Source organism: Eumetopias jubatus, unplaced genomic scaffold (genome assembly GCF_037043125.1).
Source record: "Eumetopias jubatus isolate StellerSeaLion01/CBP00866 unplaced genomic scaffold, mEumJub1_p1.0 scaffold_2, whole genome shotgun sequence".
Taxonomy (NCBI): domain Eukaryota; kingdom Metazoa; phylum Chordata; class Mammalia; order Carnivora; family Otariidae; genus Eumetopias; species Eumetopias jubatus.
In genome coordinates this window covers 48,226,621-48,370,799 of record NW_028274808.1, presented here as the reverse complement: position 1 = coordinate 48,370,799, position 144,179 = coordinate 48,226,621, and the positions used below count along the sequence as shown (strand labels likewise).

Genomic DNA, 144,179 nt, shown 5'->3' with positions numbered 1-144,179 from the left:
AGATTCAGTTGTCATGTCTCCTTAGTGTCCTCTGGCCTATGACAGTTTCTCAGCCCTTCCTTGTTTTTCACAGCCTTGGCAATTTTGAAGAGTACTGCTCAGGCATTTTGAAGGATGTCCTTCGATTTACGTCGGTCGAACATTTCTCTCATGATTAGATGGGGGTCACAGAATTTGGGAAATACCTCTGAGATGAAGCACCCTTCTTGTCACATCATATCAGGGGGTGCATGACATTCGCATGGCATCAAGGGGGATGTTAGCCTTCATCTCTTTGTCAAGGCTGTGTTTGCCAGGTTTCACACAGTCGAGCTGTTATTTATCCCTTTCCATACTGTATTCACTAACAGTGAGTCACCATGTCCAGCCCAACCTCAAGGAGCAGGGTGGGGCAGAACTAATCTTCCCCTCTTGGAAGGAGGACAGCATCTGCATCTCTTCTCTCCATTTATTTATTCAGTCATTTATTTTTTTAAGATTTTATGTATTTATTTGACAGAGAGAGACACAGCGAGAGAGGGAACACAAACAGGGGAAGTGGGAGAGGGAGAAGCAGACTCCCCGCCGAGCAGAGAGTCCGATGCGGGGCCCGATCCCAGGACCCTAGGATCATGACCTGAGCTGAAGGCAGATGCCCAACGACTGAGCCACCCAGGCGCCCTCAGTCATTTATTTATATCAGTATGGGCTCATTTACACTTTGGGTTATAATCCAATGCTACTTTATGTTCTATAGCTCAAATTGGTCCACTTTGGCCATAGGAAGCCCTCTCAAGTTGGTTCCTATGTCCTTTTGACATACCCTCATCTTTTGGGTTTTTTTTAGCATTTCCTTACTTTCTGGCCTACAAGATGCTCCAGGCTCATCCCGTGTTTTCCCTGCCCCAGATCTAAAATCAATCATTTCTCCAAAGAACTGTGATTCCTTTTATTAAAGAATAGAATTTATAAATCAAAATCTGGGCACTGGGTGTCCTCATTGCTATTCTATAGCTCAAATTGGTCCATTTTGGCCATAGGAAGCCCTCTCAAATTGGTTCCTATGTCCCTTGACATACCCCCATCTTTTGGGTTTTTTTTTTTTTAATATTTCCTTACTTTCTGGTACTACAAGATGCTCCAGGCTCATCCCGTGTTTTCCCTGCCCCAGATCTAAAATCGGTCATTTCTCCAAAGAACTGTGATTGTTTTGTTAGAGAATAGAATTTAGAAATCAAGATCTGGGCACTGGGTGTCCTCATTGCTACTGGAGTGTCATTGCTCCTAGACCTTCTCAGTGGACATAGCTAGGTGATATGTGTATACATACTACCCCATGTGTATACACACATCTATAATTTTTTCTGGATCTATCCATCTGTATACAGACATTAAATGAACCTGAGTTCCTATTGATGTCTCCAACTTAAGCCCAGTGCTCCAGAGTTCATTTTAGCCTTTCCCCTTTGCTTATCTATAACTTTGGGGAAAAGGAAGTTTTAAATATTAACTATAGCCCTATAAACAAATAAAAGAAAACAAGCACTCTAGTAGCTTCTGCATATTTTCCCTTTCTTGTGCTATGTGTATAGTATACATCAACTAATTTTTTCCTCTCTCTTACTTTCCTCTTTTTATTTCATGTAAAAATTGTTGGTAGTGGTTAACTGTCAATTTATTATTTAGGTTACAGAATATTCCAGAGGGAATCTAACTGAATTTGAGAAGTAATAAATATCACCCAGAGGTGGATGTTATGACTGACTCCTCTTGACCTTCCTGTCTCCAGTTGGAGTGGTTGTAGTCCTGGCATCTTCGTTTACCTGAAAGGTGGTCCCAGACCCACAGAGACCCCCTCCAAGTTTCTGTTTTCCAATCATCTCACCCCTTTCCCTCCCTTGCCCCAGTCCCAAGTGTGGGAGTTGCTCCCTGCAACTCTTGTTTATGTGTTACCTCAGTTTCTCCTGGGTGCTTATTCAGTTCTCCAACTCCTGCTTAGCCAATTCTCTATATTAAATTTTCTCTGTTAAAACAACTAGTTTAGCTTCTATGTGCCCACCTGGATCCTTACAGATATTGACCACAATATGTAAGCATGCAATTAAGAAACCACAAGCAATATGCAAGGTGAAGATGGTTGTTTCCATGTGGTGAGCCCATGGGTGCTTCTGTATATTCCTCCAAACATTTCTAAAGTCCTGGTATAATTTGGTTTCATAACTCCATGCCCTTTACAAAGGACAGTGTGTACCCTGTGTACCAGGGCAAGCTCCTCCTATGAGTAACGATAGGTAAGGAGACCAATTTATGTAACGAATTGGTAATTTCCAGATGGGAGGGGATAGAAAGCAAGTGCTAGGAGAAAAAGCAAACAGAATACTCACAGAGATGCTATCTCATGGAGAAAAAAATGTTTTCTGGTAACAGAAAACAATCCCAGAGTTGAAAAAGAGCACAGTACTTTATCACATTAAAAGCTCTGCTCTCTTTTACTTCCCCTGACATTTGGAAATGGGTGAGGTACACAGTAAACTGGGGTACACCCAGAAGGAACAAGCTGTGTTTCAGAAAGCATTCTGAAAGGCAGAGTGATGATCTGGTGGGAAGCTTCCTGGGAACGGCACTGCAAGAGTTAACGCCCTCTGTTGGTCAGGATTCTGAGGGTGAATGGACAGCACCCTGAGTGTCATTGGCTGAATCGTGTCCCTTCCAAAATTCATCTGTTGAAGTCCTAACCCCCAGGATCTCAGAATGTGATTTATTTTTAGTTCTGCCCTTTAAAGAGGTAATTAAGTTTAAAATGAAGACCGTTAGGGTGGGCCCTCATGCAATGTGACTGGTGTCCGTATAAGAAGAGTCCACAAAGAAGGAAGGCCATGTAGGGAGAACACAGCCATCCATAAGCCAAGGAGAGAGACCTCAGAAGAAACCTTGACACTTTGATATCTCTTCTCAGGTTATCTCTTCTCCAGAACTGTGAGAAAATAAATCTGTTGTTTAAGCCACCCAGGCTGTGGTGTTTGTTATAGTGGCCCTGGCAAACTAATACAGTGAGTCTTTGATTGCCATGACCACAGCCCCTCTTCCTTTGACCCCACTGCAGAAAAATGCATATTTTGTTCCTAGATAGAGATGTGGTCCCAAATCCCTATCAAGTCTCCTACTCTGGAAAATTGGGCTGGACAAAGTAAGAACTGCAAGGAATTGGCATCAAGTTGTCTCAAGTCCAAGGTGGAATAGCTTTCTATTTTAAGAATAAGGAACATGAGGGACGCCTGGGTGGCTCAGTTGGTTGAGCGACCGACTCTTGATTTTGGCTCAGGCCATGATCTCAGGGTTGTGGGATCGAGCCCTGTGTTGGGCTCCGCACTCTGCGGGGAGTCTGCTTAGGATTCTCTCTCCCTCTGCCCCTACCCTCTCTAAAATAAATAAATAAATCTTAAAAAAAAAAAAAAAAAAGAATGAGAAAAAGGAACGTGAGGCCATGTGGCACAAGTGGAAAGAGCACCAGCTTTGTAGTCAGGCAGATCTGGTTTCAATCCCAGTCACAACACTCACTGCATGAGAAAGCAAATCAGTTCCTTAGAGATTCCATCTCTGTAAAATGAGGATACTAATGTTTCCCCCATTGTTACAGACTCCATTATTATGGAATGTTTGTGTCCACCACCCAAAGTTGTATGTTGAAGCCATTACCTCCAATACTGCTGTTTTTAGAAATGGGTCCACTAAAAAAGTAATTAAGGTTAAATGAGGTCATAAAGGTGGGACCCTGATCCCACAGGATCAGTGTCCTTACAGAGAGTGCTCTCCCCCCGCCCCACCAGCACACACACTGAGGAAAGGCCATGTGAGGACAAGACAAGAAAAAGCTTTCCATCTAAAAGCTTGGAAGGGAACTCTCACCAGAAGCTAAAACTGAAACAGCCAGGTCTTAATCTTGGACTTCCAGCCTCCAGAATTGTGAGAAAATGAATTCCTGTTTTTAAGCCTCCCAGTCTGTGGAATGGGTGAGGTACACAGTAAACTGGGGTACACCCAGAAGGAGCTGTGTTTCAGGAATCATCCTGAAAGGCAGAGTGATGATCTGGTGGGAAGCTTCCTGGGAACCCGACTGCCATATTACTTATGGAAGTCCTAGTAAACTAATACACCCATAGAGACACCTTATGGGGTTAAGGTATCCATAGTGGCTAGGAGTGTGATTTGAAGACAGATACCTTTGAAGAAAATAAGAGAATAACCAGCTCCCAATATTCACTAAATACTAGCAGCAATTTTTAAAAATTGGAGGATAGGGGATAGAAAGGAAAGGTGACTTCATTTTCTAAAGGCCAGAGTTACCCAAACTGGAAGGGAATACCTTTGCAGGTATGTCTGTCACCACGTAATTCAAGAATAGGCCAGAAAACCCTTGGAAGGCGTTGCCACAGAGATGACTCAAGCATCAAAAAGTGGTGGGAGAATATGTCTTTTCAGCTTCCTTTGAACCCCAAGAGTTTTTGAAAGTATGCACTAGGATTTTAAAGTTTTTCTAGGATGACTTAATATCCATTTTCTCTGGATAAGATACACTCCATCTTATAAAATGATGGTCAATGCCATAAAAAATTATCAGAAAAGGTGTCCTTGTTGAGCTATCCTCATGTGTGTGTGTGTGTGTGTGTGTGTGTGTGTGTGTGTTATGCTTAGAATATTGAAAATTCCCACTTCCATGTTTCCCTAATATCAATGTAATGTATTTTTCACAGACCATTTGTCCAGTGACAATGAAGTCACATACATGTACTTACACAAAGAAAAAGCCAACAAAACAGTTAATCTGTGTCTTCCTCAACTTTCTCCAGCATAACAGGGCAGGCCTAACAAATCTCTCTCTTTTTGATTTATCACAGGAAACTTCTTCCTTACCTGAGGCCCTGCACGGGGTTTTAAGGGCTGATTTTATTAACTAGCAACTGAGAGGTCTTAGTCAATGTGCTGACTTTTAGCCCCTAAGATGTCCTGACATTTTCCTCCTGCAGGGACACCCCTTCCTAGCCTGCCCCACATGCCCCACCATCCTGGCCTGGTGTGTGCCTGCAGGACAGCTGACTTAGGCTATCACTCTGGTATCCCTCTCACAGGACACAGAATCATCACCATGAGTCAGATTTACATGTCCTTCTCTGCCCAGTTTCCCCTGCTTGAGGAAAGCCACAAACAGAACACCACCACCGGGAACAGAATTCCTTTGGTTTTAGTGCCCCTTGCTTTGAACACTCTTGAATTTTGTCAGAGATGGACAACTGTGTGAGGTCTGCCACTGTCATCAGTAGATAGTTGCAGGGACCCAATCTGTTAGAACCATGAGAGAGGTTGAGAGCCATGAATTTGGGGATTGTGCTGGAAGCACCCTCTGGTGGACAAAAACAATGCTGCCTTGGTCCCTGGAAAACTGAAAAATTGTATAAAACTGTATTAAATCTGTTTGATAACTTTAATGAAGTTAAACACATTGTCTTAATCTTTCAAAATTGGTTGGTAAGTTTATTTAATTTTACTGAAGTGGCATAGTGGCTAGGAGTGTGATTTGAAGACAGACAGCCTGGCTTTGACTCCCAGCAAAGCCACTTTGCAGCTGTATAAGCTTAGGTAAATTATTTTAACTCTTTATGCTTCAGTTTCCTACTCTACGAAATAGTTCACACCATATTGTGATAATTGAATGGGTAAATACATGCAAAGTGCTTAGAACAGTGCCTAGCACTAAATAAATACCAATTCTTAAACTTAAAAGATGCTGAGAAGACAGGTGTCTGATTCAAAGTTATCTTCTCCAGAAATCCTTTTTTATTAGCCTTGATTTTATCAGTCCTATAATGATCAAGATTCCTAACTCTGAAACTGACACAATCTGTTTGTTAACACTTCAGCGGGTATCTCCTGCCCCCCACTGCAAGTTCAGCTTGCCCCCGTACGGGACTAGTCTAACCAGGCCAGGCTACTGTCCCATGATGGTGATGTGTGACTCCCTTGCTTCTGTAAACCTTACCTTGTTCCTTTCACTCTGGTACCAGTCAGTTGGTCCATGTTGTGTCCCCCCAAGCCTGAGTAACCTAGCTTTTGCTTTCTGCACAGCTCTTTACCTCCTTTGATACAGGGCCCTCTTTGCTGATCCCATTCTTCACTCATGCATGAATCTTCCGTCTGGACCACTGTACCCAATACCCATTCCCTGATCTCAGATCACAGGTGAATGTCACAAAATGCTGGGGGAAGGAACAGATTCATTGGACATGGTGGTGACAAGCATCTCCACGAAGTGCTCAGAGTTTATTTTTATTTCATAACTGGATGAGAAAAATGTGATTTGTCTCCATTGTCACAGAATAAATAGAAAATGTTTTTAAAGGAAAATAAAATGTTTAAATCCCCTCAAACCCAACTCCATCATTAAAATAGATGAAGAAAGTGAGATACAGATAAGTGATGTCAATTAACCAAAGACAGACAGCTAGTATTGAGAAAACTAGAATTAAAACCCAGAACCTCTGAGCTCTAACCAGCCTAGAACCACAAGGGCTTTTTTCTAATGCCCCACACAACTTCCTACTCCTGATAATAACTGCATGATCACATTTTCAGTCCAAAACGTCCAAATACTTAAGTATTTCATAAATACAAATATTCTTATTAAATAAGTGATTCAGATTTGAATTATGATGGAAAATGGGCTCATCAACCCCTTCCAGACCTAAATGGAGATTTACAGCACTTAACAAGAATAAATTTGAGGTGAAGGCACATTGGTAACCTACTTTAATCAAGGGACATGGAATGTGAAGGAAGAATTACCCCACAGCTCATTGATGCTCTGTTTATTTTTTTAATATTTGAATATTATACTTATATTTCATCTGTTTCTGATATGCAGCAACAGATGAGATATTTTCCCAAATAGCTGACAACTGAAAAAAATCTTTGGAATTAGGAAAGCAAATGGTCTGTCAAAATGGCTTCATGGCATAAAGACATAAATGACTTAGCAAACTCACAAAGATTGAATCATCAAGAAGGTTATTTAACATTAACATAAATCTTTTTAACATTACAGAGTGCCCCCCAAAACTCAGAAATTGGCAGCACCCAGATACCTTTATATTTATCCACATGGTTACCATTTCTTTTGTTTTTCATTCAGTTTGTGTAATCTAGATTTCCATCTGGCATCATTTTCTTTCTGCCTGAAAGATTTTCCTTAACATTTCTTGCCGTGTGAGCCTGCTGGTGATAAATTCTTACCACCTTTTTTATTTCTTTTTTTTTTAAAGATTTTATTTATTTATTTGACTGAGAGAGACACAGCGAGACAGGGAACACAAGCAGGGGGAGTGGGAGAGGGAGAAGCAGGCTTCCTGCGGAGCAGGGAGCCAGATGCGGAGCTCGATCCCAGGGCCCTGGGATCATGACCTGAGCCGAAGGCAGACACTTAACAACTGAGCCACCCAGGCGCCCCCAGCCTTTTTTATTTCTAAATAAGTTCTTATTTCATCTTCATTTTTTAACAATATTGAGCTTGGTAAAGAATTCTAGGTTGATAGTTTTTTCTGGTAGTACCTTCCTCCACTATCCTCTGGGTTGCATTGTTTCTTAGAAGAAGTCTGCTGTCATTTTAAATTGTTTCTTCATATACGTTTCTTTCTCTGACTGCTCTTTTTTATTTTTTATTGTTATTAGTAGACTTTACTTTTTTAAAAGATTATTTATTAAAGAGAGAGAGTGTGTGTGAGCAGAGGGAGGGGCAGACGGAAAGAAAATCCTCAAGCAGGCTCCCTGCTGAGCACTGAGCCCAACACAGGACTCAGTCCCAGGACCCTGAGATCATGACCTGAGCCAAAATCAAGAGGCTGCCACTTAACTGACTGAGCCACCCGGGCACCCTAATAGACTTTACTTTTTAAAGCAGTGTAGGTTTATATAAAAATTGAGAGGAAAATATAGAGAGTTCCCATATACCTTCTCTCCTCTCCCCATACAGTTTCCTCTATTATTAACACCTTGCATTAGCATGGCACATTTGTTGCAATTAATGAACCAATATTGATACATTATTATTAACTAAAGTCCTTAGTTTACATTAGGGTTTACTTTTCGCATCGTACAGTTCTATCAGTTTTCATAAATGCATAATATCATGTATCCACCATTACAGTACCACAAAGAATGGTTTTACCACCCTAAAAATTTCCTATATTCCATCTATTCATCTCTCCCTCCCTCCCTGCCTCTGAACCTCTGGCAATGACCAAACTTTTTCCCTGTTTCTATAGTTTCACCTTCTCTAAGTGCTCTGTCTTTACTGTGATAAAATTTATATAACATAAAATTTATCATTTTAACCATTTTTAAATATACAATTCAGTGGTATTAAGTATATATTCACAGAGTTGTGCAATCATCTCCACTATCCACTTCCAGAAATTTTTCATCATTTCAAACAGAAACTCTGTGCCCATTAAACAATAACTCTCCATTCCCCCCCTTCCCACATCCCCAGTAACCTTTATTATGCTTTCTGCATCTATGAATTTGCCTATTCTTGATACCACATATAAGTGGAATCATATAATATCTGTGTTTTTGTGTCTGGTTGATTTCAGTCATTGTTATTCACTAATGTCCTGAAAATTCACCCATTCTGTAGCATGTATCAGAATTTCATTTCTTTTTATGGTTGAATAGTATTCCAGTATATGTATATATCATATTTTCTATCCATTCATTTATTGAACAACTTAGGTTGTTTTCATCTTTTAGTTTCTGTGAATAATGCTGCTATAAACAAAGGTGTGTGAGTATCTGAGTTTCTGCTTTCAATGCTTTGGGGCATATAAATACAAGTGAAATTTCCCTGGTGCTTTTAAGATTTTTGCTTTATCCTTGGTTTTAAGCAATTTAATTATGATGTGCCTTGATATAGTTTTTGTTGTTGTTGTGCTTGGAATTTGCTGAGCTTCTCCAATCTGTGCAGTTATTCTTTTCATCAAACTTGAAAATGTTTCAGCCATTATTTCTTTTCATGCTTTTTTCTGCCTTTTCCTGTCTTCTTCTTTGAGAACTCCAATTACTTATATATTGGGCTGTTTGAAATTGCCTCGTGGCTCTTTGATGCTGTTTATTTTTATCTTTTGCTCTGAGTTTCACTCTGGGTAGTTTCTAATGTTATGTCTTCAAATTTACTAATGTTTTCTTCTGAAATGTCCCATCTTCTGTTAATCCCATCCAGTGTATTTTTCATCTCAAACATTGTAACTTTCATCTCAAGATCTTTGATTTGAGTCCCTTTTTAAAGAAACCTTCCATATGTCTAGTTAACACAGCCCATCTTTCCTCTACCTCCTTGAACACATGGAGATTGGCCGTAATACTTGTTTTAATGTCTTTGTCTACTAATTCTATCATTTGTTTCATTTCTGTGTCTGTTTCTATTGACTGATTTTTCTCCTCATAATTGGTCATATTTTCCCACTTCTTTGCATGCCTGATAATTTTTTATTGGATGCCAGACATTGTATTACCTTGTTTGGTACTAGATATCTTGTAATGCCTGCAAATGTTCTTGAGCTTTGTTCTGGAATGCAGTTAAATTACTTGGAAATGGTTTGAACCTTTCATGTCTTAGATTTATGTTTTGTTAGGTAAGACCAGACAGTGTTAGTCTAGGGCTGATTCTGCCCCAAGACTGAGGCAAACCTAACCTTTCTGGGTATTCTGTTCATTTCCCTGTGATTTATGAGGGTTTTTTACTCTGCTTTGTGGGACTAGGATCTATTCCTGATCTTATGTGAGCTGAGTTATTGCTCCTTCTAATGCTTTTAGGTGGTTTTTGTAGGCTTGGGGAATGTCCTCATGTGCATGTACTGCTCAGTACTCACCTGACAACTCCAGGCAAACCCTCTGCAGATCATCAGAGCTCTTTCTGTGAAGTTCTCTTCTGACTCTCTGACCTGTGAGCTTTTTTTTTTTTTAAGATTTTATTTATTTATTTGACAGAGAGAGACACAGCAAGAGAGGGAACACAAGCAGGGAGAGTGGGAGAGGGAGAAGCAGGCTTCCTGCCAAGCAGGGAGCCCAATGCAGGGCTCAGTCCCAGGACCCTGGGATCATGACCTGAGCCGAAGGCAGACACCCAACGACTGAGCTGCCCAGGCGCCCCTAACCTGTGAGCTTTAAGTGTGATTGCCACATTGTATTCCGAGTTCCATCCCCTCAACTCAGCTTCTGCAGACATACCACAAGGTCAGAGGCAATAGGAATTGACATGGTTTCAGACCATCCTCTGGGGTTCCAGTCCATGCTCTGGCTTCTAGCCTGCCCTTGACAACCATCTTCCCTTCCTGAATCCCTGTCCTGTGGACTTGAAATTCCAGCATCAGACATGGAGAAAACAGACTTACATAGACTGCTTAGCCAGCTCCCCCAATTGTGTGGGGCCACATTCCTGTAACAATCCCTTGATCCCCTATCCCTTTGCATATTTTTGTCCTTTTTCCTATGGGTACTACTTCTCTGGTTAAACACACTAACACACCTGGAATTTTAAAATGAACTTTGCCTGCTTCCAGGGAGGGGAATGGGGCAGACTGTGCATGGAGCCTGGCTTGGAGAAATCAGAGCAGGAACATCATATGCTGCATGTCTGGAGCACAAGAAGCCTGAAACAAGAGGTAACAAAGAGTTAGCACCAAAGAGGTAGCAGCCAAGCTTTCAATGAGCAAAGCATGGGGCTGAGGGGTGGAGCCAGGATCAATTACTAGGGGTCAAACTCAAAACACAAAGAACCAAGTTGAGTGGTTGGTGGTGACAAGAGTCACACCTGTGCCATAAAAAGCCACAGTGGCTAAAATGGTCAGAGTGAGTAGAACAGAGATTGGCTTGGGAAGCCAGAGACCCCTCCCCTCTACACCCTCACCCCATGCACCCTCATCAGAATCTATTTACATCAGATAATTTGCATATTGTCTCAGTCAATATCAAGACAGGAAAACAGAAACCACTCTGGATAGAGAAAATGGGATGTAATGCTGCGATTCGGTTACAAATGTGTTGGCAGAACTGGGGAAGTAAAATAGGATGAGGCTGGGGATTATCCAGAGATCAGGAATCTGCTACCTAAGCTGGAGCCACACTTGCTGCCACTGTGGTTTCTGGAACTCTGTCACTGCTGTGGCTGCAGCAATGCTGTTGGACCCCTCCATCACCTGCTACTGCTGCTGCTTCCGGTGCCAGACATGGGGAGAGCCTTCTATCTCGTGCCTCCTGCTGACGGGCCTTACCTGCTAAACAGCCAGGAAGGGGGCCTGAAAAAGGCAGTTTTTAGACTTCTGGCCCCCTGCAAAATAGAGGAGAACACAGAAAGCAGCAATGGAGCTGAGTGCCAACAGACAACATCTGACACGCATGCTGTGCTCTTATTTTTTCCCAGCTGTCTAGAGGAATAGGGATGGTTTTGTGAATGGGCATCTTGGGGAGAGGTGGGGACGAGAGAGGAGATGGCATTAAATCTCTTCCCTCCTAGACTCACGGGCTGATTCTGATCCATCCTGGAGCAAAGTCAGAAAAGTCAGTCGCTGTTTTCTTGCAAGTCCTTGCGAACAGAAAGCAGTCAGGCCCAGGTGACAGACTGTAACAAATCTGTAGGGATCAAATTTGTTGGATTGCATGCAAGTGCTTAAATCCATAGGAGCATGAAGAGAGTACACAACCCGCTCGCGCTAGTTGTAAGGGTGTAAGTTAAGGAGATGAAAAGACAGCTCTGCAACCAGAGGGAGTTTGTCAGTCTCTGAAGAGCCCTGTTTTATGTTGCTTGGGCCACCATCACAAAGTACTGCAGACTGTGCGGATTAAACAACAGACATTTCTTTTCTCACAGCTCTGGAGGCTCCAAGTCTAAGATCAAGGTGTCAGTAGGGCTGGTTCCTGCCCAGGCCTCCCTCCTTGGCTTGTGGGTGGTCACCTTCTCACCATGTCCTCACATGGTCTTTCTTTATACTTTCTCATACTTTAAGTAGCAGGCAATAGTTCTCAACCTTCACCATGTTAGAATCTGGGTAGCTTTTAAGACCCCCAAGGGCTGGGCTTTACCTCACACTTAATGAGATCTGAATGCTGATCCTGGGACCCAGGCATCAGTATTTATAAAGCTCCCCAGGCAATTCCAATAAGCAGCGGAGATGGAGAATCATCTTTGTTGATGAACGGCCACTACCCAAAGTGTGATGAAATTGGGAAAAAGATCATTCCTCCAGCTGTAGCTTCACCATGCTCCCCTCCACCAGGCAGCTTTGATACCAGGCAGCATGCAGACGGCAGCTGGTGACATTACCAGAAACAGGCTGGTTTCAAGTGTGTCACTGCATCTCCACCAGAGAGAGAGGCAGATTAATTCCTAAGCATGTGGGGGAAACACTGAGGAGTCCCCGAAATAACTAGAGGAGAATCTGAGGAAGCTAAAGTTTCACATCAGCAGGTGGGAGATAGGAAGTTAGCAAAATCTGGGTGGCAGTTTTAAAGGGACCTCTTTCACCTCCGCAGTCTGGTAAGATGTGGGACATTCAGGTTAACAGGTTCAAAGGCCGGGGCGATAGACAAGGCAAAGGGAGATAAGGTTGTGGGCAGAAATCACTAGGCTGTCTGAGAAACTGTCTGGCACTTGGGAGGTAGGGAAGTGGTCACCAGTCACACGCCTGAGTGCTATTGCATTAAGTGCTCTTTCAAGTGAAAGGTACAAGGCAAGGAGTGCTGGTCTGGACTCATGGAAACATTGGCCTGATGGCTGTGTGTCTGATAAATCTTACTTCCATTAGCAGTTTTCTTTCTTAGTACACTTGGGCAAAGGTACTGGACATCCTAAGATGCCCCCTGTGCACATAACCTTCAGAATAAAGAAAGAGACTTAACTCATGACAAATATAAGATCAAATGCTAAGTGTACAGGCTTTAACAGGAAGCTGAGTTTCCTCCATATCTCAATCCCATGCCCCAGCTCACAGTCTCTGAAGAAGCCACACCTGAGCCCCACCAAAGAGCCAGAATTTAAATGCCTGGCACTGACAAATCGTGTCACTATTGCAAGCCAGGATTAGCCAAGAGCAAGCTATAGCAATTAAATTTAAAAATACTTTCTAAAATTCCTTTCCTCAAACCTTCCTTCCCCACCCTCATCCCCACCCCCTTTGACCCTGAAAACAACAGAGACCTAAGGAAATGGGGAAAGGAGAAAAATGTGATTATGCTCCTTCCCCACCGTGGGTCCGGTTTGGGGCTTGTCCTGTTATGAATTATGTCCCCCCAGAATTCATATGTTGAAGTTCCAACCCCCAGCACCTCAGAACACGACTGTATTTGGAGACAGGGCCTTTAAAGAAGTCATTAAATTAAAAAATAAAATGATTAGTGGGCCCTAACCCAATATGACTGGGGTCCTTCTAAGAGGAGATTAGGACAGACATGTAGAGACAGAAGACCATGTGAGGACCCAGGGAAAGGACCGCCATCTGCAAGCCAAAGAGAGAGGCCCAAGAGGAAACTTGACACCTTGATCTCAAGCTCCGTAGCCTCCAGAATTTTGAGAAAACAAATTTCTGTTATTTAAGGCACCCAATGTTTGGGACTTTGCTATGGAAGCCCGAGCAAACTACCCTAGTCCCCAACCACAGATCAGCCTGGAATTGGGGTGAAGGGTAAAAAAGCAGGATGTGGTATTTTGGGCTGGTCCTTTTCATTGTGAAACTAGGTTACAACTGTCAGATGGGACTTGTTTTTATTACTGAAAGCATTTTAAATGCCGCAATTTCTGCAGGAGACACTGTCAAAGAGCAGGAAGCACATCCCAGAGCTGGTCTAAAGGCAGCGCTGGAGGAGATACAAGTCATGTCCTGTTTGGGTGCCATGGAGTTCAGCCTGTTCAATAAACCCATCACACCCAACATGGTTTAGCGTTGTCCATTGGCCCCTTTTCTCTTCTGAGCCTTTCTTCTCTAATTATATCTTTTTGAAATCTTTTTGCTCCATTTTTCTGATTCCTGGAATTCTTTAAAAGAGGAAGAACTCTTTAAAAAGTACTTAAATGTTAAGATCTGAGTGTTTTCATGTCATTTCTGAATTTTTAGTGTTCACCCATCATAGGGTAAATAAGACTTCACATCTCAAGAGATTTTTCATGAGTAATTTCTTATTGCCGCATACTCTCTTGTGCTTATTTAAAGCCCTTGTTTATTGAGCCATGAATTCCATTTACAGAGCCACTGCAGGTGTGAATCATCTATATGAATCCAGATAGCAGTATACTCTCAGCCATGAAGAAACAACAGTTTCCATGATGATCAGTATCAGTATTTCCTGGATGAAAAGGATCCCGGGCCATAGTAGTCAAGGCTCTTCCATTATGAACAACAGATTCTGGTTAGCTCTTTAAAGGGGGCGGGGAAGAATTGTACTGGGAAACACTGAATTAATAAGAATTAAGAAGCCAAACCTTAAGAAAGACCAACTCCGGGAGCGCACAGAGCAGGAATGCACTGAACCTTTCCTTGTGTCCTGAATTATTGTGGCTCAGCTCTACTGACTGTCAGACTCTGTTTCTCTGTTCAAATACACACAACGGACAAATACTGAACCTTAAAAAGAAAAGAAACTCTGACACGGGCGCCTGGGTGGCTCAGTTGGTTAAGCGACTGCCTTCGGCTCAGGTCATGATCCTAGAGTCCTGAGATCGAGTCCCGCATCGGGCTCCCTGCTCAGCGGGGAGTCTGCTTCTCCCTCTGACCCTCTTTCCTCTCATGCTCTCTGTCTCTCATTCTCTCACTCTCAAATAAAAAAAAAAATCTTAAAAAAAAATAAAAAAATAAAAAAAAGAAACTCTGACACATGCTACAATGAACCTTAAAGACATTATGCAGTCACAATAGGACAAATACTATAGGATTTTACTTACATGAGGTACCCACAGTAGTGGGATTAGTAGAGACATAAAATAGAAGAGTTGGGGGAAGGGGAGAGTGGGAGCTGTTGCTTCATGGGTACAGAATTTCAGTTTGGGAAGATAGGAAAAGTTTTGGAGGTGGATGGGGGTGATGGTTGTGCAACTGTGTGAATGTACTTAATGCCACTGAAGTGTATACTTAAATATGGCAAAGATATTCAAAAGCAAAAAGAAAAAAAAGAAAAAAAGGAAAAAGAGAAAAGAAATAGAAATGGCGACTAAGAGGTTAAGTCGCAACCCTGATTCTGAAGCCAAGAGCTAATCCTACTCCAAAGACTACAGGCTTGTGTTTCAGTTATCAAATAGACAGAGCAGACCCTGAGAAACAGGCAACAGGAAGTGATTTGCCCACGAAGAAGAGAATTGATGTTGGGTGACGACCAGTTGCCTACCCTGACATCGAGAACTGGGTGCTTACTGTCAGGACTGTAGGCACCATGGTCTGGGCTGTGCTTGCTATCTCCAGAGCAGTGAGACTTTGCTCAGGTGGGACGCTCTGTTCCCAGCCACCTCTCTCAGTTTAGCTCACTTTGTAGCAGTAGCAGGTTATCCAGTGCTAAGAGGGGTCTAACCACCATAGTTTCTTCTGCCATTGGTCAAGATAAAGCCAGAGGCCTCTGTCCTAGCCAAAGTACAGGTTATATCTGTTACATAAAGCCATGGCTGATCAGTCCCGTGTGTATCAACCTGGTAAAGGGAAACTCTTAAGTCAGAGAACATAGAGAGAGCCAATGTTTTACTTATATTTAGTGTCAAGAGGCTCTATTACTCTAAGCAGACCGCTTCAATATGTCAAGCAAGTAACTCTACTCCAGCCTTTACATACAAAACAAACCACATTCCCTTAATTGTTTGCATTTATAATCTAGTTATGGCTCCAGGCTCAGACAGTTTTGGGGGCAAGTCTTTCCAAACTTTCAAACAATAGACAATTCTTGCGCTATGCAAACTATTTTGCAGCACAGAAACAAATGGAAACAATCCAAATTAATTTAAGAAGATACCATAGCCCTAAAATCAAAATCTGATAAAACTGACATATGCATAAAAACTAGATCATTCTTAGTAATAAATATTGATCCAAATAAAGTTCTAACAAGTTGATATCATCTTTATGTTAAAAATGATATGCATAAATTAATTTATCACTTCAGTAGATTTTTTAAGTATAATTATCCCAATAGGATATGATAAAATTCAGTATCTGTTTTTCTAAGAAAAAAAAAAAATGCCAAAATAGGATTTTAAAAATATTTTCCTAACATGAAAAAGAATATCTATATTAACACAACAGCCAAAGCCATATTTACTTGGTATATCTTAAAGTATGTCCCAATTAATTTTAGTTTTGATGGATTTTATTTGTAAGTATTAAATTGTGCTTTGAACAAATAAATTTGAGAAATGATTAATTAACCAAATTAAACAGGCTTTTATGTGTTTATATGTATTTTCATATCCATTTGATCCTATGGCATATTATTTCCACCGAGTTTGTCACCAGACTAGTATTTTACAGAAATTCACTTTGGAAAATGTAGTGATGGTCTCCCTAGTAATGCGGACGACAAAATGGAAGGCTGCTGACTCCACTTTAACATTGTTCTAAAACTTCAGATTAAATTATTCTCAGGTAGGGGCACCTAGGTTGCTCAGTCATTAAGCATCTGCCTTCAGCTCAGGTCATGATCCCAGGGTCATGATCCTAGGATCAAGCCCCGCATCCGGCTCCCTGATTGGCGGAAGCCTACTTCTCCCCCTCCCACTGCCCCTGCTTGTGTTCCCCCTCTCGCTGTGTCTCTCTCTGTCAAATAAACACATAAAATCTTTTTTAAAAATTATTTTCAGGTATACCATATTGGTATGAACTAATATAAGAAGCAGACAGATAATCAATGTGAACATTAGAAGATTTGAATGACTCTATCATCCAATTTGACCTACTGGCATTTGTAGAATATTCCATCTACCAACAGCAGAAAGTTCATTCTTCTCAAGTGCACTTGGCACATTTTTCAAGATGGACCACATTTAGGTCCATAAAACAATTCTCAATAAATGTAAAGTTATTTAAGTCATAGAAAATATGATCTTTAGTTATAATGAAATTAAAATAGAAATCAATAACAGAAAGATCTCTGCACAAGCTCTAAATATTTAGAAACTAAATACCACATTTCTCAATAACTGATATATAAAAGAAAGTGAAACACTAACCAAGATAAAATTTATAGCACTAAATGCCTATATTAGAAAAGAAGAAATATTTCAGATACACTTTAGGAAACTAGAAAAAGAAGACCAAATTAAACTCGAAGTAAATAGAACAAAGGGAATTATAAAGATCAGAGTACATTATTAATTAAATAGAAAATAGTAACACAATAGAGAAAATCAATGAAACCAAAAGCTGGTTCTTTGAGAAGATCAATAAAATTGATAACCTCTAGCCATTGTGATCAGGCAAAAAAGAGAGAAGACACAAATTACTAATATCAGGAATGAGATGGTGACACTGTACAAGTTCTACAGATATCAAAAACATAAGGAAATAGTATTAACATAATATTTATTAGCATAAATTCAACAACTCAGATGAAATAGATCAATTCCTTAAAAGACACAAATTTCCAAAGCATATGCAAAAAGAAATAGATAACCTAAATAGCCCTCTACCTTTTGAAGAAATTGAATTTGTAATCTAAAAAATCTTACCACAAAGATAATTCCAAGACTAGATGGCTTTGATAGTAAATTCTACCAAACAGTTTAGAAAGAAATAATTTCAATTCTACACAAGGTCTTTTAGAGATTGAGGAGAAAATACTTCAAAATTTATTATATAAAACCAACATTACATGGATATTAACCAAAGACATTACAAGTAAAGAAAACTCAGATCACTATTTCTCATGAACAAGATATAAACATTCTAAATAAAAGTTTTGCAAATTGAATCAAACAATGTAACAGAAGGATAATACATTACGGCAGTTTTTCCCAGAAATGCAAGTTTTGAAAATCAATCTAGTTAATCCATCATACTAAAAATTTTAAAATAAAAAGCAAAAGGTCATCTCAATAAATAAAGAAAAAGTACTTGGAAAAAATCCAACATCTATTCTTATTTTTAAAAAATTCTCAAGGGGTGCCTGGATGGCTCAGTCAGTTAAGTGTCCAACCCTTGATTTTGACTCAGCTCATGATCTCAGGGTTGTGAGATCAAGTCCCATACTGGGCGTGGAGCCTGCTTAAGATTCTCTCTCTCTCTCTCTCCCTCTCCCTTTGCTCCTCCTCACTTCTCTCTCCCTCTCTTAAAATAAATAAATAAATAAATACAATTTAAAAATAAAGTATTTTATTGGTAGTGACTTAAAAAAATAATTCTCAGGAAACAAGGAATAGAAAGGAATTTCCTCAAACTTATAAAGAATATCTACAGATATCTACAGATATTCTTACAGATGACATCATACTTTAAAAGACTAAATGTCTTCCCCATAAGATGAGGAACATGATAAAGACTTCTCTCTGTTTCTATTTAACATTAAACTAGAGGTTCTAGCCAATGTAATAAGGTATAAAAAAGAAATAAAGGGACCAAGATTAAAAAGAAAGAAGTAAAATTGTTTTTATTTGCAGACAACCTAATTGTCTCAACAGAAAATTCAATGGGATCTACAAAAGGCTACTGAAACAAATAAGCAAGATTAGCAAGATTGCAAGATCCATATACAAAGATCAACTGTATATCTAAACACTAACAACAAATTAAAATTTATAAAACAATCCCACTTCGAATAGCATCAAAAATACAAAATGGGAAAAATCTGACAAAAATGAAAGATCGGGGGTAGGGGGGGCTGGGTGGCTCAGTCCATTAGGCATCTGCCTTCAGCTCAGGTCATGATCCCAGGGTCCTGGGATTGAGCCCTGCATCAGGCTTCCTGCTCAGCCAGGAGCCTGCTTCTCTCTCTCCTGCTCCCCCTCTGTGTTCTCTCTCTCTCTCTCTCTCTCTCTGTCAAATAAATAAATAAAATCTTTTAAATTTTTTTTAAAAATTAAAGATCTGTACATTAAAAATCTATATACTCTACCCCCAAAGAAGTGGCCCATAACTCCTCACTCCTTAAGTGCAAGATGTGCATGGTGACTTCTTTCCAAAGAGAATAGTATGTAAGGAAGAAAAAAAATAGTAACTTCACAGAAGAAAAACCTGAAAAACTCTTCCTCAGCCGAGTGATCAAGATTCACATCAACAGTGATAAATCATGTTGATAATGTACACCTTTGATATGCTGTGATGAGATATATGTAATGATAATGACACTTTACCTCTGTGGTCATCCTCCCAAAACCAATAACCCCAGGCTAATTGTGATAAAAACATCAGACAAATCCCTACCGAGGGACATTCTTCAAAGTACCTCACATATACTCTTCAAAACTATCAAAATCATCAAAAACAAGGAAAGTCTGAGAAACTATCGCAGCCAAGAGGAGCCTAAGGAGACAAGACAACTTGTTTCACTGGAGGGGATCCCATATCATAGAAGGCACATTAGGTGAAAACTAAGGAAATATGAATAAAATATAGATTGTAGTTATTAATAACATATCAATATTGGTTCATTAAATGTGACAAATGTACCATACTTACATAAGATGTTAATGATAGGAGAAACTGGGTGTGGGGGGCATGGGAAATCTCTGTACTATCTTCACAATTTTTCTATAACTCTAAAACTATTAAAAGTAAAAATAGATTTAAAATAAAAGCCTACATGCTAAAAGTAATTTTATAAAAGCCTTAAAAAATGGAGAGATATATTATATTTATGGGTTAGAAAACTCAATGTTGTAAAAATTTCCATTTTCTCCTAAATAGATCTATCACACAATCCCAATCAGGCTTTTTCTGTAAAAAATGACAAACTCACTCTAAAATTCATATGGAAACTTAGGGGACCTAGAAAAGTCAAAAAAAATTTTGAGGACTAACACTGATTCTAAGACTTATTATCAAGACAGTGAAATACTCTTGAAAAGCTGTGTGTCAAGATACACAAATAGGTCAATGCCACAGAATAAGAAGTCCAGAAATAGGCCCACACATATATGAGCATCTGCTTTTTAATAGAAGTATGGAGGCGTTTCAGTGGAGAATGAAAAGACAATCCCACAGATTGGAGAAAATATTTGCAAGATATATATCTGATAAAAACGTGAATCAAGAATATTTTAAACCCTCAAAAATTGATAATATTCAGTGCCAAAGAAGATATACAGATGGCAAATAAGTATATGAAAAGATGTTTGACATTATGCACCATTGGGGAAATAATTTAAATATTAAAAAGATTGATCATACCACATGTTGGTTAGGGGAAGAAGAAACTAGAACTCTCATACCTGCTGGTGGAAATGTAAAATGGTACAAGGTCTTTGAAAAATAGTTTGGCTGTTTGTTTTTTTTTTTTAAGTGAAACATGCCAAATGATCTAGCCATTCCATTCTTAGGTATTTACATACAAAAGCAAATGTCCATACAAAGACTGTACCTGAAAGTTCATGGCCGTTTTTATTGTAGTAGCAAAAAAGTGGAAACAATCCAGATGACTCTCTACAGGTAAATGGATAAACAACTTATCTATGCAAGGTGACACTGTCCAGCCATGAAAAGGAATGGACTACTGATATATGCAACAACATGGATTAATATAAAAATAATTATACTAAGAGAAAGAAGCCCGGTAAAATGAATCACACATACTCTAGGATTCCATTTAAATGAAATTCTAGAAAATGCAAATTAGCTGCTAGTGACAGAAAGCAGATCAACGGTTGCCTGGGGTTAGGGATGGAAGGCAGGGTGGATTTACACGGGCACAATGAAACACAGAGGCATATGCTCATTATCTTTATTCTGGTGATGGTGTCATACAAGTATACAGGTGTCCAAACATCAAATTGGTCACTTTAGATATGTATAGTTTAGTATATTTCAATTATATCTCAATGAAGCTGTTAAAGAACTAACAGACTTTTTAAATATTTTTAAAAAGCAAATGATGAATGGGGCACATAGGTGTCTCAGTTGGTTAAGCAGCCGACTTTTGGTTTTGGCTCAGGTCATGATCTCAGGGTCCTGGGATTGAGCCCCACATCAGGCTCCATGCTCAGCAGGGGTCTGCCGGAGGTTGTCTCTCTCCCTCTGCCGCCCCCTGCCCCCCCCCCCGCTCACATACACACACACACACTCTTTCTCTCTCTCAAATAAATAAATATGTCTTTTTTTTTAAAGCAAATGATGAATTAAGGAAATATTTGCAAATACATTATAGAGAAAGGGTAAATATCTGTATACAAAGATGTCATACAAATCAACGGAAATAATAAACACTATAAATTTTAAATGGACAAATGACATGAATATGCAATTTACAAAGAATAAGCACAAATATAAATAATAAATATAAATATAAGAAAAAGTAATCAAAGAGCTATAAATAGCACAAAAATAGAATTATCTTGCCTATCCAATTGGCAAATACTATTTTTATTAAACTCAGTATATTCGGTGTTAGTGAGGATGTGAGGGCACTCAGGTAAACACTTTCTGAAGGTCATTTTGACAATGCATATCACAGTCTTAAAATGGGCATACCTTTTGACTAAAGAATTTGGTTCCTAGCAATTTGTACTAAGGCTAGGAACCAAAGTTCCTACGTCTAACTGCAAAGTGTGTTCATTAAAGAATGAGTTATAACAGAAAAAAATGAAAACCAACAACAAAAACAGGGGATTGGTCAAATACATTATACTTTTTTAGAACGGAGTACTAACTAGCCATCAAAAATGACATGCCTAGGGACGCCTGGGTGGCTCAGTTGGTCAAGCGTTTGCCTTCGGTTCAGGTCACGATCCCAGGGTCCTGGGATAGAGAGTCTCACATCCGGCTCCTTGTTCAGCGGGGAGCCTATTTCTCCCTCTCTCTCTGCCCCTCCCCCTGCTTGTGCACGCTCTCTCTCTCCTTGACAAATAAATAAATAAAATCTTTAAAAAATGACATTGCTAAAAAATATTTCTGTGCATATATACAGACTGATATCAGGGGTTTTCTTCGGTGTGGGGCGGATACATGAATGTACATACCAAAATGTATTGCCTTCTTTGTGCTTTATGGTTTTTAGATACTTTTTTTTACACTTAGCATGCCTTACTTTTGCTTTTAAATAGTTATTTTAAAATGCTTACTTGTTCTATGTTCCATTCATTTAGAGTGTTAAGCCTTAATTAGCATAGATAGATGAATTTGCATCGATGGTATATAAGCAGCTAATGTATTACCTATCCCAGTTATAATGCCTTGACTCACTTAAAATACAATGTAAAGAGGACATCTCTCCAACACATGACTTTAGAGTGGAAAGACCGTGCTTTTTAGGGTATCCTAAATGACAATGCATAGATCCATATTCCTGTACATCAGGCATAATAAGGAAGCCAAATCTGGGCATGGGAACAGAAACTGGGAACGGGAAGGAATGAGATGAAGTATGGTAACCAATTTGACCAGTCACTGGAAACTTCATCTGTACTGACAAAGACAGAGAGGAGAGAGAGACTGACTACAGGACAGCAACGTGAAACACCAAAACAGGCTACAAGAGGAAATGAAGAGCCCAACTCCTATAGTGTCTGGCTGGCTAGCTGACAACACTGCTGAAAACAAGTCACCGCCAACAGAAAGATCACCTTACTTAATGGGGGGACTTGAGACTTTGGCCCCTAGTAATTACCTTTTTTAGCGACTCCTGTTAATTCTCCACACTACTTTGTATTAACACATAACTCTCCAAACTTAGAGTCATCCACTGGTCTCCTCACAGACAGAACACAGCCCGTCTCCATATATAGTGGGCTGGGTGCTTCTTTAAGAATGGGCTGTGCCCTGACTTAGGCGTTGCATTGGGTTCTCTGTTTTCTAGTGTTCAGAGGCTTGCTCTTGCGGAGCTGGTACACTGCTGCCATCTAATGGGGAGATTGTGCAACTTGCCAGAGTGGAGTTGATACCGCTTCATTCCAAACTCCTTCCCAAATACTTTGTCAACTGAGACTGTCATGTCTTCAGCCGGGCATCCAGGAAGAAAAGGGCACAGTGAGGGCAGACAGGACTCCATATGAAAGTGGAATTGAGCATTTAAAGGCGATCAAGGGAAGGACTGTTCTTCTAAGTAAGGACCAGAAGGACAGGTTGGCATTCTGGAATGAGTGGAGGCTGAGCGGCAGGGCAGGGTGTGGAGAAGATGAAGAAGTGGGAAGGAGAAACAGAAAAGGCATTAATAATTCCAATGGAGTAATCCTTTGTGAAAATTATAGTGTTTCAATAAGTGTCAGGTTCGCAAATGGATTACTAGGAACTGACAAATATTTCTTGGGGAATACAGAAGGACCAGAGGAACGGGACATCTGGTCACCTCGGTCCTAACACAGTTACGTAAAAAGCTCAAGTTCGTGCTCGCTTCAGCAGCACATATAATAAAAAGCTCAAGTTCAAGCATCAGATTAGTATCCTTGGAGATGAACGGGGCCTGAGGTATAAATACAATGGGCCTGGGGGTCTCTGCTCTGCAGGAGCAGACTTCCCCATTTGTTCCATTTTCGTTGTTTAAGACTCATTAATTCCTTGTGAAATCTTTCCCTTTCCCTCAATTAGTACATTCTCCTGTTTGTGTATCTTGTGGCTTATAGTTCTGTTGCAACGCTAATCTGAATTGTTTGTTTACAAGTCTGCCTTCTTCTCTAGAATGAAACCTCATGGGATCCATTTGCTGTTGTACTGGGCATGCCCCCAGGCCCCTGGGTCTGGTAGAGGTCTACCTCTCCACAAACTGTGCACTGGAGGTGAGTATAATACACACTACACTGCCCTCTTCTCTCTGCCCAGTGAGCCCCCACCGAGGGGAATGTATGGATGCAGCACTGAGGACAATTGTTTCAAGAGCTGAGGCCCTAACCTAGAGAGCTCTGAGATGCAGCTGGGATCCATGCAGTCTGGCACAAAGAACTGCAATGCTTTGGAATCACTTTCCCATTTTTCTTTAAATGAAAGCGGTAAGAGTATCCCGTGGTGGAGAGGCACTTGGACCTTGCGAATAATCTGAGGGTAGTGACATCAACAGCACTCCTCTTCTGCTCCTATCACCCTGCTTTTCCTTTGAAGAACCCTCTCGTCCCTGGTGTGGCAGAGATCATACTCTGTGTAAAGCAAACTATGGCACTGTCTGCCTGGACACACAGGAAGCCTATATTTCCCAAGCTCCTTGCACGGAGGTGGGTCACAAGATGAGTTCTGGCCAATGGAATGCAAGCAAAATGCCGCGCATGTGTCCAGGCCTAACCTAAAAATCTCTCTCTCTCTTCTGGCAGGTCATGTGCTAAGGATGGTGATTTCAGAAAACTAAAGGAGACAGGGTCCCCATGAAATCAGGAACCAGGGTCCCTTAGAAGAAAGACACACAGGAAAGCCAATGTTTCTGGCGTGGAACAGCCATGTTGGAATTTGCATGAATTGGGATGACAATGAACAGTGGCTGCGTTAGCCACTGAGATTTGAAGGTTGTTTGTTCTAAAAAGCCTACAGTCCACTTGAGAGATAATACAGGCACCTTAAAAAGAAAATGACAGTAATAGCAAGCACTTTACATAGTGCTTATGATGAATCTGTCATTGTCCTAAGCCCTTCACATATACTAACTTCTTCAGTCCTCACTGTGAACTTCCAAGGTGGGAAATACTGATTATCCTTAATTTTCAGATGAGTAAGCTGGGGCACAGAGTGCTTAAGTCACTTGTTCAAGAGCACACAGCTAGTAAGCGGCAGGTCTGGGATCTGAACCCAGATTAGTCAGGCTCCAGAGTCTATGTTCCTGAATAGTATGCTGGCTGCTTTACAGGACAGCTCAAGGAACCTTTATTCGGCATCTGCCTGTTCAAGAAACCGTGCTAAATGCTATGGGGGGGGGGGTGATGCATAAAGCATGTCTCTATCGTTAAAGAGCTGCTAACTATAAGATAAAAATGAGAAGGATCTACTGAGGAGTACTGAGTATCGAGCACTGAGTACAGAGGATCGAGCACTGAGTACTGAGGATCAATAGCGTAAGAGACCAAAGAAGGGAGCACTGACAGTGCAGTGAGTGTAGCAAGTACCTATTGAGCTCGTGGTGGGCACAAGTGAGCTCTCACTCGCCGGCACATTCAAGCCTCACAACAGCCATATGAAGTATGTACTGTTTTTGTCCCCATCCTACAAAGGAGGAAACTGGCACAGACTTTCAATGCCTCGCCCACGCACTCAGCGGGGAGATGGCTAAGCTGGGATTCGCACCCACACAGCCTGGCTGCAGAGCCCCCGTGCCTACCCACTAGTCTGTCGCCTCTCGTGACTCAGCAAAAAAGTTCCCAGGATGAGACTCACAGATTTCAAATTTTGCCATTTCCAGGAATTAGGGGGCTGGGCTCATTATTGAGCTTCCCTTAGCCTCAGTTTCATCATCCATGAAACCCAGCTAATGATGTCTCCTCCACTCGCTAAACTGTATTTAGGGCTAGGATCATCGATATTATTATTATCACTGGTATTGTCATTAGATACGGAGGCAAACAAAAGAATAGAGAAGGATGGTGTTTGGGGCAAGCACGCTGAGGTAGAACTCACAAGTGTGCATAAACCTGCCACAAAATGTCTTGGGAGGTCTGTTAGTTATAAAAAAGAACTCAGTCTCACTGAGTCAGCTTATGGTAAATACACCTGGTGGGAACGTTTCTTTATTGTTTTATCAGAAACCTTCCCATCAATGCCAGTTTTCCTGGCTTGCTCCCAGGAATCTCTCCCCCACAGTCCCTCTGCAACCTTCCTTCCCTGCCTTCTAACTTTGGGTCATTAGCTTCACCCTGTTCTCCCTGTGTGTGAGCCAGCAAGTCCCACTGAGCAACATCTTTTACATCATTGGCTGTGGATTTTTACATTCTTCAGAGAGGAGCACCTGTATACGGCAGGGGGGATAGCTCAGCCTCTCCTGCTGAAATGGATCACTTCTCATTAGCGTAACTCCAAAGCATTACTTGCCAACAGGTCCCCTTCACATGAGGCATGAAGATGGGATGGGACAAAGGAAGTAAAAGGGACAGGCATGTTTCGAAAATAATAATGAGAGTAGTCTGGCCGAAGCAGAGATTTCATTTGGGTAATGTGAAGAATTCAGTGAAAGAAAACCTTAGAAATACCAAGTTCAGATTAGCGAATGAGACCTGGGGAGGAGAAACTTTTTTTTTTTCCTTCAACCAAAGTAGCTCCTGTTAAGTCGACTCATGTACCAGCCAACCTCAGTACTGAGTCTGTACCTGGTGGGATTTATTGTGCAATTAATTGTATGGTTTCATCCAAATATTTTCCCAGACATTCTGCTTTCTAAAGTAAGCAGCTGCTCCTGGCTGGGGAAAACCAGTCAAAAATGTAAATCAGGTCAGGAAAAGGTCTATGAGAAAAGACACAAAGGACAGTGGATTGACTCACCTTGGCTTTCTTTCTCCTTTTCTCTTCTGCAGCATCTAAGCCTGGGTCTTGCCAACTTCTTTAAAATGTAGCCAAGGGAACATGTCTATCTGGCCCTTGAATGAGACAGCGTTTAGCTCAATTAAGTCCAGAAAAATTTTGAGTAATTTTTATGAGCCGGATGTGATAAAATAAAGAATATAAATAGAAATAAGGAGTTTAATAAAAAATAGACATAAGGAGCTTAATAATAGGAGTTTAATAAAAAATGGGCAAATGATTTACACAACCATTTTACAATATCTCTAGATGGTAAAAATGTAAAAGTCTGATCATTTCAAGTGTTTTTGAGTATGTAGAGCCACTGGAGTTCTCATATATAACCAGCCCGTGTGATGATGGTACAACCACTTTGGAAAATAGTTCAGCAATTTCTTAGAAAATTAAACCTGCGCCTATATTATGAACCAAAACTCCACTCCTAAGTATCTCTACTAAAACATATGAAAACATATGTCCACGAAAGTCAGTATAAAATGCACAGCAGCTTTATTCACAATAGCCAGAAACTAGAAACAACCCAAACATCCATCCCCTGGTTAATGGACAAATTGTGGTATTTTCATACAGTGGAATGCTTCTTACCAATACGAAAGAAAGGGTTATTGAATCTCATGAACATCCTACTGAGAAAAAAAGCTGGACACAAAAGGAGTACATACTTTATGATTTGATGTATATGAAATTCTAGAACAGGCAAAACTAAACTATGATGTTAGAAAGCAGAAGACTGGTTGCCCCTGGTTGGGGCCAGGGTTGTTGTGGCAAAGACTGACTAGAAAAACATACAAGGAAACTTTCTGGGTGATGGAAATATACTTCACTGGGGCATTGGTTCCATGGGGGTATACATCTAGAAAAATCAAGAACTGTACACCTAAAACCTGCACCATCTTTTGTCTCTATACATCAGTCAAGAAAAGTTAAACAAAACAAAATAAATACAAATGGATGCAATAAAACCACTTAAGAGACTCTTTAGTTATCTAGGAAAATAATAATGGTGGTTGAGACTAAGGCAAAGAGCAGAGGGAAGATAATAGGAATAGATATGAGACTGTGCATTTGAGAGATACGGAAGAGGTAGAATCAGCAGACCTTGGACACAGTTATGTAGGATGGGAGAAGGATGACTAGGAATTGAAGGTTTAGATTCTTGGTTTAAAACTTGTGTTTTAATTCTGTGAAACACGGAAGTTGAAACAGATTTGTAAAGGAAAGAAGACAGAGAACTCTATATTTTTCACACATGCTTGAGATGACCATAAACATACAAGCAAGGTTTAAGTAAGAGTTGGATATATGGGTTTGACTGGGAAGAGAAGTCATCATCACACGACCTCTTGGAAATCATTATCATATAGATAGAAAGGGAATTGTGGAAGAATAGATTGCCTAGGGAGAGAATGTAGGGTGAAGTGAAATAAAAGAGCCATTGTGACAGAGCCTTGAAAGATTCTAAATACCAGGTCAAGTAGTAAAGAAATGGCTGGCAAAGAATACTGAATAATGGCCAGAGAGATAGAAAGAAAATAAAGCAAATGAAATGAGGGTTAAAGAAAGAAAGGAGAAGTCAATTGCACCAAGTGCTTCCAAGAGATCAGATAGGATAAAGATGGAAAATCTCCCTTGAATTTAGTAACAGGGAGGTCATTTTGCGGTCCAGGCAGGATTTGAATAGGTTAAGGAGTAAATGGGGTGTGGAAAAATGGATCCAGTGAACCCAGACACCTCATCCAAGAAAGTTGGCTCTGAAGAGGCGAGGAAGAAGAGAGTGGTATCAGAATGGAAATGTAGAGTTAGGGGAGGGATTTATTAAAGATATTTGAGCATGCTTTGATGTTGATAAAATTAGCCAGGAGAGAGAGAGATTGGAAATATAGATAAAATTTTCTGAGAAGGCGGGCACAGCTGGCACAGGTAGAGGGCCGGACTTAGATAAAATGTGGGATTGGAGAGAAAGACAGGGTGAGTGGGGATAGCAACAACAGTTGTATTCATCTAGGAAAGAGCGGTCAAAGAAGTTTCTGCTTGATGGTTTATAGCTTCCTTGTGAAATGGGAGGAAAGAACATTTCCTGCGGGGTACACGGGAAAAAGGGGGACAGAGACTCGAGATATGGTTGGAGTCAGTGACCAGGATTTTCTCATGATAGCAACCTGCCTTGTGTAATTTTCTCTAGCAGAATTCTGTGGTTCGTGCCCAAGTTATAGAGCAGGATGGTTGGGTTCATCTAGGGTTGTGGTTTGACAAAGAGGATACCATGAGAAAGGACAAAGCGTCAAGGAATTAGAATGTTGGCAAGAGAAGAATGAAATGATGTACCATGGAATCTAGGTAGGATACAGAAGGAAGACAGGAGGAAGCTGGTGGATAGAGAAGACAGACGGAATGAAGGACAGGGAGACTTGGTGCTGCCAAAGTGCAGGAGCGTTGGAAGTATTTGAACAGCAAGCCAAAAGGATCCGAGGATTGGCTAGAGAGGAAATGTCTACAGTAGCAATTTCAGCAGAGTATTGGGGGAAATTAATGGCCCAGGGAGTAGGTAGCTAAGGTAGAGTGGAGAATGGATCATAAAATCGAAGATCTAGCATACTAGATGGGCCATCTCCATGGATGTTGAAATAACTCCTCCTGATGACAGGAGTTGTAGTAGAGGGCAAAGCTACACCGTGCTTTGGTGCCAAAGTCTTCCATAAATGAGAAGTGTCTCTGAATCAGTAGATTACAGCAGTGAGCGGGGTGTGAGAGCAGTAGAGCCAAATGGCGGAGGATGGAGGAAATACAGAGGCTTGAGCAGCACGTCCGCCCCCTACCATCCTGGAGAATGCAGGGAGTGAGATACAGAGGAACTTCCGCTTGAGGAGACTAAGGATGAAATTTTGTCCAGGAACCAGGATTTCTTTTTAAAATCAAAGCTGTAGAAGAGAATTTTCAGGGAGGATGGGAGTTTATTGAATTACATGAGTGAGTTTGTTGGTCATGAAGCACGTAAGTAGAGTTTGAGAGTGGGAGGTTTGGTCCAGGGGAGGAAGCACAGAAGAGGACAGATGCCCAGGACAACATGTGGGTGACAAGTGAGAAAAGAATGGAAGCTAGATGCCCCCTGAGAATCTAGCCGTGGCCTACAGGGAGGCCATGTAGCTTGGGGGTGGGTCATGAATTCTCATTCCTCACAATCTGGCACATGGCGTGGATGCCGGGGAGCAACGAAGCAATTGTCAGGAGATCCTTCACCCCGAAGCGGCTGTCCTTGTCTGGGGTTGATGCTCTGGATCAAGACAGAGCGGTGCAGGGGCTGCTGGCTGGCAGGGCTGCTGTGGTCAGGAATCCAGAATTGGGTTTGTTCAACAGGTACCATTCGAGGACATGGGAACTAATAAGAGAGTTCAAGTTCCTGCCATGGGGTCCTGGTGAGTTGCTAGGGGGAGACTAACAGCCAGAGGACAACCAAGTCACAAGACTGAAGGTGTATGACGTCAAAACATGGGTGTAGTGGGAATGAATGAGCGGGAATGCTGGTCAGAGCGGAAGATAAAGCTGGCGGCCCATCTCCCTACATCTAGGCAGGACACCCACAGTCCATCCCAGCAGACAGTTAACCCTCCTCTTTGTTCTCTTGAGAAACAAGGCAGTCCTTGATTCCATTCTGTGCTTTCTCACGTAACACTTAAATAAGTAAGAAAAGATAAAAGACGACTGTCTCCAGCAGAGGGAGCGCAACACCATGGATAAGTAGACTTGTAATAGGCTTACTGCGTACTCAGAGGACTTTTGAAAGACTGAGGGATAAAAATGGCGACTGTTTGGAGTGATAGGAAAAATCAAGGGGAATAACCACCAGAAATGGAAAGCCTCAGTGTAAAGTCCACCGTTCATCTAGTCTTCTCTGAAGAGGGATCAACCCTTAAGAACTGTGAACAGCAACCAATAAGTGCTCCCCTTCTGCCCCCTTCTTCCCTGAGGCGCCTACACTTGAGTCCCATCAAGGGCCCCTGGGGTCCCCACAGTTGTAAGATAAAGCTGGAAATAGTTGGTCCCCAGCGAGGTCATTGCTCGAAGAGTATGGGCCACGTCTCTCTGAACTCCACCCTGGGTCCAACTCATGTAGCATGTTTCCAGATGGTTCTATGTTATAGGATGAAGTGTATTAGGATGAGGACTGTTTGCATAACTACAGCACAGACAAAGCTTAGCTGCCAAAACTAATCACATAAAAATCTTAATGCAATACATTATTTGAACGATAAGACTTTATGTGCTATCGCATTTGGTCTTCAATCCTCCCAGAGTTCCTTCCGTGAGTCTCTCCTGCTATGTCCATCCCTCAAGGCCCCAAGCCCTGAGTGGAGGCCACATTCCTCATTGCTAAGGGTGGCATCTGCTGCCCTCGTCCTGACTGCACCAGCCCTATCTTGACTCCAGCCTTCAAAAACAACAATGCATTTATGTGTCTAGGTCCCTTTGCTCCTTTTCAAAGTTGTTTTTTTTTTTTTTTCCGAACTCAAGACCCTGAGATCAAGACCTCTGAGTTGCGACCAAGAGTCAGATGCTCAACCGACTAAGCCACGCGGGTGCCCTTCAAAGTATTTTCAATAGACATTACTTTTGAGGCGCCTGGGTGGCTCGGTCAGTTGAGTGTCTGCCTTCGGCTCAGGTCATGATTCCAGGGTCCTGGGATCAAGCCCCGCATCGGGCTCCCTGCTCAGTGGGGAGCCTGCTTCTCCCTCTCCCACTCCCCCTGCTTGTGTTCCCTCTCTCTCAAATAATTAAATAAGATCTTTCAAATAAAAATAGACATGACTTTTTTCTTTCCACAGCGTTATAAAAATTAATTATATATGTACATGTGTGTGTATACATGATTTGTAATTTTTCACCAAATCAATGCAATTTCCCCAAATCTGCTGTATAAAACTCAGCCATACTCAAATTACTATTGTTCTCCTTCACACTTGGTGCCCTCCTCCAAACCATTTTTCTCCTAGCTCCTAGTGTATTTTTTGTAGGCCTCTCCTTCCTCTTACCGAGAGCCCACATGTCTCCAAATCTGTGTCAGCTGCATGAGATCGTCAGGCTCTTTTTGGCCAAACTCTTGCCTGTCCACGATTTCCCTCCACGAGTCTGCCTAACTGCCTGCCTGGGCTTATTCTCTGCTGCTTTCCGCCTTCTCTCTTACCTCACATGCTTCTAAGCAGGAACTTTCTCATAAGAAATAGTAAAACAATAGTGATGAAGAACATGGGCACTGGCCCCAGACCGGAGGGGTTCAAAGCCCAGCTCTGAGCAAGTTGTCTAACTCTCTGTGCTTCTGTCTCGTCCCCTGTCCCCAGGTGCCTTCTCCTGGGCTGCTGCAAAGCCTAACTCCGCTAACATGGCTTTAGAACAGAGCCTGGCATGTAATAATAAGCGCTAGCTACGGTCAGGGGGCATTAGCCAACAGATTGTTTTGTCTGACAATCGACACCATCTCTGGTGTGGCATGGTCCTAGTCTCTGCCCTCAACCAAAGACCTCTGCCGTCACCAGTCATCTGCTAATCTAGTTCTATTTTAGGACAGACACTGAAGACACTGTTTCCAGCAGGTTCCTATTGCTCTTTTGCAATCCTCTGCTCTGCACCACATCTGACTTATGGCTTGTCCTTTCCGATTTGGTCCTAAAACTGAGAGGTAGGTTGAGTAGATAACATCACCTCTATCTTGCAGGAAGAGCAAATGAGGCCAATAGAAGCTTTCCGAAAGATGCGGACCTCATCAGTGGCACCATCCAAACTTATCCCCACCTCAATCAATGAGAAAAGAACAAATCTGCCTTTTCTTACAGAATATGTGTGCTATAGAAACTTGCCAGACAATATTACTTTCAATTCACAGCTACACAAGACAGAAACCCTTCCCGAAGGGGCTGCATTCCGCTTGCCTTCCCTAGATGCTTTAAAATCTGTCTTTGGAGGGGCGCCTGGGTGGCTCAGTCGGGTAAGCCTCCGACTCTTGATTTCGGCTCAGGTCAGGATCTCAGGGTGGGAAGATCGGGCCCTGCGTCAAGCTCCCCACTCAGTGCGGAGTGTGCTTCTCTCTCTCTCTCCCTCTTTCTCTCGGCCCCTCCCCCCCTTGTGCTCTCTCTCTCTCCAAAATAAATAAATAAATCTTTAAAACAATAATAAAATAAAATCTTTGTATTAAATCACACCGCCGAAGAGTTCTCTACCTGGCTCCATCATCTAGCCAGGTGGCGCCCATAGGACCTTCTCTTTAGGGCACCTGCTCTCTGGCTTCCCTGCAATTCCCCGCTCAGATGGACCCACGCCTTCTCCCAGCACCCACTTGGGCCTCTCCCAGAGGGCAGACCTCACAGCCGGGGAAGACAGCCTTGGGGCGGCTGTTTGCTAGGGGTTGGGAAGAACTCCTGGGACACGGGGCTGAGCTGTCCACAGGCATGAGCAGGAGGGCTTTCGTGATGTAGGATGAAGCCAGGTGGGAAAGGAGCATGGGCTGTGGGCCTGGGGTTTCCCTTCTTGTCACAGGTCCTCTATAAAGCTTAGGGTGAGCCTTTTTGCCTCCGTCTCCGGGACAGATTTGATTTTCCTAGCTCACAGTGATCTGTCATCTCATACAGTGAGGGCAGTAGCCAACCCTAGACACACAACACTGGTTACAGGGGTCGCCAGGACTTGCCAGTAGAGCTGAGGGCAGGAAACCTGTTTTTCTTCTGAAGGACTAACATATCTTCTGGTCACTATAAATGTTTTGTGGTCTTCCGGCCACATCTCCCTTTTTTGTATTTGCTGTTAGAACACTCAGAGCTCCCTCCCAAGTGTACAATCTCATGGCAGGTGAGTGGTACGAACCCCACTCAGGCCTTATTTTCCCTTCAAACACTCTAGTTTATAAAGCTTGGTATGGTGTATATATTTTTGTAAACCAAACCATATCCTGTTTGGGCAGGGCTGGATAGAAAACAAAGAGAAAGGAAGAAAGGAAGGAATTAAGACTTCATCAATTGTAGGTTGGACCTGGGGAGCCCCAAGCACACATTTTCTTCATTCAGTGTCTTCAGACCCAATATACCAGTGTCAGTTAACAAGGTAACCGTGGGAACCTAGCAGCCAGCCTGCTGGGGTTGGCGTGGCTCACCCCCCCCCCAACGTGCATTCCTGGCACTTGCTCTGGGGGTGGAGGAACATGTACTCTATGTCCTGCTTTCCTGCAAGCTTATTTGACTGGGCCTTGGATGCAAGTCAACCCGTCTCTTATCTTGTATGCCCCCTTGTGGCTTGAAGATTTTTCCAGGGTCAATCAGCTATATGGACGCAGAGAGCACAGAGGTCACCACACCAACCTGTATGGTACCCCCACTCCACCCCCAGATTCCCACTTCCAAACTTGTGCTTGCAGCTTGATTCTAGAAGGAAGATCTCACACTCTCTCTAAGGTAGAGTCTATGAATGTCTCACGCTCAGCTCTACCATAGAGTTCTGTTCGGCATTAGACCTCAGTGGCCTGGACATAAGCTCAGAGCTGCCTACAAGTTTACAACATGCAGTGAAAACTCTTGAATGGGTGCCGTCACCAAAGCCAGGCCAAAGACACCCGCGAATGCTTCAGGAAGGAAGGTTGCAGGCGGGCCGGGCCAAGCAACTGCCTCCTTGAACATCTCAACAGACACACCCCTGAAACAACCACATTTTGCTTTATTAGGCGTTCCATGGTAATATAACACAGAGTTCTTAAGGAATAATAAACACGAGACTTTTTTTTTTTTTACCATAATTATTTTGCCATTAGGACAGTGGTTACAAAAAAAAAAAAAAAAAAAAGGTACTCTCCTGGCTACACACATTATCAGCTTTAGCACTGAAAGTTCCTCCACTCATGAGTCACAATCACAATTCCAAGGATTAGAAACCATCTATTATTAAGTCCTACACTGTTTTAGAGCATCAAGTCACTGTAGTTACTCAGTTCGGAGACACTGTCCATTTATTTTAGCATTTACATATGACATTCATTTAACAGACACACAAAGCAAGCCAACAGGTAAACATGCTTACACAGCCTGCAGAAATCTTCAGGTTTTAAATCGTTTTAAGAAAACAATCAAAATAACCAAAATCACCATGACCTGGTACAGGAAAAACAGGAAGACTCAGTGAATACTAAAAGAGCTGCAAGTGTTTCTTAGAATTGAAACAAAAAAAAAAATTTTTTTCCAACTTGTTCAAATTTCCTCTAAGTGCAGGTGAGAAAAAAAAAAAGCAAATATATTAAGTTAACCAATTATTCTTTAAAAGTGCAATTTACTTTTAAAATAACAAATAAACAACAACAACAAAAATAAACCCCAACCATAACCCCAAAGGCAAAATGTGTGGAGAGATGAGTGTAATGATGTGACCTACTTTTCCATGTTATGCTTTACAAAAGCAGATTTGGTTCGATAAAAGCCTGCAAACGTTAACATTGCTTAAGAGAACCTGTAAACGCGTTTGGAAGGAAATGCAACACGAATCAGCCAAGACAGGGCCCGGCAGGAAGGCAGCTAGCGGGAAGGGTCACAGGGACGAGGGCGGGGGCATGGACATAAGGTCACCTGCGGTCTCTACGGGGGCCACATGCTGGATTTGTAAGATCTTCTCCCCACAACAGCTCTTGACAGGACGTATCGCTCCTTCAACAGATTTTTTCCCCTTACAAAGTAAAACAGACTCTAAATCGAATTTCCCAAAGATTTTCTGGGTTTAGAAGGCCTCCCTATATGGTAGTCCCCCCTCATCTGTGGTCTTGCTTTTCGAGGTTTCAGTTCTTTGCGGTCAACCGAAGTCCAGAAGCAGGTGCTCCTCCCTCTGACGTACTGTCAGAAGGTCAGCAGGAGCCCGCCGCTACGTCACAGTGCCTGTCATTCACGTCACTCCATCCCATCACATAGCCATCTTATCAGCTGACGTCATCACGAGAAGGGTGAACACGGTAGAAGAAGGTATTTTGAGAGAGACCACATTCACACAACTTTTATTATAGTATACTGTTATAATTACTCTATTTTATTGTTGTTGTTAACCTCCTACTGTGCCTAATTTATAAATTAAAGTGTATCACAAGTATGTATGGGAAGAAAACAATATATATCAAGTTTAGTACTATCTGCGATTTCAGGTATCCAGTGGGGGTCTTAGAATGTATCCCCCGTGTCAAGGTATGGCATGGTATCTTCCAAAATAAGTGAACAAGAAAAAATATTTTTTGCCCCGAAGCGAGAAGCCCCAGCATGCTCTGGAACCCCAAAAGATACTTAGCTGGGAAACAGCAGGCCCCAGGGTCAGACTCCTCCCAGCTCAACACTGAGCTGGTGACTGGCTTGAGGCTGACTGGTTCACTTGGGTCATGGGGCTCAATTTACAGATTTGATCGCGTCTTTCTTTAGCTAGTTAGCACTGCATGGAGGAAAAAACTTAGGTCCTATAGCCTCAGGTTTCTGCAACATCTCAGTACTGTTTGAGGTTCTACTCTGAGCCCACAGGTGACAGTGTGGGTGGCTCAGCCCTTCGCTGCCCCTGGAAGCATCCCGAACTCAAACACCTATCCTGGTGGTGGCGGGTGGGTAGCACCAGTCGTATATAGACTAGGACAGCACAGTACTGTGGTTGCAATGACAAAGCTCACAGCCTTCCAGGCAGGTTCTTAAGACCACACTAGAACAGGAGACCTGGTCATCTGAGAAGACACGGGGGGACAGAGAGAAAAACATGGGTCTCAGAGACAAGGGCTGAAGGAAACACGAAGAAAGGGACAGACATGAAAATAGTCATGAATGAGAAAGCTAGAGAGAGAGAGAGAGAGAGAGAGAGAGCAGAAAGGATGTTAAGAAAGGAGAAGAGAATCCTCGAAAAATGTAATCTGCAGCAAAATCTAGGCCAAAAAGAAAACCTGCCCTTTATCAACAGTTGACCCAGAAGACGAAGGAACGCAATGTGGACATTTTGGAGCCTCTCAGGGGGGACATGAGTTTGCCAACCACCCTGAAGCAGCTTGATGGTTACATAATTGCATCATTAGGATGTCCAGTTCAAACCCCTTGTATTAATGTTGAATTAGGCTTCCCAATTTAGTATGTTAAAACAAAACAAAACAAAACAAAACACTACTCTCCCCCCTCCCCTACCCACCCTCTCCCCAGACCCACGAAGAAAACTTTTAAAAATTTAAAAAGAAAAAGGCAGCTCTGGGCAATTCACTTTATCTTCCCCCCACCCGCCCCCCCTCCCCCCATGAAAAGGAAGATGGTAACAAGTACAACAGAAGTTAGAGATGAAAAATGCCCTCGTTGTGATTTGCTTTGTTTCGCATGTCTGAGTGTTGGATGCAGTTCCGTGTATGGGGTTGGTGGAGAGACTTGGGTGTGATGTTCCTTAGATGTATAGGGAAGTGGGTGAGCAAAATCAGTGACTCCGGGTGAGGGACGGAGTGCAGGGCCCAAGAGGGAGCCCCATGAACTGGCTGCCCCACAGTAACTATCACAGGCTCTTAAAAAAAAAAAAAAAGTTAGGAAGGAAGTCTCAGAATGTCCTCAGGTGTCCCATTCCCCCGTCCCCAAGCAGGCTGCGACCCGGGCCTCTAGCCCAGGCTGGTGATGTTGGCACGGCCACCAGGGGGAGCCACAATGCGCTGGGTGGTGCGGCGGGGAATGTTGTCGTCAATCTGGGCACCTGGAGAGGAGACAGGGGTGGGGGTCAAAAACAGTCCAGCGAGTTCCCACGAGGTGTCGCGAGGTCCCGCTCTCAACCAAAACAGCACAGCCCAGGAGAAAAAGGGCCAGGCCCATTCTCCGTCCCTGTCTCAAAACCTCACTGCAAGTTTAAACTACAAAAAAGGGGGCCGACCTAAAATGGCCAAAGCAATCAGCGACCCTGGAAAGCACTCCTTGCAAAAGCTCATGGAGTCCCTTACTTGAAAGAGTAGAACTGTATATAAAATAACACTGTTTCAGCTTGTGACTGACTGAGACTACATCCTGCCCGTACCCTCATTAGTCAGACTGAACGGGGCCTGCACTGCGAGCACGGCCCTGCAGGACCGGGCCCTAAGCAAACCACAACCGTACCGGACAAGCTGAATCCAGACTGGTGCAGGTTCCGGACAGGTGGGGCCTGCTGCTTGGCAGGAGACGTCTTAGCCGAGGAGGCCGGAGTGACTGTCTTGGGTGTCACAGACACCTCGCACACAGGTCCGTCGTAAAGGCCACGAGGAACCCCTCTCAGTTCTGCCAGCTACAAAACACAAGAGCCCCCTGACTCAGGCCATCTTCAGAGGGCGAGTCTCCCTGGCGACTCTCCAAAGGGGTGGGAACGGCGGTCAGGAAGGGTGTATGAGATGTAGGGATAGAGGGCTTCCCTTATGGACACATACGGCAGGGACAGATGTCAGTGAGGAGCCAGCCCCCACTGTTCCAGGCCACAGTTCCCACAAGGGAGACCCAGGGTAGCTGGTTATGCTACAAAAACTAACATCTCTTACCACTGTCCCTCCCCTCCCCCCCCCCCCCCCCCCCGCCAAGGCACTTTAACTTACACCCAAGGCCAAAACTCCACAAACACATCATGATGAGATTTGGTCTCACATTCAAGATCTGGCCGCCAACTTTCCTTTCAATCTCACTCTCTGTAATTCCCTCACAGCTCCATCCATTCTCTGCCTAATAGTCCCCAAGCACCAGTGCCTTATCATGCCCTGAATACACTCTACATCTTCCATGCTCATTCTAATTCCCTTGGCTCCCTTCTCTGACTTCTCAAACTCCTACCTAACCCTCAAAACCCAACTCAAAATGCCCTCTCCCCATGACACTTTCCCCTAAGACTCCACAGCTGTGGCTGCCTCCTCTGAACCTCACTGCACACTTCTCATCCCAGCACATACCACAGTCTTACTTCATTCTGGCTGGCTATGGACACACACCTGACTCATCCACTGGTATTCTGAACTCCAGAAATAAAAAAGATCATGTGTCCCTTATTCCTGAGCCACCCCCTCCTCCACACCCATCTCAACATTCTAACTCAAAGTGCTCAGTCAGCATGTATGGAATTGAACTTAGCCCATAATAAAAACAGTCTGCAAGATCAAAGCTACTCACTCTGCTCCTCGCCTTGATACGCTTGTAAACAAAATCAGGGAAGGGCTTCCGGGGGATGTAGCGCCCAGAGCCTTCAGTGACATGAAGGGTGCCATCCTCCAGGACGATCTTCCCCTGGCTGATGACCACCAGTGGAGAGCCACGGCACTCCATGCCCTCGAAGATGTTGTACTCGAGAGACTAGTAAGAGAGAGCGCATTAACTTTAGCATACACCCTGCCCAAGATCTCGCAGACAAAAGAAAGGCCCAGAGATGAAGTCCCTGTCCTGACTGGCCACCCCAGCAGGCACTTAATCTCTCTGTCTCGATTTCCCTGTCTGGAATACGGAATCATCTTTTCCTGCCTCTCAAAAACCTGGGGGAAAAATACTTGAGCAGAAAAACTGTGTGGAAAAAAAGCATGAGGGTTTGTAAATGCTACACAAACATAAAGGAAGTGATTCCCTGTATTAGCAGCGACTTCGTCCTCATTGACTTAAGCACCCATCGGGCTAAAATCCTAAGATCTTCTCTGACCAAGTTCTAAATTTCGAAATGGGCCATCCACGAGCAGGTTTTCCCACTGGCGGTCCTAATTTTCCAGTCTGTTAGCGACGTGGTTCAACGGCAGTCCCTGAATGGAAAGCCTGTGGGAACTCGAGCCAATGCTTTCAATAAAATGTTGGTGTCTCGTTAACTTCCAGAACCACACGGCTACCCTTTTAGCGTCAAGCTTTGCGGAGTGACCTACCCGTGCATCTTCTCGGAAAACAGGCGGGATCTTCACGTGCACGTGAGTCTGCTGTTGCAGAAGAAAGCAACAGAAAAGAGGAGGCACTAGTCCACGTGCCATAGGCCCAAGCCCCAGCTTCGGCTCACCCCGTGCTCCTTCCCCAGGTACCACAATGCCCCGCGCTTCTTCCTGCCTGCCCTGTTCACGGGCACGAACAGCTGTGGCTGGAGAGTTCACAACAGGAAGCTCTCACCAGAGAGAAAGAAAGAAAGCGTGGCCTTCTGGGGAAAGTGAGACAGCTTATCAGCATTAAGGAACCAGTCTGCGGAGAGAGCTATAACCGGACAGTGCGGTTTAGGAGAACACGTCTGCCTGGCGCAGTGGCTCGGAAGGATGGGGAAGGCCCGGGCTGGCTTCACAGCTCGCATTCAGTGTCAGGATGCCGTGGTGTTAATTGAAAACAGCAAGGAAAGGCTGTTGGCACTGTTCTGAGACCCCCAAAGAATCCTGTGGAAGCTACCCAAGGAATGAGGCAGAGACGCACCTGCAGGGGGGCGGGGGGGGAGGCTCCACATACGCACTCCGGGACCAGAGCGTGTGTCCCCAAGTCTGGGACTGTCTTTCGCCCATTTGAAGACACTCTTCCCTGGAATCAGTATGTTTCTCACAGCAACGGAGCTATGCAACCCTTTGTCAGTCTCCCCAGAACTGAGCTCTGCCAGTGGGATCTGGCTTTGCTTTTCCCACTGGCCCAGGGGAGGACACACTGAGGCCATTTTACATTAAATGTTCGGCGTGGCATTTTTCTACACCACTGTGGCAGAAGGAATTCAATGTGCGGGAGGACCGGCTTGCAGCTCCTCTCCTCAGGAGCCATTTTTGCCTGCTCGGCACCCAGTGCCAGTGTTGAGACTCACAAGAGTCTCTGTCCCCCCTTTCTCCAGGGCAGATTCACCTCTTAGTTATCCTGTGTGAAGCACAGGTGAGCCCTAGGTATCATAGTCTATCTGTAAAGAAGTCTTGTAGCAGACTCAAAGCAGTGTCTCTTCTTTCACGGTGGTATACAAACCCAGGGAACAGCTTCAAATCGAAGGCATCTCAGATCTAGTGAAATCCAGGAGTTGTGTGTGGAACTCTGAGCAGATCACTTGAATCCCGTCTCACAACTACAGGTTCTCCATCTGCCTGTCCCCTGCGGCTTACATGGATATGACTACACAAAAGTAACATATGTGTATAGCTCACGCTGTCAGAATCCTGTCATCTCTGAAGTGACCTTCAGACAGGCTGTGCGTCATCCTGAGGGCATCGAGCCCCATCTTTTACTCCACAGCTGTGTCTACACTCTAACAAGCTCCTACTGGAGGACTGGCGACAACCCTGGGTTCATATATCCCAGGTCTGCCACACCCCAACTGTGTGACTTTGGACAAGTCCCTTACACTCCTGAGACTCAGCTCCAGGGATAAAGCCCGCCCTGCAGGACTGATGCCAAGATTGAAGGAAATAAAATGAACAAAAGCATCCAGCACAGTACTTGGCACAGACTAGGCATTTAGGAAATGTTCACTCATCCACTGTCTGGTTTTTTTTTTTTTATTGTCCTTTCACAGTAAGACTGCAAGTTCTTTAATGACAAAGCCATCATAAGACGCCTATGTTGAGTATAATTGCACGTAGATGACACATCACAAATGCCTAAAAGGGCTTTGAGCCATTCCCCCATTTTTAAAAGATGGGAAGAACCAGCCCCATGACGTAGCCCCACGCTACGTCACTTAAAATTAACAAGCCCAATGGTCCGATCCCAGCTCAGGGTACACAGAGGTACACCCTCTGTCAATCCGCGAGGCAGTGAGGCTTCGATGCTCACCAGGTATAAACATTTTAACCTACATCCAACCCTGGCTCCCTAAAATGACTCATCTGGCTGGATGCCTGAAAAGCCTAAGCAGAAGCTTTAGCAATGGGGCTCAGTTAATAGTTAGCTAAATGCTCCAAATTAAAGCTAATTAGCCCAGTGGCATGAAACACTGTATTACGCAGGGAAAGCCTCTCATTTGTATTCTCCCAGATGATTAATGCTGCACAAATGTGTTTAGTGTGGACTCTCCGAATCAGGTGAGGACAGAACAGAGGCACTTTCCTTCCACGGGGTTGCCTGGAGGTAAAAAGTAGGGTAGTGCTATTGCTCCGGAAAGGTTTGGCAGTGATGCATCTTCTCGAATCATCTCTCCGTCACATCCTCTCTTCTGCCACGGTCAGGGCTCCACATGCAAACTCCTTAGGTAGGTCATCCACAGCTTAAATAACGAGCCCAGTTCGCCCACCCCCCTCTGCAGAAAGGACTGTCAGGTTGGGGAAGCATTCCCTCCATCTAAGCCTGGCCAAGAGGCTGCATATGCAGTCTGGTAGGGAAGAACCCTGGACAATTTGGGGCTCTAATTCACAAAATAGCTATGTAGCTTCAGACCGGTCACTTCAGTTCTCGAAGCTTCCGTGTACTATCTTCCCACTACGTAACTGGGATCATGGTGCCATGTCTTTACTGAGAAGGCCCCATGAAGAGTAAATGGGACTGTGTTGTTAATGCAGATGAACAGGTAAGGTTCACTGGGCAGGACCCTAGGAGCTCTGCCCGCAGAGGCCATTCTGGACCCCCAGGAGGTTGTGATCTAAGTTACAAGTAGGTGTGGCTGTAACGCTAAGCAGTGGCTTAAAAGAATAAAAGTGCCCAGTGGGCATCTGAATGTTTGCTGCGGGTCCCTTGTGGCAGGCACCGCCATGAAAGGTACTGCCCCCAACCGTTAAAATGGGACGGTGCCTGACTTCTAGAAGCTTCTGATGTCCTGGCATGACTTTGGAGGCTCTGAAGGTCTACAGAGAACTCTACCTGTAAAGAACTCTAAAATGCTGAGAAGAGTGGGGCGCCTGGGTGGCTCAGTTGGTTAAGCGACTGCCTTCGGCTCAGGTCATGATTTCAGGGTCCTGGGATTGAACCCCACACATCGGGCTCCCTGCTCGGCAGGGAGTCTGCTTCTCCCTCTCCCACTCCCCCTGCTTGTGTTCCCTCTCTCGCTGTCTCTCTCTCTGTCAAATAAATAAAATCTTTAAAAAAAATAAATAAATAAAAAATAAAAATAAATAAAAAATAAAATGCTGAGAAGAGTGACAGTCTTACTGTCCTGACCAAAGATAAGACGATAACTTCTTTTTTTTCTTAACAAATTACAAGTTACAATATATCCTGGGAAAAAGTTCATTTCTATCACAGCGAGCTCTTTCTGGGACTGTCCCTGCCTCAGTCCCTTTCTAGGACTCTAATTCATTCAGGATTGGGTCCATGCAGTTAACAGGACTTACACTGTTGTGCGTCTTGGCAGAGATGGTTTTAACGCTGTCGGGGTCCCAGATGACCAGGTCAGCATCGGATCCCACAGCAATGCGGCCTTTCCGAGGGTAAAGGTTGAAGACTTTGGCTGCATTGGTGCTGGTGACAGCCACAAACTGGTTCTCGTCCATCTTCCCAGTGACCTGAGGAGTAAGAGACACACACACACACACACACACACACACACCAAAAGGAAGTTAAAAAGTTGAAGGGTGGAACAAACAATGAATCATGGAACACTGCATCAAAAACTAATGATGTAATATATGGCGATTAACATAACAATAAAAAATTTTTTAAAAAAAGTTGAAGGGTGGAACACTACTTAGCAAAAATAGGAACACACTTCGGATCCACACAACAGTTTGGATGGATGTTAAGGGCATTGCGCAGAGTGAAAGAACCAATCTCAAAAGCCCACACACCATACAGCTTTATTTCTAGCCCATTCTCAAAATAACGAAGTTATCGAGATGGAGGACGGACGAGGGGCGAGGTGGGGATTCCTCCAGGGGTCAGTGTGACTATCACAGGGCAGCACAAAGGGGGTCTTTGTGGTGATGGAGGAAATCTGGGTCTTGACGGTGGTGGTGGTTACATGACCCTACATATGGCAAAATGACACCGAACCACACGCACACATTGCAATATCATCACTCTGTGGGCTTGGATATGGTGCCATAATCATGCATCAGTGAGACAGGATGAAGGGTACCCAGGACCCCTCTGTCTTGTCTTTGTTAACTTCCTCGGAATCTACAATTATTTCAAAGTGAAAAGTTAAAAAAAAAAAAAAAAAAAAAGGTTGAAGGGGCTGCAGTGCCTCTTCAGGAAACCTCACTCGGCTTAAATGACTGTTCTTTTCATAACCACGGGCCCAGCCCTAGGCTTCCAGTCTGGCCCAGCTCGAGGTCCCAGGCTGGCGTCTGGCTGTCCGTGGCGTGCTGTAGCGGCTAATCCCAGTCTCCTCACAGCCTTCCCTGCAGCTCAACTCTACCGCTTGTGCGTCTCTTCCCTTTAAATACCGAATCTGAGGAAATTTCTGCCTATTTCTGAGTTAGAGAACCCACTCTGAAGCTAGCAGAAAAATGAGCAAAGGAAATGAGCAGGTATTAAGGGAGAAAGAAATACAAATGTCCAATAAGGACATGAAAAAGAAATTCACTGTAATCAGTAACTGAAGAGATTAAATGTAAAACAGATTCACCAGCCAGATCAGAAATACTTCTGTTTTGCTGATGATAATACCACTTTGGACCTGGAAGATGGCATACACCATGGCAGCATAAAATTGGTGCAATCTTTCTGGAAAGAACTTTGACGATATATAGCAACAGCCCTATAGACACGCCCTTTGACCCACAAATACCACTTCCAGAAACTTCTTCTACAAACATCATTAAAGATCTGTCCAAGGATGTGTATACAAGATATTCGTCCGAGTAAAAAAAAAAGAAAAAATCAGAAACAACGTGAATGTTCAAAGAATAACAAATGAATTATAGTCCAGCATTAAGATGGAATCTTCTGCTATAAAGACCAAGTTTTTCAAGTCCATTTAAGGATGTGGAGACATTTTCATGATACACTGTTTTCATAAAACAGGCCACAAAATAGTATAGATGATGCCAGTGTTACACACACACACACACACACACACACACACACACACACACACGTGCTCTAACACAGGCAAAAACTAGCAGGACATTTGCCAAAATGTTCATTGCAGTTATCTGAAAGATGGTGTGATGAGGGATTTTTACTCACTTCCTTATTCTTTTTGGAATAAGGATTATATTGCTTCCATCATCTAAAAAAACAAAATCCTAAGAACCCGAAAACCTGTTTTGTTTTTATGTTTTACAACACTGAAAATCAAAGAGCCCAGAGGACCCCAGAAAGGTCGGTGTACGCTCAAAACAAGCCTGCCAGAAGCCTGCAGTGGGCAGAAAGGCTAACTCCAGAGAGCCCTAAAAGACAGTTTTAAGGAAACTGAGTCCATTTCCCAGAGTGGAAGATTGACTGAGACCATCACCAGGTTGCTAAGAAAGTTTTTTCCTGAGTGATCAAAAAAGTCCTTATTTTAAAGAGTCTCTGGGTTTTTCTTTTTTTTCAGTCTCCCCTGATCCACAGAGGACAACGATAATAAATACATATGTAATATTTAGGAAGAAATGACCTCTAAGCAGCGGTCTTAGATTCCCAAACCAAAAACATATTGTCACACAAGTACCAACTTCTAGAATTCTCTCCACTGCCATTTCAAGGCTTCCATGAGACCCATGACCGTGAGATGAGGAGGCGGGGGCAAGCTGACACCAGTCCACAAGTGAGGCCCGGGCTCCTTACCACAGCCTTATCCCAGATGACGGACATTCGTTCCTCGGTGCCGTTGGTACCTTCGGGGATCAGGGTGAAGTTGTCCTTTCCTACAGCCTTCTGGGCAGTGTTGAATGTACAATGGGCACTGCCAGTGACCTGCAGATCTCCGCTGGAAGGAAAACACACAGCCGGCTTTTAGCTCATCTTCGACGTCAAAGCATCCTTGGACAGATTTTTTTTTTAATTTGCTGAGCCACTGAAAGTTTTTGAAATAGCCTATCCTCCCCCCTCAGGAGACAGGACATTCAGGAGGAAGTGACACGGTACTGAAGCTTCGTTAGAATGCTGTGTATCTAAATCCATTCTGTGAGATAGCTTATCTCAGGGTGACACTGCACCACAGTGGAACCCTTTTGATACCTCATCCCCGCTGGTTGACTTTCAAGATGGCCTGCGTTTTATCTGGAATTTCCCCACAGAACAACGTCAGCATGATAATCCCCCATTCCCGCTTAGCGATCTGTATTTCAAGAACAAAGGTCTCTCTGTGTGCAACGCTGCTTTTGCCCACCAGGCTGTTCCCTGACGGGTCAGTTGGTCTGGGGAGAGGCTGGGAATGGGGGGCGTGACCAGGACGCCAAGACTCACCAGGACAGCAAGGAGTTCAGAAAGTCCGGAGTGGTCGGGTCAGGGCTCAGGGGTGGGGAGGTGACAAAAGCAGCGGCCTTGGCCCAGTTCTTGCTCCAGTAGTGGGAGCCATCAGTCCCCAGGCTGGCGGTGATGGGCTCACCATACACCACGGTTCCTGACAAACAGAAAGACAAGGCTAAGTATACTCACGATACAGCAGGGGAAAGAAACCACCCCGGTGCGAATCAGTACCCGCCTGGCCTCTTGCCACGGGCTCTCACCATCGCCTGCTCCAAGGAGGAGCCAGCCCCCTCCCGCAGGTGAGGACGCCGATAGCCAGATACCTCCTCCAGCCAATGTCACCGATCCAATGTGTGCTCCCCAAGATTCCCTCATTGGGCCCCACTCTTCCCCCTCTGACACTGATGCTTCCCACGTCTACTAACAACCTCCTGCTCAGACTGCATCCAAGCACCCAGTCCCAAATGCCATCTAGACTCGATTATTGGGGTGACCCATGGCATCTCAAGCTTAACCTCACTGCTCACCAAACCCTTTCCCTGCTCTCCCAACATTGCCCCACCGCCGCCCTTTGCACTGCCCCATTCTGGCTCCTGGGCTGAGAGAGGAAGTCAGACATGAGATCAGTGGGCTGAAGGCCTTGAGAACACGTCCACAGCCCTCTGGGTGGGTCCAAGAGACAGCCAGGATCCTGGAGTCATCACCTGAGGGCAGTTGTCCCCAAGAGCCACCAGAGGTACAGCCGACTTGGTAAAACTGAGAAATGAAGGGCCCTGCACAGTTACACTACTGAGATTTCAGTGTTTCCAGAAGCTTAGTCTGACTTAATACATTGTCCGAGAATGTCAATTCTCTGATGCTCACTCGAATCGTGTCTTCCTCTCTGTCTGTTCCAGTGCAACCCAGAAAATCGGGAGTCATAAAGCCACTGAATGCCAGTGCTTCGACACCTTAATTACATTCTTCCCTGGCCCCCCCCACATTCCTTCCTCTCCATCAGGCCTTCTTCCTTTCTCCCCGGCTCATTCCGCGGAGCCTCCCAATCAGAGTTCAGGTTTGCTTTTGCTTTCCCCACGTTCTTCCCCACCCCTCTGCTCATTCTCCACGACAATCGTCTGCCGCCATTCTCTTGCATAAACTCCTCCTAAGCACCCCTTCTGCCTTCAAGAATTGGAACAAACTTCCCAAGGAAGCATCTAATGCCCTTCATTATCCAGCTTCGTATCAAAGTTCATCTCTTCCCCAACACCATCCACAACTCACCCAGTCCTCCCTTCCAATAATCCAATAATCACCCAGTTTTGAATTTTCTGATTCTCCGCTTGATGGGAGAATTCCTGAAGAAAATGAGTCTGCCTGCACACAGTAGGCACTCAATAAATGTGTGTCACACTGATGGAAAGGCGTAATACTTTGTTAGTCGAAGGCATCAGCGCCGGAATTTGACCTCCTCCAGCCTTGACGGCCACCAGGAATGCACCTCTCCTCCCAGCCTCCTCCCATCGTACACAGGGCCGACCCACCCCCACAGCAGTCAGCCACAGGGTTCCCTCTTCTCCAAACACAGGGCCCTCAAGGCCAAACACTTCCCAGTCAGGAATGCACCTCCTCTCCTCTCCCCAGCCTCTTCTAAGGACTTATCTCTTGATAATACACCACAACACCCTCCCTCCTGCGGCTCTAGAGCTGGCTCCTCCCGGCTGCCCCCTCCAGCCTCAGGAATTTCACGGAGGAGTAGCTCTCCAGCCAAGGGAGTGTTCGAGGCCAGGGCAGGCAGCTCACTTGAGCAAATCAGTAACAATCCCCAGGCAGGAGGGCCAGCTCCAGAACCCAGGGGAAAGCCTCACACGGCAGGAAGGCCCCAGCCAGCAAAGGCCAATGCTCAGAATCACCTGGAAGGGCTCCTGAGTTCCTGACCCACTCAAAGCCTCCCAGGCAGGATTTGGTCCGAGGAGCCAGCTTGGCTGCACAAGCGGCTCCAGCTCATCCCGAAGTGGAAAAACACTGCACAATGAGAAGCCCTTAGCAGCTGCCAGCATAAATGCAAATGGCCGAGCAGACCAGCACTGGGCCCTGGGCTCTCACAGGACCTCAGGCTCCCAGCTTTTGGTTTGCACTTTCAGTGGCACCTTCTGACCCAGCCAGGTCTGGAGGTCCCGATACCACCTGAGCACAAAGGGGAGGTCTCTGCCGGTCATTAGGGAACCAAAGGATCCCACCCTAAAGGTTTCCTGGTTCTGTGGACATGAATAGGTTTGAGAGCAGAACGCTCAGAGAATAAGAGTGGTTAGACTGTCTTTGAAAAATCCATGGACAAGCATAAACATTTTCCTGATTTTCCTGTAACTTGCTCTTGCTCATCCTCTCCCTGAAACTTTCGTGCAGGAGCAGCTGGTTCCTGTAACACCTCCTGGATCCCACAAGTGTGAGTGCCCTTGACCGTGGCCTTCATCTCACTCTGTGAAATTCAACGCAGACTGGGGGGCGGGGGGCTCCCGTCCTCTCTGTACACAGGAACACGCACCTCCCCGCAAAGGGATGAACCCAGCCTGCAGCCCCCGGAAAGCACAGAACTGGGTCAGAGCTTCAAGGCCATCACGGACCAGGACCTGCCTCCTTAGACCGAGGCCGCGCAGGACTCCTGGCCCAGGGTCGAGCCAAGATGGGGATCCTGGAGAAGGAGGGAGGCATCTTGTGGCTCATTTCTGCTTTGTCCTGTTCACATTCCAAGGGATTCAGAGATTCTTGCTGGCTTTCGACTAATTTCTTTTCTTTAGCCCCCAAAGACAGGGCAGGAGTTAAGCCATCCTTTAGGGGGCCTCCGCCTCCAGGGAAATGTGGGACCACAAGTGGGGGGCTCTGCCTTCCGGTCTTAATGGCCTCCCAGTCCCTTCCCAGGGCACCTCTCCCATTTTATAAACACTGTACTGGAGGGAGCCGTGGATGAGCTTTCGGACTTCACTCGGGCCACAGACACCAACTCAACTGCGTGCTAGAAAGAAGTACCAATAATAATAATACATCATGAAATAAGCTGAAACGGCCTTTACGCACTCCTCTAAACACACTGCTGACTCTTTCTTGGCGGCAGTCAGACAGACCTTCATGATTTTCTTCTCCAGGCAAAGTCTAAACTGAAGGATGTGACCCTGAGCCAGCCTCTGGCAGGCTCTCTAGGATGGCCGGGAACTGCAAGACCCTGGGGGTGGTGTTTATTCACCATGAGCCTGGGGCCTGAGTGCATTCATGAAGAAGAAATGCGAGGCTGGGGTTCAGAAATGTTTGACAGCTCCCGGCTCTGACAGTTAAGTCATTTCCCATGAACGAGAGCAGGAGGACAAATCCAGGGTAGAAACAATGGGAAACCATGTACGTGTATTTCAAAAGGCAGCCACAAAAGCACAGTAAAAAACCAACTGGGACAGGGACACACACAGCCACTCTCCCTCCCCTCTCAGAGAGCCCAGGCCAGAATTCAACAGCCGAGGGCCTCTCCATGGATAACCCTGTCAGATTTGGGAACCAAGAGCAGTTCCAGTGGAACAGAATCAAAAGTTTTCTGAATCAGTCCTGGGGTTTCTAGAATTACCTCTCTAATCTGATTTAATTTAAAGGCACTAAGGCCTCTATTCCTGGTAGTAAAGAGAGCACTACCAGTCCATGGCGTGCTGGGGCAATAGAGAAGCTCAAAGTATCACCCCTGGATTCTCCTATCAAATACTTCTCATAAGAGGCTAAGTTTGGGTTGACCGTGGAGATTTGATTCCTTAGAACATTTCTGTCAAACTGAGTCTAACGAGACTGGCTGGCTGTTCCTAATTACACTGGACAAAGTCGGGGGAAGAAAAGGACGAGTCCAGGGATTCAAACTCCCAGCCCAAGTGCTGCAGAAATGACACAAAAGTTTCCATGTCTGCCCTGAAAGAGAGCCACATCTCCAGTAGTCTTAGAGTTTAGATGGCTGGAAACCAACCCCAGCGTCTCATCCTGAGAGTGGCTACACCACCACACGGCACTGACCTCCCAGCCTGGCAAGGGCACTGCTTGGGAAGGAAGTCTGCCTCTAGACAGCCTCGGGCTCAAGGCTGCAGAAGCGACCCTCCCGAGTCTCCAGGCCTGCCCACCCACAACCACGAGAGCCGGCTCCTTAAGACCAACCAATCTCCTTCTCTTTCTCTCTCTCTCTCTCTCTCTCCCTCCCTCTCTCTCCCTGTATCTCTGAAGAGCCCTAACCCAGATCCAGATTTTGGTAAGATCTTATGATAGTCACAAGCCAACCCATGTGCCCCTCTTCGGGTCAAGATCGTTAGGCTGTGCATTAGCTTAAGGCTAAGGCTTCGTCCCCAAGTTGGGGTGGTCTTCGCAGGTCCCATGAACGCACGTTTCTCATCACGCCGAATGACCCACAGGGCATAGCAAGTTTTGGCTCCAGTTTGGGTTCCCAGGGTTTAACGTGCCTCAGCAGTCACCAGATGTTCTAAACATTTCTGCATCTGGGTTACAGGGGTGGGGCGAGGAGGATGGAGAAGGCTGTCTTGTCAGACGAGCTTATCAGGCACTGCCAACACACTACCGTTCACACACGGGAGGCACCAGGAGCCATACTAGATTCCATTCGTGGACAAAGTAGAGTCTGAGAGAGTCCATTCTAGAGAAACCCCCACACTGGATCCTCAATGGAAAGAGAGGTGGCCAGGAATCTGGAACTATGGGCTGGATGATCTAGGGCAAGATACTGACTTTCTGCATTTTAATTTCTCTTCCATGAAATGAGCCTATTAAATTAACCAACACCTAAGTTCTTTTGAAGAGTAAAAATTGCCCCAAATATTCTTTTCTGGGCTGTGTCTTCATTTCCTTATCTGCAGAATGGGGTTGATGGTACTCGGTCCTGCTGACAGGCACGGTGCGCAGGGGGCAGCCTGAGCAATGCAGTCTCTCCAGAAGATGGGAAGACGGCAGGTGGTCGCCCTGGGTCAAGTGCACATAGAAAATACTCTCCTTTACATTCATCTCACATCCTCACCAGCCTATAGCTCCTGTCTTGGATTTAGGACCAGCAGGCTTCTCAGTGAGGAGGCACACGGGCACTAATACAACGTAAAATCATGATCTTTCAATCGCTCCCATTGTAGAGAAATGTTGAGTCCCTTTATGCAGCCTGACCTCCCTGAGACAGGTGGGGTGCGTGTCTATAAACAGTGGCCCCTTCCTCCGCGTGTTCTAACCATACCTGGTTTGCACCTCTTTGGTAACACGGATCGTTTCCCATTGTGACTCTCCATCCAAATGTCCCACCCCTACAAGTAAAGGAGCTGAGGGCTGGGACCGTGTCTCGCCTCCAGCGCAAAAGCCCGCAGGATCACATGATAAAAAGTTGGCCGAATAAATGAAGACTCTCTCTCTCCATTTTACAGAGGAAGAAAAGCAGCAGCAGAAGGTTGGCAGTGCCTTAACATGTGCCACCAGGGACCCGAAGAACTCACCTGAAATAGAATCCTTAGCGGAAAACCCCTAACCTGGGTCAGCAGGCATCCTTACTGTACTCCTAACCAATGCTTTACTCTTTAATCATGAGAACAGTGGGTAGGTAGTTAGTATATACGTCTTTACATACATTAGGTCAGTGAGGCACCATCCTCACCCTAAAAGATGAGTCACTATCACTAGCCCCCGCCCTTGCAGATGGGAAAATGAGACCTAGCGATGGTAAGGGAGCTGCCCGGCATCACATGCTAGTGCCCGCGAGCCGGGATTTGATCCAGGACATTGATCCCGGAGCGCAAATGCGTAATAAAACCTTATCCCGTTTTCCATCTTGGTGGATTGGGAATCTTTGCTTCTGTATTATACACAAGTCTACTGGGTGACAAGCTCCAGTTTCTACCAGGTTTGTTAAGAAACTAAACCCCAACAGAGGCGCCTGGGTGGCTCAGTCAGTTAAGCATCTGCCTTTGACTCAGGTCATGATCCCAGGGTCCTGGGATCGAGCCCCGCATCGGGCGCGGCAAGGAGCCTGCTTCCCCTTTTCCCTCTGCTTGCTGCTCCCCCTGCTTGTGCGCTCTCTTTCTCTCTCTGTCAAATAAATAAAATCTTAAAAAGAAAAGAAAAGAAAAGAAAAGAAGAAAGAAAGAAAGAAAAGAAAGAAAGAAAGAAAGAAAGAAAAGAAAGAAAGAAAGAAAGAAAGAAAGAAAGAAAGAAAGAAAAAGAAAGAAAGAAAGAAAGAAAGAAACTAAACCCCAACAGATACCAGCATTGCTCATACTAAAATAATCTCAAAACAGGAAGGCAATTCAGATACTCATGTGGATCTTCAGGCCTGAAGTCAGGCACCTGACAATCAAAGCCCAATCCCACCACTCATTCATTAGCTCTGAACTACAGTTTACTCAGCCACAAAGTAAACCAAAGTACAAAAATTCCTGCCTGGGCTGCCTCCTGAGGTTGTTGTGATGAAGTTCCAACAAGATGGAAAGAAACCACAAGCAAGCAAGGATCTCTCATTCTTGCTCATTAGCACCTAAATGCACCGGAAATTCCTTTCTGGCAGCTCAGGCCCATCTAAAGCAAAGGGTTTCACACACTAAAGGGGTATGGTTGGAATGCAAAAGCCACCCCAGGAACCATGATGCAGGCAGCGTGGGACTCACATGTGGAAGGTTCTGGAACAAACAGACCAAACTAGTCCCTTCTTAGTGCTCACTACTCAATACACACACAGGGTCAAAGTCCTAAAGACAACAGAGGGACATCATCAGGCACTGAAGTGAGAGTATTAGAGCAGGCCTGGACTCTACAGTAACATACTCCCGCTCTACCTCTTCAAATAAGGAAACTGAGGCACAGGAAGGAGAAGCCCCAGCGCTGCTGGCCAGACTGGCTCACAGGCCAGCACTCTGCGCCCCAGACCAGGGCTAGCGCCAACCGCCAGGCCCAGGGTCTCGTGAGAGACTTGACTCCTCCACCCTCTGATTTGGACAAGTGAAAAGTCTGAATCAGAAAGCAGGTTCTCGGGTTTTCCATTCTGTTAAATGGAACATTTAATTATATTAAAATTATGTTAAAATGCCCTACGCCCCATGCCTCGTAAGACTCTTAACTCTTTGCTTATTATCATCATCTGGCTACATATGGTTCCTAAAATAAATAAAGCTGCCCGCTAACTTCCCCTTTTCAGACACCAGCCAACTGTCCCCATGCTCTGTGCAGGCAGCAGTTCTGTGATCGGTGTTGGGGGCTGGAGCTGAAGCAACCATGTGCCCAGGTGACAAAGGGCCCAGGCGAGGGAGGGTCACCAACAGTAATCATCCACAGCATCTCCTAGAAAACAACTCGACGCTGATTCTGAGTAGATGCCGTTACCTCAGTAAATGTTCCTTTATTTCAAAAAGGCAATTCCTACTAGCTGCCAGGAGAGGGCAGGTGTCCAGGAAGATAGGAAGGCAGCAACCACGCGTGGGAAAGCCTCCAGATACAGGCCCCCCGGGGGGGCTCCAAAGAGCCCGGGGAAGGGGAGCTGCTGGGTCCGTCTGGAAGCCATCATCTCTGGGGATAAGCTGACTCAGTGGGCATTGAGCAATCTGTTCTCAGTCTCACAACGAGTCACCCGCCAGTGAGAAACTCCTACAGTCCTCCTCCTCCAGGCAGATCACATCCCGCGGAGAACTAGCAACAGAAGCATAGAGATCAAAGGGCTCCCTTCTTCACAGAGAAAGAGAAAGGGATAGAGAGAGAGTGAGAGAGAGTCCAGGAGAAAGCTAGACAGAAATCAAGAGAGAAGGGATCGGGCCAGGACGCGCACCCTCACAAACTACGCACTATCAGGCTGTCCGTGGAGCTAGACTCCCAAGCATAGGACACGTGGCTAGTGTGATGACTCAAACTCACAGTCAACGGCAGATGACAAGAGGGTTCTGCCGCATTCATAACATATAAGGTACGCCACGGACCAGGCTTTGGAAGCAGCAGGGGAAGCTGTACTTAGTAAATTACTTTCCAAGAACCTTCTCAACAGACTCCCTAGTGCTAACAGAGGACCAGCCTCAGCCCCGAAAGTCAGTATAACTTACAGGGAGCGACTCAAGCACTGGAGAACTAGACAGGAGGAGTCCCGGGGCAAAGTCCCCTGCCCTACGCCCCCATAAGACTCTCTTACTTACCTGGGCAGAAATCACTACCAGCCACGGAGCAGGGACTCATTTTGCAATAGAATGTTCCCCAGAAGAATTCTGGGACCGATGGAGACTGACGCCATCTGTGTATGTGCCTAGTTTATGAAGACTGCATCGAATTAAGTCCAACTTCTCTATGGAAGCAGGGGCAGGAAGGAAACGTGCCTGCCCACCTACTCTTTGCTGTGCGCGGCTTTAAATAGACAGCGACGAGGCAGCCGCAATGGAACAGCCGGGAGAAACTGGAGCTCCCGGCCTTGCTTGGCGGTAATTAGGTTAATGCTGGAACGTGATGAACGCAGCCCACTTGGCATGCAGGTCTGGAAAAGGAGCCTTCCTCCCTTGTGAACCTGCCTGCAGTCAGACAGCGGTAAGGCAACACTCACCCTTTTTCCGGGCCTGGGCGATGACTTCGGCCGCGCTCTTGCTCATCACCTTGGTGACGTACAGGGGGCAGTTGGTCTGGTTGGCGATGGTAATCGAGCGATTCACGGCTTCGGCCTCGACCTGCAGAGGAGCACGTGAACGTGAGAACAGGGGCCAATCTGTGCCCACCCCACGAGTCCGTCTTTGCCCTCAACCCACCAAGGGAGGCCGAGAGGAACGAGAGGCCCCCACCGTGTCCTCAAGGTTCTGCCCTGAGCGGCACCGCAGGAGAGGGATGGGACTTTCCCAGGGTCACTCAATACTGATGGGTGGAAATGATGGGGCAATTCCTTCCTAGACCTTGTGAGTGGCTGGAAGGGTGCCCTGCAGACCGACACCATCAGCATCAGCCCGGAGTTGATTAAGAAACGCAGATTCTCAGGCCCTTCCCAGATCAGTAACTCTGGGGATGGGACCCAGAATGTGGGTCTTAACAGCTCTAGGTGATTTTTACGCTTGCTCCTATGAGAAAACCCACCAGGCACGGAAAGGGATTGCCCCCAAGTCACTGATGAGATTTTTGTGCTGGGCTTCTATCCGACATCCACAAATGGGACCCAAGGAACAACACGACCTCACAGGGCTCCAGGAATGGAGCAGGCAAATTTGTGTCAAGCAATGGTCCTCGGTATGCGAAACACACCCATAGTTGCACGGGCTGGTATGATCTTCAGTGCAGGATGGGAGAGCTGCTCCAATTAATAATATGATTCTTTAAACCTGATGCTTCAACGAATAATATTCCAAAGACCCCAAGTGATTACTGCTAACTACCTGACCAGGTAAGACTATCGAGATCAAGGTATACCCTATAGATACATGTGTGTTAGAATGGGCAACTGCAGAACACGTGAAATGGTAATGGATGGATCTCAAAAGGCTTTCTGCTCCCTCCCCAAATCCTGGCAGAAGGTGTGGCTTCTTCAACTCCTGGTGGCAAGGGGCTGGGTTCGACTCAGATTTTTTCTATCTCCTGTGCCCCACCCCCAAGAGTTCCCAGCGTAGTACACAGCAGTCGCCCCCCCAAAATGTTTACTGAGCAAATAAAATACTTTATTGTATGTTAATGGTTAAAGCGAGGCTGTTCCATACAGAGCTGCTACTTTTCATAAGACATAGCTGAGTTCCTAACTGAATTATCTTAGCTAACCAAGTTTCTACAGGAGCTTGGCAGAGAGCTGAAGTTCTATAATTGCATTAACTGGTAATCTAATTTAATAAACGAAGACAACTTCATTCACGTTGGCCCTTTCGGGCATCAACTACGTGAAGAGAAAGGTCTCAAAATTCAAAGGCAAACCAAATGGCTCTTGAAAAAGCTTATTAAACATCCAAATGTTTTTAATTCCTGGAATAGCTGAGCCATCGGCCCTCCCTCTCCTTGACTCCAGTTACAATAGAAGTGTCTCCAGCCCAGAGCAACACAGTGGAGGGATGGCCTGAATCTCTGCGGTCACTTCAAGAGTCCAAAGTGGAAAGCATGGAAAGGACTCCTCTAGAAGCCTCACGGCTTCCCGGGGGCGCCAATGACTACCCAATTAATTGGCCCAACACCAACCTCCGAAAGTGAACAGAGGCACTATTAATAACTGCATGGGAGCAATGGGTGTGAACTGGGACTGTCCTGGGTGAACTGGAATGTGAAATCAGGCTAATGAGGAAGTAAATGGAGCGAAAGTGCCGGTTCTATGGGGGGCCCTGCCCCTGCAGGCCTGGCATCCGGGGCTGTGTGTGGATTCGCTCATCCGCTGTGAGGTGAGCTGTGACCCCTCCCCGGACCCAGCACACGCCCGGGTGAGGGCACAGGCCTAACTCCAAGGATCTCTCATGGAAAGAGAAGGTCACTTAAACCCCAAGTCTCTGGGTTCCACCCAGAACTGTGGAAAGATCCACAAGGAGTACCCTTCTGTGCGTACCTGTGCATGCCCCTTACACACAGTGAACGGCTTTAAATAATACCGACTTAAAATATTATGAAACTCGTTTTACAGCTCAAAAATTAAAAAAAAAAAAATTTGTCTGCCTCATTATAGAGTTATCAAGGATTTGGGGGGTCATCTAGCCTTGCTGATTTTTAGATCGGGCACCCCAAGATCCAGAGAGAAAAGCCACTTGTCTAGGAACACACAACAGTGTCAGTACACAAGAGAATCAGAATACACAATAGTGTCTGTACACAATACACCCTTTCACGCCCAGTCCCCCACTGTCTGCATACCCCAGCTGCAGTTCCCACAAGGCCCAGCTGGAAAGTTCCCTTCTCTGGGAGAGATTCTTTGTCACCCTCACCCTCACCCTCATCCCCGCGTCCCCAACTTTCTTCCCAGATGCCAGTCTTTTGGCCCAGAGCCCCTGTCACTTTCTGCCCTCCCTAACAACCTCCCCCCCGTCTCTTCCTCTCCAACTCATCCTCCAGCCCTTCCTCATGCATCTCGCTGTCCCAGCAGGGCCCAGGCATCACACGTGCGGGGCGCCACTGGCGGACAGGTGGTTTCTAGACTTCTGCGTTCCCGGCGGTGTCTCCCTCTCAAATCTTCCCGGCTGGGACCTGGGGAGAACCCTGCTGGCGATCTCACACGGCGGGCTGGAGGGAACAGCAGAGAGGGGCAGGAGCACGTTTTGTGCAGCTCAAGCCAAGTTCACCACCACGATGCGTTGACAGATGAAGACACTCTGCCTCCGTCTGTCTGATGTGTTTGTTATGTTATTAACTGCTGTTGCCGGTGTACGGGCGGGCTCTCCCTCACTGCCCTGTCCAGCTCGAGTTCCTGCTTTCTTCTCTTTATTGTCCACAGAGGGTTTAACACACAACAGATCCCCTGTGACGGACAGAAAAATCACCACCAGGAACTGAGGGAGAAGGCGCCGGCTCATGCCTGGCGGTTCATGGGGCTGTCGTAAGGGTGCACCTGCTCAGGGGAAGCACCCAATATTGGGGCTGACAGGGAGCAGGTGCCTCTGCATCACCTAAGAAGCAGGTGACCCCAGAAAGCACCCAAGACAGCCTTTCGTGAGACAAGAGGACCCTCCCCAAAAGCCAAAGATCTCCTCAAATTAAAGCACTCCAGATCTGCCAGCCCCCAAAGGCCTCATAATCCACGGCTGGGGACCCCGAAATTCTCCATGCAACAACTGCTACAAGAGAAACCTCCTGTGTCTAATCATGGAGCAATGGGTTTGACTTTTGTGGTCAAAATAGCAACTCTCCTCTGATAGCTTTTGCCCGTTCCGTAAACCCCGGGCTTGCGTTCTGTGTTCAAGCCTGCAGGGGTCTGGGGATGCAGGGCAGACAGGAGAGAGGAAAGCAAGCCCCCAGGAAGGCTCTTACAAGTTCAACAAGAGTTTGGCTCTCATAAGTAGCCTCATGAAACAAGCTAAGTGGCACTGGATTTTCTCAGAGGGCAACACATTCTTGCCCACCTGCACAGCTGGAACAACTGGATGAAGGTGAGAGCAAACTTCCTAAGCCAGGTGTCATCACCTGGTCACCAGGGCCCACTGGCTTTACCGTGAGCTGGGGCTCCCGAGTGTGTGTCCGTGTGCGCACGAGCATGCACGCATGCAAACGTGCAAGTGCGAGCATTACAATGTGCGCGTGTACACATGTGTACATGACTGCACACGCGTACACGCATACATTTGTGTGTGTGCATGTTCTGTGTACACACTAGTGTACAAAGCCAACCTCAGGTACTCTGAGCATCAGCTACTGAGACGCTCGCCCTCTCTCTCCGATAAGCTCCTCCCCAAATCCCTGTCCGCCAGCCCCAGTGACAGCATGCAGCTCTAACACAGGGGCCAGAAGATGCCACCTTCAACCTCCCTCGCCTGTGTGCTGGCTCTGGCTCCTCCCTCCGGCTGGCTTTCTAGTGTGCATGGAAGCTTGGATGGTGTCAGGGGAACTACATACACCCCAAAGACAGACCGGACAGTACTGAAAATGTCATAGCTTCCGTCCTTCAACTGACGAGAGGTGAGCGTCCTCGGGGCCACAGATGGTGCCAAAGGTGCCCTGGCGCGTGTGTGTCTGTGGATCTGTCTGTCTGTCTCTGTCAGTCTGTGTGTGTGTGTGTGTGTGCAGCCCGAAGGGCAAGACAGGAAGTGCAAATCCTCAGTGGGTACGGGACATTCCAAGTGCCCCCCCTTCTCTTTTCCCAGCCTCGCTTCTCCCCCGAAGTGAGAGGAAAAAGGCTGTGAAGACCCCGCCCTCCCACCCCAACCCGGACAAGTTTATTAATGGCACCTTTGGTCTCAAACCCTTGCGAATCTATTTTCTTCTTAGGGAGAGCGGGTGCCCCCTATACCATGGCTCCTAAAGTGAACACTTCCCAGAGCCGGAGGGAACCTCCCCATTCTCAAGTTCTGTGCTTTGGGGGCACCGGTCCCATTCATACTCCTCTGATCAAGCATCTCCCTCCCCCTGCTTCCACCAGGACACATCCTACTGTTAAGCCAACATCCAGTTGCTTGAGGACTTTATCTGCCCTTCTCTGCCTGTCACTTCTTTCCTGTAAGGAGAAAAGTCTGTTCATTTCCAGCATTCTCTTTGCTCAGGGACGCCAGGCCCTCAAAAGTCTGACCTGGAACCTTTCATCAAGCAGCCAATTTCCGAAAAGGTCACAGGTTCTAAGTTTAGAAAAACAGACTCCCTAGCACGTAAGATACGAGTACCTCCCTTCTGTCTTACAAGGCTCACCATCCAAGACAGTGACCCTCAGCCTATGCTCCGGATCTCAATGATCCCTCCCGGGTCTGGAAGATTGTCTGCTACTCTCGACTGATACCCCACGCAGACTTACCATGGAAAAACTTACAATTCCTCTTATGCTTTTTAGCAATTTAGAAGAGCTTTTAGATCCCTGTGACTATGTCTCGGTGATGGTGAGATTTTGGAGGCACCCATGTTATGAACCACGAAACCCACGCTGCAGGATGCTAATAAAAAGCTGTCCGTATCTGCCCAAAGAAGGGCGTGGAGAATCAGAGACACGAAGGAGAAACTCCAGGCTAAAGAACCCTGACGGCTGTCCTCCACAGCTCAGGCGAGGACTTCACTTTGCCTACGTAGACACCCACACAAGTAACCTGTGACTTCTCAGAAGGCCCAAATTCAGATCCTGAGAAGCCCCAGTCTCGACAGGAAGTGGGCTCTATGTGGCACCAGTAGCACCCAAGGGACACCGAATCACGTGCTCCATTTGATAGATGTTCACCTCCTCAGGCCGGCTCAGCACATGTCCCTCGGGGCCCGTGATGCCCAGATCCAGGATCCTCTGCTGTTCCTGCAAGGTTTGAAGAAAGCCACGCCATCAGGGAGAGCTGGACTGAAAATGGCTAGAGATCTTTTACCCAAAAGTCACTCGGGCAAGATATAAAAACGGCCTTGCTGACCTGACCGCCCAGCCCTCATCCCTGGACCTCGGGAATAGAAGAAGGGTTCACTACCCTGTCCCCAGTCCTGCCTGAGCTCCCACATGAGTTCAACTCTTGCCCCGGGATGCTGAAAGCCCACATGTGCCCAGCCCTGGGTCACAGTGTCTGTGTCCCTGCACCGAGGGAAATGACTCCTCTGAGGAAAGGGAACAGGCTGAGTATCTCGCGGAACCCAGGGAGGTGCAGGTCACCAACATCCACGCTGCTGGTGAGACTGCCACCAGCCCCATGCCCCAGGACAGGACAGGGGCACCAGGTCACCCTGCTTTTCCTCCTCGCAGCTGAGCTACAGAGAGGCATCCCTTTGCTGAGCCCACCTCTCGCCCTGCAGGTCATGAAGACACCTCGAAGAGGAAAGCGCCGTACCTCTGCAATGATGTCACCGTTTTCTGCGTGGACTTGCGCGATCGCACCGATATCCCGGATCACGCTCAGGACTTCATAGATCTGAGGAGGAAGAGCAGAGATAGGGAGGTCCATCTCCCCATTCGTCCCCGAGTACAGCCACTCCCCTGCTGGCCACCAGGGTCAGAAACAGCACCTGTGGCTACTAAAGCCAGCTCTCTTGACATGCCCCAAGGTCAAGGCTTCTGGTCACCCAGGGCAGAGCAGGACCACTCGAGAATCAAGAGGCAGCATAACCTAAAGGACGTGGAGTAGGGGAGGCTCATGGAGGACACTCGGGCCTGCAGCAGGTTTGCTGAGCAGGTTTGCCGAGCAGGCTCTGGGGACACCCCTGGGCCATGCTGTCCCACAGAGGCAGCTCCGAGGCTGACTCCAGAGCCTGGTGGAACACCAATCCAGGGGGGCCAGGGCACTGGGGTCATACCCTCCCTAAGGGTAAAGTTACGCCAGGGCCCTCATCCACCAGCCATTTCCCACGAAGCTAAGGGCAGCTTCCAAGACAACAGCATTGGCCCCGATGTACCAAATACCAGTGAGCTTGTGCAGAAAAGCCAACTTTTCTTACCTGGGAATCAGTTAGCTGGAAGCGATCCTTGAAAGCCATATACACGAGGAAGGAATTTACCCCTGGTGGACAGACAAAATAGAGAGGTGGAGACGTGACTTTAATAAATAAACCAAATAATCTGGAAGCAAATAAGAACGGTATGATACAATGTATATGTGTATATAGAGAGAGACAGAGAGAAGAAGGACAAGAGAGAGACACAGAGACAGAGGTGGAGAAAGAGAAAGAAGGATAAAGCAAATGGGGTAAAATATAAAGAATTGGTGTAAAAAAAAAAAAAACTGGGAATAGGGTGCAAAAGTTCTTTTTAGTACCCTGACAGTTCTTCTCTAAGGTTATCAAAATTTAAAGTTGCCCATATTGTATACCCATCCAAATACACAGCAGTGTTATTCACAATAGCCAAAGGGCAAGGGTGTCCACGGACAGAGGACTGGATACACGAAATGTCATACAGCCATACGACAGAATATTATTCAGCCTTAAGCAGGAAGGAAATCCTGCCACATGGATGAACCCTGAGGACATGATGCTAAGGGAAGTATGCCAGTCACTAAAGGACAGATATGTAGGATTCCATTAATATGTCAAACTTATAGAGACAGAAAGTAGAATGGGGGTTACAGGGGCTGGAGGAGGTAAGGGATGGGGAGATGGGGGGTTCGTGTTTAATGGGTATGGTGTTTCAGTTTGGAAAGATTAAAAGTTCTGGGGATGGATGATGTGATGATGACACAACAATGTAGATGTATTTGATGTCACTGAACTGTACATTTAAAAATGACTAAGATGGTAAATTTTATGTTATGCTGTATTTTACCACAATCTAAAAAATTAAAAAATAAAAACAAAAGTTGCCCTCGACTGTTGTGACTTTAAGAAGACAACGAATTAGAAGATTCGGTGGATGAAGATCTATAATAAATGTCTTTTCTTTGGTAAATAGACTGCACGCCAAGCTGATTTTTAAGAAACCTTTTTAAGTAAGAAAGGGTCAAACAAGCTGATGTCGCAATTCTCACCCTGGCATTTCAGAGTCCTTGTCACCCAAGGCACCAGACCAAACATCCCTGCCCCATATCCATCACGATGGTAAACAACTGTACTAACAACCTTCTAGCCCTGCAGCTTAATTCAAGCCACCTGGGGGTGCTGGACGCTGCCCCAGGTTCAATGGCTCAGGACATCCCAGCCTTCTCTCCTGCCAGGCAACAGTTGCTATGGTAACCCTCCTGGCTGATTTGAAGTCGATTCACTTTCAGTATGGAAAGTAAACCCCCTTGAGCCTCAGTATTCTCAAAAGTAAGAAAGGTTAAGGGTTACCTGTTTTCTTTTAGGTGGGACCTTTGTACCAGAATCTTAGGATATCTAGTCCAAAACCCTCATGTGAGAGATGTTTTTGTTTTAATTCAGACTCATAAAATTTAACTAATTCCCCAACGTCATAAGACTCCAGACTTTCATTCTGGGCATTTTCTGCCATATCTGTGGATACCTACCATACCCATGCCTAGAGATTTCCCTCCTGCTATTTTACTCACAACTCATGGTACTTCTGAGCTCAGAAGTCTTAGAACCTGAAAGCAATAGGTGCTTCCCTGACAGTTAAGATCCAATGAGGTCAACATGTCACCCTAGGAGTCTAGTCTATAGCTAAGCTCAAGAGGACCCCAGAAGATGATGGGACTCAGCGATACCACCTCAACTCCCAAGGTTCCTGTGGACAAAACGATCCCGGAGGTACCTTAAGGTAGTCCAGATTCCTCCAGCCTCCCCAGGAATCTTTCAGGGCCCAACCTCTGGAACCCTACTCCCTAAAATAGTCCTATGGAATAAAAAAGACCCGGAGCAGCTGGGTGGCTCAGTTGGTTAAGTGTCTGAGTCTTGGTTTTGGCTCAGGTCATGATCTCAGGGTCGAGCCACTTTGGGCTCTGTGCTCAGTGGGGACTCTGCTTGAGATTCTCCATCTCCCTCTGCCCCTCCTCTCCTACTCTCTCTCCCTCTAAAATAAATAAATCTTAAAAAATAAATAAATAAATCTTAAGGAAGAAAGGGAGGAAGAAAGGGAGGAAGGAAGGAAGGAAGGAAGGAAGGAAGGGAGGGATGAGGAAGGAGGAAGGAAGGAAGGAAGGAAGAAAGGTTCTTCAGGTTGTCCCAGAGCCTCCTCACCGTCAAATCTATCCTGGTTCTTATGGGTTTGTACAAAGAGCTTGCCTGAGTCCCCCATTCAGCATCCTGGGCACCGGCCCCCACCTATGACTGCCCAGAATCCTCATTGGGATAAGCATTCTCAGCCTCAACTCTGCAACCCGGCTGGGTACAGTTCCCTCAAACCAGTAAGCTGTGAGCCGTTGTTACATAGGAACCGGTCCCCGTGGTGAGGCTTGGGTTCTCATGTCCACGAAAGCTTCTACTGCTGCACTGGGTTTGGTCACCTCCAATGGGCACCAGCTGCAGTTCGACCCTCTCTCCTGGCAGGCATGGAGGTGAGGCACAGAAGGGATGTGCAAGCGCGATTCACAGAGCTTTCCTTCACAGAGCTGTGCTGGCTCGTGCACTGAACTGGGAATATCCCCAGGGCCGTTTGGCCAGCACAACCTACCGTGGTCCTTCACCAGGGCCTCCATCTCCTCTTGGATGCCCTTATGCCACTCAGTGATGTCCACGTGCAGAGAGTAGTCACAGCAGGACTTGCTGTCAGCCCATTCCCTCCATTGGTCGAAGGCTGCCAGCAGGCTTGTCCCGGGCTCGGGCACGACATGGTCAACTAGGAAAGAAGAGACACTGGTCGTCACCAACAGAAATTTCAAGGGCCATGGGTCAGCAGCCGTTTTCCCACTGCAACCTTGAACAAGGCTCCTTGGGTTCAAAATCAAGATGGTGATCTCTGTAACCAGCTTCTAAGAATCCACTGAAACCAGCGGACTCCCCAAGAGGAAGAAAGCAGAAAGCAGAAACTTGGCACGGCGTGATCACTCCGGTGAAACCACACACGCACTGCCCAGATCTGATCGCCCAGCTCAAAAGGCCCTGAAAGCACGTACCTCGGGCACATTTCACGGACACCGAGTCCTTATGGACAATGGCAGTGTCAAATGGCCGGCCGGAGCTGCCAACCCTTCCCATTTGTTGATAGCTGCCAGTAAGACACCCCACCAGACAGCAAGGAACTTGAAGATGCTGGACCACAGCCACGCAGACTGGGGCTTTGAAAGGTTCCCGGCATATCCAATCTCTCCGCACCGCTCATATTTCTGCCGCATAATACCACTTTGTAATTTAAGGGAGATCTTTCTTCTTAAGAGTTCAAAGCGTCTTTTAAAATGGTGGTTATTGTTATATTGTTACTGAGTTAGGCTGAGATGGAGGACAGGGGACTTTGGACTCCGGCTGACCTGAGTTGGTCTCCTGGCTCCACCACCTACCAGCAACGTGCGCTAGGGTAAGCGGCTTAATCTCCACCACCCTGTTTCTGGAGTGGTTTAAAATGGGGATGTGAACTGCCACACACATTTCTTAAGAGGATTGAACAAATCAGCATATCTATCGATCTTTTGTCATTCGCCTATTTAAATCTTCCAACAGTCTCCCCTTGCCCTTAAGATAAAGAATCAAGGGGCACCTGGGTGGCTCAGTTGCTAAGTGTCTGCTTTTGGCTCAGGTCATGATCCCGGGGTCCTGGGATTGAGCCCTGCATTGGGCTCCCTGCTCAACGGGAGTCTGCTTCTCCCTCTCCCACTGCCCCTACTTGTGTTCCTGCTCTCTCGCGTGCTCTCTCTGTCAGATAAATGCTCTCTCGCGTGCTCTCTCTGTCAGATAAATAAAATCTTAAAAAAAAAAAAAGATAAAGAATGGAGTCTCCAACAAGGTCCACAAGAGTGCCCAGCTTGGCCCTTGCCGACCTCTACAATCTACAAGATCACTCTGGATTATCTCCCACCTTGCACTCTGCTCTCCAACCACGTGGGCTGTCTTTCAGTTCCTGCTCCCTCCTGCCCCAGGGCCTTTGCAGAGGTACTGTATCTCTATGTCTCAGAGAGCTCTCGCCCAGTTACCCTGATGACAAGAGGTTTGCCAGAACAATTACTCCCCAACTTCTGCACAGAGGCACTAAAATATGAAGTGAAAAGACTTTTCCAAGGTCAAACCAAACTTACGCAACAGAGAAGATAAAACCCAGGACTCCAGACACCTAAAGCAATGAATCATTCTTCTAAATAAAATATTAGGTTGTCTACACCAAGGTAAGCAGTTCTCAGCTAAGAAAATGCCAGCCCAGGAACGCTAGTGAGCTCAAATTTCTGAAATGGCTCAAATCTTGCAGATGCTGAACAATAAACTGAGCTTGGTTTTATAGGTCTCCAAAATGTGGACCTCTAAGGTGAAATTCCTTTTGATGAAATGTACTTTTTTAAAATAAGTAACAGTATATGTAACTAAATGGGTCCACGCACCACTGGTATTGTAACACATCAGAGTATTTCTCTAGTGAAAGCAACGAGGACGTGCACTTGTAAAGCAAGTCGGTTCCATCTGTAAAATGCTAACATAGAAACCCTGACAAAACAATTCCGATTTTCTTAAATTGTGTCCTCCCCCCCGAAAACACACACACACACACACACACACACACACACACACACACACACACACGGGAAGAAGAAGGGGAGTGGGAGAGCGGAGAGGAAGAGGAGAAGAAAATATGACTCTGTGGCCATCACAGAATCTCCGTAGTCATGTCCCTGGCTTCATCACCCATTCCACCACACCAGCCTGCGTAAGCAACCAGACGGATCTTCTTCAATCTTTCCCCAGGTCCCACCACTCTGCTGATGAATCCCTCAGCAGCTGTCCACCACCCTAAGAGTCAAATTCAAATCCCCTCCCTTGATCCTGCAGATCGGGTCTCACGCCACCATGTACTCTCCACCCCTGGCCCTGCTCACCACCATCAGCCCCCAGTCCTCATACCTTGACCTGCCCGACTCCTCCCCACCTCCAGGCCTTCATACCAGCAGTTCTCTCTCTCTCTCTCTCTCTCTCTCTCTCTCTCTGGAAACCCATTCCCTTGGCTCTTTACTTTGGCATCCCCGCCTCCTTGTCACTATACCAGTGTCGCATCCCCATCTGCAGTACCTTCTGACCCCCCCCCCCCCCGTTCCTCTCATTTGCTATCTGACTCCCCACTAGGACGTAAACTCCCTCAGCACAGGGATTAAATGCTTGGAAAGAGGAAGTGCTCGATAAACGTTTTCGATAAATGAATGAATGCTCCCTTCCAGCTCGCACTCCTCCCAGCAAGATCTGCACAGAAGGAGCCCAGAAGGAGGTGCTCTCCTGGGAACGTGACCAGATTTTTCTGCTCTGCCACAAGTATATGTAAGGTCATCTGGTGCTAAGCTACTCAAACTTGAGTGTGTTTAAGAATTCTCTTGAGAGCTTATGAAAACACAGGTTCCTAGACATCATCCCCGGTTTTAGATTCCGTAGGTCTGCGCTGAAACCTGAGAACTTGCATTTTTAATAATCTCTCTTGGAGCCGATATGTCTGCCTTGGACCACTCTGAACATCACTAACTGTGCAAATCTTTTCCCACTTACTTCTCCGACCACCTGAATTCACTCCTGCCCATTTTACCATGAGGGTCCTGTTGTATGACCCACCAGCATGATCACTTACAAAAAAATATCAGGTTCCCTGTGGCTGTAATACGATGGCTTCCCTCCATTTCCAAAAACAGCTCCTAGAGTGACAAACTCTTGCAAATTCAAGACGCAGACAAAGCTGAGGGCTCCAGGGAAATCCACATGTTTCCGCTAAGAATTAATGACACTCAAGAAACGTGGCCACGAAAGGCCTCCTCGTGTTTTCCCACAGTCCTCTTTCCATAGGAGCGCTCTCCGGGGACAAGCTGCTCCAGGGAACAGGGCAGAATGTCATCCTCACTTCCGGAGGGAGAAGAGATTCCCCACTGAAGACACAAGCCTGCAAAGGATTTGCCCAGAACTTGCAGGCCTTTCCTCTGGTGATTTTCCTAAGCTTATCTGTCCCTGCAAGAGCCTGGCTCCTGCCGTGCAGCTGACTTTTTCCCCTTATGTAATAGGTGAGAGAAAGCTCATCAACCCAGTCTTCCACCAGGCAGGGAAGAGAAGGACCCTGGGGTCAGCAAGCTGGTTCTTGCTGAAGTTCTGCCCGGCTGTGTATACTCTTTGGGAACTCTATTTCTTCACGCATAAAACATGGTGAGGGCTGTCGGAGGTTTAAGAAAGCGTGTATGAAAGCACCTGGCAAAATGTCTGGCACACACCGAGTTTTCATTCCCCAGGGATGAACACTCGGAAACATGCTGTGGTTTCAGTGGTAGGCCCGTGAATCTGGTCGATGAGGGAGCCAAGAACATGCCCCGGGACAGTGGCCTGAATCGAGGAGTTACAACCCCAGGGTCCGGAAATGCCTGCATCTAGAAGATACCAGCTACTTCCAAAGAACTATTATTACTTCTCTTAAAACTGTCAAAAGACCCCCATTTTTTTTTAACAGTGTTACTGAAATGGAATTCACATACTACACAATTCACCCATTTACACTGTACGATTCAACAGTGTCTGAGCTAGTCAGAGAGTCATGTAACCACAGCCACAATCTAATTGTGGAACATCACCCAAAAGCGAAACCCCATACCCATCTGCAGTCCTTCCCCATTCCCTCCTAAGCTTGCTGCTCCCAGTCCCAGGCAACCACTGATTTGCTAGCATAGATCTGCCCTGTCTGGACATTCATGTAAATGGAATCACACAGTATGTGGTCTTCAGTGTCTGGCTTCTTTCACTCAGCATCATGTTCTCAACGCTCATCCACATTGGAGCAGGTCAGCCCTCCATTCCTCTTTATTGTCCTGAGTGCTTTTAGTACCCTATTTTTATATTTATAGGATATTAGCAAGGTGCTGGACGCAAAAATAAGTTGCTCCTTGAAAATTCAAATATAGAACTCCTCTGGAGCTTGTAGGATTTAGAAGACCCTACGTTTTTAACTTTTTACTTTGAGGTAACTGTAGGTTCACATGCAGTTGTAAGAGATCCTCAGATTCTCCACCCAGTGTCCCCCAGGAGTAACATCTTGCTACATGTTAACACGACATCACAACCAGGACATCCGCCTCGACACAATCCAAGACCCCAAGTTTTTAAAAGGCCAGCAGTTGGTGTTTGCGACCAGCTCTCAAGAGGCCCAGAGTTATTGAAAACACAGAGGTGCCAGAAAAGTCATCACTGCAGTCCCTGTCCAGGAATTGAGGTGGCTGAGCAGGAACCCCATCCCAAAAGTCTGCTGGGGAGAAGCAGGTGGAGCAGGAGAAAGAGGGGGACGGCCCTGCGGGGTCCCTCTCTGGCCCCAGCCCCTCTGAAGTCTCACACATGGTTGCACGGAGGGCAGTAGTTCCAGAAACTCCATTTAGTACACACACCACCCCGCACTCCCTGCGGCATTTACTCTATCAGAATTGCCCATCTCCTGCCTCCCCTTCCAGAACCGTTGCTGCCTCATTCTCTAGTCCCTGCACTTAGCTAGCTATCTGTGCGTCTGCCTCTCCCAGTCTGCCTCTCCCATTCTCGACCTAGATGGAATCAGTGGACTTGAATTAAAAGCAAACCATCAGGGAGACAATGGTTCATCCATGGGGCATCCAGCTGCTACCTACTCAGCAAGATGCTGGGTGACCTATTCAGCAGAGAGTGGCTTTTGTTGGTGGAGAGATAAGAGCCTCCGGGAGCCGCACCCCCCACCCCCCACCCCCGGCCTGCCAGTTAGAATAACATGGTTTTGTTCTGGGAAAAAAGCAGAAAGGGAAGAGAAAGCACCTGTCCTTGGGAACATAAGGGATCGCCGGAGAGGCAGTGGTGGAGAAGTGGAGCGAACACCAGTACCTAACCCACAGGGTTCCAGTGAGGTGTAAATGAGTTGGCATGAGAACTCCCTAGAAGATGCCTGCTACGGAGCCGTGCTCAATAAACACCAGGAGGGAGACAGTGACACTCCTTTGTAAGGAAAACTACCACACATAAACCCCTTCAGGAAGTATTTCAGCTGCCTCTAAAGTACACACTTACAGGGCTCCCTACCTGCCTTGCACAAACATACTGCTTCTCCAGCAATGCCAAGAAGCATTTTCCAAAGAGCTGGAACTACCTGGAATGTTTGTGCCTGACGTGCTCATCTACAAACCGGTGGCAGTATCATCTCCCAGCACCTTTGTGAGTGCTCAGTGAGGTGGTGTTAGTTAACAACAAAGTGCTATTCCAGTATGAGCACATCGTCTTCCCTGTGTCCCCCAGAGCAGCAAGCAGAGGGCTGGCATACAGAAGGTGCTTAATAAGCAGAGGACAGATCAAACGTCACACATGCCTCTGGCAAGAAAGGTCCTTGGCTGACTCTAGGACCAGAGCACTGAGGAACCTCTTCCTCCAAGGGGCCCAGCCATGGGGCTCTGTGAATGAACACTCCGATCCATGGATCCCTAGCACTCCCTGGGAAAGCTCTTGGAGCAGACAGCTTTCCTGTCCGTCTGCCATATAGACTCACTGAGGCTGGTTGTGAAATCCCAGCCTTCCTGAATGCTGGCAAGGGGACTCACCACAGTGACTACCTTTAACATAAGTGTAATTCACACGCTTCAAAATGGGAGGAACGGTAAAAATAATCCTTATCGAATACTTCCTATGCCTGATGCGATTTCATGCAACTTTCGTGGATTACCTCGTTTAATCCTTACATTGGCCCACTAAGGTTGGAGCCGGTGGGGGTCCCAGTTTTCAGGTGGAGAAGCTAAGAACGGTGGGGTTAAGTAACCCGCTCATATTCCTTAAAATGCAGAGATGCATACAGAAGGTGTGCAACGTTCATACCCCCTGTGCCTCGGCCAAGCAAGGCCCTTGGGAGAACTCTGGGAGGTGGTCAATAATGTGGCCACAGCCGGTACAACGGCTGACCAGCAGAGGTGGAATGCGAGCCCAGGAAGTCTGACTCCAGAGCCTCTACTCTTAAGAAGAGTGGGGAGGGCTGGATCACTGAGACGTGAAATGGAGCCTTATCCCTTTATATTTTATAACTACAGCATGTAGCTCAATTAATTCAATAAACAGAAAACTGTATAATTAGCCCAACAAGTCCAGGGATATTAACTCAGGCTCCTAACTGCTCAACCTTGGAGGCACCAGGGTAATCCCCCCATTTCTCTCTTTGCCAAACTTCCTTTAATGTAATCTTGCTTCTAAAGCTAAACAAGTACAGTCATACAAAGCAAACTGAGCCAGGAGTAATTGTTCAGCATCCAGTGATCACTGCTAGAATCATTAAGCCAGAATCTGGAGGGAATAAGGGCTGAAGCGAAATCCAGTAAAATGTATTTATAAAACAAGCAAACAACCTCTGACGTGATCTGATGATCAGCCAGCTTCGGAGGAAAACAAAGAGGTAGAAGATACAAACCATACCCTTAAAATGTTGAAAATCTAGTTTGGGGGGGAAAAAAAAAAAAGACATTCAAGAGTGCATGGAGGAAGTGATGTTGCTCCATCCTCAGGCTACCCCCACCCGGCCCTTCTCACCAAACTCTGCAAAAAGCTGAATGCTGTTGATGTCCCACTTTGTCACCTCTCATTCACTCTCGGCCCACTGCACCCTTGGCTGTAGCGCGCCGACACCCCCGAACGAGCTCTCAATTCTTCCCATCTCCTGGGGACCACCACCGCCCTCCGCTGCATCCTTGCTGCCCACGCCCGCCCCAGCTCCCAGACAGCACTCTGCATGTCTGCCTCTGCTTTTCTCTGAATAACTGTCCCCTGGTCCCTCTTTGGTCCCAACGTTTTCAATGCCAGCGTCCCCAGGAGCTCTGTCCGACTTCATTAAATTCCACTCACATGTCTGACATTTCGGTCCTGAGCCGGGGATCTGAACAGCAGAACCTCAGGCCCTGCTCCAGCTGGCCCGCACAGGGCCCCTTATTTCTTGCTCTTGTCTCTTTTCTGCTCTCCTTGCCCCCAGCCATGTCCTCTCTTTCTCCCTCCTGATCTCCTTCCTCCTCCTTCCTCTGCTTCCTGCAATCTTCCTCAGTGCATCTTGGGCTCAGCATTTGACAGGTGACAGATCTGGGGACTGGGACTCTCTTCAGTCTCAGGCAAATCCTGGGATAAGCAGCTGGGAGCAGGGCTACGGCACCTGCCGGGCTGGCTTCTGCCACGTGAAGGGAGCTGCCCATCTAGAAGCTGGGGGTGGGCACCAGGAGCTTCCCACCTGCCGTCCATGCCTCCTGCCCACCGATTTCCCTTCCTGTGGCCTGCGCCTGCCAGAATGAAATTGCCATTCCTTCCAGGCTGCTGGAAGATGACTCTGGGAGTCCAGGAGCTAGAGCTGGAGTCTGGGGGTGGGAAAGGAGAGGTGGGGAGCAGGCCAGAGAAGGCTCAGCTTCCAAACCCAGCATTCTTTCGGATTCTAAAGACGATCCCGGAAAGACATCCTGAGCTTTCCTCCATCTTCACAACTTGACACCGGCATAACCAGAGCTCCCCACATTAGAGAAATACATCCACTCCTGCAGAAGTATATAACTTCATACCGCTGTTCGCATTTATTTGATGGCAAGAATATCAACCTCACACGGGTACGGCTTTTCCACGATTCACGAAGTGCTAGCACAGGCCTTACCTCACTGGATGCTTACACTAGGGAGGCAGACATGTTTCCAATGCTGACATCACAGACGAACTGTGGCCGTGAGACTTGCCTGTTATCAAGCAGACACAAACTCACAGAGCTGGAGTCTAACCCCCGCCTTCCTTCACAGCCTTTACGAATGGCCACCTTCTTGGCGTGTCTATGAATAGCACTCACCTCAACTCTTCAAACCTAGGCTGTTTTCTAACATCGAAAACATCTGCAGGTTCACTTACATGCACAGCTAATGACCTTAACCGAGTGGACAGAGGAGGAAATGGCCAATGTGAGCCAGTGACAGTCAATTTGGGATGTCAGATAAAAAGCTTGTCAAAATGTCCGCACCTCGTAAAACCCTTTTCTTTGAGGCCTGGCGTAACCCTGCACATGGCCTAGCGAGCGCATGGCCCGCAAGATCAAAGGCCAGGCTAATGAAATCTGTGTGTGGCGATAAAGGGTCATTTATAACGTGTAAATCCTTTCAGAGTGACAAACCACACCATGGGCAGAATCCTCTCCCTGACTTAGCAAGGGCAGACGAGGAGAGACTGGGGGAGTCTGAGAGCCCATCTGTAGGCAGCACAGGCTCAGCCTTCCCAGTTCCCAGGAAGGGCCCATCAGAGTCGACCAGGGGGGTTGGGGAGGAAGAGAAGAAAGCCACTTCCCCAAGAAGGGTTTACTTCAAAATCAGCCTCTGGGGTAGGACTTGGTAGTTTGCTCTAAATTCACTCAGAAAGGATGTGCCTGGGCTGTGTAGTGCCCACGGGGAAGGTTCCATCAAACCATGAATGGTGAGAACAAATCTGTGGGAGCACTGTTTAACCACCAAGAATGCTTAAAGGCCTTCAACTGTTGGTGCGCAATGACGCTCCTGAGTGCCCGGGAGTCTGTCTAAGTCTGGCAGATTCTCCATGAAGACGTATCAGTGGCAAGAAGCAGGTTCAGATCCAGGATGCTTAGAAATTGCTCTTTTTCCTGATGAGGAAATCTGAGTCCCAGGGAAGTTTCAAGAGTTGCTAAAAGATACATGAGATCAGTAATACCAGAATTAATCCTAGGTCTGAAGCCAAAATCTGTACTCTTGCCTTTACTTTATATATATATATATATATATATATAAGGAAAAATAGTACCTATAATCCCACCGTCCTAATAGTAGCCATGAATCTTTTTCTCTATCATCTTCCAGATCCGTCTTGTGCATGTATTTTATACGGGGGTAATGACAGGGCACATTCACATTTCCTTAATTCCATGTTGCCTTTACAGTCTTCATAATTCCATTTTTTTCTAAGAGCTGTTTTGGGAGGAATCTCCTATAACTTTCTGAACCATCCCCCTCTGTTGACTCTGTAGACTGCTTCCAGTTTTCCCGTGTTACATAATGTTCTCAGGAGCACATTGACGCAAATACCTCTCCCCTCTTCTAGGTGCTTTTCTCTGGAGAGGGTCCGAGAGCCGGGATGAACTAGGGTTCTTAATACAGATGACCACATTGCATTCCAAAAGTGTCACCCCTTCATGCTGCCACCAGCAACACATCAAGATGTCACCCCAGCCGATGCTGGTATTTTCATTTTATTTGCTTACTATTTAAGGGGGTAAGAAACAAAGCTCTTTTCACTCTGCTATGCTGTCTTCTCTGTTTCAGAGAAATGGCCACCTTCCAAGACCCAAATCGGGAACTGAGTAATACACGAGAGACCAGACCAACCAGCTGTACAAAGAAGTTACTGACAATTTAACAAGAACATGATTAAATGGCCACGTCCACCATCTTAGCTCTGGTACCCCCTCAAATCCTTCCCCCAGCTTTCCCCCAGGACGCTGAAGACGACGCCCACCAAGGCTGCCTTGCCAAGCATCCGAGATGTAGGTAGGGCAGCGGCAGAGCTGGAGAGGGCCCAGGCCCCCCAGCCCCAGGTGCACAGAGAGAGAGGCTGAGCTTTGTCTCAGCTCCATGTATGTTCACAAGAAGACAGGCCCTCAAGAGGAAGTGCCATCCCCAAAGCAGGATGATGAAATCGTGGCCCAGGGAGAAGGCAAGGAGAGCCAGAGGTGAAAATCCCAGCCAAATTCGTTAGAATGCAAAGCTGCAAACTTCAGATCCATGGAGAATCTCTCCAAGAGATGTTGAAATCATCGGCTAACAGCGGGAGAGGTTTCTGTTTCCTGTAATTAGACAGGCATTCCGAGTCTGAAGAAAAGCCAGGTTTATGGCATCTCCTATCCATGCACTGGTGGGAAAACCACAAAGTTGGCTTCAGGCTAGTGTTTTGATCCTGGAATTCCTCGGAGCATCGTGAAGTCCTGGAGAGTGACTCCTCCCTCCAGGGCTTCACAGGCCCCGCGGCTTGCTGGCTCTCAAATGCCCTGCTCGGACCACTGGGCCTCTGTACCACCATCTGTAAAGCTGGGCTCTCGCTCATGAAGGAAATGCCAGAGAACCAGGCAACAGTACTGTGTGGGGCATGGTCTCTGATGCTGTTAAGTGTCCATGCTGAACGTGCTGGAAACACAGTGTGATGAAAACTCACAGGCAGGGGCCCTGGGTGGCTCAGTCGGTTAAGCATCTGCCTTCGGCTCAGGTCGGGATCTCAGGGTCCTGGGATCGAGCCCCACACATCAGGGAGCCTGCTTCTCCCTCTGCTTGTTCATGCTCTCTCTCTCTCTCAAATAAATAAATTTTTTTAAAAAAAGGCAAGAAAGGAAGAAAAAAAAACCCCACAGGCAAGTGTGCTGCTGAGGTGCAGGCTCCACAGCTCACCTGTCCGGGCCTGAATCCCCGGCCCTGCCACCGACTAGGTTCTAGGACCTTAGGCAAGTTACTTTAAAAAAAAAAAAAAGAAAGAAAGAAAGAAAGTGCCTCAGTTTCCCCATCTGCAAAATAAGAAGAGCAACAGTGGCTTCTTCCTGGGATAGGGGTGAAAAGCATGAACTCCGTAGTCAGACTGCCCGAGGCGGCGTCCCAGCTCTATCATCCATCCCTGAGCTGTATAACCTCAGCAACCTTGTCCTTCTCTGCGCCTCAGTTTCCTTACCTGTAAAATGGAGATTTATTTAATGGCACCCACTCACAAGGTTGTTATGAAATAGTATTTGTAAAGGGCTAAAGACAGTGCTTGAGCAAAAGGTCTTACATAAGCATTCGTTAACTTAAAAGCAAAATAGGATTGTCTTGAGGATAAAAGTCTGCTTGAACCAATTCCTGGCACGAAGTCAGCCTTCCCTAAATGTTCCACTTTACTGAGAGGCATCACACAAAGGGGCCAGGGCTTCGGGCATCTTGGGGGCAGAGAATCTAGGAGGCCGAGGGTATTCTCCAGTGCTGCAGGTGGGCCAGGGGTCAGGGGAAGGGCTCAGCAGGGTAGGCTCAGGTAGAAAACCCACGAGGAGTAACAGGATATGGGAAGGGACAGGAGAAAGGCCTTACTGAAAGGAGGCCACAAGAAAGGCATGGAACTTTAAGTCTTTTGCATAAAATAGAATAAGACCAAGACAAGCAAAACAGATCTGTCCTGTTGATACAGCAAGTAGGCACTGGCTATAAAACACAGTAATTGCGAATGCAGGAAGAATCAGAGACCCTCTTTCAAGCAACATAAATGTAGACTTTTCACCTCCCAGGGAACCTCCCTCCCTAAACCCCTGGATACTACAATGGAAACAATCTTCCTATCAAATGGAATGTATTAGGAATGAATAAATTCATCCCCCATTTTATTATGAGTCAAATACAAGAAAAACAACCCAATCAGAACAGAAAACATAAACCATTAACAGAGTCCATGTAACTCCAATCACAAGCAAAGAAACCTGGGCCTACCCTAGAAACATCAGTTAAGTCTCCAGCTGGCTTCTAAAACAATGCAACAATTTATATTTTCAAAAACCCCTAGGGATATATGGGCACCACAGGCTGGGATCCAGGATCTGGTTCTCCCCGGTCCCCTTCGGGGAGGAAAGGACCTAGCAGGAGGTGAGCTTCCTAAGAGCTGCTAGCAAAGGCAGCCCGGGGGTCTGCAGATTTCCTGAGCACACCCGCTCCCATCAGCTCTGTTTACAAGACCCAATATCCTGGACACCTGCATGCGGACGCAAGAGTGTGTGCATGTGTGCATGTGTTATGTGTGTGTGCATGCCTGTGTGAGCGTGATAGGGACTGCGGGGTAGGAGGTGAGCTCCCTCTGCCTCCCGGGGCCTTCAGGCTGCTTTAAGGAAATGGAGACGTCCCTGTTTTTACCACAAAGTCTGCCATAAAATAAAATCCAGACTATGAACAAATTACAGAAAGAGTGGGGTGCCTGAGTGGCTCAGTCGTTAAGCATCTGCCTTCGGCTCAGGTCATGATCCCAGGGTCCTGGGATTGAGCCCCGAATCGGGCTCCCTGCTCTGCAGGAAGCTTGCTTCTCCCTCTCCCACTCCCCCTGCTTGTGTTCCCTCTCTCGCTGTGTCTCTCTCTGTCAAATAAATAATAAAATAAAATCTTTAAAAAAAAAAAAATTACAGAAAGTGCAAGAAAAAGTAAGGAGCTACAGGGACCGTCGGGGGTCAGGGCGCAACAACCTGCAGGGTCTCCATGTGGCACTGGTCCGACTCCACGCCGAGGAGCTCCACTTCCAGAGAGGGGCGGCAGCTAGCGGCGCCGGGCCCAGATGAGGTGGCCGGGGAAACATGTGAATAATGACACTTCCTCTGTTTGTCTCAGCTTTTGGTTGCCCAGGGCTACCGGACCACAGTTTCAGTGCTGGCTTGCCAAAAATAAGAGATTACAGGGCTGTGTGGAACATCATGAAAAAATAAAAGTCACACTGCAAGGCTTTCACGTGCAGAGTGGGTTTGTCTCAGTTTTCCTTCCTGCTGGTCCCTCGCTGGAAAGGGAATCCAACTATAAACTCAAGGACCTGCGGCTTCCTAGTTAGAGCCCAACAGAAACCCATGTACTCACATACATAATGGGTAGAACTGTGTCCAATGCTACAGCCAAAGACCCAAGGTCAAGGTCAACAACAGGAAAAAACAGGAAGCAAATTAAAGAAACAGAGTCATGTTTACATTCTTATTTAAGTAGCTAATCAGACAAACCCTATGACCTGATTACAATCATCTTTGTGCGGAAATAGGGTCTTAAATAATGTTCACGCCCACTGTATTTCAGGACGTCATTTATGGATACACACCAAATAATACAAAAAAGACAAGAGCATCTAGTTCAAGTAAGAACCGACATGTACGCAGGACTCTAATAAGCTAACGAGCAGCTAATCCACCCTTGTACAAAGCTGCTGAGACAATCTCCCTGTATCTGGAGAAGAACGTTATCAGCTATTGGTTTGGAGCTCAACCCAGAAACAAAAACGTGAGGCGCCTGGTATCTATTCTGTTTATTCCAATGTTGCACAACTGTCTTCCTTGCATCCCCTCCAAAGAAAGTTGGGCAGGGAAGGAAGAGTTGGTGATGTCATATGTTGACTGGGCCCTATCTAGAGCCAACATAATTGACGGGTGTTTTCCTCCTAGGAACCTGGACTGAATTCAAAAACACAGCATAACATCTCTGGAGTCTGAACCATGGTCATTGTACCATCATGTGCTCTCCATCTCAGGCTGAGGGCTAACCGTTCAATGGGTCTTTTCCCCTAGTCGATTAATAAGACTCTGAATAACAGCCAATGTATCCGGACAATGAGGTTTAAGCCTGATAAGGGAACCAGTTGTTCAGGGAGTCTTTTTTTTTTTTTTTTTTTTTAAGAGAGGGAGAGACAGAAAGAGAAAGAAAGTGTGTATGCGCCAGAGCAGGGTGATGGGGGTGGGGCAGAGGGAGGAGAGAGAGAATCCCAAGCAAACTCTACGCTCAGCATGGAGCCGGAGGCAGGGCTCGATCTCACAACCCTGAGATCACAACCTGAGCCAAAATCCAGAGTCAGATGCTCAACCAACTGAGCCACCCAGGCACCCCCAGGGAGCCTTTCATTAAACCTCACAACTGTGTGGGTAGTTTAAAGTTCACCAACACCAGCCTCCACCACTGTACATAAAATTCAAACACTTCCTCACATTATGTTCTCTTCCTTCCCAGGAACGACAGGGGTAAGAGGTAATACCCAGATGCAAAGGAGGGTTCCAAGGAAACTTTTCTTTTTATAAAATTCCTTTAAGTGAAAAAGTACTTAAATGCCAAAAACCTGGAAAACAAGAATTTAGGGAAAACCCAAAATTCTCTGTTATTTCATCATCCAAAGAAAATACATACTGATGTATGTCTACCCAATCTTTATTCCTACCCACTTACACACCCACTTATATATTCTTTACAAAAGTGGTATCCTAATTTTACAGTCTGTAAATTACATTTCGATAAGGCTCTTTTTTAGAAAAAGTAGTACGAAATTGGACATAGCGATCATGGTGTGCTTTCTTCCATCAATATACTGCAATATACTGTGAACATGTTCATATTAATATATATTTCCCACTACGGTTTTTAATGACCACATACTACCTTTTCGTACAGATAGCCATCATTTATTTAGCCTATCACCTATTTTGCTCATTTAGCTTGTTTTTAATTTTTTCTCATTATAAAGATTACAATGAACACCCTTAGAGGGAACTGTTGCACATCGGTAATTCAGAGTCAAACGATATGAATATCCTCTGCTTATACATTGTCAAAGCTCTTGTTAGATATTGTCTTACTGCCCTCCAGAAAGGCCATACTCAGCCTCAATTGCAGGGTGCCCATTTCACATTAACAAGGTATTACAATTCTTTTCAATATTTGAACATTTAGAAGACAAAAACTTAGCCTGTTGTTATTTTAATTTGTATTTTGTATTATTCAGTTGAATACTTTTTCATAAGTTTAATGGTAGAATTATTTCTTCTTTTGTGAATACCATGTTCATATCCTTTAGTTTTTCTCTTAGTGTTCTTCTTATTACTGAAATGTTAAGATTTCATATTTTAAATGCATCAACCCTTTATCATATTTTGCAAATCTAATTTCCTACTTCTGATGCTCCTTTTAATTATTTTACTCTGATGATGTCTTTTTCATTTCTATGTTGTCAGATGTCTGTCTTTCCTGATTCTACCTCCGATAAAATATCTAAAGTACAGGACTCTTCCTCTGTATTCTCTTCTGGTTCTCTTTTGACTTTGTTGTTTAAATTTAACTTAACCCATCTGAAAGGTATTTGGATATAGGATGTAAGGTGCAGAATTTACCTTTCTTTGTTTTTCAAATGGTTAGCTACGCCAGCATAATACTAGGACTGTGCCCTCATGTGAATTCACCATGAGCTTGAAATGTTCCTTTTTTCATACACTAAATACTTAGACACAGTTGGTTCCATTTACGGATTTTCTGCTTCATCTCATTGATGTAGATGTCTCTTCTGGAGCTAGTGCCATTCCACTTTATGACATTTTTTTGTTTTTAAAATATCCCATTAAGCATGGCTTCCTGCCCTTCTTCATTATTTTCTTTTTAAAATATTTTCTTGGCTGGGCGCCTGGGTGGCTCAGTTGGTTAAGCGACTGCCTTCGGCTCAGGTCATGATCCTGGAGTCCCTGGATCGAGTCCCACATCGGGCTCCCTGCTCAGCAGGGAGTCTGCTCCTCCCTCTGACCCTCCCCTCTCTCAAGTGCTCTCTCTCTCTCAAATAAATAAATAAATAAAATCTTTTAAGGTATTTTCTTGGCTTTTACTGTCTGTTGATTCAGTCAAGTGTCAAAAAACCAAAATACCTTTTGAGGTTTTGCTTGGAATCACACTGAATTTATAGATTAATCCCTAAAGAATTTGCTTCTTTACAGTATTAGGTCTTTCTATTCATTAACATTACATATTTTTTTTATTCATGTCTTCTCTCTGGTCCCATATGTAAGAATGTATTCTTGTAATTCCCAGTTATTTTATATTTTGTATAGCTATTATGAATGGGATTCTTAAATTATATTTTCTAGTTGGTTACTTCTGGCATAGGAGAAAGCTGTTAATTTTGAATACATATTTTTAAACTGATCATCTTAATAAACTCTCTTCTTAGATCCAATACTTCCTTCAGCGAATTCCTTTGAATATTTAAGGCCATCCAACAAATAACAATCATTTTATTTTTCCTTTCCAATATTTTCACTTATTTTTCTTGTCTTATTACATTGGCTAGAACTTCCAGAACAATGTAAATAACAAAGATAATAACTGGCATTCCAGTCTCTTACTCAGCAGGGAGAGAGACACTGAAGTGTGTGCTGGGTCAGCACTAGTACTCCTGCCCAAGTTCCATGGTCCAGAGACCTGATGCAAAATTAAAGTTCAAACCAAAGAGAAGACACCGGCTTCTACACACTTTTCACAATGAACAAAAATGCCTTTGAGGAACACATAAGATACCGGATACTAAAACAGGCCAAATGAAGACAAGGCTAATATTTCCTATGGTAAATACAAGACTTGACAGGGAGAGGATTAGAATGGAGATGGTCAGATGTCAGATTTTTCCTGGGACCTACACTGAAGGAGTGCCAAAGCATAGTGGCCGTGGAGCCCAACGGGCAGCCAGCAGCTGATTTCCTAGCTCTGTGCTTCCTCTGACTCTCTCCAGAGGAGGGAGATACATTCTCTCACGCATGCATTCACCTCCTCTTTCCCCAACTGGGCCCATTTCCCCCTCCTCTAAGAAGTCTTCCGAGACCATCCAGATGGAAACTGTCCACTTGCCCTTCGGACCTGGTAGAGTACTCATCTGGCTTTTACCTCCTCCATGGCATAATTTCCAAGACACAATGACACCTCACTATCCAAATCTGGCCACCTGACTCCTCACTCAAGCTCCATAAAATTGCCCAAAAATACTTCTATTCAGTCAAAACAAACGGCTCTCAGGGAAGGGTGGTTATAGAATTTCACTCAGTGCCTGTCTCCTCCTACTTTCACACAACAGTGAGAGTCTCAGTCATTTGGTCCCCAAGTAGAAGGAAGACTTGAAACATGAACTTAAATGAGGGAGGGTGGCAACCACAGTCAGATACACTAACAGCACTAAGAAGGACAGGAGGGAGGAGGCAGGAAAATGATGAAATGGAGACCAAATATTCCCAACAGCTAGAGACCATTTGTGGGAGTTGTTAAAAGCCCAATTCTCTGAAGGCAGCACGGTGCTCTAACACAGATCCTAACAATAACTCAGAGGCACCAAGAGAGGCTTAAATTATGTTCCATTCCCTTCACTTAGAAGGAACCAGGCACTACCCCTGAGGAGGTTTTTTGTTTGTTTGTTTGTTTTTTTAATGCATGAGAACAACAAAGAACATTTATTTTATATTATTTTATTTTGTTTTAAGTAAACTCTATGCCCAACATGGGGCTCGAACTCACAACCCTGAGATCAAGATTCACATGCTCTACCAAATGAGTCAGCCAGGTGCCTTTGGAGAGATATTTTTCATCAAAAGAGTTAAAAATCCTTTTGTTTTAAAGGGTACAAAGGAGCCTTTCAGAAAGGAAGGGATTAACATTTATTGTGTGCCAAGCATATGCTCGGCAGTTTGTATAATCTATCAAATTTAAGCTGCACAGTAACCTTGAAACCTCGTATTACATATCAGAAAAACATGGCTAAGAATTACTATATGATTCAGCAACTCCACTTCTGGGTATGTATCCCGAAGGATCAAAAGCAAGGACTGCAACAGGTATTTGCTCATAGAAGATTGCTCACAAGAGCCAAAAGGTGGAAACAACCCAACAGATGCCCGTCAACAGATGAGGAGCCTGAAAAATATGGCATATCCATACAATGGACCATCACTCAGCCTCTAAAAGGAAGGAAATTCTGACACATGCACCAACATGGATGGACCTTGAAGACCTTATGCTGAGTGCAATAAGCCAGGCACAAAAAAGGACAAATATGTATGATTCAACAATTCACAGTCAAATTCATAGAGACAGAAAGTAACATAGCTGTTTTCGGGGGCTGTGGGGAGGGGGGCCAGGGAGTTAGTGTTTTAACAGGTGTAGAGTTTCAGGTTGGGAAGATAAACAAGTTCTGGAGATGGACGGTGGTGATGGCTCCACAACAATGGGAACGTACTTAATGCCGCTGAGCTGGACACTGAAAAATGGTCAAAATGTTAAACTCTCCGTTATGTATGTGTTAGGGCCTTTAAAAAAAAAATAAATTAAAAAGGAAGAAATAGAAAACTGTGGCTCAGAGAAATAAAAAGGACTTGCCCAACTGGTGTGCAGGGAAGGCAGAACTCAAACACCATCCGGGCAAATCCGGAGCCCATCTGTCAGTCACACCTCCCCAGGACCTGCCCTGCGCCTAAGGCTGCAACTCCTGAAGACCTGTCCCTGCACAAGGAGGGTTTCCCGTCAACGCCCTGGTTCTGTGCTCCAGGAACTGACTCTCTACAACCTGGAGTCCCTCAGCATTGCCTTTGACAAGGACGGGCTAGATTGTGATGATAAATGAAAGGGAACAGAAACTGGAGAGGAGCAGGAAAAAAACAGGTGGCAGGGGCTCTCCTTTGACCACAGAGATCAGCGGCAACACCCCTGCCCCCCCCAACAGGATGCTCTCTACAGTGTACCCTTCCCCAGCAGCCTCCACTCCCCACTCCCCTTCCTTCTAGACTCCTCCCACGCCCTTTAGGCTAAAACTTTTTTTTTTTAAATACCCAACAAGACTGATTTACTTATTCTAAAATTCTAAAGCATGCCAGACTCTTATTTACCAGGTCCCACATGCCTCAATCCATTCATCCATGCCTTGCTTTTGGCTGGACACCTCCTCCTGCTGCCCACCCCACAACCGAAATCTAGGGCAAAATCCTGACCCGCCTTCAAGCCTCGGCGGAAGTCTCCCCTGACCCTCTCAGGCTGATTTTAAAGATTTCTTCTTCTCAGTTGCCCCTGAACCTTACTGTTGGGATTACCACATTACATGGTAAGCTTTCATTTGCTGGTCTCCCCAAGAGCCTGCAAGTTCTTTGAGAACAGGGACCACAGCTCTAATGCCTAGACGGGTACCTACCAAGTGGCATAACAAACATCAGCTGAATGGATGAATGAACAGGGTTTTCTTAGCAGGGGAAACCACAGCACTAATTAACTTTGTTTAAACAAAGCAATAGCTGTGATGGCACAGGGAAAGTGACCACATCCTCGTTAGCGCCCTCCACCAGCCCACATGAATGCAGCCTCAGCCGCCTAAGCACAACACTGTCAGTTCTCAGATCCAGCAGGTTCTCATCGCCGTTACATCAGAAACATCCAGAAAGCAAACGATGGAGCCACCTCAAATCCAGCGCACGTCCTGAAACCACGTTCACATGTCTGATGTCCGCCCCCCCCAGATGACAGAGACCCAGCAACATGCCACCAGATGACCAAGACGTGAGTCTGCGTCTGGCCTTGTACTAGCTGGGTGGCCTTGGGGAAGTCACTTAACCTCTCTATTCTGCAATTTCCTCATGGGAAGGGGGGGCATTTCTCGCCCTATCTTACAGAATGTGAAAAGGAGGGTGCCAGGAGAGAGCAGCTGTGTGCAAAGGGCTCTGTAACTATCAGTTCAGAAGGTAATTATTTCCTATGGGCGGGGGGGGGATGCCCATCTGAGGCAGGAATGGACTGGCCCGGGAGATCTCCAGTACTCAGGAGTTCCCCGGGCCTGGCAGGCTAAAGAGCCTCTGCCAAGTTCCCTCCCTGGCAGAGGGCAGTGACCTGCCCATCCCACCATAAAGCAGAATGAAGGATGGTCACAAAGGCAGCAAAACAGGACTCACTCTGGGCCATGCGGTGAGACAAGAACCAATCTGGAGGGGGCAGAGGCAGCCAACCAGGAAAGTGAACCCTGCTTTTCTGGGGTAGACCTGATTTTAGTGATTCTGTCTCATAGAGAGGAGCATCCCTGTACTTGTCACATCAGATGCCCACATGCAGGACTAGGAAAACATAACTCAAAACCAAGTTCTCACATCACAGATCAAGACAAGTGTGACTAAGAGGCAGGGAACAAGCAGACTGGCCTCAAAATAAAGCCCTAGAGTCAAACCACAATGACATACCCCCTTCCCGCCCCCGCCCGCCCTCAGCTCCCCGGATGGCTGTGATCAAAACAACAGACAATAACAAGTGTTGGCAAGGCTATGGAGAAATTGGAGCCTTCCTACACTGCTGGTGGGAGCAGAAAATGGTACCACTAGTGAAGTTTGGCAGGTCCTTGGAAAGTTAAAGATAGAATTAGCATAAACCCCAGCACATCCTCTCCTGGATATATACCCAAGACAAGCGAAAACATATGTGCACATACAAATCTGTCCACCCACTGAACATTATATCACTCACAACAGCCACAGAGTAGAAACAACCCAAATGCCATCAACTGGTCGAAGGATGAGCAAAACATAGTCTATCCATACAACACGCTACTCTTCAGCCACACAAAAGAATGAAGTGCTGATTCATGCTATGACAGGCATGAGCCTTGAAAACGTTCTGCTAAACACAAGAAGGCAGACACAAAAGGCCACATGTTATATGATTCCATTTATATGAAATATCCCAATCCACAGAGACGAAGAGTAGCTGAGTGTCTGGCATGAGTTAGGGGTGGGGAGTAGCTGCTAACTAGTATGGAGTTTCTTTTTTGGGGGTGGTGAGAATGTTCTGACATCAGATGGTAGTGATGGCTGCACAATTCTATGAATATACTGAAAACCACTGAATTATACACTTGAAAAGAGTTAAGTTTTGTGGCCTATAAATTATATACAGATTTTTTAACTTTTAGAGAGTCAATATAGTTTGTGCAAACCAACATATAAATAATAAATAATGAGTGAATGAAGGAAGGAAGCAAGCAAGCCTGAACTAATGAGACTCTGTTACTCAGCATCTCTTCTTGATGAAATTCCTAGGAACAAGCAGAATGGTTAGGCAGGTTTTAGTGCAAACTGCCTTCAGGACAGAGAATGAGAAAAGGCAAGGGTCAAGCCAATCCATGAAGCAGGAACACAATCAGGAAAATAACATTTTCTGGCACAGTCATGGATGGAAAACCCAACAGTTGCTAGAGGCCACCTTTAACTGGCAAGGAGACAATGGAAATCGGGGATTTATGTCATAGAAACAGAAATGTTGCATGGAACATGGTCTCGGGATCATCTGACTCTCAGAACTGAGACATAAAAGTCATATGCCTAATCCCTCAAGCCAAAGGCAGCAGGAATATAGTTGGATAAAAACTTTCCGTCCCCCTAGAGAAGAGAATCTATTTCTTTTTTATTTATCAGATTTTTCCAGTCTGTCTTTCTAAGGCTAAGAGGCTTGGCCATTTAATGAAAACCCCCGTTTTACCACAAAGAGGAATGACACCTTTTCCAGCTAGTCTCTAGAAAGGAAGCTTTTCCACAGAGATGAGCTTTGCACAGAAGCTTCTCTTCGTGAGAAGAATGAGGGAACTTCCGCCAGCATTCACTGCTGGTAGTGAACGAAAATGCACATAAGACACGCTGGTACAGAGAGAAACATGCCCCATGGGGGGACAGGGCACAGCAGCGGTCTCTGTCCTAACCCCAAGGTCACCCACCTCCTGGGCTTTGGTCTCCCTGCTGCAAAATGAAGAGACAGCAATAAACGATCTCTAAATCCCAGACACAGCCCTCACCTGGGGCTCAAAATCAGGTGTTGCACTATCATCCATCCGCCAGGAGCAAAGAGTTTGGTGTTAAAATTTTACCTGTCCTTGGAGCCAGCCATTATTTAAAAGTACCTTTTTCTAATTAAACAAATGGGCCTTTTCCCAGAATATAAGGGAGAAAATGATCAGGTATCTTAAATATCCCACTAAGCAGGATATAAAATTCAGCAAAGCAAATCCTTCTTTTCCAAAGTAAGGTGAAAACTATGTTTCCTGGGGCCAGGGGAGAACTCTCCAATAACAGAGCTAAATGCTTTCAGCAAGAAAAGAAATTTGGGTGATGGAGAGGATATGCTACCATAATGTCCAAAAAAAAAAAAAACCACTTCAGAGCTATCCTGCCCATTTTGATCGAATCTCGATAAAAGAAGGCGAGGTGTATAGATGATGAAATGCGAGGTGATTGCTGAAGTCGATCACTACAAAACAATGGTCCCCCTTCAAATACTTCAGTGTCCACTCGTCATGATAAAAAGTGTTCACTGTCAGGAGCAAAACTGGACAGTAGGGGCAACTTCCCACCCACCCCCATCTGAAACCTGCCCCAAACCCTGTCAAATGCACCACCCCACTGAATCCTTCCTTCAATCCTATCAGGCAAGAAAGTCTGACCCAGGCCCTTCAGACAACTGACAAAACCAAGACAGAGGGGCGCCTGGGTGGCTCAGTTGTTAAGCGTCTGCCTTCGGCTCAGGTCAGGATCCCAGGGTCCTGGGATGGAGCCCTGCATCGGGCTCCCCGCTCTGCGGGAAGCCTGCTTCTCCCTCTCCCACTCCTCCTGCTTGTGTTCCCTCTCTCGCTGTGTCTCTCTCTGTCAAATAAATAAATAAAATCTTTAAAAAAACAAAAACAAAAACAAGACAGAAATAAGGGGCCACCTGCCTGAGCTAATGAATACGCAGCAGAGTCCCTTCCAGAATTAAGATCTCCTGATTCCTAGCTCCATTAAGATGTGTCGTCAAGAAGTGTGGGCCTCAAATTCTTTCCACTCCACCTCATGCTTCTCCTTGGATTATCTCCATAAAGGAAAACACAATGTGCAGAACAGCAATCCCAACTCTGAAAAACTGTGGGATTTTCCTCCCTGTCCTTGCTCCTCCTCAAACGATGCCATCTGCCTGAGGTGTTTCCCAATCACACTCGAGAAGAGCTGAGCCCAGTGAACCTCGCGGGGGGACCATGCCAAAATGAGTCAGAGAAATGAGGAAAGATGAGGCCCAGGCAAGGGCAAGAAGACCTTTGAAGTAGCTTGGGTGACAGACTCAGCACAATCAGGCCCTGCACAGAAAAGAGCTCCTGGGCCTCCCAGAAGCAGGGTCAAGTTCAGCTGATGAATGCATGGCATTGGTTATGCTTCTTGATCACTCTCCAGATACACCCTGGGACTCAGAAGGGCAATCTAGGGCACCAATCCGGTGCTTCTGTTGGGATGGCCGGATACTTCCCTACCACCACCTTGATGAGCACCTTCCCCCACTGGGCACAGCCTCCTGCTTAGAGAGGATGATCACTATCTGATCACTCCCTCCTTTAATGTTACAGAAAAAATACTTTTAAATGAAAGTTGGGTGGGGGGGCACCTGGGTGGCTCAGTCAGTTAAGCGTCTGCCTTCGGCTCAGGTCATGATCCCAGTGTCCTGGGATCGAGCCCCGCATTGGGCTCCCTGCTCAGCAGGGAGTCTGCTTCTCCCTCTCCCTCTCCTCTTGCTCATGTTCCCTCTCTAGCTGACTCTCTCTCAAATAAGTAAATAAATTTTTAAAAAAGTAAATAAATGAAAGTTGGATCAAAGAGCAATATAGAGTTCGGACACCAAAATCCTTCTGTTTCTTGGGGATGGATATTAGCCCAATGCCTGATCGCAAAGTCAAGGTGGGGGCTGCATCTGGGATATGTGTGAAGCACCCGGCACAACGCTGGGCACAGAACAGCATTCATAAGAACACTTTTTAATTGTTAAAAAGCAAACAGTACCCCTTTATTCTGTGATCTGCAAGTGCCGTCAGCCCAGAGCTTGGATCAGAATCCCAGCACTAACACTTGCAAGCTCCACGGCTTTATGCAAGTCACCTGGCTTCTCTGGGCTTCCCATTCATTTCCTCATTTATGGCATGAGCAAAAGCCCACCCATCTTCAGGGCTAATGGAAGACTAGAAATGGCGGGCACAGAGCTGGCCAAGCATCGATGCCCAAATAAGTAGTACCGATTACCTGCTCCCTCGCAGTTACCCCACATTCTTCGAACCATCTCAAGTGCAAAAGACAATCATGCAGCTCCACCCTGGGAATCCCTGCAAGCAAGAGAAGTCAATGCAAGCCTTCTGCAAGCCCCTCAGAGGAAGAGTGATGTTCATCCGGGTTTACCTGAGACCACTCTGATTGACCATGTTGTCCTGGGGTGATAATCAGCAGCACCCCCTCCCGCTCGCAGAACTGGAATGCCCATGCTACTTATAGGGCTGAAGCCCCCCGTCTAATGGTGTAAAATGACATTTAAAACATACCACCAATTGTGGACTTGAGCTGCAACACTCTGTCAGATTTGCATATAAAATTCTAAGGCAAAAATTACATTTCCTCCCAAATACCAATGCCATCCCCCCTCCCTTACGCTCAGTGTATCCCCAAAATATCTGTCAACCCCTCAGGGCACAGTTTTCTAACTAAACTCTCGTCTTGCCTTCACGATGGATTTGTTCCATCTGCTTTTTGTCCCCCGTGATTTTGTTGCTGATGAATCCAGGCAAGAAATAAATAATAAAGACTCCCCGCTGGATGAAAGCGGCAGGAGATGTGCATGTCGAAGAGAAAGCAGCTATTTGTCTCTGCCAGAACTGGCCAATAATGGATCAGGGACGGGCACTTTCATCTCTGAGGGGGTCTGACACGGTCCCTTCATTCGATGTCAAAAACAGGTCACTCACCATGCCTGCCCAGAGAGGAAAGAGCTTAGCATTCTGCCCAGACTCTCTCACCACGCTCTCTCAGTGCTGGGCCCCGTATGACTAAAGCCCTCCTTTGGTGGGACACCCACTGGGGGAGAATTTGTCACCAATACCACCAGAAGAATGACTCCAGGCTGTGCTCGGTGAGCTCGGCAAGTGGAGGGAAAGAAGGTATTTGCGCAGGTTCAGCAAGAAATGCAAACATCCTTGCTGAGACTGCAATGAGTCCACCACAGGGAAGAGAGGGGCCCGGGTGTCCAACAGCACAGTCACAACCAAGTATCAAGTCGGCCTCGTCTGAATTCCTGTTTGGCTGAAAATTCAAATCCAGCAAGAGTTACTGACTTGATGAGCTGTTTCCTGGTGACATCGCTTTGCATCTGTGGGGCAGAGTGTGTTGTCAAGAAATTTGAGCCCCAAATTTTCCAGCAATTATTTGGGGGGGGCGGGACTTGAAAAGTAAAATTTTCAATTTCTGTATAAGAAGCCATTTTAGAGGGCTTCACAGACAGACAGATGGATAGATAGATAGATAGTGGTTTTTCCTGCTATGTTCAGAACGCGATGTCCATTACAAGGGAGATAAGCCATCTGGAATCAGCCGGCATGTGACTGCACCCTTGGAGCAGGAGAGATGAACAGCTCATCAACAGACACACTGACCCATCAATAGGTAGGTAGACATTAGATGACGTAGATGGATTAGAGAGATAATACAGATTTATCTAGATGCACAGACTAGATGCATAGAAAAGATGATGATAAATCACATACAGAGATGAGAGAGGAGATAAACGAGAGACAGAAAAACAGATACAGGTATCAGACAGACAGACACATAAAAGGTAGATAGATAGATCAGTCGATTCACACGTGTGCCGAAAGTGTCACAGCAATCATTTCCAAATAGTGGTACAAACAACCTGACTGACTTCGCACATAACTCCAACAAACAGGACTGCACTGTCCCCATGTTATAGACGTGGAAACGGCCATCTAGAACTAAGGTATCACATGATCACACTCAAGCAGCGAGTCCTAGAAAGGGAATTAAACCGAAGTCTTCGGCCCCTTGGAGCTCCCCCACCCCTGTTCTGTTGTGTCACCCTCTGAAGCATGGTCTAGTAAATTTCACCCAGCTGGGAGACAGACGGGACAGAAAATCTGAACGGTTGCCTTAAGAGTCTATGATTCTATGTTATTTCCAGGCTCTTTTGATTTTTTCCCTCACAGGCTCCCCACAAGGAAGGATTCCAGTTCTGACCTATCATTAGAGGGAGATTAGCTCATAAACACTATTGATTCAACCTAAAGACAGTAGGGTTTTCTCAGGGAAACCACCACAGCAGGTGGCCCACAGGGCTGGGGACATCAGTCCATATCCCAGCTCCAGCACTCAGCACTCCCCTGCCTTCAGCACCCCCCCATCCAACCTCCCACCCCACTTCCTCCAAGTCCTAACCAGTGCCCTATTAGGGCGCTAGCCAAGTACAACCTTCCAGGACACCAAGGACAGCAACTGGAGGAGGGCCTTTTTGCTAACATTAGCTCGGCCCCATCCTGTTTCTTTAAGATTTTTTTTTTTTTTTTTTTTTGTCAGAGTGAAAGAGAGAGAGAGCGCGCAAGAGAGTGGCAGGCAGAGGGAGAAGCAGGCTCCCCGCTGAGCAGGGAGCCCGATGCGGGGCTCCACCCCAGGACCCTGGGCTCATGACCTGAGCTGAAGGCAGACGCTTAACGGGCTGAGCCACCCAGGCGTCCCATCCCCACCCTGTTTCACAAGCTTCTGGAGGACACCTGGCTACAGAATCCACACACCCCAGGTTTGTGACAGTGCAATCCCCCCACCTCCCTTTACAAAGAGGACAGGAGTCAGCAGGAAGCAAAGGGCAGAGGGCACCTCTACTTTCAGAACCTTGACAGAGGATGCCCCTCCTCCACACTCATGTACTCTCTCGCGCGCAAAAATAAATAAAATGAAATAAAGTAAAATAAAAAAGAATAGAAAACCTTGACAGATATTCACTCAGTTTCAGCTGAAGACCAACTGTTGGAACAAGCACCTAGATCCATAGCTCTTAACCCTGGCCACACCTGGAACCTTTAAAAACTAATGCCCATACTGTTTTGCACAGTATGGAGGTTCCTCAAAAAGTTGAAAACAGAGCTACCCTACGACCCAGCAATTGCACTACTGGGTATTTACCCCAAAGATACAAATGTAGGGATCCGAAAGGGTACATGCACCCCAATGTTTATAGCAGCAATGTCCACAATAGCCAAACTGTGTAAAGAGCCAAGATGTCCATCGACAGATGAATGGATAAAGAAGATGTGGTATACACACATACACACACACACACACACACACACACACACACACACACACACACACACACACAAAATGGAATATTATGCAGCCATCAAAAAGAATGAAAGCTTGCCATTTGCAACGACGTGGATGGAACTGGAGGGTATTATGCTGAGCGAAATAAGTCAATCAGAGAAAGACATGTATCGTATGACCTCACTGATATGAGGAATTCTTAATCTCAGGAAACAAACTGAGGGTTGCTGGAGTGGTGGGGGGTGGGAGGGATGGGGTGGCTGGGTGATAGACATTGGGGAGGTATGTGCTATGGTGAGCGCTGTGAATTGTGTAAGACTGATGAATCACAGACCTGTACCTCTGAAACAAATAATACATTATATGTTTAAAAAAAAAAAAAAGAAGATAGTAGGAAGGGAAAAATGAAGGGGGGGAATCGGAGGGGGAGACAAACCATGAGAGACTATGGACTCTAAGAAACAAACTGAGGGTTCTAGAGGGGAGAGGGGTGGGGGGATGGGTTAGCCTGGTGATGGGTATTAAAGAGGGCACGTACTGCATGGAGCACTGGGTTTTATACGCAAATAATGAATCATGGAACACTACATCAAAAACTAATGATGGAATGTATAGTGATTAACATAAAAAAAAAAAAAAAACTAATGCCCAGGCCACCTAGAACAATTAGGTCAGAAGTTCTGATCCCAAGGTGCAATCAAGGTTTATAACTACTGCCCTGGCTCCCTGCAAAATTCCCTTCCCTGGACAGGCAGCCTCGGCCACAGCCCCAGCCCCCCACCACATCCTCTCTATCATTAGGGGAACATTTAGTCACATTCTAAGAAAGCTGCCTCCCAAATGGGTTAACCAGAAAGAACTCTAATTTCTACTCACTGTAATTACCCTTTATCATTACCATGGCAGTTAGGATGGCCTAAAAGCAAGAAATTTGGGTAAACAGCTTCACCCAACAAGAGCAGAAACTCAGAGGCAGAGCCCTCAAAACCCAAAGACATAAATAATCATTTTCCAAGAAAAAATAGGGAGGTCTTCTCCAAGAGGAAAAAAGGGCAAGGAGCCAAAATGGAGTGACCTGGGGCCAGAACTATGAATGGTAGGTAGGAAAACGCAAACACCTAGGCCAGCCACTCCCTAAGACAGGCATTTGTCCTTTAAAACACTGTGTATCATTAATTTTGCAAATGAGGACATAATGTTTACCTATTATGGGCTTTCATGAAAAGCCCAGCCAAGCAGTGCAAACCCAGGCAGGGAAAATGACATGGGTGCTCTGTCCCAGTTCCTGTCTTGAACAGAAGGACGTATGTTACAAAAACCACCCCAAACTTCCAGTGTGGTTCGGAGTTTTCTTCAATGACCAAGTGGGTTATGTCCCTTCTTACCAAACCCCCTCCTCCCCTACAACTCGATGTGGGAGCTGTGCAGGGAGCCGTCACGTGACTGGGTAGGGAAGGGAAGCAATGGGGAAGGCCCTAATGGAACGAGGTGGTTTCCAAACTGTGCTTCCCCAAGACCTAGGATTCCCCAAAGACAGAGGAGCTGCCAAGACGGGGAGCACAGTGAGGACCTGGGCTCTCCCCCAGCCCACTGTTCAGACAGAGCAGCTCTGCCTTCATCAGCCTTATCTGCCAGGTGGTGAGGGGCGGGAGGGGGGAGGGCTGCCCATGTAGGATTTCACGAGAAGAGGGGTCCCAGGACACCAATGTTAAGCTACCAAGTTCTTTGTAGAAGGAGCAATGGGGTCCGGATTTTGGTCCAGGCTCATTCAGCTCTTGATCAGGCAGCCAGGAGAGGCAGCGTCCACGTATGCTAGGTGCCATAGATGAATGGATAGGGCATGACATGTGCCCTCCGAAAGTCTTTGCCCAGATTACTGAGCCAGGACACAGAACGAGGGGTGTCTTCGGACATGTATGTGTCATGCAGGCTCTAATTTAGCCACATAGAACCCTGATCCCACAGGATGCTGACCACGGAAGCCTATTCCCCACATCCGGAGACTGGGAAGACTTTGCTGGAACTCAACATTTCCACTTCCCCCGCTACCATTCCTGGCTCTAGCTGCCACTGTGGGCAACAGGGTCGACAGGAAGCTCCCAAAAGTCTAAACATCCCACTCTATGGGAAGTCTGGGAGCATCCAAGTACTGAGACTCCCCACACTCTGAGGAGATTAGGATAACTGCCACAGTGTCCCGGACATAGGGCCTAGGGACCCAAAGAGGAAGAGCCCTGCCTCTGGAGGGGCCTTACCCTAAACCCACAGGGCTATGAGGCTGGCTGGTCAAGCCCAACCCAACGGCCTCCTGCATGAAAACAGCATTTAGTAAAGTGTATATGCGGACCTTCAGGAAGAGCTGAGCCATCTCTCAGGATGCTTCATCTTTTCCCTCCCTTCCTCCATTCTGCTCAGCAGCAGGTAGTAGGTGATCAGCCCAAAACACTGCGGGAAGTAGACAGATTCTTCCAATCCCGCCTTTCCTGGCTGAGACTTGCATGGCGCCACCTGGGCAGGCCCAGTCCCATGGTGTCTGCTCACAGAGTGACCTCGCCCATGTGGGCCTGGGGAGACGTGAGCAGCGGACAGGAGGAGCCTACACCGACAGCCCATCGGCTAACGTGGCTTTCTAATCGCCAGGCCATGGGCAGATTCTGTGGCCGCGACTTTGGTCCTGGACTTTGAAACTTTAGTCTGATGTGGTCGGCCTTTTTTGTAAACACTTTCTAAACCCGAGTCAAATGAATGGTGCAGAGGGAATAATCAAAGTATCAATTACAGACAATTCATATTATACAGTGTGTGTGTTCACACGTGTGTCCTCGTCATAAGCAGGGAGCAAACCCAAATGCCACATGGATGAAAAAATGACAAGCAGTGGATGTACCACAGTGACATCCTGAGCCACGTCTCCTGAGGAAAGCCCGGCCAGCAGGGCCACGGGAAGCCACCTCGCCTTTCTGTCAGGCCTCCCGCCTCCACAGCCAAGACTGGCCGGAAAAGACTGGGATGGACCTGCCCAAGGGGCGTCAGGCAAGGACCGCTGTGTCTCCCACAGTACTCAGGACCCCTCCCCAAACAGATCAGACCCTGTGCGCTAAGAGCGAGCGCTCTCACAGGACGACTGCGTGGGACTGCGACCCTGCCTCCTCCTGAAAGAATGATCCAGGCGGAGGGGGAGGAGGGAGCTGTCCCTGATCATGACCTGAGGCCAGGTGTGGGCCCCGGGCTCTCTGCTCCTGCCTCCCTCCCCCAACTGTCGCACTAGGCTGACTGCGGGGATGGGGCGGCAGACACGGGGGTTCACCCCTGCAGACAGCTGCTTCCACTGAAATTCCCATGACAGACATCAGACACACTAACCCCACCCCGGGATTCTCGGGACTCTGGCATCGCGCTCAGATGAGGCGTGAAACCAAGTCCCCCTAGAGTCTCCATTCACTCATTCACTCATTCATTCATTCACTCAACTGGAAGCGTCAGTGGAGCGCCTGAGGGCTGAGACACAGCTGGGTGCGTGGGGAGGATGGAAATGAAAGGGGCAGGAGGCTTGATCAAATGGTACCACAGGATGCATGCCATAAGGGCCGCAGGATAAAGACCCAATGACCGCCGAGGCACGGAGAAGCCGCCGTGCATTACAGTGAAGGGGGCTGAGTGGGGGCTCTGGAACAGAGGTAACACCTAGCAGGGCCTCCAAGGGTAACAAAGAAAAGAAGGTAAGGGCATCCCTGGCCGAGGTGACAACGTGAGTCCAGACTGGGGCAGCGGGGCTACATCCCGTCGTGGAGGGCTCTGCTGCTAGAGCTGCGTTCTCTGGGCAAGAGGGAGCCCGCTGAGGGCTTCACGGGAGGGAGATGGCACGATCCCCACCGGGCCAGACAAAGAACCCAGGGTGCAAGGAGACATGCAGGCTGCAGAGACAGCATCCTGGAGGCAGTGAGCCTCCTCAGGAGGCTGGGGCAAAAATCCAGTACAGGCAACAAAGGCATAAATCAGTGGCGGTAATGGGATGGGTGCAAGAGATAATACAGAGACAACATTCTCACCTCAGCACACGGTGAGTTTATGGGTTCAAGCCAGCATGACCGTGACAGAGGCCCTCTCTGGGGTTGGGCACCAGGAGAGGCTGCCTGGGGATAGGTAGATGGAGGTGCCTGAGGCACATCCAGGGGGCCCCATCTGCAAGGTGACAAGTCCAGAGCACAGACAGAGAGAGAGGCCCCCCCTTCCAGGCCTGCTGCAGCAGTCTGTCCTCACCTTCTCCGTGCTCAAGTCCTATCCGGATCTCTGCCATATGGTGTGTTGTGTTGGGGCTCCACCCCTCCATGGAAAGCCTGGAGTTCAGGTTAGCAGAAATGACAGTCAAGCTCTCTTCTCTGATCTGTGGCTCCTGGTCTTGGACATCTAGAGTCCGGAGAGCTGGCTTGGACCCCTGAGATCCATACTTGCAAACAGCTCAAGTGCATGTGACAATCACCAGATTCACATACAAGTTCACGGGTCCCACCAGCACACTCTCTACTTCAATAGGCTGGGTGGGGCCCAAGAAGCTGAATGTTTTAGGATGCAAGCAGGTAACACTGGGGTTCACAGCCTGCTGACCACGCTTGGAGAAGCCCTGCTTCCTCCCGCAGCTGGAGCCTCTTCTCTGGCTCCATTAAGAAAGCAGAGATCCAGAGGGGGTCTCTACAGAGATGGGAGGTTGCTGGCACCTAATGCAGATGGAATAACAGTAACTCACCACATCTGAGTGCTCACTACGGGCCAAGTACTGTTCCAATGTCTCCAAGTCCATCTTTCTAACTTTCCCCATTTTGCAGATGAAGCCACTGAGGCTTAAGGTCACACAGCTGGCAGGGTGAAGCCAGAGCTGCAGGTGTGTTTTCCACACCTACCATCTACACTAACACACGGGATACAGTGTCAGCAAATAATGCGCTTCCCTCCGGCCTCAGACTTCCCCTCTATAAAATGGAGGTAACCATTCCCATCTGTTTCCCAGAGATGCTGGGGTCTTAACACTGATGATCATAAAGCTCCCGGGGAGGCCAGCAGCATTTTCCCCAAGACGCAACTCCGCCACCTCCACGACCCCGCAGCCGGTCTAGTAGCCGCCTGCAGGGCACGTCCGGAGGCTCCGCCCACCCATCACTGGATGGGAAGGGCAAAGTTGCCCGGCACTGAGTGCCCCTTACAAAGATCTCCTTGTGCCATTCTCAATGGGAGGCTCTGTTTGATGGCAATAATATTATTTTCTGCTGCTGACGTGTCACCTCCATTTTTAAACTTGGACCGCTCAGCTATATTTTCCACCTTGGGCAGTGCCGATGCAGACGGACCTGAGAAACACACAGCAAAGGGCATGTGCTTGTAGCAAAGCAGAGAGATGGAAGCACAGGGGTGTGGGCTCTGGGGCACCAATTTACTTCGATGGCTTGTTTCTTCAAGTTTTCACTTGGATCTTTTCAAGTGCCCTAAGCATTTCCGTTTGGCCTCCATACTCACTGAAGAAGCTACGATCTCACTGAAGGAGGAGGTCGAAGGCACCAACAAAGTAACACGAAGCTAGTTCTCCCTCTTTGCAAAACTGTCTCCGTAAATCGTGCCCGTGCCAGGGACTCACTGGAAGCCAGTGCAGAATGTATGACCAGCAAGCAGAAAAAATCCTGACTTCCTCACCTGTATTATTCCCACTTACATCCTAAGGGAAGGGCAGGCCAGTGGGCATTCTGTAGAGGTCAGTAACCACGGGTGGTTATTTGCGAGGGTAGTTAATATTTTTCTCAGGCTATAAAAGCAGTGGAGTTTGGGGTATGACAACTCTGACCACATCCCCACCACCGCTGAGGACTTTCACTCTTTGGGGTGTGCTCATTAAACTCCCCTACTCTTTGGCCTAACTGACTGCATCACAAACCCTACATTAAAACACAATCACATTCTGCCCAACTGAGTAAGGCAGGCGGTCCAACTTCTCACTTCCCCTTCATTCTGACCTGCCATAAGGCCTTCTGCTGACTGTTCTCAGCCCAGAGGCCAGAGGCAGGACTGGTGGAGCTGTCCTTTGTCCCTGCTCAGAAGGAGCCCACCCTGAATGAAGGGAAAGAACCCCAGAGCCGCTGAGGAGGAAGGTCAAAGAGGAAGTCAAGGCATCAGCAAGAAGAGATATGCCCTGACTCGTGGCGAAGGTGGTGGGGGATGGGAACGCAGAGAAGAGACGAGAAGCAGGAAGGGGGGGGGGCCAAAGAATGGGTCGAGTGTAAGGAGTGAAAGGCACATTCAGGGATGCAGGAGAGGAGAAAACAGAATGATGGGGTCTTTCAAATAAGTCTGAGAAAAAACAGGGTTTTTATTCATCTGCTGAGCGAAGTGCATTTGATCAGAGGCAAACTGTCTCTGAGCTCAGTGAATCACCAAATGTGGGAGCTGAAAGGGACATCCAAGGTCATCTTGAGCAAATCCTTCATTGTGCACATGAGCAGCTCTGCCAAGGGAGATGACTTGCCCACGGTCACACAGCGACTTAATGCTGGACGGAGACCAGAACGTCAGATTCCGGGTTAGCAGCATTTCTACCATGGAGCGCTCCAGCCCAGCAATCCCTCTAGTGAGAGACACCACTGACCACTCACTCAGGAAATGTTATTTCTGGCTTCTTAATACTCTGTGACCAACGTGGGGGCCTACAGGGCCCTCATATGAACTCCAAACGGAGGCAGATTATAACCTTGATTTAACCCTGGAGGTTGACACCCAAGCAGTCTGTGCTTCTCAAAGCTCTAGTGTGACTCTGCAGCTGGCCTTGAAGGACAGGCTGCCATGCCCACTGGTACCAAGTAAGTCTTAACAGACGTCACTGACAAAATGCAGCCTTCTCCGGGAGGTCAGGGTCCTGAGGTGTGTGGGGGAGGGTCCCCTCACCCCTTGAGAATGGCCCCCACTAGGTTAGGAGGTGATGTGTGCAGCAAAAACAAAGAAGTAATAAGGCTTAAACCTGCAGGCTCTGTCATTAGAGAGCTGAATCAGGAGAGAATGGTCCCTGATCCTTCAGACACTCTGAGACAGGGACTGAGAGAAGACCAGGAATGCGCAATTTAAAATGTAGAGGAATTCAGAACTAGGAGGGGATGGCCGGGTAACGTTCACCTAGGGGGTAGGATAGAAAAGAGGAAGTGAGAGACTGGACCATGAAGTTATAGGGGAAAAGACCATCATTCTGAAAAATAAGCAGTAAAAGGGGTTTCTCTAAGGAATAAAGTAGCTAAGTTTTCTACTTTGACCCTCTTCTGAACTGAACTATAAGTTTTGAAGATAGACTGTGTATTTACTTTCACTCTCAGATAAACTTGGTTTTTTTTTTTACCTATGTGTCTGACAGGTCACGGTGTAGCTTGCTCACCTCCTCAAAAACAAGATCTGTTACAGGGACGTCAAGAGACACATTGGAAATTGCCATTTTACAAGCAAACTCTTAATGTGCATGCTAGGACTCCAGGAAATACGTTTTAGATTTAGCTGAAAAAAAGCATAAATTCTTTGCAGCAATGTATGAAGGACACCCAGCTGTTGGTGCCGGCAATTTTCATATCTAAATGACAATTAATATTATCCATGGCTCCCTCTCCAAGCAGGACTTCCCAAATCCATTTATGTCAAAGCCAGGCCAGGAAATATTCCCCCCATTTGATTTTCTCAGCAGTAGAAGAGAAGTTCCCACTTCAACATTCCATTTACTGCACCCCATCTTCATTCCAGGAAGAGGCACCCTCAGGAATTCTTTAAAAACCAAAATCAAATACTTTGGAGCAAAGGCTCAAAACGGATAGTTTTGACACCTACTCCAAATGCTGTGTCTTTAAAGTGACCACAATCAAATCACATGTTCAGGTTAAGGAAGACAAAAGTTCAAGCAGAGAAAGCAAGAAGCCATTCCTTCTATCCTACCAAAATTCTCTAGAACCGTATTCTCCAGTTCAACTGGACAACTCCGAGCTGGACAAGAAAATGAGGAAAAGGACACCAAGACAAACAGCTGTCCCACCCCCACCCCCTTCTGTGGTCAATCAATCCACTGCTCAGTCCAGCAACTTTTAGAAGGAAAGAATCAAACAACAAAGACTCATTTTCAAACAATAATGGCTACCAAGCTCTAAGATCATTATTCTTAAGCTCTCTTACTGATCATGGTGGTTCCCCCAGCCAGGGCTGCCTTCGTGCCTTGAAAGAAGTCATCGGCGGAGGTCATTCCTTGGTCAGGCATCTGGAAGCGGGTATGGACATCAATCCCTCCAGGGATCACCATCCTAGAATGGGCTTCGATGGTCTTCACCCCTCCTGGCACGATCAGGTTTTCCCCTATTTGCCTAAATAAACAGGATGGAATGATAACAGCTATAAATGAACCATCCCTGAATCAAATGGCATCTGAGAGACATATCACGAAGCCAGAAACCATCCTTCCCTAGGTTCTATAGACTTTTTGGATTACTGTTCATTTTCATAATATGTGCGGTCCCCAGTCCCTATGCCCAACTAAGAGGCAAAGCAGAGCATACTAGAAAACAAAATGTAAATAAGACACTAGAAGCCCTGATCCAGGACGTTTAGTTGCCAGAAAACCCCTAAGATCTAATGATAACAAAGCCCCAAGATATTTACATAAAAGGTCACAACACTTTTGCTGTAACACACATAGCTGAAATAATTACCCTAGAGCAATTCTCTCCAGGCCTGGCTGCACTTTACAAACATTTATTTTCAACCCTGAGAAAACAGGGTGGAAAGGTAGTAGAACAAAGCAAAAGAAAAAAACAAAATAAAACAAAAAAAGCGAACAGGATGATTACAACTATTTAAAAATCTGGAAGCATATGCTCAGCAACTCAGATACTAAAGACAGAAAAACTGATATTATGTTGGGGGACATGGATTCATTCCCAATTTTTAAAAAACATCTGGACTACATCTTGCTACCAGTTTTTTTTTTTTTCCAGAAGGAAAAAGTAATCAAAGAGGAGTTGATAAAGTTCTAAAACAAATTAGTGTTGACTAAAAATAGCACGCAGGCTTGCTCACTTCTAGGCCAGTATCATGCTGCCTTCTAATTGGGGGAAAATGGAACATGAAAGTCATGGTATTTGAGAGCTTGGAGCAGAGAATGTCACAAGCAAACACACATGGAGAAAACATTAAATGCGGAAACGTTAAAACCTATTTTAGGTTCATAAATCAGGGTGTGAGTTTCCAGGCAACAGACACATCCACTCCAGTTTTCCACTCCTCTGGACTGGTTTGCTGCTAGCACTTGATGAATGCTGCTTATTTAAAACATGTCATTCGCTACAGTGTTTGTCTTTAAACAGATGTGCTCCTTCTCCAGGGCCCTGTGAGCTGTCCCAGTCTGGAGGGCAGGAGGATACTGGTATATACTCAGCACACTTAACCCTCTGTTGGTTCTCCTCTGCAACACAATACACAATAAACACAAGGGCAGTCTTATTTGTGTTACAGAATGAAACCTACAATTCCCTCAGGATGAGGCAGTACTTTGTCTGTTACTTGGTTGTTAATTTGTTGTCCCGTGGCCCCAGCAACTTGGATTCTTAACTAAGAAAGCAGATGTGTTAACTTGGTAGAAGAGGCTGGAACACCACGCTTATGTCTTAGATTGGGCAATCTACGGAAACAACTACATTCCAGGAAAAACCTTTAATATATTCAATAGATCATAAACCAAGTATTTGAACTGGCAACAGGAAGATATTGTGTCACCTCAGTTAAAAGAGTGAATTATGTTAACACATAAGGAAATGGGTGTGCATTTGTGGCTTTGAATTCCCTAAATCTGAGTTTTCAAATTCACTAATTACCACCAATCAAAATGAACTTAAACAGACCCTAAGGTAGTTGAGTCTTTGAAGTCACCAAAGTTTGATGCTATGCACGTGAGCTGTATGGGAAGGTACACAAATTTGTCTCTATTACGAGTTACACTTACTTGATCAACCCATCTTCCATGTATATGTCCGCATAGAATGACTGGTCATCATTAACGATTTTACCTCCTTTGATCAGAAGACGATCGCTCTGAAACAAAGAAAGTAATAAGGTCACAATTCATACCTGACTGATGAGAAACACTGTTACTAAGACAATGAGCTAAGGACATTATTTTTCACTGTTCCGAAGAGATGCTCAAAATAAGCCAATTTTGGAAAGGTTCAGTGACAAAGGTGAACCTGATGTGACAACTTATTCATCACTTGATGAGTCAGAACACACTGGCAAAAGCTCAAAGCTTATCCTAGGTTTAAAAACAAAATGAAACAAAAAAAGATCCCTTTCCACTGAAAGAGAGAAAATGAAAGAACACCTAACAATTTCCCTTTAAAGAGCAGTGAAAACATTTCAGATAAAGAAGACAATATTTTTTAAATGGTTTTAGGCTAAACGTCATTCTAAAAAAAAAAATACACCCACATGTAGGGAAGTCAATTCTTGGCAAGGTTGGTGTGGAGGGGGGGGAAGTAACCAAGTCTGTTGTCATGGGATACTCTATACAAACACACTTGGTTCAACAATTGCAAAGTTTCATTTCAATGTGTTCTTTATATTTGCTTTTTATCTTTGAGATAAATCAGAGATTGTAACAAAGAGGGGGGAATATACTTCAAATATACACCACTTTAACTACCAAGCTGTTAAGAAAAAGGTAGAGTTTTGTGATCAAGTAGACGAAAAGGCAAGTTCCAAAATCTACATTATTGATGCACTTGTATTCTCTTGGTGAAAAATACAGGTCTATGACAAGTAGCACACGAGGGCCAGAAATGCAACAGAAATGTTACATTATGACTCATCTCTATCCCAAAGGCTGTTGATGGAATGCGATATTAACAGCCTGGGTTCAGTGGAGATGCACCTGTATTCTTCTGGACTGGGTTACAAGTTGAACCACAGACTGCTCTTTTAATATACAAAACACATCAGAGGATGACATTCACTTTGACAATGGTTAACTTAGTTACAAACCAGTATTCCTACTAAGTGCTCTTTATAGTGAGCACCCACCAAAAAAAAGAAAATTATAGAAATCTTTAAAAAATATAGGGGGTGGGAGGTATAAATAAATAAGCTGCTAGACACCTAGGGGAAAAAAGATACTTTTACACATAAATGCACACACAGCCGGGTATAGAAAGTATTTACTCTTTCTCTAACATAATGAAAAACAGTAAGTTCATCTTAATTTTGTACACTGTAGGGTCCTTCATCCTGCTATAGACTTCAAAAAGTCAAATGGGAATAAAGAGTCAACAGTAATTCCTGCACTTGTATAAGGTAAATGTAAAGACCTTTACAAAATCCTGTCACGTACCCTAAGTCACCAAAGCCTCGAAAACACATCTGTGAGGTGGGTGGGGCCAGATTCTTATTCCTATGACACATAAACAAACGGAGGCTGAGGGGTTAAGCCACTCGCTCAAGGTCACCTGCTCCAGTGTCCTTTCCTCCGTCTATAATGATCTTTTCCCCTTTCCCCCAAGTCTTCAGCTCTAACAGGATAAATCTCACCTAGGAGAGAAGGAGAAGCCCTGCCCTTCATTACCAGCTCGCTTAGTCACTGCAGTACCTGTCCCAGCCATCAATGCGAATCCCCGAGCCAACATCATGCTAAGAAAAAAAAAAAAATGAGACATCACAACCTCGTCCACTCTAGTGCCTTCCAGAAGGCTTCTTACATAAGATGCTGGCCATGATGATGAAAGGAGGGAAACCACGCTATATAGGTCCTAAAATAATGCAACCAGATTTTTAAGGGTAGAGGGGGCGCTCTTTAAAGAAAAAAAACTCTTGATTGTTTGCTTTTTAAATTTTTTTCTCCGCACACTGTCAAAATGAAACTGCCTTTTCCATTCACGAAGACAACAAATTATTTGAGGCTTGCAGCAAATCTGCTCCCCACCCCCACTCCCCAGACTCCTTCCTCCAGAGGAGGGAACACGTAACGTAGGGTCGGTGCCCCTGCGCCCGGCCCTTTTAGGATCTTGGGTCTTCGGCCTTCAAGAAAAAGCTAGTACCCACCCTCGCTGTAGCACAGCCTGGCTCATCCCATAAAGTCCTCCCGAGCACACGCCCCCTCCCCTCTACATTTGTTTCCACGTCTCTCTCCTGCGGATGGGTGTGCCCTTGTGCATCCAGAGGAAGCCGGGGTGTCCGTGGCTAAGGAGGAAACCAGAGCGAAAGCGCGCCCTCAAATCCAGCCCTAAACACATCTTGAGTTTACCAGGATTCTTTCGGTCTCTGCCTCAGCCCTGGGTTCTACCCAGCAATCAACTGGCCAATTCCAATTGCACATCATTATATAACAATGAATTTCCCTCGCGTTCCTCCCTCCCCGGGATTTTATTCGGGGATGTAGAGAACTAGGGCTGGTGCGATTTTTTTCCAGGAAAAGATGGGGAGAAGGTGGGGGCAAGAGAGCGGGTAAAGGCAAGAACCTGTGGTTCAGCGCTGAAGCATCGCAAATTCATCGCTTAGGTGTTTTTTTTCTCGTGATTTACAAACCAACAACCCCAGGCCCCAGAACTGCGCCGACACCTCCAGCCGCTGCGATCATTGTCTTGCCGAGGCCGGGCCGGGCCATCTGCTCCGCGCCTCGCGCAGCGCCATTACCTCCGCGAGCCCGGCTCGGCGCTGTCCCCAACGCCCACCCTCCCAGCCCGCTTTGTATGCGCCAACACAGGCGCCTCCTTGGCTGCAGAAGGGGCAGAAAGACACAAGAAAGCGAGCTCTGAGCCCTCCCAGGGTTCCAGCCCCAAACCGAGGGCGAGGAAGCCGAGAGGGCCACCGAAAACCAGCCCCTGATCAACAAAAAGCCCACGCCTGGCCCCCTACCCTCCTCTGCTCATCACCGTGTCCCTGTTTTCCCTTCCCGTTTCCACATCATCCCGGTACTCCCTGCCCTTTCCAGCATCCCTCTGCTGTCATTACGCCTCCGGGCTGAAACCCGCTCCTTTTTCTAAGACGCGGGAGGAAGGCTCCAGAAAGCCTTTATGGTGGGGGCGGGAGGCACAGGGAGAATCCATTTCTCCATCTCCCCCATCCAGCTCCTGGAGTCCAGCCTCACAGCACGCAGCCCGGAGAACAATATCCGAGCTTCAACCATGCATATTCAATCTGGCATCCATTTGCTTACACCCCGCAGGCCAGCAATGCAGCATCTCGCACTGACAATAAAAGGATACAGCGGATCTGGCGCGCTATCTAAGACGTCCTTCAATGCACTTACGCTCCTATTTTAATGCCTTACAAATTATGTAGCTTACAATTCTATATGACTGCGTCTCCCACCACCCCGATCGCTTTCTTTAGCAACAGGAAAAAAAGAAAAAAGAAAAGTTGTGTTCCTCTTCCTCCCCCTCCTTTTAAAAAATTCCTTAGATGTTCTTTGCCACAAAAGGTTGCTGGCCGACCGCAGATTTCCCAAGTACCAAACTCACCGTGATGCGTGGAATATTTTTCTTCCCCTGATAAGACATCTCTCTCCTGGGAAAAAAATAATTTCAAGAGGACAGCTTTTAAGCAAAAATTGCCAGGAAAGAGATGGTATTTTTTGCAGGATTGAAAAAGCTGCAACCCCTTAGCTGGTCTTGCTGATAGCAGATTTCAGGAACGGAAGGGATAAATGCAATCCTCTGTCTCCCTTTCTTCCTCTGCTCCAACACAGCCCCAGCTAGGGCGGAAAAAAAAGAAAGAGAGAGAGAACAGGAGGGAAGGGGTGGAAATAAACTACAGCAATAAAAGCCTCGGTTCAAGTCGGCCACCGCGGCGCATGCGCCGCCAGCCACTCCCTTTCCTCTCAGGCAAAAGCCATCCGCTTCGAGAGAGACGAGCCCTGATTGGCCACAATCGTGGGATATGCAAATGATGCAGGCGGGGAGGGGAGCGGCGCGAGAGCGCGAAATGCTGCAGTGTGCCGCCGAGGGCGGCGGTCCGTGCGTGCGCCCGAGCGGGGAGCGCGCCTTTCGCGCCCTTTTTTTAGGCCGGAGCATTGGGGACTGTGGCTGGCAGCCGCCCCAAATACAGCTTCAGCAACTCGAGGACAATGGAAGGGTGGTCTTTACGGGCCGGAGGAGCCCAGCCCGGCGACGGTGGGCTTCGCTACAGCCCGTGCGGCACGCACCCGCCCGCGCGCGCCCCGCTGGATGCCCGCCCGCGCGCCAATCCGCGGAGGCCGCAGCTGCAGCCCCGCGTGGGGTGACTGCGCCGAGCCAATGGCTTTGCTGGCGGCGAGCGCGCGACTGTACCGCCGGCCGGCGCCGCGCCGCCCGGGAGGGGCGCCCGGGCCCTCCTCCCGCCGCCCTCGCCCTTCGCGAAGGCTCGCTCGGCCTCCGCCCAGGAGTCGACGGGGGAATTCAGATGGCAGCGAGCGGAGGGAAGGGAAAGGGAGCGGGGCGGGGAGGGCTCGCGGCGCCGGCCACGCCCGTCCGCCGCCCAGCCCCCGAGAGAGGGGCGCCTGGCCTCGGGCCTGCGAGCCGGGCGGCGCGGTGGCGGCGCGGGGGCGTCGGGCGCGCGGCCGGGCTCCCTGGGGCGCTGGCGGCGGGGCGAGGCGAGCTGCGGGAGGAAAGCTAGCCTGAGGGCAGGCGCCGGGCCGCAGGCTTCCGTGGCCAGGCGGCCGGCCGCAGACTCCGAAGCCCTTAGTACTGCGAGCAGGGAAGGGAGGCCGCGGGAAGGCTGTGGTCGGCTGCTGGAGCTGGGAGAGAGATGGGAAACCCGGCCCGGAAAGCCCTTTGGTGCCCTCGGGCCGCCCGTTGAGGCCCCGTGTAGGGCCCAGCTTTCTTGAGCGGCCACACCCACCCAGACCCATTTGGGGGAATAGAGGGGTGCATTTCACCGGTGCTTGCAGATCTGTCAAGGAAAAACTTGGCATTGCAGTGCTGTCGACGGGCCTCCACATCACACAATGGGGCACAAAGCGGAGATGAACTGTGGGGAAGCAGGAGGAATGAAAGAAGGGGAAACTTAAGTCATGGAGAAAACCTCCGGAATCAGAGTTAAAAACACAGGCCACTCTTCACTCCCCACTCAGAGATACCAGTTACAATTCAAACGGCATTCAAGGCCTGTCTTCTTGGCACTACCAGTTGAACAGCCTTGGAACCCCTCCGCTTTGCTGGTCCAAATCGTATACTGGCGCTTGTACTGCAGAATAGGAGAAATAAGCCAGTCCACTTGATCCCGAGCAATCTACCAGGGGTCTCTTTGGAGATGTCGCCCAGGCAGGTGCAATGACTAAAACATCTGGGTAGGCCCATGGCTTTGGGTTTCTCTGCTTGAGATCAAACGATAGCTAGATTCCTTCCATAATCTTAGGCCATCAGGCAGCCTTGGGAAGAAATAAAAGAGTCTATTTAATTGGCTCATACCTGCTCAGCAAAGATTAGCCAGATAAATACAAGATAATCCTGGGGCAACTGTGGGCCCACGTTCCAATGTCTTTCTGCATCTGGCCACTTTGGATGGTTACCTGTCTGTCCAGAAGGTGTAAGATTGTACTCTTTCACTCCTATTCTGGTAAATTCTAAAGTCCCAGAAAAGAGCTGTGAGGGCATGCAGCAAACCCCATAGCTGATTAATTCATTCAAGTTCCAATTAGCTGTGCATCTTGAAAACAAAGTAGAAGCACTCCCCCCCTCCAACTATGTGATGTGCTAAGAGCAAAGTGACTTGATGTCAGCAGGTATTGATGTCAAGCTGTAAGGGTTAAAGTCACAAGTCTGAGAAAGCTAAAATGTGCCCTGCTACCAGTGAAAGCCAACTGTAGGTTCCAAAAGGGCTGGGGGTAAGTGTTCTATTAAAATAACCACTAGGCAAGCAAGCAAATAATGAGATTCAAATTAATTTAAAACAGAATGAGTTCTAATTAAATTGTTAAATATTCTTGTTAAATTTTCCTGCTCCTGAACTGTTTGATCTTAACAGATTTAACTATATCTTGTTATTTACTAATTTACCAATAAGTGCTTTGTAATAAAAGCTTTAAAGAAAAGATTATTTATTTGAGAGAGGGAGAGTAGGGGGAGGGTCAGGGGAAGAGGGAGAGAGAGAATCCCAAGCAGACTCCCTGCCGAGCAGAGAGCCCCACACAGGACTCCATCCCAGAACCCCGAGCCCATGACCTGAGCTGAAACCAAGAGTTGGACGCTCAACCGACTGAGCCACCCAGACACCCCTGTAATAAAAGCTTTTATGTCAGTCTTATTTGTATCAGCCTTATTTTGATAGCCTTCCATATGAGGTTCTTAGTCCATGATAACTGACATTTCTACTCATACATATCCAAAGAGTTAAGGTTTAAATTGCTTTGTCTGTTCCGACTACAGCCTAAGAGTATTTGGCACAAAGAAGATACCAAATAGTTTTAATTGGCCAAGGAACTGTCTGCAATCTGCATTTCTTACCATACTGCTCAATGTAATGCAGAAAAGTAGGGTGGGGAAGAATTTTCCACCCACACTGCACTGATAGGCTTGTTAAAACACCGTTTTTTCACATTGTCTTTAGACAAACACTCAATGAAAATTCCTGTAAAGTTACAAATCATTATTCCTGAACCAAATATTTTAGCCTATTCTTGGGCATGATTTTTCTAAACTTTTAAAAAATTAAATGCACATCAGGGTGCCTGGGTGGCTCAGTTGGCTAAGCGTCTGCCTTCAGCTCAGGTCATGATCCCAGGGTCCTGGGATCCAGTCTCACATCGGCTTCTCCATCTAGACCTCCCCCCTGCTTGTGCTCTCTCTCTCTCTCTCTCTCTCTCTCTCTCTCTCTCAAATAAATAAATAAATAAATAAAATCTTTTTAAAAATTAAATGCGTATCAAACATGAAAAAAGAGCATTGTACCCAGGATCTCTATCAGTCACTGACCACAGCCTCCTCTGCAACTTCACCTCCCATCCCTTGACACCCATGCCTCCATCCCCGGGCTCAGGGGGTGCATGCACACATGTGCCAGCACACATGCTGCCCCTCGAGGCCGTGCGCCTTCTCGAATCCGTGCCCTGCCCCATGTTTCCTTCATCTCCTTCCATCTTCCCTCAACCCTTCCTCTAAAAGTGAGCTTAAAGGTCACCTCCTTGGTGCCGTCTGCCTCCCTACTGCCCCCGAAAGCATTAAGCACAACCTGCTGTAATCACCACCACTGGAACACGCATCCTTCGTATTGTAATTATCTGTCCTTTTCTTCCGTCAGAGCATGACTCCTAAAAGCCAAGAACTGGGCATTTCTTTTTCCGGTGACCAGTACACTGCCTGACCTGTGGCAGGGGCCCTCAAGGTTTGGTATATAACTAAATGCTGTCATTGCTTTTCCAAGAGAATTTCCACGTTTCTTCCATGTCACTGCCACAGTGAGTTTTAATGTCAACAAAATCCCCAGCTCAGCCTTTCTCTTAGCACTGTCGCCTTGCTTGCTGCGTCTTCCTTCTCTCCTCCAAGTTCCGGAAACCGCAAGAGAACCTTGTTATAATGCAGCTCATTATTCCTTGTGTGGGCGTAGCTGCTTGGATTTTAAGCTAAGCATCCCCTAAACAAAGCTGCCACGTACCACCAGGCCTGATAAAATCCAAGGAGAGAGCATCCAGTTCCGAACTCTAGAGTCCTACAAGGCGTCTCAGGTCATTTTTTTCTGAGCGCTAGTTTCCTTTTTTTTTCTTTTCTTTTTTTAAAGATTTTATTTATTTATTTACCAGAGAGAGAGAGCAAGAGAGCGAGGTAGAGAGAGCATGAGAGTACAAGTGGGGGGGGCAGCAGGCAGAAGGAGAAGCAGGCCCCTTGCTGAGCAGGGAGCCCGATGCGGCGCTCCATCCTAGGACCCTGGAATCATGACCTCAGCCGAAGGCAGACGCTTCACCGACTGAGCCACCTGGGTGCCCCTGAGCACTAGTTTCTTAAACCGTTCTCTTCTCCACCCTTCCAGTATTCTTTCCACATGCCTGCGTGGTACCCTTCACGTTCTACCACCTACACCATACCATCCTCACCTCTACCACGACAAGGCGAGCAGGACTTTCCTTCCATTGAAAGTTGGAGCTCGCAAAGACTAGGAACTCTTTCCGAACGCTTCCTCATGTCTCACCCTTTACAGGGCCCCGGGGCGGGTGGGGTGGGGGGAGGTGGGGAGCTCAAGAGGGATGACATCCAGTCAGGATTTTTAAGATGTTCAAGTCATACACCCCCACCGGGCGTGGGGAGACGAAGTGCTGTCACCGGGGACACTGCAGGGTGACTGGACTGCTTTCAGTTCCTCAGCAGCCAGCTCACTCCGCGTCCCAGCTCGGACCAGGCCCACCACTGCTCTTGGTTTCAGCTTCCTCCTTTGGGAAGCTGCAGTTGCCGGTTCTGCTTCCACAGCCCCCCTGGGCCTCCCTCTGTGGAAGTGCAACATTCAGGATGTCACGGAGGAGGGAAACCCCAAAACGGACATTTTGACCAGAAGAACAGAGCCCAGAAGTGGCAAAGAAGAGAACACCCCAAGTTCCCCCATCGCTGCAGGACTGCCGCCAAGGGCTATGGCCTTAAATGCGGTCTGCAGAGGAGGTTACAGTTAATGCGGTGGTAAAGAGAAGGTGCCAGAATTCTCCCTTGCCAAAAACTAAGGGCACTGACGAGGACACTTGAGCTGGAAGTGATGCCTTCCTCCCCGCAGATGGAATCCGGCCATAATGGTCATTTTGTTTGGGTGCATAACCCTGAAGGGGCAGTCTGCAGAGGGGACAGCCAAGGGCTAGCTGGTCCAAGCCTTTCCACGGGGTGCATCCCTTACCCAGGGTTGGGGAGTGGTGACCCATGAGGGTGGAAGTGACTGGCCCTCTGAGCCAGATGCCGCTTTTGCAGAAAAGAGTATTGGTCAACTCAGTATGGGCTATGAGAGCATCCCGACCAAAGTCCTTACTGGGTGAAGACAAGAGGCTCATCTGTCCCCGTCCTGTCGGACACTGGGACACAGAGGAAAACATGCACTTCAGAATCTAGTAGCCTTTGGCTTTCTCCTCTTATCACTCCTTCATTACCTACCTTGCACATCATCCTCTGTGTGACTATAGATTTTCCCTGGGGTCTTTCCTGCCCAGGGCTGGAGACAGACAGCAGCTTGCTTTGGCCGTCATGCCTCAGGCCCGCCCTCTGGTGGTGAATGAGGAGAGTGCGCTTTTGGTCCCCTCTGTCCTCAACTGAGAACTAGGAAAGCGCCTGGTCCCGGGGTTCCTGGAGTGATTTTGCCTCTGCATTGTAATCAGCTGGACCCCCTCAGACTTCTTGATTAGAATCTCCAGTGATAAGGCCCAGGGATGTTTTTTAACCAGTTTACCTCCAGCTAGTAGCCCACTACACCCTGCTTTTTACAGAAGAGGAAGCTGGGAGAACATGAACGAGCACTCAGGTCTCAGGCCTACCCAGGACTTTTCCGCTCCCCAAAATACACATCAGTGGCCCTGCTCTGTACCCCATGGAAACATCTTATGAAAGAGTAGTAAATATTCCTGCTATCCTTCCACTTGATTGCCTTCTAGTAAAACACTCATGTAGTCAGCAAGAGGCAACTAACATTTATTGAGCACCTACCGTAGTCTACACGAAGCAGAGTACTTTAAATACATCTTATTTCATCCTCCCCGAAAATCTTACTAGGGAAGTCTTCACATTCCTATTGTATAGCAAGGACAATGCAACTCAAAGAAACCTCTTGTTCCAGGCCCAGGGGTGTGCAAGAGTGAGCACGGGACTCGAATCCAGATCTGTGTGACCCCACAACCCAAGGCACTAGTTCTTTAAATGATAAAGTAATAGCAGAAACCAGGACACACCTTGTGAAAAAAGTGGGCATGGGTGGCCTGCTGTCTCTTTCTTTACCCCTGTCCCACTCCCCTGGCTGCCACCACGCGAAGCTCCAAGGACTTAGTACATTCCAACGGCACTGCCCCTTGTTCCAAAATTAATTCTCCATCTCTCTTTCTTCATCACCCAGCAGGATTCAGTTTCTGTCAGTGGCCAGCTCTCCTCTCATTGGAAACATAATAGATGAACACCAACGTTTAAAGGAGCACTGAACCCTTACAGTGCTACTCCGGAGCTAAAAGGGCAAGACCCCGATAGGCGGGCGGCTTGCCCAAAGAAAATGCAAACTGGGGGCGCCTGGGTGGCTCAGTCGTTAAGCATCTGCCTTCGGCTCAGGTCATGATCCCAGGGTCCTGGGATCGAGTCCCACATCGGGCTCCCTGCTCCGCGGGAAGCCTGCTTCTCCCTCTCCCACTCCCCCTGCTTGTGTTCCCTCTCTAGCTGTGTCTCTCTCTGTCAAATAAATAAATAAAATCTTTAAAAAAAAAAAAAAAGAAAAGAAAATGCGAACTGTCCAAACTGCCCTCATTCTTTCCCAGCCTCATCCTGCCCTCCCCGCCTACCCTCCACAGCACCCCAATTTCCTGTTGCTGCTACTGTCTCCTCCTCTCCCATTCACTGCAGGGACGGCTCCTTCTCACCCTTCAGTGCCCTCTTCCACGACACTCGCCCTGACCCCCATCTGAAGTCTGCCCACATATTCGCTACCTTCCCTATCTCGGCAGCCCCTCAACAGCGGGGATCCCAGTCGGAAGTACTTTGTGTATTTGTTTCCGTCTGTATTTTTTAGTCTCTACCTCACAACTACAGCCTCCCTAAGCCACCTTGTTCTCCACCCCACCCAGCAAAGAGCTCACAGCACCCCATAAACATGAGCTGGGGGAGCAGCCCAACAGCAGAGCCTCTCTGGCCACCCAGTGCAGATTGCCTCCCACTGCCCTGCCCCAGCTTGCCGGCCCTCCAGCCTAGGTGACCTTCCACCTCTGCCTCCCTGACGTGCACCTGCCACCCCACCGGTCCTCATTCACCCGAGTGTTTAAAATGCCAGATGGCAAGAATTCACCTGACTGGATTGGGTCACCTAGGCTTGTGGCTGCCGCCAACCCCACCCCACCATGGCAGCGCATGCAGATTTCTCTCCCACTGGAACCTGGCCTTCAGGGGCACGGGCCTGGCCTTCACCAAGCATGACTCCACTGCATGCAGGTCCGCCTGTGGTAGCTGCAGGTGGGTTCCCTTTTCCAAGCACACGCTTCAGGCTCGGGCTCCAACACACTTAGGAAATAAAGCAGATGCTCGTCCATCTGGGCCCTCCCTGGTTCAGAAGCTATGTCATTTCCACAGAGGGCTCAGAAAACGGGTGAACTGTGTGTCCAGAGAGTCCAAATAATATGTCGGGAGCTTCAGTCTCTTAGAAGAATCCAGCCATGTTCAAATATTGAGAACTACCCACTTATTCAAAAACATTCTGTGCTTCTAGCCCATTTGTCCAAACAGGTTCCCTAGAGACCTCTTTGGGGGCGATTTATTAGCTTAGTCTATGGATTTTTGGAAGTAGTCCATTTGGATACTGTAAAGATTTAAAGAATTGCTGAATTTTCCCTAAGAAGACCAAAGAGTAATCGGGAGTTGAGCTCACAAGCTCCTCACGCACAGCCCCTCCGTGGGCTGCAAGGCCTTGTGCACGGCAAGGCCGTGGGGTGAGGACACACGGTGCTCCTCCTGCCCCAGAGAAGCTGTGCCCCTCTGCCATGGGTCTGGGCCCCCACAATGTTACCCACCAAAGACTGAGCACCACCCAACTTCTGAGCATGCCTGGCCTCCCTCAAGAAGCAGAACGGGACCCGATAGGACACAAGCAGATAAGGAGGTGACTGAAAGTTACACCAACTGGAGTAGACTGTCCACCGCATACATGGGCCTTTAAACCAGATTCTACAGGTATGGGCCACACTGACTTCGTGTAGGCACGCAGTCAAACCAGGGGAGGAGGTGGAGTGCCTCAGGAATTGAGGAAATTACGATGTTCAATTAGTAAAATGACCGCTTTAAGGTGACTGGCTGAGACAAAGAAAATAATCCTGGGGGCCCAAGAGACTAAAGGCCACTGTCTCATTGGGGGTGTCACCATCTTTCCTGTGCTGAATTAAGGGCCCCACTGCTTTTGGATCTTATGCGGTCCTGAATCAGTACTTGCCCCAAAGTGCAAATCTGACCTTGTTACTCTCCCGCTTAAAATGCGTCCACAGCTCCACGATACCTGCGTGACAAAGTCCAAAGTCCTCAGCACTGGGTCCAGGCTTTTCACATAGTCTGGCTTCTGCCTACGTCCCGTGCCTTCCTGAGCGCTGTCGGCATCCCTGTGCTGCCCCCCACACTCCAGCCACGTCAAGCTCTCACCTTCCCTGGTGAGAGCGTCAGGCTCTTTGTAGCCTGCGTCCGTACTCATGTTTCCACCTCCCCCAGCACTGCACCCCCTCTCTAGCCCCTCACACCATCACCTCCTCTATGCCCCCAGAGAGATCTGACTACTCTTTCTGTTGTGCGCCACTGGGCCCTATAAAGATTCCTAGCAGGGTGCCTGAAGCAGTTTCCAGTGTTATTTCTTTATACACTGTCTCCTCCTAGACAAGAAGCATCCTGATGGCAGAAGACTATACTTAGTTTCTGCAGCATGCACCATAAGGCTTTGCATACACACACACGTTCTGAAAGAATGGATGGATGGGAAGATGGATGGATTGGATGGATGGATGGATGGATGGATGGATGGATGGATGGATGGATGGGTGGGTGGATGGGTGGATGGGTGGATGATGGATGGATGGATGAGCAGATGGATGGATGAATGGATGGATGGATGGATGGATGGGTGGATGATGGATGGTTCGGTGAGCAGATGAATGGATGGTGGATGTTGGATGGATGAATGAATGGATGGATGGATGAGCAGATGGATGGATGAGGGATGGATGAGCAGATGGACGGATGAATGGATGGGTGGATGATGGATGGATGGATGGGCAGATGGATGATGGATGGATGGGTGGATGATGGATGGATGGAGGGAGGGATAAAGAATGAACAGATTAATTAAATGAATAAGCTCCCTGAACAAAAGTCCCAGTTATAAAATATAGTTACACTGGGGGGCGCCTGGGTGGCTCAGTCGTTAAGCGTCTGCCTTCGGCTGAGGTCATGGTCCCAGGGTCCTGGGATCGAGCGCCGCATCGGGCTCCCTGCTCGGCGGGAAGCCTGCTTCTCCCTCTCCCACTCCCCCTGCTTGTGTTCCTCTCTCTCTGTGTCTCTGTCAAATAAATAAATAAAATCTTTAAAAAAAAAATATATATATATATATATAGTTACACTGGGACTTGAGTCTAAAATGATCTTCCAAGGCGCAAAGTTCACAACCAGGCTCTGTCTTAGGCCCCATCCATTTAGTCCAAGTTCTCAGGAGGACCAGGGGGTACTCATGACAGCCATTCTCTCCTGCCAGAGAAGCCTGCAGAACTTCCACTTAGGCCTGGGTACCTCTAACTTGCTACCAGCATCACTGTGTACTTATAGATGGATTAGGCCCTCTCTGGGAGAGACTCTTCATGTTGCAGAAACTTCTAGGATCTGCAAACATGTCTGCAGACAGTTCTCCTTGATGGGAATGGAATAGGAGAACTTGAACAAAGGACATCTTTACAACACTGGCATCCTCCAGTGTGACAAATATCCTTGCTTGGTATGGGGGACGTTCAGATAAGTAAAGGCAGGGGGACCAAGTTTATCCTGTGGAATATTCTTTCAACCCGGTATTGAGACAAATGCTCCTTATCCCTTTTCCTCCCCCCTCCTACTAGTTTTCTCCCTGCTTTTGGCTTTATGAAGCCTTTTGGCCATTTTTGCTTACAAAGTACCGGAAGGAGTCATCATCTGGTGGACGACCAAGGTTATCAGCAGAGCTGCAGGGGTCTGAATCTTAGACTTGTGACCCTTGGAGAGCCAGCGGTTTGAGACGTTCCCTTTCAGCCCTCTTTGGGGTCAAGGCCAGAGCTGAGCCCCACACCAATCCTTTCCTGAGTCTTCCTCTGCTGGGGTGGCCAGGTCTGGGCATTCACATGACAACCTCCAAGTCAGATGGTGGAGAAGAAGAGGGGAAGAATACATCAAGGCCATTGTAATTTTGACTAGCAAGGATGCAACATCATAATAAAAAACACAGCATGCAGTATCAGGATACACGGCCATTCCTGGCTTAAGCCAGCCCCTCAGCCCATGGATAGCCACAGCCAGTTGGCCAAAATGCAGCTTGCTTGCATCACTATTTCAGCCCACTGAGGTTAATGCTCAGCAGCAGTTCTTACTGGGACAATCTGGAAGTTTCTCCCACTTGCTTGTGAAAGTTAATTTGGTGCCCAGGATGACAGCAATGAGCAGGCCAGTGAGCGCCATGGTCCAATCCATCCTCCCATCGCCTTCCTAGGATGGCAACCTAACCAAATGCCTGGTTCTCCATCTCCTGACAGTTTCCTCCAGGCCCATTTAACACGCAAACCTGAAGTAGCTCTCCTATGGCCATTGTGTCTGCCCACACCAACCAGCGAACACATTCCTGAGAGAGACAGTGTCGTTTAGAAGGTTCCAGGCTGTGGTTCTCATCAAACCATGAGGAATAGAGTGACCCAAATGGTTTCATGCTCTCATTGCTGAAGCCACCAAGACAGAGGGGTCCAGGGGAAGAACTGAACAAAATTCTTTGCTGGCCTTTGCGTCATCTTAAAACCACCCTCTAGGCATTAGTTTTCTCTGTGTGGTTATTATTCTCTTGCCTCAAATATCCTGCAGATAACAAGAGGACAAAAAAGACCTTTGGTCAAATGTGGAGGGCTTCTTTTCTCTTCCTCTTCCTTGTCTCCTCACTTTTTTTCTCCTTTCCCTTCCCTGTCAGGCTTATGAGGTTTGCCTCAGAGGCATTGTAAACATCCATACCTGCCACCAATCCTATGAATGCCCATCACGTTGTTGACCACATTCTTCAGTTTCCAGACAAGTCCAAATGGGATGCAAGTGTTTCACGGTGCCAGTCAGGGTTAGATATTAGCTATTTTTCTCTGAGGGGGGATTCAGGACTTTGCAGCTAACAGTGGGCTCTCGTTCCACTCTCTCCATTGCCCCCCTTCTCTTGCATGGACCTTTTGAAGGAGGGGTTTCCTGGAAGTTAGAGTTGGGGCCCAGCCCCTCCCACATGCCATCAACCCCATGGCCTGGGTCCTGCTTGGCTCTTGCTAGTCTCCCTTTTGAGGATGGAAGTCTAGTCCTGGACCCCAGCCTGGTGGATTCCAGGAACTGGGATCCGATAGGCATGGAGGACCTCCCAAGAAATGGTGGACCTCCCACAGAATGGCAGGTCTCCCACAGAAAGGCTGTTGCCTGCCTACCAGCTAGTGCTTCTCAGAGTGACCTACTCTTGGACCCCATCCCAGGACTCTACTTAACTGACGGACCACTGGCCTTTGCACCTTGGAGATCCCCTCACCCCCCAGCAACCACTGCCACTGCTACCCATTTTGCCTGAAATGGGATGCAAGAGAGCTGAACTGTTTGATGGACTGTACTTGCCTGACTAAAGCACCAGTCCCTATCTCTGCCCAACAGTCACATTCCTTGCATATCTATTCCAACATAGGAGGACCTAGGACAGATCACAGTCCCTTCCCACTGGAGGAACCAAGCGTCCTGCCTGAAAGGTGTTAGGATGTAGCACCTTCTCCTCACACAGGGTGTGTATCTCATCTTGTACATTCAGAGTGCAGTGGAGAGAGCCAAGCTGGAGTGGAGGATTCTCCATCCATCCGACACAGTCAAGTCTCCATAACTCACCAAAGTTACAGCCCAGAGATGGGTCTTACACTTGTGTGTGAGACAACATGAAACTCTGCAAGTCTTTCTTCTGATCACCGTCTTGGCTGTGTGACAACACTGAATTCATCAAGACAGGCAAAACATAACAAATGTTTAAGGAAGGGAACCACTTGTTCCCTTGACATGATACTACCTTTCATGCCTCTTCCATCCAGGGAGCTGTGCCTTGTAAAAGAACATTCTTCCATGAGGGGAATGTTCTATATCTGCTCTGTCCAACACAATAGTCACTACCCCTGCCCCCACCCATGGCTGTGGAGCATTCGAAACATGCTTAGTGTGATGGGAGAGGGGCCTCAATTTTTAATTTATTTCATTTAACTTAATTTTAATGTAAATAGCTCCTGGTGGTTATGGCTGTTGCGTTGGTCAGCAAAGATCCAGAAGCCAAGGCTTATAGCTGGCCTTAGGTGATGGAGAATATGAAAGTCACAAACTGGTAGCCTGTGGGCCAGATCAGCCCAGAGACAAATTTTGTTTCACCATACAGTGTTTTCAATGGATTTTTAATTGGGCCAACAAATTAGAGTGAGGAGACTTCTCATGAAAAAGCCACACTTTCACCTTCTGGAAATCAGAAGCTCTAGGAAACTCTAGTGTCTGTTCCCAGGGGGCTGGAGGAGGGTAGCAGCTGCCCCTGGAGAAGGGTCCTGGGCTCTGCTTGTGTGATCCACACTCCACTGTCCCCCCTCACACTGAGGCCGAGTTATAGTTACTATCCAGCATTTACCTGGACCCTTTTCTTTTCTTTTTTTTTTTAAAGATTTTATTTATTTATTTGAGAGAGAGAGAGAATGAATAGAAAGCACGAGAGGGAAGAGGGTCAGAGGGAGAAGCAGACTCCCCGCTGAGCAGGAAGCCTGATGCAGGACTCGATCCCGGGACTCCAGGATCATGACCTGAGCCGAAGGCAGTCGCCCAATCAACTGAGCCGCCCAGGCGCCCTACCTGGACCCTTTTCATTCACAACTGCTACACATCTACCTACCTGGCTCCAGGTAGCCTTGATGTAAGGTCTGCTCTAGCCAACCACAGACCTCACCCAACTTCTTGAACAAGACTGCTCTCTGTCTGTGACTTTGAAGAGCCTTAAATAAGCAGCAGAAGAAAAATGACTTATGAAACTGCTGCTATTCACTAAAAATTAGGACATACATTATCCATTGAATACTGTGAAATCAGGGGCATTCGTCCCATTTTACAGATGAAGAGACTAAGGCTGGAAGAAGTTAAAGAATTAAATTGAATAACTGGGCCCAAATAGGAAAGCCAGAAAGTAACATAGCCAGCATTCAAACCAGATAAATCTGACTTGTATACACTCCATCTGTCCATTGGACAAAGTCATTTCCAGACCATCACACTCCCACTGCCCTGCAGAAGCCCCACCCTCCAGTTTCTGGGCCACCTCTCCACATTTATCCAGGGTGTAAGCGATTGGATCAGTCTTTCTCTCCGTGGCACTGCAGTGTGGCAGAGGCTGCTACCTGTTCACAAAATCCACGTTCTCCTCTCTGGGACACACAAGTGCACCACGTGTCCCAGCCTACTCAGCAACTAGATGTGGCAGGGTTTTAGCCAAGTGAATGGGGCGGGGCAGGGGGGAGACCTATGGTTGTCTCTTCTAGAGACAGAGCTCTCTCTGTGCTCCTCCAAGCTCCTTTTTCCTTCTAGCTGACTGAGATGGTGCTCCCCAACCTTGGGAGCCACATGTTGGCAGTAGAGCCATCAGCAGCCTGAGTCTCTAATTAACTGCATGGAGCGGGGACCCTGTGCCCACCCCCGCCTGCTGATCAATAACACACACCTTGTACTATTATATGATATGGACATAAACTCCTCTTGTGCTTGAGCCATTATACTTACTGGGGTCTATTTGTTATAGCAGCAATATTCTTTCTATCATCTCCGATCATAATGCTGTTTAGATTTAAAATTTTTGTGAAACACACACACATTCAATTCCCTCACCTTCTTGACCCCAGCAACCTTGGCCTGCCCTTATCTTCAGCCATTGCTTCCAGGGCTTCGTGAAGCCTCATCCCCACACTGCACTGTCAAGGCCAGCTGCGTCACCTTCTCCATCCCAGCTGAATTCCACGGTCCATCACATGACCAACTCTCAGCAGCCTCCTTCCATTATTCCTCTTACCCTGCAACCTCCGGATCCTGGAGCAACCCTGAAACTCACTATTCCTGTGCCAATACCGCAGAGAGACGCCAGAGAAAACTCACACTGTCTGAAAGATTGAGACAGATCATCTCAGAAAAGCCCTTGACTTGGTCACATCCTCAGCTGTGTGTCTCTGCATCTGTCATGACCGTTACCATCTGCTCTCATGGACCTCAGTCTGGCTGGCCAGGCAGATGCTGAGTATTCCTAGCAGAGAATCATGTATGCCCATCTTCTCTCCTTGCCTACAGTCTCATTGGAAGAGGACAGCCTGTTCAAGGGTTCTTTCTTAACCCATGTTGCATCGCACCCTCTTCCTCCTGAACCTCATCCTTTCTGCCACTTGTTCCCTTCAGCTTAGAAACACTCCCACCCCTTCCTATCCCCCTTGGCCCTGTGTTCTCACCAGCTATTGCCCTGGCATTGCTCTTCCCTCATAGTCAAGTGTCATGGTCTCCACCTCCTCAACTTCAGCTCCCACTAGCTTCTCAGCCGCTGTCATCTGGCTCTTCCCCTAACTGCACTGAAAGGGCTCTGGCAAAGAGCCCCCTCCTTGGTAAATGTAAGGAAGATTTTGCAGTCTTCATCTTAACTGACCTCCCTAGGATACTTAACATTATCACCTCTACTGTTTTTCTTCAAGTTCCCCTCTCTGGCTTCTTGGTACCTTTCTTCCAGCTCCCCTCATACATTTATACCCCTTCTATCTCAGTGTTCACTCTTACCCCATTGTAAATGTTGATGGTTTTTGATTCTCTCCTGAGCTTCTTTCTCTGCTATGTTTAATGATTAACCAGAAGCTTAACCACTTAAATGTTTCTGACTTCGAAATCTTCATTTCTGACCCCTCCCAACCGTCATTCATTCATCCAACAAGGATATATTTAGGGTAAATATTAATTATTTAGGAGTCATTAGCTCATGGATGGTAATTGCTATCGACTGACAGTCTGTGTCCTCCCAAAGTTTGTATATTGAATCCTAATCCCCAATGTGGTGATCTTAGGAGGTGGGGCCTTTGGAAGATGATTACATCATAGGGGCGGAGCCCTCATGAACAGGATGAGTATCCTTAAAAATGTGGCCCCCGGGGGCTCCCTTCCCTTTCCGCCACAGGAGGAACTATCTATGAACCAGGAAGTAGGCTCCCACTAGACACCAGTCTGCCAGTGCCTTGACCTTGGATTTCGCAGCCTCCAGAACTGTGAGAAAGAAATGTCTGTTGTTTATAAGGCACCCAGGCTGTGGGATCCTGTTATGGCAGCCTGAATGGACTAAGACAGTGGTTAAAGCCAGAGGACACTATGAGACCACCTGGGGACAAAGTGAGGATGGTGGACAGAAGAGGGCCCAGGTCTGATATTTCCACTGCAATTAGAAAAAAATTTGCCTGTGAAGACTCAAAAGGTGTGATGGGCACCAAGAGAGGACAGTGTTTCAGGAAAGTGGGAATGGCCAACTAAGGCTGCCAAGAGGCTGACAGAATATCCCTCAGGCAGACAGCTACCCGCACATCACATCAGAAACACTGAGTGACAAACTCCTGGATCAAACTTTCCCTTCCCATTTATCCCCTTGCTTCTGGAAGGTTGCTGTGGGTGGGCAGCGGTGAGACCACAGATGTTACAGCAATGGGATAATACAAGATGCCATCAATATACATGAACGACTGCTCTCTCCCTTTCTCTGGGAGACTCCCGTTCAAGTTCAGATTCCTCTTTGGATCTGGAGGCCCCACACTCATATAATTAATAATTAATGATGTTCGTTCCTTTCTGGTGGGAAACGAGGGGGATCAGCAGATTTTAACTCCTGTCAATTATACTTATGTGGATCACACTGAGGCCCACATGCACCTTCACCAAAAGGATAAATTATATACATCACAGAAACAGAGCATATGATGCTTGAAAAATCCCCATAGGAAATCTCCCTGTACCCCAAAGTTATGGCTGCTCACATTTTTAATGCTTCTATTAAAGAACAGAGACGAACCTGCTTCAAGCAACATTATCGGGTGTTACCAAGACATTATTGGGTGTCTCCTCCAGGGAGTGGAGGTCCCCCAATGCTTTCCCTGACCAGTTCTCACCGAGTCCACCCCACAGAGCCTGGTTGTGAGCTATGGACATACTCACTAATGTCCATCTTCAAGATCAAGTAAATGGACATCCAGAACTTCTCAGACTTTTCAGCCAGAAGAAGTTCATCCCACCAGTAGAGGGCTGCAACCACTGTGAATAAAACCTAAATGTTATCTTAAGTAGTGAGTAAAGCAAATCCTTCGACAGGGCTCTGTCTTTAAGTGTCCCAAGGTTTGTTTATTGCTCATTTGTAATTAATCCAAACGTAGCTTGGCCTAGAGAATGGAAACATACCTGGTTTTGTGAAAGTTCTAAAACACACGCCCGAGCTTCATCAGGACTACCCGCCAAGACCGTCAAACATGGTGGGGTCTGCTCTTGCTGCATAATTACACTTGGCCTTTAGCTGAGCCAACTCTATTACTACTGTTGACAGAGTATCTCCTATGGACTGACTATAGGGGAGCTGGCATGTCAGGCAAGGGGAAGAGGACATAGGTCTTCCATGGGATGTTTCAGTCCAGCACAGTATGATTACTGAACCGTCCCGGACCAGTGCACCCCCAGGGCACTCCTCCCTGTGCCTCTGACCTCCTACTGGAACTTGCTCGGCTTATAGGAGCCAGAGCACAAAGGAACGAGCGGCGGGTAGAGGGGGATTTGTGCAGCATGACACCAAAGCCAAAAACCATAAAGGAAAAGATTCATAGAAATGTCTCAGTATCACACATAAAATTAAAAGGCAGGTGATAAACTATGAAATAAACATTTGGAACCTATGACAGTAAAGTACTAATATCCTTATTTAATTCCTTATAGATCAATCAGAGAAAGGTGAACATTCCAGTACATTTAAAGAGGAAACTAAATTCACATTCATAAGAGAAGAAACAAAAAGGAAAACAAAGGAAAATTTTTCTAACTTTACTATTATTCAAAAATAATATTTAACTAGTAAATATTATTTACTATTTTAGCCATCAAGTAAATGAACCCTGAAAAGATTGGGAACATTCAGTTTTGACCAAAGGATGAAGAAATGAGCCCTTTCATTTCTCTCAGAGGAAGATACACTGGCACAATCTTTATGGAGGGAAATACAAGTAAAAATTTTAATGTGCATACCCCTTGATACAAACTGATTCTTTTTCTAGAAATGTATCCTAAGGAAATAATTGACAGATATGCATGTTTACAGATGTTCTCCACATACTATTAGAAATCGTAAAAAAGTAGAAACAATGGAGAATTTTTAAGATTCATGATACTTCCAACCATGCAATTATTATTTTTTTTATGTTTGCAACATATTATTAAGTGGAAAAAGTTACAAAACAGTTTATATAATATAATCCCATTTTTAAAATTAATACTTTATTTTTTTAGAGCAACTTTATCTTTACAGAAAAAAAAGAGCAGAAAGTACAGAAAGCTCTCATACAGCACCTTCCCCTGCCACAAACACAGTTCCCTTATCGTTAACATACTAACATCTTGCATTAGGACCATAGATATGTTACAGCTGATGAGGCCAATATTGATATGTTATTATTCACTAAAGTCCATAGCTTACACCAGGGTTCACTCTTGGTGTTGTACATTCTGTAGGTTTGGACAGATGTAGGATAACATGCATCCACGACTATAGAATTACAGAATAATTTCACTGTGCTAAAAATCCCGTGTGCTCTGCCTATTGGTCATTCCCTTCCTCTTCCTGAACCCCTGGCAACCACTGTTCTTTTTACTGTTGCCATACTTTCACCTTCCACAGAATGTCATATAACTGGAATCCTATAGCATGTAGACTCTTCAGATTGGCTTCTTTCCCATAGCAATAAACATTTAAGGTTCTTCTATGTTTCTTCATGGCTTGATAGTACATTTCTTTTTAGCACTGAATAATATTCCATTGTCTGGTTGTACCACAGTTTATTTACCCATTCACCTACTGAAGGACATCTTGGTTGCTTCCAAATTTTGGCAATGATGACAAATAAAGCTGCTACAAACATCTGTGTGCAGGTTTTTGTGTGAACTTGTTTTCAACTCCTTTGGGTAAATTCCAAGAAATGTGATTCTGGATCATAAGAGTATGTTTAGTTTTTTTGTTTTTTGTTTTTTTATGAGTATGTTTAGTTTTTGTAAGAAACAACCAAACTGCCTTCCACAGACTGGCTGTACCATTTTTCATTCCCTCCAGCAATGAATGAGAGTTCCTGTTGCTCCACATCCTCGGGAGCATTTGGTGTTGTCAATGTTCTAGATTTTAGTCATTCTGGAAGGTATAGAATCTCATTGTTTTGTTTTTTTAAAAGATTTTATTTATTTACTTGAGAGAGAGAGTGTGAACAAGAGAGCAGAAGCAGGGCTAGCAGCCGAGGGAGAGGGAGAAGTAGATTCCCCGCTGAGCAGGGAGCCCAACGCAGGGCTTGATCCCAGGACCCTGGGATCATGAGAGCAGAAGGCAGCTGCTTAACCGACAGAGCCACCCAGGTGTCCCTAGAATCTCACTGTTTTAATTTACATTTCCCTAAGGGCATATAGTGTTGAGCATCTTTTTGTTTTTTTTATCTTCTTTGTGAAGTATCTCTTCAAATCTTTTGCCCATTTTTAAAATTGAGCTATTTGTTTTCTAATTGTTGAGTTTTAAAAGTTCTTTGTAGACTTTGGATACCAATTCTTTATCAGATCAGGGTTCTGCAAAGATTTTCTTCCCATCTGTGGCTCTTTATTCTCTTAACAGTGTTTTTGAAAAGCAGAGGTTTTTAATTTTAGTGAAGTCCAACTTATCAATTTTTTCTTTAATGAATTTGACTTTTGGCTTTGTATCTAAAAAGTCACCTTCAAGCAAAAGGTCACCAAAAATTTCTTCTATGTTATTTTTTAGGACTTTTATAGTTTTGTATTTTACATCTAGCTTTATAATCCATATTGAGTTAATTTTTATAAGAAGTATAATGTATATGGCCAAGGTCTGTGTCTAGATTTATTTTTTATATATGGATGTCCAATTGTTCCAGTACCATTTCTTGAAAAGAATAGAATTTTTTCATTGAATTGCCTTTGTTCCTTTGTCAAAGATCAGTTGGCTGTATTTGTGTGGGTCTATTTCTGGGCTTTTCCCTTTGTTCCCTCAATCTATTTGTCTATTCTTTCACCAGTACCACACTGTCTTGGTTACTATAGAATTAAGTCTTAAAGTCAGGTAGTATTGGTCCTTCAATTTTATTCTTGTCTTTCAATATTGTATTGGCAATACTAAATCTTTTGCCTTTCCCTATAAACTTTTTTTTTTTTTTTGAGAGAGAGAAAGTGCATGAGCGGGGGTGAGAGGCAGAGGAAAAAGGAGAGAGAGAATCCTAAGCAGGCTCCATACTCAGCGCAGAGCCTGATGCAGTGCTTGATCTCACAACCTTGAGATCATGACTTGAGCTGAAATCAAGAGTAGGACACTTAACCAACTGAGCCACCCAGGTGCCCCATTTCTGCATAAACTTTAAAATCAGTTTGCTAATATTAATGAAATAACTGATTGGGATTGCATTGATTGTATAGATTAAATTAGGAATAAATGACATCTTAACAACATTGAATCTTCCTATCCACAAACATGGATTATCTCTCTATCTATTTAGATCTTCTTTGATTTCTTTCATCATCAGAGAATTATGGGTTTCTTCATTTAGATTGTATACAGGTTTTAATGGATTTATACCTATGATGCTAATAAAAATAGTACTGTGTCTTTAATTATAAATTCCAGTTGTTCGCTGCTGCTGTAGTAAAGCAATTGACTTTTGTATATTAACATTCTACAACTTTGTTATAATCACTTACTTGTTCCAGGAGGGTTTTCTTTGTTGTGGGTTCTTCAGGATTTATGACTTAGACAATTATATCATATGCAAAGATCATTTTATTTCTTCCTTCCCAATCTATATACTTCTTGTTTCCTTTTCTTGTCTAATTGCATTAGCTAGGCCTTCCAATACCATGTTGAACAGAAGTGGTGAGAAGAGATATCCTGGCTTGTTCTTAATGTTAGCAGGAAAGCGTTTAGTTTCTCATCACTAAATATGATGTTAGTTATAATATTCCTAGTTTTCTGAGAGTATTTATCATGAATCGATGCTGGATTTTATCAAAGGCTTTTCTGCATCTCAACAGATATGATCAAATGATTTTTTTTCTCTTTAGCCCATGAATGTGATGGGTTACCCTAATTGGTTTTTGAATGTTGAACCAAACTTGCATACCTGGAATAAATCCCACTTAGTTGTGGTATAGAACTCTTTTTATATTTTGTTGGACTTTACTTGTTAATATTTCATTGATGATTTTTACATTTATGTTCATGAGAGACATTGGTTTATAAATTTTTTTCTTGTAATGGCTTTGCCTGGTTTTAGTGTTAGGGTAATGCTGGCTTCACAGAATGGGTTGGAAAGTAGTACCACTGCTTCTATTTTCTGGAAGCCATTGTGAAGAACTGGTACACTTTCTTCCTTGTTTGGTAGAATTCACTGGTATTTTCTGTTTTAGAAGATTATTAATTATTGATTCCAGGTCCTTAATAGATATGTCTATTCAGATTTTGTATTTCTTCTTCTGTGAATTTAGGTCTATGAGATGGGATTAGTCCATTTCATCTATATTACCAAATTTGTGGACATAGAATTGTTCATAATACTCCTTTATTATCCTTTTCACATCCCTGAAATCAGTAATGATGATTCCTCTTTCATTTCTGATATTAGTAATTTGTTTCTTCTCTCTTTTGTCTTTAGTTAGCATGCCTAGAGAGCTATCAAATTTATTTATTCTTTTAAAAAAAAAAAAGCAATGGGGCACCTGGGTGGCTCAGTTGGTTAAGCGACTGCCTTCAGCTCAGGTCATGATCCTGGAGTCCCAGGATCGAGTCCCACATCGGGCTCCCTGCTCGGCGGGGAGTCTGCTTCTCCCTCTGACCCTCCCTCCTCTCATGCCCTCTCTCTCTATCTCATTCTATCTCTCAAATAAATAAATAAAATCTTTAAAAAAAATAATAAAAAACAGTTCATAGTTTCATTGATTTTCTGTAGTCATTTCCTGTTTCAATTTTATTGATTTCTGCTCCAATTTTTATTACTTATTTTCTTCTCCTTACTTCGGATTCTTTTTTTTTTTTAAGTTTTATTTATTTATTTGAGAAACAGAGAAAGCAAGAGAGTACAAGCAGAGGGATGGGCAGAGGGGAGCCTGTTATGGGGCTCAATCCCAAGCCCCTGTGATCATGACCTGAGCCGAAGGCAGACACTTAACTGACCGAGCCACCCAAGAGCCCTTACTTTGGATTCTAATTTGCTCTCCTTTCTCCAGTTTCCCAAGGTGGAAGCTCAGATTAGTGACTTGAGATCTTTCTTTTTTTCTAATATATGCATGCAATTCTATAAAATGCCCTCTATGTGCTGCTTTTTCTGCATCTTTCTTCTTTTTTGTTGTTGTTTTTTCCCCACTTTGCTGTCTTCTCTGCTGTTAATTGAGCATTTTCTCTCCTCTCTAAGCATATCCATTTTCCTTCTTTTTAACTTTTTTTAGAGGTTCATAGAGTTTGCAATACACATTTACAACTAATCCAAGTCCACTTTTAAATAGCACTAAACTGCTTCACTGGTGGTGCATATACCTTATAACAAAAACTTCCCAATTCCTCCCTCCCATCTCCTACATCATTGCTTTTATTCATTGCACTTCATAAGCTATCATTACAAATATGTTGTTGGTATTATTATTTTGAACAGTTATCTTTTAGGTCAACAAAGAATAAGAAAAATAAATGATTGCATTTTTATCTTTATTTATTCCTTCTCTAATGCTCTTCCTTCCTTTATGTAGACCCAAGTTTCTGACCTATATCATTTTCCTTCTCTCTGAAGAATTCCTTCTTGCAAGGCAAATCTACTGGCAACAAATTCCCTCAATTTTGTTTGAGAAGGTATTTATTTCTCCTTGACTCTTGAAAGGTAATTTCCCTGGATACAGGATTCTAGGTTGATGGGGCTACTGCTGCTGCTATTGTCATTGATGTTTTTCTTCACCACTTTAAATATTTCACTGCATTCTCTTCTCCTTTGCATGGGTCTGAAGAGAAATCTGATGTTTTTCTTGTTCCTCTCTACATAAGCTGTTCCCTCCCCTCTTCGGCTTCTTTTGAGATTTTACTTCTCTTGAATTTTGTGCATTTTAAATATGATATGTAGGGATGCATTTTTGAAGTGTATCCTGCTTCGTGTCCTCTGAGATTCCTAGATTTATGTTGTAATGTCTATCATTAATTTTGAGAAAATCTCAGTTATTATTCCTTTGAGTATTTCTTCTGTTCTTTTCTTTATTTCTTCTCCTTCTGGTATTCCAACTACATATATGTTACACTTTTTATAACTGTCCCTCAGTTCTTTTTTTTTAAGATTTATTTATTTATTTATTTATTTGAGAGAGAGACACAGGGAGAGAGAGACCACACGGGGAAGGGGCAGGGGGAGAGAGAATCTTGAGTAGGTTCCCCACTGAGTATGGAGCCCAATGTGGGGCTCCATCTCTCAACCCTGAGATCATGACCTCAGCCGAAATCAAGAGTCACACTCAACCGACTGAGCCACCAGGCACCCCTGTCCCACAGTTCTTGTATATTCTGTTCTGTCATTTTCATTTTTTTTTCCCCTCTCTGCATTTTAGTTTGGGAAGTTTCTATTACAGTTTCTTCAAGCTCATTGATCCTTTTTTGTCTGTGTCTAGTCTCTTGATAAGTTCATCAAAGGCATTCTTCATTACTGTTACAGTGTTTCTGCTTTCTAGGGTTTCCTTTTGATTCTTTGAGTTTCCATCTGTTCTTGCATGTTTTCTACTTTTTCCATGAGAACTTTTAATTATATTAATATTAATTGTTTTAAATTCCCTGTTTGATAAATCCAAAATCTCTGCATTATCTGAGTCTAGTTACGATGTTTGCTCTGTGACTTCAAACTATGTTGTCTTTTAGTATGTTCTGTAATTTTTTGTTGAAAGCCAGCCATGATGTCCTGGGTAAAGAAATCCATACTTGTTCTTATGGAGGGCCTCTGCCGCAGTAAGCTGATTCTCTGTATTAGTTTATCTCTCCAATTGTGGGTACAATAGTTTGGTCTATAACCTGGGTTATCTAATGAATCTAAAGAGAGTTGATTTTTCATTTGCTCAGCTTTTTTCTTATTGTGAAAACAGAAGTCATGACTTCCAAGCTTCTAACATGTCAGACCAGAAACCAGAAACCTCATCTGATCCTGTTTTTTTAAATGTAATATACACAGTGTATATACACACAAAAAATGTAAATAAATGCATGTGTATAAATTCCTTTAAAAGACTCTAAAAGGATATAACCAACATACCAGCAATAGTCTGCTCTCCCCTGAAATCTCTTAACATGCTCTGTTTACATCGATAAATGCACTTAAGGAAAACAAACAAATTAAAGCTCTTTTTAAAGTTAAAAAAAAAGACTCCTTTAAAAGACTCTAAAAGGATATACACCAAAATGTTAATATTATTAATATTTCTTGAGCAGCCACTGTGTGGCAAGTATTATTTTAAGCTCTCCTTGGTAATTATTACTATATTATTTGTTATAATTATGATGCTATTATATAATTATTAATAATGATGATTAATTATTTAGTTAAATAATTAAGTAATTATTTAATTAAATAATTGTTTAAATGTTTAAATAAATAGTTCATTTATTCCTGACACCAACCCCAGAGACAGTTTGATATTATTGTCATTTCCTTTTTATAGATGAAGGAACTGAGGCACAGAGAGGTCAAGTAACTCACATAAGTAAGTATTTGAAACCAGGCAATCTGTCTGCAGCATCTATACACTTAACTTGTGGTTATCCTTGAGGTGGAATTAGGTAAGAGTCACCTCTTTATTCTTTTCTATAATGTCTGATTTTTTCACAATGAACATATATTACTTCTTTTTTTTTTAAAAGATTTTATTTATTTATTTGACAGAGAGAGACACAGCAAGAGAGGGAACACAAGCAGGGGGAGTGGGAGAGGGAGAAGCGGGCTCCCCGCCGAGCAGGGAGCCCAATGTGGGGCTTGATCCCAGGACCCTGGGATCATGACCTGAGCCGAAGGCAGACGCTTAACAACTGAGCCACCCAGGCGCCCTGAGCATATATTACTTCTATAATAAAATAAAGATATTGTCTTGAAAAACAAACCACGCAGGAATGCAAAGCAGCTGGGGGAGGAAATCAGAGAAAACATTTCAAAGTCAAATCTAAATTGCTCTTACATTATCCACTGGAAGGTCACATTACCACTTGTCTCCATAATGAGCTGTGGCCCATATATTCATCTAGCAGAAAATTTTAGACCAGCGTTTTGCAAACATTTGACCAAGATTCTTAGTTAAAAAAATACATTTGACATCACGACCTAACATACAAATATGTCTGTGCAACTAAAATAAAACAAAATAGGGGCCCTTATTTTGTGGCTCAGATGGTTAAACATCTGCCTTCAGCTTGGGTCATGATCCCATGGTCCTGGGATCGAGCCCCGCATTGGGCTCCCTGCTCAGTGGGGAGCCTGCTTCTCCCTTTTCCTCTGCCATTCCCTCCACTTGTGCTCTCTGGCTCTATCTCTCTGTCAAATAAATAAATAAAATCTTTTAAAAAAATAAAATGAAACAAAATATTTTCTCTCTTAAAAATTGGTCACAACTAACTATGGTGATCTCAACCACCCATTAGCTCCACTTGAAAGATTTTAGATAACTATAATGAAGACTAATTGGGACAACATGACTATAAGTCCCTTTCCCTGACTTTTAGCAAAATATCAGAAGTTTACAGGGTAAGTCTATGCATACATTCTGCCTTCACAACTCATCTGCCACAGAGCTTGTATGTCCACTTCTCAGGTGGCCAGTGTTCAAAACTGGACAAATCCCATGGTCTTTTGAGGTTCTGGTGTACCATACAGCAGGCAACTGCTGCAAAACTCACCAGCTCCCAGGACCTGGACTTTATGAAATCCTCAGAGGATTCCCTCTCTAGGCAAACTCAACCATGAAGATGGAGCCTTAGGACTCAACAGTCCTGCATGGTTAGCAGGTACTGGTCCTACTCAATAACTGCAGGAGATCAAATCTGACCTTGGAGCTCAAGACAGATCACTCAGATCCCTGCAACCCCACATCCAAGCAGCCAGTAACCCAAACTCCCAAGAACAAAGACTTTGCTTCAGATGAGAGCTGTCTACCCTGGCCTCTGCTTTTCATGAGGGACACTGTAATTCCCTTCCTTCCCCCTGCCCATTCAACAAATAATGTACCAAGCACACTGCTAGGCCCTAGGCATGTAAAGACAGAAAAGGTCCCTATTATCCAGAAACTTGGCAGATTAGAAAAGGAAAAAGACAATTAGATAGTCACACTAATGAAGTGAGAAGCTAGGATTACAAGCTAATAAGGGGCACTGAAGGAATGAGCAAACTGAAGGTTTTGAAAATACCTGCAGTGTGGAGAATGGGTTACAGGAGACTCAAACTGGACAAGGGGAGAGCAGATAGTAGGCTATCATGCGATGTCCTGGGGAAGCAGAAGGAAGCTAGAACAGTGTTGCATATAGAGGTGTGTGTGTATGTTTTAAGAGAGAATAAGGCAGATGTAGTAAAATGCCAACAATTTAGAGAAACTGGATAAAGTTATACAGAAAGTCTGTACTACTTCTGCACTGTTTCTCTAAATTTTAAATTACTTCAAAACATAAAGTTAAAAAATAAGCTTAAAAGCAGAAGTTGATTTTTATTAAATACTGTATATTAGTAAAGACTGCACACAGTTGTAACAAAAACTAGCAAACGCCTGGAGTTAGGGACTCTAGGCTGAATCATCCTGCAGCTTCTGCACTTGCCTTGACTCCGCAGAGCTGGGGCAAACTGCCCACATCAGGCTCCACTAAATCAGAGAGTGTAGAATCAAGGCCATCCCTCAGCTTCTCCCAGAACACTTGATTTTGCCCTAGTTATCCAAATATTTAGGCAGTTGTGAGGAAACTATTGCCCAATCATTGCTGTAAGAATTACTTTTCATTCCTACAGTCCATTAACATAAGTTTAGCTGTAAACAAATCTATTGGAGGAGATGATGCTAAGTGAAATAAGTCAAGCAGAGAAAGTCAATTATCATATGGTTTCACTTATTTGTGGAACATAAGAAATAGCAGGGAGGACATTAGGAAAAGGAAGGGAAAAATGAAGGGGTGGAAATCGGAGGGGGAGATGAACCATGAGAGACTATGGACTCTGGGAAACAAACTGAGGGTTTTAAAGGGGAGGGAGGTGGGTTAGCCCGGTGATGGGTATTAAGGAGGGCATGTATTGCCTGGAGCACTGGGGGTTATACGCAAACAATGAACATGAAACACTACATCAAAAACTAATGATGCACTGTATGGTGACTAACATAACATAGTGATAATAATAATAAAAATCTATGCCACTAATCAGAAAATCAAATTTTTTTAAAGATTTTATTTATTTATTTATTTATTTATTTATTTATTTATTTATTTATTATCAGAGGAGGAGAGAGAGAGAGAGCACACCCAGAGGGAGAGGGAGAAGCAGGCTCCCCACTGAGCTGAGAGTCTGATGTGGGGCTCAATCCCAGGACCCTAGGATCATGACCTGAGCAGAAGGCAGACGCTTAACCAACTGAGCCACCCAGGTGCCCCAGAAAATCACTTTTTAAAATTTTCTATCAAATAAATATGTCCTTATTGCCTATCATAACCTTCCTTTGCAAGCCTGTCAGCGATGAAAGGACATCAGGGTTCATAGGCATTTTCTTATGCATTACCAGCATCCCCTCAGTGGTCTAAATCAGGCTGAACTTCCCACCTTCCTCATTGTTCGTTCATCTCCTGTCAATAAATCTGCAGTCAGGGTCTTTACCATTTCTCTATCACATGCAAATATTTCTCTTTCATTTCTGCTTTGCTTCTTTTAGACTTATTTCCAGTTTCTTCTTTACTGTCCTTCAATTTACTGTCCTTCATGAATCCACCATCTATGTCTTGCCCACCTACTAATTTACCTTTTTGAAGCATGTTGCCAATGGAGAACTTGTTGTTTAGATGAAAGAAAGCTAGCTGAACTTGTAATTGATAGTGTGCAAGGATAATAGCATCAAGTCCCCATTCTGGTTGAAATGGAACATGCTGACACTCTCCTGGCACATTTATTTCAAGACAATGGCAACAAGTTAACAATCTCATCTTGACCAGCTCATCTAAGTAGATAACCGGTTTACATCCCAGTTTATAATATCGTTCTACACGAGCCCTACACTGAAAAAATCCAAATCTCAGTATTTAATTGTGCATGAACAGGCCTGAAACATAGTATGTTTCTCTTTTTGTTCTTGTTTTTTTCCACAACTTCCATACTTACATTCTATGAAATAAATTCAGGCTTCAGACTAGAGCAGGGAAAGTTCCTATAACATCAGAAGTAATAGTTTAGTTTTTAGTATGTGCCAACTCATGCTCTAAAAACTGTATATGTATCACACATTTAATCTCCCTAAGCAACCCGAATGTTATGGACTGAATATTTATGTCCCCTCAAAATTCCTATTTGGAAATCTTAACCCCCAATGTGATGATATCTGGAGCTGGGGTCTTTGGGAGGGGATTAGGTCGTGAAGGTGGAGCCCTCATGAATGGGATTAGTGCCTTTATAAGAAAAGGTCAGAGAGAGCTAGCTCTCTTTCTTTTTCACCATGTGAGGATACATGAAGAAGCTGGCTGCCTACAACTTGAAGGGGGGGGTCTCACGAAGACCACTCAAGCTAACACCCTGATCTCAGACTTCCAGCCTCTAGAACTGTGAGAAATAAATGCTTGCTGTTTAAGCTCCCCCAGTCTATATTTGTTATAGCAGCTTAACAGATTAAGACACCTAAAGATTTAGATAGCATTCTTACCTTTATTTAAGCAAGGAAACAGTCACAGAAATACTATTACCAGATAAAATACAGGATGTCCAGTTAAATTTGGGTTTCAGATAAACAATGAATAGTATTTTTAGTATAAGTATGTCCCAAATATTTCATGAGACATACTTATACTAAACAAAGTAAAAAATTATTTCATAAAAAAGAAATACTTGGCGTTTATCTGAAATTCAAATTTAACTGGGTGTCCTATATTTAAATTTGTGAAAACCGGCAGCCCTGCATAGAAAGAGTAAGTAAATTTGCCAAGGTCACACAGTTGGTAAGCAGTAGCAACTGCCAGTATGAAGCCAGGCAGCTGACACCAGAGCTCACACTTTTCCCTCATAGATCTTTGTAAGGATAAATAAGATAGTCCACATAAATGGCTTAACAGGGTGTCTGACCCCTAGTCAGGATTCAAATACTAGTTGTGAATAATAAAAATACTAATAACCACTATTGTTGCTGCTGTCATTGTTGTTAGTCCTAAGATTTTCAACTTCAAAGGATGCTGTCAAGAAAGTGAAAAGACAACCCATAGAACAGGAGAAAATATTTGCAAATCGTATATCTTATAAGGGGCTAGTATCCAGAGTATATAAAGAACTCTTAGGGGCGCCTGGGTGGCTCAGTCAGTTAAGCATCTGACTTTGGCTCAGGTCATGATCTCGGGGTCCTGGGTTGGAGCCCATGACGGGCTCTGCTCTCAGCAGGAAGTCTGCTTCTCTCCCTCTCAATCTCCCTCTGTCCCTCCCCCTGCTTGTGCTCTCTCTCTTGTAAATAAATAAAATCTTAAAAAAAAAAAAACTCCTACAACAACAAAAAAAAACCTCAATTTTTAAAATGGCAAAAGACTTAAATAGACTTTTCTCAAAAGAAGATACCCAAATGGCCAACAAGCACATGAGGGGGTGCTCAACATCATTAGTCATGAAGGAAATGCAATCAAAACCATAATGAGATACCACTTCACATCCACTAGGATGGCCATAATCAAAAAGACGGTAACAAGTGTTGGTAAGGATGTGGAGAAATTGGAACCCTCACAACAGTTTCCATACTGTGGGAAACAATTTGGCAGTTTCTTAAAAGGTTAAACACAGAGTTACCACATCAACCAGCAATTCCACTCCTAAATATATACCTTAGAAATGTGAAAACAGGGGCGCCTGGGTGGCTCAGTTATTAAGCGTCTGGCTTCGGCTCAGGTCATAATCCCAGGGTCCTGGGATCAAGCCCCACATCGGGCTCCCTGTTCAGCGGGAAGCCTGTTTCTCCCTCTCCCACTCCCCCTGCTTGTGTTCCCTTTCTCACTGTGTCTCTCTCTGTCAAATAAATAAAATCTTTTTAAAAAAAGAAATGTGAAAACGTATGTCCACACAAAAACTTATACATAGATACTCAAAGTAGCATTATTCATAATAGCCAGAAAATGGAAACAATGCAAATATCTTTTTTAAATTTTTTAAGATTTTATTTATTTATTTGCCAGAGAAAGAACAAGAGCAAGCCAGAGAGAGAGAGAGAGAGAGAGAGAGCACAAGCAGGGGGAGTGGAAAGCAGAGGGGAAAAGCAGCCTCCCTGCTGAGCAAAGAGCCTGATGTGGGACTCAATCCCAGGACCCTGGGATCATGACCTGAACCAAAGGCAGATGCTTAACCGACTGAGCCACCCAGGTATCCCAACAATGCAAATAACTGAAAGGATAAAGAAAAAGTGGGATATCCATACAATGAAATATCATTCAGCCATAAAAAGGATAAAGTACTAATACATATTCTGACATGGATGAATCTTGAAAACATTACACAAATTGTCTTAGTTTGGGCTGCTGTGACAGAAGGCCATTGACTGGGTGGCTTAAGTAACATTATTTCTCACAATTCTAGAGATTGGAATTCCAAAATCAGGGTACCAGCATGGTCAAGTTCTGATGAAAGTCCTCTTCCTGGTTTATAGACAGCCATCTACTCAACATCTCCTCACATGGTGGAGAGGGAAAGAGAGCGAGAAAGGGAGAGAGAGAGGACTAGTTCTCTTTCTCTTATTATAAGGGCACTAATCCCATCATGGGGGTTCCGCCCTCATGACTTAATTACCTCTCAATGGCCTCAACTCCTACTACAATCCCAATGGGGGTTAGGGATTCAACATATATATATTTGTTGGGGGACACAAACATGCAGTTTACAAAACTAAGGAAAAGAATCAAGTCACAAAAAGCTTCTTATTGTATGATTCCATTTATATGAAATGTCCAGAATAGGCAAATCAGTGGAGATGGAAAGCAAATTAGTGGTTTCCAGGAGCTGGGGTTGGAGGGAATAGAGAGTAACTGCTTAAGGGTTTCCTCTTGGGGTGATGAAAATGACTTGAAAGTAGATCATGTGATGGCTGCACAACTTATGAACAAACTAAAATCACTGAATCATACACTTTAAAGAGGTGAAATCCTATGGTGTGTGAAGTATATCTCACTTAAAAAATGCCTTTATCAAAACTCACTCCTCTCCTGAAGTACACCTTGGCTTACTTGCCTTTGAACATACCCTCCCTTCCTCTTTTACCTAAAAATCAAGCCCACCAGACATAAACCCCCTCAAGTGCCCTCCCTTCACCTTCACCCCCCCAATCCCTGGTCACACAGTTTCTTTCTAACTGCAAGAAAAAGCCTTGATCATCCTCCAGCAACCACATCCACCCCTGTACTTGAAGCCAATCCATCTTTCCTAGCAAGGAAACCACACCCCCACTCTCTATCAGTCCCTGCCCTTGCACTGGGGCCCTCCTCTCACTACCCAAAAGTGATCAGGGTTCCCCATTGTATCAAAGCAAATAGGGGTGCCTGGGTGTCTCAGCTGGTTAAGCGAGAGCCATCAGCTTGGGTCATGATCCCGGAGTCCTGGGATCGAGTCCCATATTGGGCTCCTGGTTCAGCAGTGGGGAGCCTGCTTCTCCCTCTGACCCTCTCCCCTCTCATGCTGTTTCTCTCTCTCTCTCTCTCAAATAAATAAATAAATAAAATCTTTTAAAAAGCAAATAAACTTACAAAAACACAAAGGGCCTTCTCATGCCTGCCTCCCCAGCAAACTACCTGTCTTCCTTAAGGACATCAAGATGAGATCTCTCCATCTACCCCCACCACCTCACCTCCCAATCTCCCTAACCTCACAGCACATAGCTGCTACCATACACTCTCCACCACCCTCCACTGCTTGTTCAAAGATCCAGAGCTTAACAGCCAACCTGTGGTGTCCTTTCAGGTTTCATCCTATTTCATTTGATTCTGCCTTTCACACTGCTGACCATCTTGCACCTTCTGAAATTTCCTTCCCTCCCCTTCCTATCTTGACTTTTATGATCCTAAATAAAATACAATCGCCATTTATTAAGCATCTGGTAGTACCAGGCACTGTACTTCCACCAATCCTCTGGGTTAATCTGAATGATGCTATGGAATAGGGGTTGAGACAATTAAAAAAGAACTGTTTCTATTTTTCATACATGGCTCCAGAGCCAAGAGATTAGTTACACTGAGGCCCAAAATTAAATAAGTGACTCACCTCCAGCTCTGGATGACTCCAAAATCATGTACCATGATACCATGCCTGCCTGTTATTGGTCTATTCCCCTGACAGCTGCTTTTCAATCTCTTTTGGTCATTTTGCCTCCAGACTCTCCCACATCTAATAAATTCTCCACCCTTGTGCCAGAACAATCTTTTTACAACAGATGTCTAAGCATGCCATCCCTTTTGAGAACCCTCCAGAAGAGTTCCATCAGACCTTCAAAGAACAGGTAAACCTGATGTTATTTAAACCACTCCAGAGCAGGGAGTGCCTGGGTGGCTCAGTCAGTTAAGCATCGGACTCTTGATTTTGGCTCAGGTCATGATCTCAGGGTCGTAAGATTGAGCCCCGAGTCAGGCTGTGCACTGGGTGTGGAGCTTGCTTGAGGTTCTCTCTCTTCCTCTCCTTCTGCTCCTCCCCCTCCCACTCTCTCAGAAGAAAGAAAGAAAGAAAGAAAGAAAGAAAGAAAGAAAGAAAGAAAGAAAGAAAGAAAGAAAGAAAGAAAGAAAGAAAGAAAGAAAGAAAGAAAGAAAGAAAGAAAGAAAGAAAGAAAGAAAGAAAGAAAGAAAGAAAGAAAGAAAGAAAGAAAGAAAGAAAGAAATGTAGCTAGTCCAAACTGAGATGGGTTGTAAGTATAAATAAGATACGCACCAGATTTCAAAGACTTGGTATGGAGAGACAGCAGCAAGATGAACGAATAAGACACCCTTCACTTGTACCCCTTCAAAAACAACAATTTAGCATCTTTCTACAGACAGAAATGCCTTTGCAGGAGCTATGGGATCCAGCACCATGTGTGTAGGGGTCCAAGAGTAGCCTTGCTCCTCTGTATATTGGGTAACAGGCACACAGGCCTCAGTCCCAGCTGTGGACTCTGCAGTAGCCCATGAAACTACACCAGTCCCTCTCAGCCACAGCAGAGAACCCCCTGGAGAACACTGCCTTAGACAATCATTCACAGATGAGACAGTTTTTATGGAAGCCCAGGCATCCAGCAGAGGAGTTCTAGCATACCACCGGAGAGAAAAAAAAACCAAACCCATAAGTTTGGATGCATTGGCATGGTAAGAGAACACCTTTACCTGCATCACACCTGCCCCAGGACAGCACAGCTCTGTGCCATGGGCCCTTCTTGGACTGTGATTTCTCCCACAGATAGAAGTTAGAACATGTGAATGAGCACTCAGTTTCCCCAGCTGTGTGGGATGCTGCCAAACAGGCCTTTTCTCTCTCATCCAGAGTACTAAGTCCTGAGCTGCATGATTGGGGGGCATGTAGAGGCTGGAAGAGCAGCAGATAAGACATTCGGAGGGCATTAAAGTAGTATAAACTGCCTCTACCAAGAAGCAAGTCCAGGAGCGACTGGGGATGCCTCATTTGTGGACCCTCCCAGTTGGCTCACAGGTACCCTCAGTGCTGTGAGCTCCTCACCCATACACACTCCACTCTGTGCATGCTCCTGACAGTGGCAAAAGTGGCAAGAGAAAGCTTTGGTAGACAAATAGTGAGCACATGTGAATAGCTGACCCAAATTTGTGGAATAAGGAGAGGACCACAAACTTGAGCTTTAGCTCCACGCTTGGGAAAGCAAAAGGGAGGCTATCAGAATCTAACTCCTGCACTGCATGATTGAGAGAAAGCATACAAGCTTAAAGATTCTGCCACAAGAGGGAGCAAGAAATGTGGAGCAGATATATCATAGAAGATCTGAAAAGTCTCAGAATCCCTAGTAGGGTTGACAAAGGGCACTTCCTTCACAAAGTCAGTTAGTAAAGACTGAAGGAGGGGGGCCTGGCTGGCTCAGTTGGTAGAACATGCAACTCTGGATCTTGGGGTTGTAAGTTCAAGCTGAACTTTGGGTATAGAGATTACTTAAAAATTAAAAAAAAAAGGCTTAAAAAATAAAAAAGACTGGAGGAGATGACTGCTACTTCAAATCTGAAGACAGCCACCCTAGACTTTAGAAAACATAAAAAAATCAAAGAAACATACCACCACCAGGGGATCACAATAATCTAGTACCCTAACCCCAAAGACATGGAAATCAGCAATTTATCCAATAAAGAATTCAAAATGGCTGTTAAAAAAAATAGCTGTTTTAAGGAAGGTCAATGAGCTACAAGAAAACACAGAAAGATAATTCAACAAAATCAGGAAATAATATATGAACAAAATGAGAAGTTTAATAAAGATATAGAAATCATAAAAAGAGCTGAACAGAAATTCTGGCACTGAAGAATACAAAGAATGAAATTAAAAATACAATACAGAACATCAACAACAGAAAAGATAAAGGAGAAGAAAGAATCTGTGAATTAGAAGACAGGACCTTTGAAATTATTCAGTCAGAGGAGAATGAAGAAAAAGATAGAAGAAAGGCTGTGTGATCTATGGGAAATTATGAAAAAAAAATCTGCAAATTATTGGAATCCCAGAAAGAAAAGAGAAAGGGGCCAAAACGTTTATTTAAAAAAAAAAAATGGCTTACACTGTTGGTGGGACTGTAAATTGGAGCAGAAAAAAAAATTTGTTTGTCTTTTTTATTAAAGGTTTTATTTATTTGTTTGTCAGAGAGAGAGAGAGACAGCACAAGCAGGGGAAGAGGCAGGCAGAGGGAGAAGCAGGCTCCCCACCAAGCAAGGAGCCAGATTTGGCACTTGATCCCAGGATCCCAGGATCATGACCCAAGCCAAAGGCAACTGAGCCACCCAGGTGTCCCTGGAGCAGACACTGTGAAAAATCGTATAGATGTTCCTCAAAACATTAAAGATAAAACTACCAGATGATCCAGCAATTCCACTTTGGGTATTTATTCTAAAAGAAATGAAAGCACTAACTCAAAAAGATATATGACCCCTATGTTCACCACAGCATTATTTACGATAGCCAAGTTATGGAAACAAACTAAGTATCCATCAGTGGAGGAATGAATGAAGAAAATGTGATATATATATATATATATATATATATATATATATATATATATAAAATATTATTCAGCCAAAAAAAAAAAAAAAAAGGAAATCCTGCCATTTGCAACACCATGGAATTATCTTGAGGACATTACGCTAAGTGAAATAAATCAGACAGAAAGACAAATACCATATTACCATACGACTTTACTTACATGTAGAATCTAAAACAAACAAAAAAAAGAACAAATTGGTGGTTGCCAGAAGTGGTGGATGGAGAGTGGGCAAAATGGGTAAAATCAAAGGTACAAACTTCCAGTTACATATCCTGGGGTTGTAATGTACAGCTTGGTGACTATAGTTAACTGAATTGTATATTTTAAAGTTGCTAAGAGAGTAAATCTTAAAAGTTCTTATCACAAGAAAAAAAGATTTGTAACTATTATGGTAATGTATGTTAACTAGACTGATTATGATAATCACTTTGCAATATATACATATATTGAATCATTAGGTTGTGCACCTGAAAGTAATATGTTATATGGCAATTATATCTCAATTAGAAAAAAAGAAAAAAAAATGGCTGAAAATGTCCCAAATCTGGAGACAGACATGGATATCCAAGTTCATAAAGCTCATAGGCCACCAAACAAACTCAAAGAGATCTTTTCCAAGACACATTTTAATAAAATTATAAAAAATCAAAAACAAAGAGAGAATCTGAAAAGAAGCAAAAGAAAAGAAGCTTGTAATTTACAAGATTACAGCATAAGGCTTTCAGCTGTTTTCTTAGCAGAAATCTTACAGGCTAGGGGCACCTGGATGTCTCAGTCAGTTAAGCATCTGACTCTTGGTTTCGGCTCAGGGGGCTCAGGGTCATTAGATCGAGCCCTGCATGGGGCTCCACCCTGGGTGTGGAGCCTGCTTAATATTCTCCTTCTTTCTCTCCCTCCACCCCCTCCCCCTCCACTCATGTTTACTCCCACCCTCCTGCAAAAAAAAAAAAAAAGAAAAGAAAAAAGAAATCTTACAGACCAGGAGTAAGAAGAGTTGGGAGGAAAATATGAACCAAGAATAATCTATCTGGAAAAGTTGTCCTTCAGAAATGAAGGAGAGCTGTAGACTTTCTCAGACAAACAAAAGCTAAAGGAAATCATTGCCACTATACCTGCCTTAAAAGGAATGCTGAAAGAAGCTCCTCAAGCTGAAATGAAAGGGCACTAGTTACATGAAAACATATGAAAATATAAAGCTCACTGGTAAAGGTTAAGTTCAGAATAGTCTGATACTGTAATATAGTGGTATGTTAACCATTTAACTCCAGTATAAAGGTTAAAGGTCAAAAGTATTAAAAACAACTATAGGTATAATAATTTGTTAATGAATACACAATGTAAAAAAGACAAATCGTGACATCAAACACATAAAAGAAGGGAAGTAAAAAGGTAAAGGTTTTTGTATGCTATCAAAGTTGTTATCAGCACAAAATAGACTGTTATATCTATAAGATGTTTGATAAACCTCATTGTAACCACACAGAAAAAAAAATACGCAAAAGATAAAGAAAAGGGAATCAAAGTGTACAACTATAGAAAATCAGTTCACAAAGCAGGGCAGCAAGAGAGGAAGAAAGAAACAAATGAACTACAAAACAGCCACAAAACAATAAGATGGCATTAGTAAGTCCTCAACTATCAATAATTACTCTAAATGGAAATGGATCAAAGTCTCCAATCAAAAGGCAAACAATGGCTGAAAGAATTAAAAAAAAAAAAGACCCAACTATATGCTACCCACAAGAGACTCACTTTAGCTTTAAGAACATACAGAGGCTCAAGGTGAACGGATAGAAAAAGATATTTCATGCAAGTGGAAACCAAAAGACAGCAGGGGTAGCTATATTTATACCAGACATAATAGATTGTAAGCCAAAAAAAGTAAAAAACTCAAGATCACGACCTGAGTAGGGTTTTCCAAAGGCTGTATGATGTGTGATAATATCATGGCTCCAACAGCTACTTGAATATGTTCTTATGCATCCTTATGTTTTCTAGAATTTTCTAAAGTAGTAGGTTTACAAATATGTGTATTTTCAGAGATTTGTTCTTTTCTTGGGACTTATACTCTGTTTTTGCCAGCTATCATCAGTTACACCTACTATAATCTCCATAGTCTCATTATCATTCAACAAACAGTTATTTTGAAATCCAGAGTTTCCTTGAACCCATGTGGGAACATAACTAGAACTAAGTATACTTTGTTTCCTTGTTTTACAATGTTTTTTAAAATTTTGAAATATTTTCTAAATTTTTAAACTTTATCTTGGGCTGTTATTACTTAGAATAGTTCATCCTAAGATAAAATTTATTTATAGTATTTTATTATATCTAAGGAAGGATTGTTGGCTTTAAAAAAGATTAGAAGACTTGATTTCTAGACATATAGTATATTGTCTACACTTAAAGATGATGAAAACAAAATCAATATATCAGAAAGTTCTTTAGTCACTTTTCATGTAAAAAATGTTATTTATGTTAACTTGCAATGGGTTTGACCTGAGCTGAAGGCAGACACTTAACCATGTGAGCCACCCAGGCGCCCTTAAAGGCATTCTTTCAAAAAAAATTTGAGAATCACTGATTTAGAGGACAGATGGAAGGTATGAATCAGCAAAGAGGATTAAGAGAGAGGTGATCAGGAGGAAAACCTGACTGCAGCATCATATAAATCAGAAGAGTGTTTGAAAAGAGTGTTAGGTAAATGGGTTACAGATGGCCCCTATATATTGGTCCCTATGTTGTTTTTTCTTCACAGTACACTGGGACTTCTGGCTCAAAGTCCGCCAGCACCAAACTCAAATTTTCACACATCTAATTGCTGTACGTATATTTTTTGTAAAGCATATTTTTAGCCATTTAGAGCCTGCCTGCTTTGCAGATTCCACAAAACAGCACCCAATATCGCTAGCCACAGATAAACCAACCCTTAACGGCTATAAAGCAAACAACCCCAAGCTGCTACTACCCTTTGAAGCCTTCTGACCCAGAGATGCCCCACTGTGCTGCTGAGGAACATCACATGGAAACCCCAACCTCGCCACATAGTATGTCCCTCTCCCCCAGGAGTTCCCTTGCCCTCTTCCCCTTCTGGATGGAGGCTCCACCTCTGTCCCTGGAAGGTCCCCTGATCTGAGCGACTTCGCCTCCCGGGCAACTTGTCAAAGGACCCTCCCAAATAAGACTGTTGCGTGCTACTGCCATCTAGCGGTCATGTTTTTCCTTTACCAGCCCTGATAGCCTCAAACCCACTGCAGCTGGCATGGCATGGTCATGAGCTACTGAGTTACAGAGAAGGATCTACTGAAGCCACTATATGAAGGATACTATGACCTTAACAAGTTTCAGTAGAGGTAGAAGCCATATGGAAGTGATCTGTAGTGAGCTGTGGTATCCCAAATAGGTAAACTCTTACAAACCGAAAAGAAACAGACAAATATTCCCACAGAAAAACAGGTAAAAATTAAAACACCATAAAAGAACACCATAAATAATGTGACTGTACAAAAAGATGTTCCACCCACTAGCACAAGTGAAATTGGAGCTCTGGGTGATGCAGTTGGTTAAGCAGCTGACTCTTGGTTTCGGCTCAGGTTGTGATCTCAGGGTAGTGAGACTGCGTCCCGTGTTGGGCTCTATGGTCAGTGGGGAGTCTGCTTGGGATTCTCTCTCTCTCTCTCCCTCTGTCCCTCCCCCCTCACCTTCTCTCTCTCTCTTGCCCCCCAAATAAATAGATAAATCTTTTTTAGTGAGAAAAAGACAAGTGAAATTTATGAGATACCATTTTTAACCTGTGTGATTGCAAAATTTTTTAAATTTTGGTGAAATGATAAGGAAAAAAGTATGCTCCTATCTGGCTGGTGGGAATATAAAATGGAGAGTCCCTCTCAAAGGGGATCGGACAATATCCATAATGATGCTAAATGTGCTCACCCCATGACCCAGAACTTTCACTCTCCAGTGTCTACCATCAAGAAACACGCTCCCCTGCACAAGCAAGCAAGCATGTGCAAGATGCTCACTGAAGCATCGTTTATTATTAATCAACACTGTAAACAACAACAAAAACACGGCTAAATCAGCCACGGTATATCCATACTGTAGAACAATGCCATGATAAGTAACACAGACTCTGGAGCTAAGTGCCTGATTTTATACCCTAAAGTCATCATTTACTGAGCATATAACCTTAATTAAGCAAGTTACGTAGTCTCTTTCTGCCTCAGTTTCCTCATTAAAGTGGAGACAGTAGAGATGCCTGGGTGGCTCAGTTGGTTAAGCAGCCGATTCTTGATTTTGGCTCAGGTCCTAATCTCAGGGTGGTGAAATCAAGCCCCGTGCCTGGCTGGAGCTAGGCAGAAAGGCTACTTAAGATTCTCACCCTCTCCCTCTGCCCCGCCCCCACTCTCTCTCCCTCTCCAGAATAAATAAATAAATCTTTTTAAAAAATGGAGACAATAAATCCTACTACCCAGGGCCCTTGAAAGACCTCAGTAAGTAACCACATGTAAAACATGGGACATGGCCAGCCCACAATAAATATTAGCAATTATTAATAGAGTCAGAAGCTAAAAGAATATAAATTTATGTAAAGTAATATAATTTTTATATACTAACACAGACCTCTGAAACTCAAAGAGAGAAAAGAAACAAACTGATGATATAGGGTGGTATCATTTAGGTAAAACAAACACACTAATAAGACTACACATTTTTGCAAGGACATATACACATGTAAATATGTGGAAATGGGGCTGGAAGCATACAAGGCAACACATAAATCTTGGTGACCTCCGGTCAGGGGAGAGACGGGATAGGGAGAGTGATCGAAGTGGGCTTTAGCCATATCTCTGTGTTTAATAATATATTTCTGTGTGATGTATAGAAAGTTCATTTTTTTTAAAGATACTATGTATGTATGTATGTATTGAGAGAGAGAGCATGTGAACTGGGGGAGGAGCACAGGGGGAGAGAGAGAATC

The 144,179-nt window shown here is 45.4% G+C and overlaps 1 protein-coding gene across 2 annotated transcripts; it reads right to left on the bottom strand.

Annotated features, from left to right (window-relative positions):
• Positions 1-36,883: 36,883 nt before the first annotated feature.
• LOC114217417 (dihydropyrimidinase-related protein 2) lies at positions 36,884-104,379 on the bottom strand. Of its 2 annotated transcripts, none has more exons than XM_028114251.2 (14): positions 104,057-104,379; positions 100,552-100,640; positions 98,733-98,917; positions 63,441-63,605; positions 60,836-60,897; positions 60,232-60,312; positions 59,646-59,714; positions 54,393-54,513; positions 45,833-45,989; positions 45,212-45,353; positions 42,832-43,002; positions 38,756-38,935; positions 37,724-37,889; positions 36,884-37,328 (listed from the first exon to the last, which is right to left on the bottom strand). In XM_028114251.2, the coding sequence occupies exons 1-14, from the start codon at positions 104,093-104,095 to the stop codon at positions 37,237-37,239; spliced, it is 1,719 nt and encodes a 572-aa protein (XP_027970052.1). In that variant the 5' UTR covers positions 104,096-104,379; the 3' UTR covers positions 36,884-37,236. The 2 variants fall into 2 exon arrangements, with proteins under 2 accessions (XP_027970052.1, XP_027970053.1); XM_028114252.2 differs by lacking the exon at positions 104,057-104,379 and adding an exon at positions 102,129-102,206.
• Between the last annotated feature and the right edge of the window lie 39,800 nt (positions 104,380-144,179).

Coding starts and splice junctions, on each gene's coding strand:
- LOC114217417 (XM_028114251.2), bottom strand. CDS start 104,095: ATGTCTTATCAGGGGAAGAAAAATATTCCACGCATCACG. Junction 60,898..63,440: donor GGCCCTGGTGAAGGACCACG/GTAGGTTGTGCT, acceptor TCTGTCCACCAG/GGGTAAATTCCTTCCTCGTG. Junction 38,936..42,831: donor CTGCCAAGACGCACAACAGT/GTAAGTCCTGTT, acceptor CTCTCTTACTAG/TCTCTCGAGTACAACATCTT.